This window comes from Bos taurus, chromosome 13 (genome assembly GCF_002263795.3).
Source record: "Bos taurus isolate L1 Dominette 01449 registration number 42190680 breed Hereford chromosome 13, ARS-UCD2.0, whole genome shotgun sequence".
NCBI classification, from domain to species: domain Eukaryota; kingdom Metazoa; phylum Chordata; class Mammalia; order Artiodactyla; family Bovidae; genus Bos; species Bos taurus.
The window spans coordinates 29,551,886-29,663,983 of NC_037340.1; the positions used below are offsets into that span (position 1 = coordinate 29,551,886).

At 41.7% G+C, this 112,098-nt stretch overlaps 4 protein-coding genes across 9 annotated transcripts; 2 read left to right on the top strand and 2 right to left on the bottom strand.

Moving 5' to 3' along the window:
• Positions 1 to 590: 590 nt before the first annotated feature.
• DCLRE1C (DNA cross-link repair 1C) lies at positions 591 to 36,423 on the bottom strand. 2 transcript variants are annotated; one of them, NM_001100377.1, is made up of 14 exons: positions 36,279 to 36,423; positions 27,121 to 27,172; positions 24,496 to 24,580; positions 21,731 to 21,790; positions 20,008 to 20,063; positions 18,705 to 18,806; positions 18,232 to 18,304; positions 17,946 to 18,086; positions 13,886 to 13,987; positions 10,810 to 10,946; positions 9,772 to 9,826; positions 6,358 to 6,446; positions 5,775 to 5,869; positions 2,415 to 3,461 (listed from the first exon to the last, which is right to left on the bottom strand). In NM_001100377.1, exons 1-14 carry the CDS (start codon positions 36,385 to 36,387, stop codon positions 2,485 to 2,487), a joined length of 2,133 nt encoding a protein of 710 aa, NP_001093847.1. In that variant the 5' UTR covers positions 36,388 to 36,423; the 3' UTR covers positions 2,415 to 2,484. The 2 variants fall into 2 exon arrangements, with proteins under 2 accessions (XP_059748583.1, NP_001093847.1); XM_059892600.1 differs by lacking the exon at positions 27,121 to 27,172 and having other exon boundaries at positions 591 to 3,461; positions 36,279 to 36,355.
• A 7,575-nt stretch (positions 36,424 to 43,998) lies between these two features.
• MEIG1 (meiosis/spermiogenesis associated 1) lies at positions 43,999 to 60,681 on the top strand. 5 transcript variants are annotated; one of them, XM_059892765.1, is made up of 4 exons: positions 44,050 to 44,219; positions 51,353 to 51,474; positions 56,033 to 56,199; positions 60,363 to 60,681. In XM_059892765.1, the coding sequence occupies exons 3-4, from the start codon at positions 56,062 to 56,064 to the stop codon at positions 60,489 to 60,491; spliced, it is 267 nt and encodes an 88-aa protein (XP_059748748.1). In that variant the 5' UTR covers positions 44,050 to 44,219; positions 51,353 to 51,474; positions 56,033 to 56,061; the 3' UTR covers positions 60,492 to 60,681. The 5 variants fall into 5 exon arrangements, with proteins under 5 accessions (XP_024856591.1, NP_001107996.2, XP_059748748.1 ...); XM_025000823.2 differs by lacking the exons at positions 44,050 to 44,219; positions 51,353 to 51,474 and adding an exon at positions 43,999 to 44,043; NM_001114524.2 differs by lacking the exon at positions 51,353 to 51,474 and having other exon boundaries at positions 44,032 to 44,219.
• Positions 60,682 to 72,453: 11,772 nt separating this feature from the next.
• Positions 72,454 to 101,293, top strand: OLAH (oleoyl-ACP hydrolase). Its single transcript, XM_025001367.2, has 7 exons — positions 72,454 to 72,484; positions 78,464 to 78,649; positions 90,829 to 90,967; positions 93,189 to 93,339; positions 94,182 to 94,354; positions 99,515 to 99,597; positions 100,177 to 101,293. The coding sequence occupies exons 1-7, from the start codon at positions 72,454 to 72,456 to the stop codon at positions 100,314 to 100,316; spliced, it is 903 nt and encodes a 300-aa protein (XP_024857135.1). The 3' UTR covers positions 100,317 to 101,293.
• Positions 101,294 to 102,122: 829 nt separating this feature from the next.
• Positions 102,123 to 108,580, bottom strand: ACBD7 (acyl-CoA binding domain containing 7). The gene is made up of 4 exons (NM_001113297.3): positions 108,496 to 108,580; positions 103,800 to 103,917; positions 103,635 to 103,697; positions 102,123 to 103,550 (listed from the first exon to the last, which is right to left on the bottom strand). The coding sequence occupies exons 1-4, from the start codon at positions 108,505 to 108,507 to the stop codon at positions 103,477 to 103,479; spliced, it is 267 nt and encodes an 88-aa protein (NP_001106768.1). The 5' UTR covers positions 108,508 to 108,580; the 3' UTR covers positions 102,123 to 103,476.
• Between the last annotated feature and the right edge of the window lie 3,518 nt (positions 108,581 to 112,098).

Consider the following 112,098-nt stretch of genomic DNA (forward strand, 5'->3'; position numbering starts at 1 on the left):
GTGGTTAACATTAACATCCCCCAATCAGAAACTACACTTGACTGCTTTTAATGTATTTGACCAGCTTCAGGCAGACTTTTTTTTTTTTTTAATCAGTTTCTACTGTTAGTTTAAACAAACTGCAAAGTCCTGGATTCCTAAAGAAATGTGGCTAGCCATGGGTTTCTTTTGTGATAATATAGCTTGGCATTTTTGAAACTTTTTTCACTTATACATCACAGTTCTTGAAGTAAAACTCAAACAGCCAGTGTAATTAATCTTACCCACTTTTATGCTTTTTTTGAGAGGCTTTAGTGCACAGTGGTTAAGAGCATGGCCTGGGGTGCCTGAGTGTCTTGTTTGAGTTCTGGCTTCACATCTTACTAATGAACTAACCCCTCTGCCTTAGCCTTCTCCTTTGTGAATGCAGATGGTAAGTGTGCCTACCTCATAGGGTGGTTGTGAGGAGTAAAAAGTATGTGAAAGAATTAAGCCTTGTTACAAAGGAAGTACCATATATCAGTATTAGCTGTAATTCTGTACTGTAAAATATTTGGTGATCACTGCAGGGTTTTTGATCAAAGTCTGTTGTAGTACTCTTAGCCATTAAATACATTCAGCCAGCATTTATTATGCTAGAATCACATATAAAACAATAAATATATGGCCATATGGAATATTAAATTGATGGTGATTATAAAATACTACAAATATATTCAGAAGAATGTTTACAGGCATGTTTTGAACATCCACCTTGGATCATAAGCTGTTAAGATGAAGTCTTAATGGTCAGTATGTACAAATGTATACAGTAGTTACATTTGATTATGTGACTTATGATAATGAAGTATAATTAATTTTTAGAGCTAAAAATTAAAAATGAAGTCTCTGGGTTCCTGTAATAGGCCAGTTGAGAGTTAAACATTTTATAGTTGCCACTGGTAGTCTCTAGTGACTTTATATTCACGTTGAATTTAGGTAATGGTACTCACAGGGGAGCTGTGCAAAATAGAATAATATATAATTCTTCCCCAGTCACACTGAGTCTGTAGAGTGTATTTCATAAAAAACTCAGGGTAGCATCTGAGCTAGAAAAAAGGTTCCGTGTCCCCTTAAAACTCTGCATTCTTCAGCTCCTTCGCCAGCAGCTATATTATGATGCTCAGCCCAGTTTCTGTTGGTGTACGTATTAATAAACTAATTGTTGAGTAATTTAGGACAGAGACACTTGCTGTAAATTATGATTCAACATATTCCTCAAAGAACAGAAAGGAGTAGCACCAGGCCCCCAACCCTCGGCCCTGAGCCTTATCATGTTGGGTTACCCCTCTCTGGTGCCAGTTTCTTAGTTGAAACTTAAAAGTCACTGTCCAGTTTTCCTCCCGTGTAAATGGACACGGGCTAATTTATCCTTCTCCCAACACTTGGGAATGGAAAATTCCCTTCTGGACAAGTGAGAGGGCTGGCTTCCCAGGTCCACTTGGTATTGGCTCCTCTGAACACCCAGTTTATTCTCCTCTCCCACTGATTCTGTCCTATAACCTTAATGAGTCTTGTGGATTCAGTACTTATTTTTGGTTTATCTACAATGCAGCATGGTGATAATGCATTTCAGTTTCATTGATCTGCAAATTGATTTTTAAAGACTCCACTTAAGTCAAAGCTCTGCTTTTGCTTTCTTAATATGAAGTATCAGCAAACCAAAGTGTTTATGAATATCTGTGAATGAGTATATTAAATGCACATACATAACCTACTGGTGGATTTTAAAGAGGTTGAATGCCTTTTAAGTATTTTCTTTAGGTTTTAATTTTACCACTGTCTTTCCCCCAATATTCTTAAAGATGATGGAACACCTGAGGTAGGTAAAGGGCTGACTTTCTTCTGTAGCCATCAGTTTATAGTAATAGATTCAAGCTTATTTAAGTTTGAAGTGTGTTTATGACCTAGGATATGATCCATCAGTGAACATCGTCCTGTGTGAACTTGAAAAGCTTGTATTCTGCTGTGAAGTGTACTTTTATCAGTTAAATCCAGTTGGTTGAGGGTGCCATTCTGTTCTTCCATATCCTTATTTTTCTAAACTTAATCTGTTATAGTTGTAATCGTGCGTTAGTTTGTCTTCTTTCAGTTGTTTTCGCTTTGTGTATTTAAATGTTGTTAGGTACTTACTCATTTAGGATTCGATTCTGTCTCAGTGAACTGGACCTTTTAACATGAGAATATAGACACTGCGTCTTTATGTAATGTTTACAGGGTAAAGTTTCCCATTCTTTCACTGGTACACCTACCCAAGTCTTTTGAAGTCAGTTTCCTATAGGTAGCATATAGTTGGTTTACTTTTCCCCCTATTCCCATGTAATTATTGACATGTTCTGGACATTAGTTTGAGCAAACTCTGGGAGGTAGTGAAAGACGGAAGCATGGGGTGCTGCTTTTTCGGTCATCCATTTCCTCTTTACTGCCACCTTTTAGGTAATAGGATCATTTCTAAGTATTCTACTTTTATCTATTATGATTTTGACTGGTATCTGATAGTATAGACTTTTTAGTGGTTGCTTTAGAATGAAGTAAGCCTTTTCTTTTTTCAACTACTATACTCTCCCCTGTTGCCAACTTCTCATATAAATACTGTAAATGTTCTTGTTTAGGAAGCTCAGCTTCTGGAGTGCAGGGAATTTCAAAATCAGAGGAGCTTTGTGAATCCGCACTGCTGCTAAGAGTCAATGGCCTTTTCTCCTGAAGCATCTGTTTCCCACTGCTTAGAGTGGTGGTTTCTCCAGCACTAGGAAGTATGTTTACATCTTGATCTCTGCTTTTGAAATCCGAGCAAGTGTCCTTTAGGCAGAGTACATTTTGTTCTGGCTGAGGGGCAGGAATATTCTCTTTGATTCCTGGCCTATAGACCCCTTTGTTCAAGGAGGTAACATCCCCACTGTTTCTGTCCTGGGAAGATAACAAAACAGTGTCCGATTGGCTGTCCCAGCCTTGACTTCCTTGTTCTGATATGTGTGTTGACTGAGAGGAGGCCTGGGAAGAAATGTGCGTTGATTCCCCATCAGAATCGCTGAAAAGCTTTGGGGACTGGGAGCCCCCCACCTCTGTGGAAGACGGGAGGTTTTCCAAACAGTCGTCTGTGCCTTCGGCATCTCTTTTAAAGAACACTTCCCACTGCGGTACTTCCCCATCAGCCCTCTGCTGGGGCTGGAAGACAGGACCCGTGTCTCCTTGAGCTGATCCTAGAATTTCTGATTCTTCACTTTCACTGTTGGATTCCTCACAATCTATAAAGTTTGCCCAAAGGAACGTTGGCATACTCTCTGCTTTGAAGCACCCTGTGCTTTCTCTCCGTTTCTCAGGCTGGTTTTGTGATATAGCAGGCGTGGGAAACACCTCAGGGTGAAGAGTCAGCTGGTTTGGAACCTTGTGCCTTAAAGGTGCCGGCAGAAGATCATCAAAGAGACCGTCGTCGTCTTCCTCCTCTGTGAGACAAACAGAACAGGTGTGTAGGTGACAGAATGCAGAAGGAACCGATTCATGCTTTTAATTAAAAATCCAATTTGCAGCACTTAGCTGCATTTTTAAATTCATAGAATTGCAAATAATGGGAATTCACTCTTCTTCCAGGAGAAGTTAAAAGGCCGCTTATTATTCTGAACAGTCTGACCTGACTACCAGCCTTTAGTTTGTCATAAAGCCAGGCAGGGAGTTGAGACTAGAGATCTGCACTCCCCACATAAGACCACAGAGTCTTAATCAGTGGTTCTTACCTGGAAAGCTTTTTAAATAAAATAGCTTTCTATGTTTCATTTCAGACCTACTCAGTCCCTGAAAGTAGGGCCGAATAATTTATTTTTTAAGTTCTACAGCTGATTCTTTACATCAGTTCGGCTTTGAAACCATCTACACTAGGAGAGACATTTGCAAACTCTTTGTGCTCTGCAGCCAGTAGATGTTCAATGCATTGGCTGATTTAATAAAACAATTTTTTTCTAAAGTTTTCCTTCTATGAACATTTTTTGATATCTGTTAATTCATGCATGTTACAGGCTAAATGTCTGTGGTCCTTTCAAAATTCTTAATTTCTAACTCCACAATGGTATTTGGAGGTGGGACCTTTAGAAGCTAATTAGCTCATGGTGAGGGAGGTGGGGGACACATATGATGGGATTGGTGTCTTTGTGAGGAGAGGAAGCAGATTTCTCACTTTCTCTAGGCCCATGCACAAAGCAAAGGCCATATGTGTGCACAGTGAGAAGGTGGTACAAGCCAGGAAGTGGGCCCCCACCAAGACCCAGACCTGCCAGCACCTTGATCCTGCCATCCCAGCGGCCCCCAGGACCGTGAGTAGCACCCAGTGTCTGCTCATTGCCATGTAGCCTGTGCCAAGTGCACAAGGCCACGAGACACATGAGGGGGCGGGAGGAACAGGAGACTTTAACCAAAATGCCGAATAAGCCACGTCTGGTGTCACGTTACTGTCTCAAGCATGCTGCACTTGCCTGAAGTGAGCCCTGTCCACTTACATCCTGAAAATGAGGAAATCTTACATACAGAATGTATTTTACATAAGTGAAAATGACAAGGCAGGGAATTAGGGAAGGGGGAACAAATGTTTCCCTGCCCTCTAATGGTACCTAAGCTTGAAGAATGAAACGGAATGCTCATGAGACTGCTTACTGGATAGGGTAACTTACTATTCTAGTGCTGAAGCTGGTGTTAAGACACAGGTAATTATAAATTAACTATTTTCCCAGTGACAAAGGGTATAGCTTAAAACTACATTTTTTAAAGCTGCTTTAACGGGGTAGGGGGGCAGGTATAGGATCCATCATCGAGCTTCCCATCTTAACAATGAGGAGACAGGCCTGGAGGTGTGTGACAACGCGAAGGTCAAGAAACCAGACAGGCAGATTGAGGGACGAAACCCAGCTCTTAAAGTCCAGGGTTCTGTTAGAACTTATAATTGTTCAAACAAGCAACTGTTTATATCTTCTCATCTTCTAAAGGACTCACGGTGACGTAAGATGTCTAGCTGCTGTATCTGTAGTCATCCTAATGTCCAAGTTATGGCTTTATTTTAAGCCAGGGATTAATACATTTGTTACAGCTCCTTCACAATGTGCCAAAGTTACCTTTCTGTGGAATGTGTTTGTATCACCTCTAAAGCTGGACAGCTCATGTTCTGAATCAGTGACTATAACAGTATCGTGGTATGTTTCAACTCTACTCTGTCAGAACATTTTCACATTAACTCACCTGTATGTGTCTGAAAAAAAGTAAAATTTCTATGCTATTAGAAGTTTATTTTGATATTATTCTATGCCTTGACAATATAAATACTGTAATTTCTACAATTCAGTTTAACCCAATAATAATGAGAGCTGTGAAACAGACTTAACATATAATGTTCATCACAATATTTATACAACTGAAAAGTTCAAAATAAATGTACAATGACAAACATCAGATATACCATTATGTAGTTATGGCATCCAATAGGTGTGTAGAAAGGTGAGAAAATAAAACCTATAGTAAGGAAAAGTCAAAATTGACCCAGAAATGATAAAATATGATAGTAAATCCTCATGATCTTAGATTAAGCAATAGTTTTGCTTAGATATGACACCAAAAGCAAAAGCTATAAAAGGAATTAGATAAATTGGACTTCATCAACAGTTAAATTTTTACACTTAAGAAGACACCACAAAGACAGCTTTCCCCAGACCAGAACACCCTGAAAAGCAGCCTTGCAGGGAAACCCGTATCCATGACACCAGGGTCATTCTTCCTACCTGAGTCTAGGTGCATTGTTCTAGCTCTCTTCAGTTTTCCAAGTGGTTTGTACTTGGGCTCAGTACTTTGGGAAGATCGGCATAAAGGCTTTAAGCTGAAATAATATAAACATTTTATTTTTCCTGTTGGGAAAGCTGCTGGAATGTAAGTGTTATAGAGGTTATGAAAACCTGACTATGGGGGGTGGGAGCCACTACTATTAAAAGCAGAAAAGCAATGTTTAATAATCAAAAATACTTTCCTATAACAAAATGGTAAATACGAGCATTTAAACAACCTCGTAGACCTCCATCTCTAATTGTAGGACTGGGGAGAGCAAAACTTTTCTCTTTGTTCTTGCACTGCAGAAAAGCGGGTCTTTATAGAGGAACACCTTCTGGCATTCAGGGAATTTCAGTATTGCAACAGCTTCCTTCTGCAGATTCCCAGAAGCCTTGAGGATTATGTAGAACACACTTGCTTGAAGAAAGCCGATGTGCCCCTAACTAGCCTGTTCCACATCCTTGCTCCCACTTTCAGCCCAAAACTATTCTCTAGGTCCATCCCATTCAACAACATAAATGCCACAGGTAGTCCACTCACATTTCTTTAACTTTATCCATAGTTGTGCCCAACGGGATGACATTTGGATAGACATTCACAGGACAGATGTAGCTCAAGAAATCTTTAATCTGGAAGAAGGAAAACAAAATGCATCAGTTATCTCTCCCATGAAAACCCTGGATGTTAAAGAAGAGCGAAGCGAGGAGAAGCTGAAGTCTCTCAAGACTGTGGCTCCCAATGTCAGCTGCACCCGGGGAGTGTCTGGGCCCTTTCAAGAAGAGATGCACAAAGTGCAGGCCCTATCCCCAAAGATCCCCTAACACCGAGCTGCATGGGGCCTGGGAAGCAGTGATTCTGGCTGCCAGTAAGGTGTGAGACACTCTGATGACTGGATTCAGAGATTCTGTCCTTCACACGACATTAGTTCCCTTACCCATAGTGACCCATTAGGTCACTCACCCACAGTAAATACCTCTCCTTCCAGGAAGTTGGAATTTAGCTGAGTATTTAATATGTACAAGGAAACAAGGTCTTCAAACTCCATTCCTTTCCTCTGACATGGAATTGTTAGCAATACACCAAGAGGAACTACACCTTTGAGATTGCCTAATTTGTTCTCAGGATTTATTCTAAACAAGGACAATGACATGCAAACATGTCATGTCATGAATGCCCTCTGCAAAGCTCGGAATGCTAAACAAGAACCTCCTCAAAACATCTCTTAACAACCCAGACGGGCTTCTGCTTTGTCACTTACTAGATCTTGGTGAGCTTGTGATTGATCTCAGTCAAGTTACCTCATGTCTCTTCGATTCTTCATCTAAGCGTATAAATGACATAACACATGTGACGTGCTTAGCCTGGTACCTAGCACATGGTTAAATATTCAATAAAACTATTAGGAGTTGGTCATCATGGCAACACAAAGATTTTTCTTTCTTTCTGCACATGGGGAGACTGAGGCACAAAGTAAGCATTAGCACTCAACTTTTTCAAGTAAAGCACCACAAGAGGTAGGGAACTCAGCAATTATTAATAACTGGATTAAAATGGGAACCTTAATTAAGCCTGGGGGAAAGACAAAGATCCATTCTTTGGTTACTTTTCATAAACAATTTCATTTGCACTTTCAGAGCAGGCATGCAATGAAAAACCATTGTTACCTGCCCACAACCTATATGATTTGTACAATCAGTCCAAAGTTGAGGCTGGTAGAAATCTGAGGCTTTTGAAGGGAATAAGAATGAGGAAAGGAAGGTCAAACCTACACACCAGAAACAGTTCAGGGAGACAGACACCCAGTACACTCTCCTGCTTGTCCATAGAGTCACTGCAAACGGTGGACTGCTGTTCCTGGTGGACTAACTACAGGGTTCTTGTGAGCCTCTACTCACAGCACTTTGTCAACCAATCAAATACACAATCTTGCTTTATGTGAGTTTCTCTTTAAAGATATCTTACATAATATATACTGTTGGTCCATGGACACTGAACTCATGGCCAGTGGCTCTGTAACTCACAACTGAGCAAAAATCAAACAGGTAACTCCTCCATAAGGCACACTGCAGCCTCCTTGCGCTTAGGAACACTTGCCAGCACTTCAGCATTACACCTGGGGGCTCTTTCAAACAACAAAATCACCCCAAAAGCACAAAAATGTGGAAAATGCAGCAGTAAATAGTTTAAAGGTCTCTTGTTTACAGTCTACAAGCTGAAACATGAAGGCAGGAGACCACCATGTGCGACCTGAGTCGGGAATGTGTGTGTCAGGCGAGTCCAATCCTTTGCTTCCCGGGTGTACATGTGTGCAAAGGACCACAGAGCACCATGCACACTGATGTTAAGGGTTCATACAAGTGTCAGTAAACAGGCGGGTTTGTAATAAGGAATCCACGAATAATGAGAATCAATAATACTTGGGGGCGGGGGAGGGAGAAAGGATATAGAAAACAAACCTATGGTTACCAAAGGGGAAAGGGGGCGGCAGAGGTATAAATTATGAATTTGGGATTAACAGATACACAGTATTATGTATAAAATAGATAAACAAGGACTTGCTGTAGCACAGGGAACTATATCCAGTATTTTGTAATAACCTATAAGGGAGAACAATCTGAAAAAGAATGTATGTGTGTTAAATAACTGACTCACTAAACAGTGAATTTGCTATACATTAGGAACTAACACAACATTGTAAACTAACCATACTTCAATAAATTTTTTTTTTTTTTAAAGAATGTCATTGCCTGGAGCTGTTCAAATCACTACCATGCCCACAGCTCACTGCTGCAGAGCTGTATCTGTGTAGCTCCAATACAAAAAATAACCATTATCAGGGAAATGCATTAAGGGCAGCAGTGGCAAAACTACAATCATATATGACAAAGCATCATAAAAAGCCAGCTTTGATCTCGCTTTTTCTCCAATATATGAAATTACTGAACCCCTGCACTTGTAAGATGCTAGCATTTACTTTGGAAATGCTTGAGAATTTTGCAAATAAATTACGTATGTCAGGCTTCCATCCTAGTGGGTCAATATCCTATATAAAAAGTATCCTCACATAACCATATTAAGTCCTCTTCAACTGAGTAATTCTGCTATACTGATCCTTACTCAGGACAGAGTGTATACCCCAATCAGCTTTGTTCTTCCACACTTCTGAATATTGAGGACTATTTTGTAAATGGCTTTTCAGTACCATCAAAATCCGGAAGGGGCCAAGAATCTGGCCAGTACCAGGCAGCTTATCATGAGGTTTTATCTGCAGTGCTCCTTCAAGTAAGATTTAAGATATTTTTTCCGTCTTTCTTCTTATTGAAGTACTCCTTCAAAAAAGATTTAAGATTTTTTTTCAATTTTTTTTATTGAAGTATAGTTTATGTACAGTATTATATGTCATAGGTATACAATGTAGTGATTCATAATTTTAACAGGTTATACTCCACTTATACAGTACTGACTATATTCCTTGTGTTGTATAATGGAGTATTTTACCTTAACTATGACTTCATTAGGGACACTTTTTTTTGTCTGTTAGCCTTTAAATTTTATTTATTAAACTATAGCTGATTTACAGTATTGTGTTCACTTCAGGTGTACAGCTTCAGATTCTGTTCCATTATAGGTCATCACAAGTCAGTGAATATAGTCCCATGTGCTGTGTAAGATTTACGATGCTTTTATGACAAACAGAACTGAAGTGGAGTATTTCAAATAAATTTAGAAAGCAAGGCAGAGAGAACACCTTAATCGTATGTTTTCTTTAATGTTTAGGTTGAAAATGGTGATGATTAGCAATTTCCTTTAGACTTAATGACATACCTCATCCACTGAGATGTCTTCCCTGCATTTCTTTAGGAAAAGCCACAGCCCACCTTGAGCAGTAGAAAAAGAGATGCCCCCAGAAGCCATGAAGGCTGCCGAGGTTCTGAGCCTATGGGATCCTCTTACCTCACTGTAGGAGGAATGAAAAGAAAAGCAGGCTCTGTAGGAACTCTCTCCAGTCCTGGTGGGAGATGCAAACACAAAATTAAAGGTCACTTGATCAAAACTAAGTTCTAAACTTCAAGTCTTTTCATGTAGGCTACTGCAGTGTGAAATCATCCTATCATCAGTAATTTCTTCCTGGCACAGGGGAGAATCCTTTCTAGAAATACAAATTTTTGTAGACATTCTGAGTAGCGAACATTAAGGAAATTTGCTAAAACACAGTGATCAGTGTGGGGCTCCTCTACTCCACCAAGGGCTCTACTTCCTACAACATCCATTCATGACTCCCCGCCAAGCAAGACACCTCAACTCTAACCCTCTTGTCTGTCTAATGCAGGTAGACCCTGGGAGATACTGGCCAATAGATAGGTTTGGAAGCAGCATTTCTTTAGTTCAAACAGAGTTTAAATTTCAGAGGTTATTTTCCACAATTGTAATGTATTCTCTTCTTGGGCTTAGGCTGCTGCTGCTGCTGCTAAGTTGCTTCAGTCATGTCCGACTCTGTGCGACCCCATAGATGGCAGCCCACTAGGCTCCTCTGTCCCTGGGATTCTCCAGGCAAGAATACTGGAGTGGGTTTAGGCTAGACTGCATTTAAACCATTGATTTAATTGATGCCTTCAAATTGTGGTGCTGGAGAAGACTCGAGAGTCACTTGGACTGCAAGGAGTTCAAACCAGTCAATCCTGACTGAATATTCATTGGAAGGACTCATGCTGAAGGTGAAGCTCCAATCCTTTGGCCACCTGATATGAAGAGTCAACTCACTGGAAGAGACATTGAGGCTAGGAAAGATTGAAGGCAAGAGGAGAAGGGAGCAACAGAGGATGAAATGGTTGGATTGCATCATCAACTCAATGGACATGAGTTTGAGCAAGCTCTGGGAGATGATGAAGGACAGGGAAGTCTGGTGTTCTGCAGTCCATGGCATCACAAAGAGTCAGAAATAACTTAGCGACTGAACAACAAGGTTTCTCTCCAAAGACACTGCTTGCTTACCTCATAATGATGTTGGTTTTTCTGGTTCTTTCTCCAAACCACATGGTAGATGGCTTAATGCTGATTGTGTGGAGTGGAATTCTATTTTTGGAAGTAATGCCACATGGTAACTTACTCCACTGAAAATATTCCTCTGCCTAAAAACATTTTAAAAATACAGAAAATCAGTTTTAACATTTTCAACAAATCTGTTTGTAGGCAGGGTCTCAAAAACAAACATAGATGGATTTTCAGACATAGATAATAGACAGACAGACATGAGGAAACAGGTAAGTCCAAAGTGAGGGACATTCTATAAGATAACTGGCCTGGGCTCTTCAAAAATGTCGCTGTAATGAAAGAAAAGCAAAAGACTGGAGACTTACTTGATCTACATCAAAAGAAACTAAGGAGATCTGAGTGAATGCAACACATGATTCTAAATAATATCCTGGGGACTTCTCTGGTGGTGTAGTGGCCAATACTCTACACTCCCAATGCAGGGGGCCCAGGTTCCATACCTGGTCAGGAAACTGGCTCCTACATGCCGTAACTGAGAGGTCATATGCCATGCTAAGATCCGGTGCATCCAAATATATAAATATATATTTCTTTAAATCCTGGACAGCCTTGCTCCTCCCTCCACAAGCCATAAAGGACACGATTAGCACAACTGGATATTTGAATATGGACGACATCACATCCAACAGTGTTGTATCGATGCTGAATTTCCTGAGTGTGAGAATTGTACTGTGGTCATATAGGAGAATGTCTTTGTTTATGGTGAAGTGTCATGACTCAGATGGGTTGGTGGGGAGTCGGAGGGAGTGGCGTGCTGGTTACACACACACAGGAGAGAGAGATGAGGCTGCCAGGAAGAAGGCATGGTGGTGTTAACACACAGTGAAATCCGGATGAAGAGGACGAGGTGCTCATATGACCCAGTGATTCCACTCCAGGGTATACATCCGGAAAAAAAAAAAAACCAAGAACACTAATTTGAAAAGATATATGCACCCCAATGATCACAGCAGCATTACTTATAATTGCCAACATGTGGAAGCAACAAGATGTGGTACGTATATACACCATGAGCTATGAGAGGGAAGTTTGGGGGAGGATGGATACATATATATGTATGGCTGAGTCCCTTCACAGTTCACCTGAAACTATCACAACGCTGTTAAGTGGTTATACCCCAATACAAAATAGAAAGTTAGAAAAAAAAATAATACAAAACAAGAGCATTATCACCTCAACTAATGTGGATAATGTGCCGTAAGAAAAGAACGAAATTTTGCCATTTGCAACAATGTGCATGGACTTGTAGGGTATTATGTTAAGTGAAATAAGTCAGACAGAAAGACAAATACTATATGATATCACTTATTTGTAGAATCTAAAAAATACAACAAACTAATGAACACAACAAAAAACAAGCAGACTCACAGACACAGAGAACAAACTAGTGTTAACAGTGGGGAGAGGAGGGGGAGGGGCAGATAGGAGTAGAGGATTAAGACGTATAAACTATTAGGTATAAAATGAGCCACAAGGACATACTGTACAGCATGGGGAAACAGAGCCAATATTTTATAGTAACTATAAATGGAGTACAACCTCTAAAAACTGTGAATCAGTATACTGTACACCTGCAACATGTAATACTGTACATCAACTATACAAAGTGTAGCACTCAGTTGCTCAGTCACATCTGACTCTTTACAGCCCCATGGTCTGTAGCTCACCAGGCTCCTCCAACCATGAAGTTGTCCAGACAAGAATACTGGAGTGGGTTGCCATTTTCTATACCAAGCAAAAGGAAATCTGCCAATTAAGACATTTATGGGGTGTTGTTGGGGAAAAGACTACAAGTCCCACAGAAAAAGGACAAAACAGTTTCTACTTTGTATCAACATTATTTTTATCCATCCATTAAATAACTGCATGGTGTGTGTCTGTGTTTGTGTGTATATATACATAAACAAAATGATGAAGTAAATTCATGACGTAAATTATAATGTGAAGCTGAACAATCATCAAAAGAATTTCTTAGCTTGTATCTCTCCTGTGGTGGTTTGAAATAGAATACTCCATGGTAAGAATAACAATCTTTTTTTTAAATTTTGCTTTACTTTAGGACAAAGAAACTTTAGGATTTTGGCTGATGGAGTTACATAGTATTACTACTACAGTGATTATCCAAATGTATAAATGTGCTATTTACTAAAATAAAAATTACTCAGCATTTGAATGCCAAGATTAAAAATTTAGAGAAAAATTATGATCACACAAACCCTCTGCATTTGACGGTCACTAATTAGTAGTTGAGTTACACTGAATGACTATATAAATTAAAATGGAACTGTTAAAGCCAAATTCAAAATTGAATCCCTGGCAGTTAATAAGAGAAGGAAGTTCTATGATGGCATCAGAAAGTCAATTACCAGTGAGTTTCAAAGACACTAAAAATATTCATTTGAAACTGGATCACCAATACACGTAACTACTTCCAAATTTAAGGGACTTCCCTGATGCTCCAGTGATTAAGACACCACACTTGCAATCCAGGGGGTTGGGTTTGATCCCAGGTTGGGGAACTAATATCCTGAATACCGTGTGGTGTGGCCAAAAAATTTTTAAAAAAATCAAAGCAAAGTTATATTTAGATATTTACCTCCAATGAGAAAAAAAATAAAGTTTATAAATATGCATGTGTCATGAGTTTCAAAAGTAAACCACAATGGATGGTGATTACCTTTTGTTAAATTTTCAATTATAAGCTCTAATGTTACTACTTTCCTTACAAATAAATTGTTCGTTACATAATTCATTACAAATAAACATATATCAATTGTATAAATATATTTCATTAGAAATTACAAGTATCTGTGTCTGTTTACTAGTTAGGTTTATGATAACGGAATATAGTGATGTAACGCTGCATGACCCTGATCTAATGCCGGGATCTCAGCCTCACTTTTCACATTTGGAAATTGAAGAGCCTACAAAATGGGATTTCTGAGGTTCCTTCTGAATCTAAAATTTTGGTTTCTGTGAATCATACAAACAGTAAGAAAAAGAGTTCACCATGTACCTTTGGATGTCGACACGCATGGATCTGAGTGTCACGGTCTGTTGTCAGATGATGGAGAATGTCAGGCATGTTTCGAAACATGTCTAGTTTATCCACATGAACCTGAGGAAAACAACACAAATAAGCACATTATTGGAATTGTATTTCCTGTAAATAAAGTATTCAAGGGTAAATCGGGCAGGGGTAAATCATCCAGTTAGAAAATAACTTTCTTCTTCCTCAAAGCCTAGTTTTCAACTCTTTCAATGCCTTTTAGTATCTGCCAGGACATCAAGATCCCATGCCCTGCAATCAGCGTTACTGCCCACTGTGGGTGGCAGTGAAAAGTGTGGTGACTTGGCTGGTGGATTTCATTGGATCCGTGCATCAAGTCATTCAATTCATATTTCTTGTACACCTGTTCTACATCATGCTTTATTCTAAGTATTGGGTTTATTGCAGTGTACATAGCAGACGAAAACAATCAAGACGAAAACTTCCCTAGTGGTACAGTAGGTAAAAATCTGTCTTCCAATGCAGGGGAAAGGGGTTTGAGCCCTGATCCAGGAAGATCTCACATCCAGCGGAACCAGCTAAGTCTGTGTGCCACAACACCTGAGCCCGAGGGCTTCAACTACTGAAGCCTGCCTAAAGCCTGTGCTCTGTAACAAGAGAGGCACCACAATAAGAAGCCTGCACACTGCAATGACGGGTAACCCTACTGCTGCTGCTGCTAAGTCGCTTCAGTCGTGTCCGACTCTGTGCGACCCCATAGACGGCAGCCCATCAGGCTCCCCCGTCCCTGGGATTCTCCAGGCAAGAACACTGGAGTGGGTTGCCATTTCCTTCTCCAATGCATGAAAGTGAAAAGTGAAAGTGAAGTCGCTCAGTTGTGTCCGACTCCTAGCGACCCCATGGACTGCAGCCCACCAGGCCCCTCCGTCCATGGGATTTTCCAGGCAAGAGTACTGGAGTGGGGTGCCGTTGCCTTCTCCAAGGGTAACCCTACTTACTGCAAAAGAGAAATCCTGAGAGCAGCAATGAAGAACCAGTTAAACCAAAAATTAAATAAATAATATAATAATAATTTTTAAAAAAGAGTCACTTGCTCATGGAATTCCTTAGCAGGTTTAGTCCGTAGGACTTGGTGCTTTCACTGCCAGGGCCCAGGTTCGATTCCTGATCAGGGAATTAAGAGTCTGCAAGCAGTGAGGCATGACCAATGAATAAATAAATAAATAAAATGTTTAGAAAAGGACTCACTTGCTCACGAAAACACACACAACATGCTGTATACCGGCAGCTGGCAGGAGGGGAGGCCAGCAGGAAGAGGAAGCAGAGACCCAGATCCTCCCTTTCCACACTCTTCTTTATTGGGTGAAAGGAGGACTCTGGCAGATGCAACAAAGCAAAACAGAACAAAGCTCAGCCACCTTCAGAATTTTAAAGCTAATACATTTTAAATGGTTAAAACCAACATGTCAGTTTTACTTAAATCTTCTGGGTATTTTAGAGTAAACAACAAGTACCTAAACTGATACAAGGATAATGAAATGGCACCCTCCCCAAAGCATTCTAATTTTGAAGTCTGAATAACAAAACAGATTAGACTAATGTTAAATCAGTGTGGAAATTAAATACCCAGACAGGTGTAGAAAGAATCCAAGCCTGACTGTGACTTAGCCTTATTCCTCTCGCTGCCTGTTTTCCTAATGACTAACAAGAAGAAACAACAAATGGATTTTTCTGGCCTAAGGAGATAAAAAGAGGTAAATTCTGAGATGTACAGAGAGAGACAGGGAAATTTTCATCCGCACGAAAATGAAGGTGCTTGAAAAGGTTGCTATAAATCAACCCTCAGATCTCATCTCTCAGATCCCTCTGTCAAAAAACCTCACTCTTCTCCCCTTTTCTGTGTGCTCTTTTCCCACCAGGCATGTAGGATCTTAGTTCCTCAACCAGGGATCGAACCTGTGCTCCCTGCACCAGGAGTGCAGAGTCTTAACCACTGGACTGCCAGGGAAGTCCCTATACTCCCTTGTCTCTAAAGTTGTTTCTGTTCCCTACAGAGGGATTAAGAGACTGGCAAGAGGGCTCACTCCAGGGTCACTTTCCTAGGACCTGCCTCCTCTCCACCATCCCTGGGCACCTCCTAGGCCCAGGGTTTCTCCCTGCCAGGCCTCAGAGCTGGAGCTTCCAGTCTTGTAGATTTCACACACCACTGAAATTCACAAAATAAATTCAGGATTGACAGGTGGTGGCTAGCTTTATATTTTGCCAGGAAAGGACATGAGGGGGAAAAAAAGCAGACTGTAAAATATGCAAGTTTGCGCACACACACAACATATAATTACTGTGATTTTTATTTAAAAGGCCATTTTAACACCAAAAACACATAGGAACCACAATCTCAGAATGAAAGCAAATCTGTCCCAAAATGGAGAATTGGGAGCTTTATGCCAAAAATATTGGACAGGAAAACTTAAGGAAGGAAGAAATTAAGGAAAGAAGGACTTAGGAAGTAAGGCTTATGGAGAGCTGCAGAAATTGTTTAAATTTCAAATGTAAAAGCACTAAACCTTTTTAGTTTTACTAAATTGTGTTGTATATAAGTTAAGTTCACGGCAGAAGTCTGTTAACCAGAGGATCAATAAAAGATGCCAAATGAAGCAGAATTTAAACGTCCAACTCGTTCCAGCATTTGTTTTGTTCAGAGCTACCAGCAAAAATCCATCTTCTCTCAGGGGCCGTGGGCACTGCCAGAAGCACTCTGCTCACCTTGTTGCCGGGGTTCCCAAAAGCCCAGCACTCAGCTCCCATGGAAGGGACAGGTGAATACTGACTCCCAGCCTGACCTGACGTGTTTCCCTCAAGGGGAAGGGGCTTAGTGCCCCAGGACAGTATTCTCCATACACTTTTGACCATGATCTCCAGTAAGAAATACTTTTTGAACTGTGATCTTTTCCCAAGCTGGCGATTTGTGGCACACTCCTTTCTCAGGATACTGGGCAGAGGCAGAGCCGCAGCCCCTGGTCAGGCACGCAATCGTGAGGGTGAACAGCTCACACACTTATGGTATGCTGTAAGTGAAAACCAGAATGGTTGTATGTCCAGAACACACAACCATTCTGGTTTTCACTTACAGCATACAATAAGTTACACGAGACTCCCAACACTTCATTTAAAATAGGCTTTGTGTTAGACAGTTTTGTCCAACTGTAGGCTAATCTGTGTTCGGAGCACATTTCAGGTAGATGAGGCTAAGCTATGATGTTCAGTGGGTCTTGGCTATTAAAGGAATTTTTGACTTAATGGTAAGCAATGGACTTAGCAGGACAAAGCCCTGTGGTTAACTCGAGGAAGGTCTAGATAGGCATGTGTCTGATTCCTGACGTAAATTTTCACAAGACAGTGATTACTCTTAACTGTAAGCAACTCCCTCAGATATTTCCTAGTTCAAATGTATTCTCATTGCTGGTCACAAACACTAAATTTCATGACCCGCGATTTTGAAAAAAATACGTCCTTTAGGGGACTTCTCACCAAAGGGCTGTTCCCACTGTCAACTCTCCCAAGAGGAAGCAAATAAAGATGACAAAGGCTGTGTTCAGGGCTTCCCTGCTGGCTCAGTGGTGAAAAATCCACCTGCCAGTGCAGGAGACACATGTTTGATCCCTGATCCAAGAAGATTCCACATGCCACGGAGCAATTAAGCCCATTCGCCACAACTATTGGGCCTGTGCAGCACAACTACTGAGCCCAGGTGCCACAACTACTGAAGGCTGCATGCCCTGGAGCCTGCGCGCCACAACAAGAGAAACCCACAACAAGAGGAACCTCTGCAAGGAGAGGCCCATGCACCGCAGTGAAGAGTAGCCCCAGCCTGCCACAACTAGAGAGAACCCCACACAGCAACCAAGACCCAGCACAACCAAAAATAAATTAAGTCATTAAAGACTGCATTCATCTTTTATGGTTTTCAGTCTAGGGGATGCTGGGAGCGGGCATGAGAAAGGGGAGGAGAGGAGGAGATGGGAGGATGGAAGCTCAGAGCAACAGAAAAGAAAGAGTCGTCAGGTACCTGGAGTCCAAACTCCTCGCTGAGGTTGGTGAAGAGATACTCGTAACCATAGGCAGCCTTGCAGTTCAGCCACACCACGTGGTAGGGGCTCCGTGAGATCCAGCTTCGGACCAGCTCCATGATTCCACGCAGGCACTCCTCCTGGGCAGGAAGGTTCAAAGGCAGTTAATACTGCTCCACGCCCAGGCTTCCCAGATACCCACGGCAACAGGAACAATTAACATCTCATCTGTTACTCCCCAAACCACCCTCTTAAGAAATACAGCTGTGCTCCAAGGAGACATACCCGACTAGGAATTTGATAGTATTTTGGGTTGCAGAAAGTTGTGTCTAAGTACACACTCTGGATGTCTTTCACTCTGAAAACAAAATTCAAACAAGGGGGTGTGATTCATTTCACGGGAAATAAAATACGAAGCCTACACTGTCAGTTATTTTACAGTTTGTTTTGTCATTTGGATTTTTTTCTTATATCAACTTTGTTGGGAAATGATTTCCATATGATGAAATAATACAGCTCTTGCATATATAGTTCAGTGAATTTAGACCAATTCATGTAATTACCACCTTGATCAACACATGGAATGTTACCATCCCCTCATTTCAAGAGGAAAAAGGTGCCTTTCTATTACAAATATTATTATAATCCAATTAGATTTCTAAGAGAAACAAAGCCTGGTATTTAGTGGGGAGAAATGAACAATAAAACCTTTAAAACAATGCAGTCATTAGGTTCCAGAACTCCACAAAGCCCAGTACCTGCCCCCAGAGTGCAGAAGCTCCATTCTGGCAGCTTCTCCTTTAGCCAATCTGAAGTCTCCTGTGTATAAGACAGTTCCATTGTTGCCCTGAAATAAAAACCTGGAAAGAAAATAGATCTCAGTGGCTTCTAAGTCTCATACAAAATTCTAGTAAATTTATTCTAAATCCATATACTAAATATATGTGCTGTGCTTAGTCACTCAGTCATCTCCGACTCTTTGCGACCCCATAGACTATAGCTCTCCAGGCTCCTCGTCCATGGGTATTCTCCAGGCAAGAATACTAGAGTGGGTTACCATGCCCTCCTCCAGGGGATCTTCCCAACCCAGGGACTGAACCCAGGTCTCTCACATCACAGGCAGATTCTTTACCATCTGAGCCACCAGGGAAGCCCAAGTATACTGGAATGGATAGCCTATCCCTTATCCAGGGGATCTTCCCGACCCAGGAATCAAACCAGGGTCTCCTGCATTATAGATGAATTCTTTTTTTTTTCTTTTATAATTTTTTTATTTATTTGTTTTTGTCTGTGCTGGATCTTCCTTGCTGCATGGGCTTTCTCTAGTTTCAGTTCGCAGGCTTCTCATTGAGGTGACTTCTCTTGTTGCAGAGCACAGGCTCAGTAGTCGTGGCTCATGGGCTTAGTTGTCCGGCAGCATGTGGGATCTTCCCAGACCGGGGATTGAACCTGTGTCCCCTGCATTGGCAGGCAGATTCTTTACCACTGAGCCACCAGGGAAGCCCTGCAGGTGAATTCTTTACCAGTTAAGCTACCAGGGAAGCCCACTAAATATATACTAAATACAAATATATACTAAATCCATAGCCCATGTTGCCTGCCAAACACAGCTGCTGTGATACGGTGCTGATGTAATTCCCAAAGTGTTAAACCACACTGAACCCTCAGCTGCCACGTCTTCCCAAAGAGGGAAAACATAACATGGTGGAGATATCGCTGAGTTTGCAAGAGATGTCCCCTAAAATGCATCAGCACCTTTGACTGTATACAGGAGAAATCTTTTTCTCCTGCTCATGGAGAAAAAGATCCATATGATGAGAAAATGCAAAGCCCGTGGAAAGATTGCTACTGAAGTCTTCCATTGTAAGAAAGCCACATTTTGAACATAACCTGTGCCCCGGTCCCCCCTAGTTTAACCCTGGAAATAAAGGTTAAAAGAATTGCCATCACAAGAAGCAAATCTCCTGGTACACGTTATTTTCTAGACCCTACAAGTTTATTTCTACAAATGTAATACATATCAACACAAAATAAATGGGCAAAACAGATGAACCCCCTTACATAACTGATCCTGGGCAATGACCAGCAGGTAAAAGAGTCACAACAATCTCTTCCTTCTAAAAAGAAAGAAAAAAAAATAATAATAGAAGTTATCATTAGGACCCAGCTAAACAAAGCCCTCCTGAGTAGAACGTACACAAGTACTTCTCAAGAACTTGCTATATCTTGCTCCTTTCCCCACTCTCCAAATCCTGGAAACAAGTGGAATCCTTATTCACAAAACAAATGGTTAAAAGTAGAGTTCCAATGCAACACAGCATTTCCACTCTTGGGAAGAAAGAAATGAAGTGACGGGCCTAGAGACTGTCATACTGAGTGAGGGAAGTCAGGCGGAGAAGAAATATCACATCCCTTACATGCAGGATCTAAAAAGAAATGATAAAAATGAACCTATTTACAAAACAGAAGCAGACTCAGAGACTTAAAGAATGAACTTATGGTTACCAGTGGGGAAGAATGGGGGGAAGGGAAGGGATAGTTAGGAAGTTTGGATGGACAACAACACTATGCTGTATTTAAAATGGATAACCAACAAGGTCCTGCTGTATAGCACAGGGAACTCTGCTCAATGTTATGTGGCAGCCTGGATGGGAGGGGAGTCTGGGGGAGAATGGATACATGTGTATGTATGGCTGAGTCCCTTCGCTGTTCACCTAAAACCATCACAACATTGTTAATCAGCTATGCTCCATCATGGCAACTCCTCCAGTTATGTTTGTTCCCCAGGCCCCTTTAAAACAGGCTCTCCCACTGGTTGGAGCTGGAGACAAACACACAAGCCTCAGTGTGTGAGAAGAAACAGAAAGGACCAGAGTCAGGCGGCAGGACTCTGACCACTGGGGGCCACCTGCTGCCTGCTGCCCAATTCTGAGAAGGCCACTCACTAACACAGGCCGCCAGGGACTGAGAGCATCTCCCCAAAGTGCCAGCTAATGGAGCTCAGGATGGCATTCAGGAAAGTTCTAGGCCATCCCTTCCCTCTCCCTCGGAACAGTTACTGTAAAAGTACTTCAATGTCTGATCTCCTCCAGGGAGGACATGTGAAAAGTCCGTCCCTGTCCCATGACAGCCACACCACCAAGGACACTCTTCAGATTTCAACGTGTCAACAAAGCAGGTTCTAATTGGGCTAAATGCTAACTGGATTTGCTGTAAGACAGGAAAATACCTCCCTGCCCGATGTATAATTTGAGATAAAAATAAATACATACATAAATGGTGGGTCTTCAATCCTAGTTACTATTAAAAAAAAATTGAATGCACAACACGAAAGTACCTGCGTTTGAATTTAAGGACAAAAAAATAAACTAGATCCACTTGAACAATGTCTTTTTCTTGAATAAGAAAATGATTCAGAAAAAAAATCACAATATACATAAATTTGCTGCAAAAACATTAAACACTGTTTTATATACCTAGCATTAGAATAAACAATACACGTGGCAGTCATACTACATAGTAATCATACCATTACTATGGCACTCCTATAACTAGCATGTGACGCTAATAGAAGCAGTTCTGTCCTTAGAATTGGATAGAAGCAATGTTCAGTCCCTTAGACGTAGAAAATAAATACATCACAAACTTTTTTTTTTCCTTACAAACTTATTCATTTACTATAAGTTTTATTTCTGGCTAAATGAGCATTCAAAATCAAGGAGAAAGATAATCATTTAATGCTAAATAACAATTTTTAGAAATACAATATTTAATATTTAGTTACCTCGCCTGATGCTTCATCGACTAAAGATATCTGGGTAGGAGTTTCAATTTCAATTGATACCTATTAAAATAAGACATCAGGTATATATCATATTGTACACAGTCTTTCATAACTTTATATGCCTTTGCCATCTAAACACAGAAAGGGAACTAAGAGATATTACAGACTCTCAGTGGAACAATTTCTGATTTCACTATAAAAACAGTTTTACAGCTTGAAAACATGATAAAGTTAAAATTACACCTTTCTTGAGGTTGATATGGCAATATGCATATATTGGATGCCTTACAAACCTGTACATCCTCTGACACAGCATTTCTACTATGAATTCAATTTCCCCCCTTTACCTCCCCAACCCTCCCATTCCCATTGAACTTGAGTCTTTGTACAACATGTAGTCACATGTTCTTTGTATTTAGATTTTCTGCTGCAGAACACAGTCTGCCATCAGTCTGTGATGTGTTGGCCTAATTCACAGATTCAAGAAGCTATCCGCACATTTCATAGAATGGCAACCAGCACAGAGAGGCATTCAGTAAGTCGTTGATGAATGAAGATAATTTCTCATCTTTTTAGTCCACTGATATCATAATACCTTCAGTGAGGTTCAGGTGTGAAAATAACTTTCACTTTTGGATTAAACACACAGTATTCATGATGTACTATTTTTTTAATACTGTTAGATTCAGTAATTAGGATGTTCAAATGTGCTCATATAGAAATGGCCTTTTTTCCCCATGTATTATCATTATCCATTTGACAGTGAGGTTGAGCAGTTTATCTTTTTATTCTCTCCTACAGTAGGGATTATTTGTTCTTTGAATATTTGGCAAAAGGCAAGATAAAACCATCTGGGCCTGAGGCTTTTTTTGAAGAAGAGATCTTTGAAAACTGCTTTAATGTCTTTGATGGCTACTTCTTTATCTTTTCCTGCCTCAATTTGGGATTTTCCTACTTTTCCAGGTATTTATCCACTCTAGCTAAATTATCAAATATACTGTATTAATTTTCAAAACAAGGCACTGCTGTTTATTAAGTTATTTTCCTTTATATCATGTTATTTTTATATGCATCTTTGTTTTTTCAGTCTTGGCAGAAGTTTATTTCTCTACAGACCAGCTTTTACTTTTATTCATCTTCCTTTTTATTTTCTGTGGTAGTTTATTTTCTATGGTAGGTAGGGTAGAACCCAGGCAGGGACAAAGTGGCTTGTGTGGCCTGAGAAAATGGGAGTGAGTGGTCCTGATTTTTACTGTGGTTACAGGGTGGGCCTGGGATTGCATCTTAGAATGCCATTTAGGTGCCAAGGAAGGTGTAGACTTTTTTAAAAACCAGTTTGCCCACAGGTAGGGCAGAAGGGAAAGGTGGACATGGGAACTGAAAGTTGCCAGCAGTCAGACATCAAACAGACTCCTGTTCAGAACTCTCTGCTGCTGCTGCTAAGTCGCTTCAGTCGTGTCCGACTCTGTGCGACCCCATAGACGGCAGCCCACCAGGCTCCCCCGTCCCTGAGATTCTCCAGGCAAGAACACTGGAGTGGGTTGCCATTTCCTTCTCCAATGCATGAAAGTGATAAGTGAAAGTCAAGTCGCTCAGTCGTGTCTGACTCTTCACAACCCCATGGACTGCAGCCTACCAGGCTCCTCCGTCCATGGGGTTTTCCAGGCAAGTGTACTGGAGTGGGGTGCCATTGCCTTCTCCGGAACTCTCTGCTAGCTCCCCCAAGTATTGATGGTTTAATCCATATAACAACCCCTAATTCTATCTACTCATTGCGGTTGTTTCTCCAATCAATCACTGAGTGATCAGGGACTACTATATCTGGTCTGATGCTATTTTGTTAGTTGCATATATGTTGATATCTTTTCTCTTTTTTTTGGCTGCACTTTGCAGCTTGCAGGATCTTAGTTCCCCAACCACCAAGTGGCATCTTCTTGATACTTTTAAGAGGTTGTCCCTTTGAATAGTAAAAACACAGTCTTTGAAATTAATGATATTTTTTGCCTTCAACTCTCTGCGTGATGTAATAGTTGCTACTCTGGCATTTTTAGTTTCTAATTTTCAGTATATCTTTTCCCTTTTTTTTTTTTCTCCCACTTCAACCTGAACTTTTCCTTTAGTGTTATCTATGTGTCTTGTAGATCAAAACTTGGGGATCTATTTTTTTTAACCTAAATCAAGAATTTGTCTTCTGATCAAAAGTTGAAATAAATCCATTTATATTTAGAGCAATTACTGTTATGACATAACCTTGCCTGCCATCTTCACATTTTCATACCATGCTTTGTTTTTCTCACCTTTACTATAACTTTCTATTGGAGATATCCATTTTATATGGCCAGATTCAAAATTATCCATTCTACTTTTATTTTGGTTCTTTTTTATAAATAATGTTATGTTTATTTTTCTTATTTTTCCTAATCTATTCCATGATCTAAATAAAAGGTTTATTAGTTCTGTCAATAAACAGTTTACACTTTAAAGCATTAAAATGCAACTCAGAAAGACACCTTGTGAGATTAGACAAAACTAAGCATCTAGGTCATCATGTTGGGGGACAAGAAAGAAAAATCAACAACAATAAAATGTCAACTTCTTCTAAACTAATGAATTGCAAAGGCTGAATATTGACATGGTGGTTACTGTAGATAAATACATTGCGAGGAAGTGGGCTTTGAATAACGACAATATTTTGTTCAATACACCTCAAAAAATATTTTCCACTTGAAAAAAAGAATTAGTATCATTCAAAAAATAAAACTTACAATTCGTTTCTCCCAAAACCTGTACTTCGGGCTTGTTAACAACAACTCTTTAGTAACAGGTGAACAGTATAAGCAAACCTTCAAGCTGGGGAAAAAGACAAAAGAAAAAAGTCATTTGAGCGCAATTCAAAATGAGCCGCCGTCTGGGTGACTAGGAAATATGTTTCAATGTGTGTCAGTTGTCTCGAATAAATCAGAAACTGCGCTGACACAAACATATTAGAATAGCTCCCAGCAGGCCAACAGTCCAATGACCACTTCAGTCGCATGATGGTGTAAAGGGACAGACAAGAAGCAGAAGACAGATCGGACGGGGCCCTCTGACCTCCTCAAAGGCTGGTCCTCACCATTCTCATCTTAAATAAATGAATTTTACAGGATTAGCTGTGTCTGGAGAGATACGTGAGTAAACTACCTCTGCAGAAGGGGCAAGGGGACAGAAGACATCTGCCTTGTACTTCATATAAATCTATTCCATTTATGTTTTTAGTTGGTAGAAATCAATTTCATGACAAACTGTAAAACTTCAACACTCCAATTTCAGTTCAGTTCAGTTGCTCAGTTGTGTCCGACTCTTTGCGACCCCATGGACTGCAGTACGCCAGGCTTCCCTGTCCATCACCAACTCCTGGAATTTACTCAAACTCATGTCCATTGAGTCAGTGATGCCATCCAACCATCTCATTCTCTGTCGTCTCCTTCTCCTCCTGCCTTCATTCTTTCCCAGCATCAGGGTCTTTCTTCGCATCAGGTGGCCAAAGTATTGGAGTTTCAGCTTCAATATCACCCCTTCCAATGAATATTCAGGACTGATTTCCCCTAGGATGGACTGGTTGGATCACCTTGCAGTCCAAAGGACTCTCAAGAGTCTTCTCCAACACCACAGTTCAAAAGCATCAATTCTTCGGCACTCAGCTTTCTTTATGGTCCAACTCTCACATCCATACATGACTACTGGAAAAACCATAGCTTTGACTAGACGGACCTTTGTTGGCAAAGTACTATCTCTGCTTTTTAATATGCTGAGGTTTAATATGCTAGGTTGGTCATAACTTCTCTTCCAAGGAGCAAGTGTCTTTTAATTTCATGGCTGCAGTCACTATCTGCAGTGATTTTGGAGTCCAAAAAAATAAAGTCTGTCACTGTTTCCATTGTTTCCCCATCTATTTGCCATGAAGTGATGGGACCAGATGCCATGATCTTAGTTTTCTGAACGTTGAGTTGTAAGCCAACTTTTTTACTCTCTTCTTGCACTTTCATAAAGAGGCTCTTTAGTTCTTCTTCACTTTCTGCCATAAGGAATCAGCCTTCAATGCAGGAGACCCTGGTTCAATTCCTGGGTTGGGAAGATCTGCTGGAGAAGGGAAAGGCTACCCTCTCCAGTATTCTGGCTCTGGAGAATTCCATGGACTGTATTAGTCCATGGGGTCGCAGAGAGTCGGGACACTCCAATTTAGAGGTTAGGAATGCAGTCTATGGTAGATCATACTTTCCAAAGATGGCCATGTTAACCATATATCCCCCCAACCACACACAGCCTTCTTAACAAAATGGTCATGGAACTTCCACTGACAGGAGGGATCTGTGTTGACCTCCCCTTGAATCTGAACCAACAGAATGTAATGGAAGTAATACTGTAGGGCTTCCGAGTCTAGATCTCTGGACGATATGGCTGCTGCTAGCTCTCTTTTATAGGTCTCTGGTGGCCAGATGGTCAAGAATTCGCCTGCAATGCAGGAGACCTAGGTTCAATCCCTGGGTGGATTGATACCTTGGAGAAGGAATTGGCAACCCACTGAAGTATTCTTGACTGGAGAATCCCAAGGACAGAGGAATGTGGTAGGCTATGTCCACGGGGTCGCAAAATTGAGTCCGACACAATTGAGCAACTAACACAGCTCTCATTTGGGATGTACACTTTTTTTTTCCTTTAAAAACTCCAGCTATCCTGAAACCACTATGCTGAAGAGATATTTTTAGAGGTGGAGATACCCAAAGGGCCCCAACTGTTTGAGTCTGCCTAACTCAGGTGTCAGACATTGAATGAATAAGCCTCCAGACGTAACACCAGCCCCATATAATACCCAGTCAGGCAGAAACCAGCCATCCCCACTATGCCCTGTCAGAGCTCCTGACCCTCAGAAACAGAATAGAGACAGAATACATGATTAGGGTTACTTTAAGCCACTGAGCTTGTGGGTAGTTTGCTACGCAGCAATAGATGACTAATATACCGGCTCTAAAATCCAACAGACCTGGCGGGAGTCCTGGTCCCCCACATTACTAGCTGTGTGACCTTGGGCAACTCATCTAACCCCTCTGGTTCCTCAGTTTCCTCATCCATAAGATAGAATTGATTTTACAACCAAAAGCTAAACCATGATGGCAGAAGTCAGAAGACAGGTTATCTGTGAGTGGGAAAGACTGAGTTGGGGAGGGACAGAGTTCTGTACCAGGTGAGTGCTGTTGTTTCTCAGGCTGGGCAGAAGCTGCACATGTGTATACTTGTGAAAGTCCATCAGACTGTTTCCTTATGATGTAAGTACTTTCCTACGTAGAGGTTACAGCTCAATTAAAAGTTTTACTTAAAAAAGCCCACACAAATAAACAGCAAGAAAAAATTACCTGCATTCCAACCTTCTTTTCAAGCTAGGGGCTCTTAATCCTTTCATATGATCTGAAAACATAAAAGAATCAGATATCATAAATACATTATTTTTTCAGAGGATTCCTTGACCCAGGGAAACTGAGTTGTCTGTTGTTTATAGATTTCCTTTTAAGAGAAAATAAATGAGAGTTTCACTTTTATAGGAGCATAGATTTGTATGAGCTCTTGCTTCTGCAAGTGAAGAATCCACCGAAAACAGGACAAGAACCACCAAAGTTGACCATCTCTGAGCCAACAGAAGCCATTTAAAAGGAGAATGAGCCTCTGTATCTTAGGGCAGAGTCTAAATCACTTGGAGTAGCCACAGAAGAATGCATGACCAGAGTCTCATTTGGAACTGCTTCCATCATTTTCCTCTACTCTCTTTTATTTCAATCCAACCATCTTCGGACCATGCTCTCTCTAACCCCTTCAATTCCAGTCACTAAGTTAGTCCATCTGGAAATTCAAGTTTGCTTCCATGGAATCCTTGAGGAAACCATACAGGCTTAGGCCAGAATAAGAAGAGTTTCATTAACTTCTCAGCCAACTGTGACTGCTGGGTTGAAAATCATTTAAGAGACACTGGACTTAAACAAACATTAGAGTAGATGAACTTCACAGATATATACAGAACGTTCCATGCAAAAGCAATAGAACACACATTCTTCTCAAATGCATAGGGAACACTGTCCAAGACATGCACATATTAGGCCACAAAATGAGTCTCAATATATTTAAGAAGATTGAAATCATATCAAGCATCTTTTCCAACTACAATGGTATAAAACTAGAAAGAAAATTAATTATAAGAAACCTGGAAAATTCACAAATATATGGAGATTAAACAACACACTACTGAACAACCAATGGGCCAAAGAAGAAATCAAAAGAGAAATTCCAAAATACCTTGAAACAAATGAAAATGGAAATAAAACATACCAAAATATGTGGGATGCACAAAAACAGTTCTAAGGGGGAAGTGCAAATGATAAATCTCCACCTCAAAAAATAAGAAAAATCAACCTAATTTTACACTTTAATGAACTAGAAAAATAACAAAGCCCAAAACTATTAGAAGGAAGGAAATAACAAAAATTAGAACAAAAACAAAGAAATAGAGACTAAAAAGGCAACAGAGAAAAATCAGTAACAGCTGGTTCTTTAAAAAGATAAACATAACTGGCGAGTCTTTGCTAGACTCACCAACAAAAAAGAGAGAGACACATAGGGCTCAAATGAATAAAATCAGAAATAAAAGAAGAGTTATTACAACTGTTGCCACAGAAAAGAAAGAGTAAGAGACTACTATGAACAATTATACACCAACATAGCGGACGGCCTAGAAGAAATTGATAAAGTCTTAGAAACATACGACCTAGAAGGACTCAATCATGATGAAACAGAAAGTCTGAGCAGACTGATTACTAGTAAGGATATCAAATATCCTTTCTAATATCAGTAATTTTAAAAAATCCAACAAACAAAAGTCCCAGACCTGATGACTTTGCTGCTGAATTCTACAAACATTCAAAGAACTCATTTTATGAAGCTAGTACTACCCTGATACCAAAACCAGACAAGGACATCACACACAAAAAAAGAAAATACAGCCCAATATCCCTGATGTACATAGACTAAAAAATCCTCAACAAAATATTAGCAAACAGAATTCAACAATATATTAAAAGGATCATACACCATGGTTAAGTGGGATTTATTCCAAGGATGCAAACTTGGTTCAACATCCACAAATCAATCAATGTGATAATCTCATTAACAAAATGAAGGATAAAAATCATATAATCATCTCAACAGATGCACAAAAGCACTGGACAAAACTCAATATACATTTATGACAAAAAATCTCAATAAACCAGGTACAGATGGAACATACCTTAATATAATAAAGCCATTGTAACAATCTCTCAGCAAACATTCAAAACTACATCAAAAAGAATAAAATGCCTAAGAATAAACTTAACCAAGGAAATGAAGGTTTGTATATTTAAAACTATAAAACATTAATAAAATAAATTGAAGATGACACAAATAGAAAGCTATTTCGTGTTCATAGACTGAAAGAATCAATATTGTTAAATGTCCATACCACACAAAGCAATCAACAGGCTCAATGTAACCAATATCAAAATTCCATTGACATTATCCATAGAAAAAGTTCAAATACTCATAAAATTTGTACAGAACCACAAAAGACTCCAAATAGCCAAAGTAGTCTTGAAAAAGAACAAAACTGGAGATACGTTTTCTGATTACAAAATGTATTTCAAAGCTATAGTAATTAAAACAGTATGGTACTGGCATAAAAACACATAGATAGATCAACAAAACAGAATAATAAGCCCAGAAATAAACCTACATATATTGTGTCAATTTATGATAAAAAGTGAAAATGTTAGGCACTCAGTTGTGTCCGACTCTCTGTGACCCCATGGACTGTGGCCTGTCCCTGTCCATGGAATTCTCCAGGCAAGGATACTGGAGTGGGTTACCATGCCCGCCTCAAAATTTAAGACTAATTACTCCCAAATCCATAGTTGTTTATATATATATATATATATATATATATATATATATATAATCTTTACTTTTTTATTTTTGGCTGTGCTGGGTCTTTGTTGCTATGCTCAGAATGAAACCTAACCACTATCTTATACTATACATAAGAATTAACTCAAAACAGATTAAAGACTTGAATGTAAGATCTGAAACCATAAAATTTCTAGATGAAAACACAGGCAGTAAGCTACTTGATATGGGTCTTGATGATGATTTTTTTAAATCTGACACCAAAAGCAAAAATAAACAAATGATCAATACAAAGTGATTTTTTTTAATGGGCAGATCTAAATATACATTTTCCCCAAGACATACAGATGGCCAACAGGCACATCAAAAGATGTTCCACATCACTAATCACCTGCTGCTGCTGCTAAGTCGCTTTAGTTGTGTCCGACTCTGTGCGACCCCATAGACGGCAGCCCACCAGGCTCCCCCATCCCTGGGATTCTCCAGGCAAGAACACTGGAGTGCGTTGCCATTTCCTTCTCCAATGCATGAAAGTGAAAAGTGAAAGTGAAGTTGCTTAGTCGTGTCCAACCCTCAGTGACCCCATGGACTGCAGCCCACCAGGCTCCTCCGTCCGTGGGATTTTCCAGGCAAGAGTACTGGAGTGGGGTGCCATTGCCTTCTCCGCACTAATCACCAGTGAAATGTAAATCAAACCCAGTATAAGATATTACCTCATACCCATTAGAATGGTTATTATCAAAAAGAAAAATAACAAATGTTGAAAAGGATGTAGAGAAATGGGAGCCCTTGTGCACTGTTGGTGGGAACGTAAATTAGTGCAGCCCATTTTATAGAAAACAATATGGAATTTCCTCAAAAAATTAAAATATAGGACTATCATATGATCTGGCAATTCCAAATCTGTGTATTTATCTGAAGAAAGGTATCTGCACCTCAGGTTCACTGCACTGTTATTTACAACAGCCAAGACTGGAAACAACCTAAGTGTCCATCAGTGGATGAATGGATAAAGAAAACTGTGGTTTACATGCACGAAGGATATTATTCAGCCATAAAATTGCTGTCTAACCACAAATTAACAACCTTCATTATAAGTATTCTAAAAGCTGATAATAAGTTTAGTAAGTTTAAAGCTAATTAAAACAAAAGTATTCTCTCTATATAACTTTTTTTCAGCTCTTTTAAGGTTAATACATAAATGCTGCTGGAAATTAATTTTACTTAAAACTATAACTAAGTTGGTTATTTTGAAAGTCATCCCTCCTCAAATCATTTACCAAAACTGACTTTCATTTGCGTTTATGTAAACACTGCCCATTACCACCCCTGATGAAAGCAAAGACAGTCAAGCTTGGCTGTTGGGGAGACAATGTTAAATAGCGTGGCAATAACCCACAAGAAAAATATCTAATTACCCTATTCACTACCAACACTGGAAAAGGTCAGTTTTCATCCCAATTCCAAAGAAAGACAATGCAAAAGGATGTTCAAACTACCCCACAATTGCACTCATCTCACACGCTAGCAAAGTATTGCTCAAACTTCTCCAAGCCAGGCTTCAACAGTACATGAACTGTAAACTTCCAGATGTTCAAGCTGGTTTTAGAAAAGGCAGAGGAACCAGAGATCAAATTGCCAACATCCACTGGATCATCAAAAAAGCAAGAGAGTTCCAGAAAAACATCTACTTCTGCTTTATTGACTATGTCAAAGCCTTTGTTGTGTGGATCACAACAAACTGGAAAATTCTTGAAGAGATGGGAATATGAGACCATCTTACCTGCTTCCTGAGAAATCTGTACGCAGGTCAAGAAGCAACAGTTAGAACTGGACATGGAACAACAGACTGGTTCCAAATTGGGAAAGGAGTACATCAATGCTGTATATTGTCACCCTGCTTATTTAACTTATATGCAGAGTACATCATGCAAAATGCCAGGCTGGATGAAGCACAAGCTGGAATCAAGATTGCTGGGAGAAATATCAATAACCTCAGATATGCAGATGATACCATCCTTATGGCAGAAAGCAAAGAACTAAAGAGTCTCTTGATGAAAGTGAAAGAAGAGAGTGAAAAAGTTGGCTTAAAACTCAACATTCAAAAAACTAAGATCATGGCACCCAGTCCCATCATTTCATGGCAAATAGATGCGAAAACTGGAAACCATGACAGACTTTATTTTCCTGGGCTCCAAAATCACTACAGATGGTGACTGCAGCCATGAAATTAAAAGACACTTGCTCCTTGGAAGAAAGTATGACCAACCTAGACAGCATATTAAAAAGCAGAGACATTACTTTGCCAACAAAGGTCCGTCTAGTCAAGGCAATGGCACCCCACTCCGTTACTCTTGCCTGGAAAATCCCATGGATGGAGGAGCCTGGTAGGCTGCAGTCCATGGGGTCACTAAGAGTCGGACACGACTGAGCAACTTCACTTTCACTTTTTCACTTTCACGCATTGGAGAAGGAAATGGCAACCCACTCCAGTGTTCTTGCCTGGAGAATCCCAGGGACAGGGGAGCCTGGTGAGCTGACGTCTATGGGGTCACACAGAGTTGGACACGACTGAAGTGACTTAGCAGCAGCAGCAGTCAAGGCTATGGTTTTTCCTGTGGTCATGTATGGATGTGAGAGTTGGACTGTGAAGAAGGCTGAGCGCCAGAGAATTGATGCTTTTGAACTGTGGTGTTGGAGAAGACTCTTGAGAGTCCCTTGGACTGCAAGGAGATCCAACCAGTCCATTCTGAAGGAGATCAGCCCTGGGATTTCTTTGAAAGGAATGATGCTAAAGCTGAAACTCCAGTACTTTGGCCACCTCATGCGAAGAGCTGACTCATTGGAAAAGACTCTGATGCTGGGAGGGATTGGGGGCAGGAGGAGAAGCGGACGACAGAGGATGAGATGGTTGAATGGCATCAGTGACTCGATGGACATGAGTTTGAGCAAGCTCTGGGAGTTGGTGATGGACAGGGAAGCCTGGCATAATGCAGTCCATGGGGTCTCAAGGAGTCAGACACAACACAGCAACTGAACTACCAACACACACACCCTCAAATTTGTATGTAATGATCCTTAACTAATGAAAATAAGGCCATCACCACACCTCACGTGGCCAACACTGACCAAACACATGCCTCTACAGGACAGTCCACCTGCCGCCTCAGAGGGTGCATCTCCTCACGTCACTGCTGGTCCAGGCTTTTCAGGACAATGAGCACTTCCCAGAGCAGGACTCTCTGTTAGAAGGCTGACTCAGGACTCTGCTCCATGTTCCCAAACCAATTCAGTGGGCAGCACCCTGTTCCATCAAGACAGTCCAGCCCACCACCCCAGGCTCCTTCCTCATGGGCAGTCAAGGGAACCTGAATGCGTTTACTTTGTGATGCTAGTGGCTCAGTGGTAAAAAATCTGCATGCAGTGCAGGAGACCCAGGTTTGACCCCTGAGTCAGGAAGATTCCCTGGAGGAGGAAATGGAAACCCACTCCAGTGTTCTTGCCTGGGAAATCCTATGGACAGAGGAGCCGGGTGGGACTCTGACCCTGGAGTCCATGGGGTCACAACAGTTGGACATGACTGAGCGACTCAACAACAACAAGGACTGCACGCAGAGTCTCTCTTCCAGGGCCTTTTTTGTTTTCCTTGACCAGAATAAATCATCTTAAGTTGTCTCCAGAAGGGGTCCTCCCCCGCTCTGGGCCACTGTCTTAAGGCTATGGGTCCCCTCTTGTCCTCCAGGCCTCACTGGTGCTTAGTCAAGTCTGCCCTGAGCATAGCACTGGATTCCAGATGGGCCATAAGCAAGCGTCAAGCAGGTCCATGGCCCACCTTAACTTTCATCAAGATGTGATGCTAACAGTGTACATGCAGGTGTTAACAAGAGGCCATAGATCTTGTCAGACATCCTGTGTCACTCAGTTTAGGCTGCAATAACAAAATATCAGAGTCTGTGTGGCTTAAACAGAAATGCATTTCTAACACTTCTGGCAGCTAAAGTTCAAGATTAAGGTGATGAGACTGATTTCTGGGGATGCCTCTCCTCCTGCCTTACAAACAGCCATGTTCTTGCTATGTGCTCACACCTTTCCTCACTGTGCATATGGAGGGAGTGAGCTCTCCTCCTTTTCTTCTAAGGCCACCAATCCTATCAAATTAGAACCTCACCCTTACAATCTCATTTAACCTTCAGGTGTTATTTACTCATTTGTGTCCGACTCTTTGCGACCCCATTCAGTGTAGCCCACCAGGCTCCTCTGTCCATGGAATTTTCCAGAACATTGGAGTTAACCTTAATCACCTCCTAAAAGTCCCTTCTCCAAATGCAGTCACACTGGGAGTTAGGGACTCAGTATCTGAATTTGGGTTTGGGGGCGTGCAGTGTACAAGTCACTCCATAACACATCCAAAGAAATGTTTCCCAAAATGGTTATAAACCACCAGTGGGCAATGTGGCAAACCTCAGAAAGCAGAAGGAGAGTTCTTGCCCTTGATGAGTCTACATCCTTATTGGGAAAACAGACCCACGTGGGATCAGAGAATAGGAAAAGTTATTATAAAGTGCTGGACAGGAGAGTCTTCGTTAATGTACAAACTAATGATGATGATTTCACAACTATTCCTCAATTTTAAAAAATAAGTAAAAATATAAATACACATATAAATACAAAAACAAGCAGACAGACAAATTCCGTTAGATGAATATGAACTCTTTCTCCAAACTCACTACTGCAAAATACGAAAGCCAAGCCCTGAATCCATTGTTTCATTGTGGCCACCACATGCGAGTTCAGACACCTCCTGTGGAGACTCAACAGAAAAGGTGAAAATATTCTCACCCAGCAGTGAATTCCCAATGAAAAACAAGGCAAAAACAGAAATGTTATCAAGTCACAGAAAGACTGTATAGAGGCTCCTATGCTCTTCAGTGAATCAGGAAAGGAGGTCCAGATTTTTCTCATTAAAGAGAGAGAGAAAAAAAAAAGGAGCTGAGAGCTGGAAAGCAGAGGCATTTCCCCAAAGCAGAAATTTCATCAATTTACACTACCTTAAAGTGACTGACTCCACACACAAGACAACGGCTGGTCTGCACACCAACCGCACGACGAGGGCCAAGTTTTGGTATTTGCAGTTTACTTAAATATCACACGGTGTGGTTTGTACATAAATAAGTATCTGAGTCACTCCTCAAAATAGGGGTTGGGGATCCTACTTAAGCTACTCTGGAAGTCCACACTCAAGAGGCAGCTTCCAGATTGCTCCAGTTAAGCTTCATCTCTGGTCAATGCCCAAGGCTGTGCTAATTAGCACAATGAATATGGAGCCTGTTTTCATAGGTAAAGTTAGTGACCTATCAGTCAGTATGTCAGATGGTTGTGAAATCAGCAGGTACCTCAGCCCTGGAGACTGGCTAAAACGCTTTAGAGATGCTCCAGCCTTGCCTGGAGCAGTTAGCCTTGGGACCCTATGGTTAGAGGGTGATGCCAGGCTTAATTCCTAACAGCTTCCAGCTGTGAAACATTCGTATTCTAGTTGCCTGACCTGGCCCTCTAGAAAAGAAACCTGCATCCCACCTCTAGACAGAACATCTATAAGGGAGGGGAGCTTGCACTTCGTCGAGCTTACAGACAGGACTTTTCAGTGCCTGCATGCTTGCTTATCTGTGTGTAGGAGTATGGCACAAGACGCTTCTCCTCGGAAGAAAAGCTATGACAAACCTAGACAGCATGTTAAAAGGCAGAGACATTACTTTGCCGAGAAAGGTCTGTCCAGTCAAAGCTATGGTTTTTCCAGTAGTCATGTATGGATGTGAGAGTTGGACTATAAAGAAAGCTGAGCACCGAAAAATCGATGCTTCTGAACTGTGGTGCTGGAGAAGACTCTTGAGAGTCCCTTGGACTGCAAGGAGATCCAATCAGTCCATTCTAAAGGAAATCAGTCCTGAATATTCATTGGAAGGACTGTTGCTGAAGTTGAAGCACCAATACTTTGGCCACCTGATGCTTAGAACTGACTCATTGGAAAAGACCCTGATGATGGGAAAGACTGAAGGCAAGAGAAGAGGACGACAGCGGATGAGATGGTTGGATGGCATCACCGACTCGATGGACATGAGTTTGAACAAGCTCCAGGAGTTGGTGATGGACAGGGAAGCTTGGCGTGCTGCAGTCCATGGGATCGCAAAGAGTCGGTCACGACTGAGCGACTAAACTGAACTGTATGGCATAATCCCGAGAATGTGGGGGAAGAACTAAGTAATACCCGTCAACCTCTGATTACTGGGCACTGGGAGAGCTTTCAAAAGAACAGAACAGTTGTGGCAGATCAAAGTGGCGTGGGTCAGTGGCAACTGGTAGTTGCTGTTCTATCCCGCAGTATGAGGGATGAGAAGATAAAGCCTCGGATAGACTGAAGAGCTCGGCTGGGCAAGGTCCAAGCTAGTTTCTCGCATAGCCTCCCAAAGCCTGCACTTCCTCCTGCAAGACCCTCGCCTTCCTTCTCTCCAGACATGGGTGACCTCTTCGAGGGGCCCGATCCCGCGCAGCCCGGGTCCCCGGGAGGAGGCGACGCGCTGCGCTCACTCACCTTTGTGGCAGTGGGACAGGAAGTAGGCACGGGCCCTCAGGTTCTCCCTGTCGAAGCGGTCTATGGAGATGGTTGGATACTCTGCCATCTGACCCTCGAAGCAGCTCATAGCGTCGGTCAACCTTGGCGGACTAACCGCCTCGCGAGTGAGCCGCTTAAGCCCCAGCCTCCGCCGGCGCCGCTACTTCCGGGAACTTGCCACCGCCTCACCACTGGCCGGCCGGACCCAGCAAAGTCCAATCAGAGCAGCTCTGCTTCCGGGGTGGGCGGTGCCAACGAGCTTTCTGTCATTTCCGGCCTCCCGTCACCTGTGGGTTAAAACCAACCACCTGGGCTGCTCTGCGTTCACAGCTGAGAGGCTGGGTGGAATCTAGGCTGTAACGCGAGCAGTGGGCCTCCTCCTGGATACCTCGGCACAACACATCGTCGCTTTGCCTGGGTCTGTGCAGGAACAAGAATGCGAAGGGAGACAACGTCCAGAGCAGGCGACTACATCCAAGGATGCGAAGCGGGATGCGGAGCTTGGCTTTGAAATCAGACTGCATTCTGCTTCCTTCTTGTCCACTGTGTTCCTGAAAGCTTGCTTTGGCTTCTCTTCTTTCTGTCCCTTCCCACTGTCTTCTTTATGGGATAATCGTGAAGACTGTGTGAGAAAATTGTATCAGTCTTGTGGTATATTCGAAAACTATTAGTCCCCGTTTCCATTTATAATCTACAAACTGAGTAAAATACACAATCTCTGACAATCAAGCTCAGATGCATGATCTTAGGGTAGATAAGTAAAGATCTCAGGGAGAGTTTAGCTGCTAGCCTCCCCAACCTCCAACTCTTCTGAGATGTTTTGTTGTTGTTATTGTTTTCTGGAAGTTAGAAAGATGTATAAAAGTAAAACAATGGTAGGGTGATAGATGAAAGGTATGGAGTTTTTAAACATCAAAACAACTTTATGAAAAGGTTTGCTAAAGTATTGTGTGGGCCTACATGCTCAGTCATGTCCGACTCTTTGTAACTCTATGGACTGTAGCCCACCAGGCTCCTCTGTCCATAGGATTTTCCAGGCAAGAATACTGGAGTGGGTTGCTATTTCCTCCTCCAGGGGATCTTCCCGAACCAGGGATGGAACCCATGACTCTTTCGTCTCCTGCACTGCAGGTGGATTCTTTATCGCTGAGCCATTGGAGAAGTCTTGTGAAAATATTAACATTCACCAAATAGTCGCAATAGCATTACCTGCACCCCCTTTGTAGCAAGTCTCCTTAGACACCACAGTATTATTTTAATCACAACTCCAACACCTGTGAGTTGTGCTTAGTGTTGTGCAAGCTACTACTTTGTGCTAGCACTGTACAAGCCCTGCCATGATGACAGAGATGACTAAGATGTGCCTACAAGTCATTTTCAATCAATTTGGAGATAGACCTTTGTAGAACATGGTAAATAAATGCTTCCACAGAGACACAAGGTAACGTAGGAATAATTCCAGTAACAATTTGTTCTAACCAGGGAAATCAAGAATCAGAATGTCACCCTCAGGGAATATTAGCATATTCTGAAGCCCTGGCAGTCAGTTCTATTCAAATACAGATTCTGATGAACTGCTGAGGAGGAGGAGGAGGAGGAGGAAAGGAAGAGTAAGAAGAGAAAGGGGAGAGGAGGGGGGAGGAGTACACACCATTGTCACTACTCTGAGTAAAATACTCTGCTAGTATATATTGCCAACACATTTGATTTGGTATGAGATGGCTTGTCATAGGACAAAAGAGGGTGTCACTGTGGCTAGGCTGTCTGTACCTAAAACAAGATCTTGCACTGAGCCTGATATCTGCAGAATCCAGTGTGTTTACTTCTGAGAATGAAGCTCCTGGCCACAGGTCTTGATATGGCTCATATTCTTATTTTTTTATTTGTCCCTTTGTTTATCCTATTCTCTTTCAACAATGGATACAGTACAAGAGAATAAAGACAAATAGAGAGTTAGAATAAAAAGAGGATAGGATAAGCATAGCCCAGAGGCATGTAATGTGTACCCTTAAGATGAGTGAGCCATATATTTATGTTGTGCTTTTTTTTCAGCTGACAATATAAATAACTTGCATTATACACATACTATGTTCTATGCTATTCTTAGAAAAGAAAATACAGGCCCTGATTAGCCACTTTCATCTGAGCCACTACTATTTATGTAATCCTGGTTAAGGTAACGTCTCCGAAACTCAGTTTTATCATCTTAAAATGGAGATAACAATAAAGCCCACACAAGGCCCTGGAAAATGCTAAGAGCTCAATAAATATTAGACACTCAGTCGTATCCAACTCTGTGCGACCCCATGGACTGTAGCCCACCAAGCTCTTCTGTCCATGGGATTCTCCAGGCAAGAATACTGGAGTGGACTGACATTCCATCTTCTCCAGAGGATCTTCCCGACTCAGAGATCCAACCTGGGTCTCCATTGCAGGCAGATTCTTTACCATCTGAGCCACCAGGGAAGCTTCCAATAAATATTAGCCATTATTATTTAGTGGGCACCTACTACTATATGATCTCACTGATATGTCGAATCTAAAGAAATCCAACTCTTGGAAACAAAGAACAGATTGGTGGTTGCCAGAGAAGAGTGAGGGGTGTGGGAGAGATGAGTAAAAGTGATCAAAAGGTACAAACTTCCAGTTATAAGATGAAAAAGTCATGGAATGGAATGTACAGCATAGCAACTACAATTGACAATACTGTAGTGTATACTTGTGCTTAGTTGCTCAGTCATGTCCAACTCTTTGCGACCCCATGGACTGTAGCCTGCCCACCAGGCTCCTCTGTCCATGGGGATTCTTCAGGCAAGAATACTGGAGTGGGTTGCCTTGCCCACTTCCAGGGGATATTCACAACCCAGGGATAAAACCCATGTCTACTGCATTTCAAGCAGATTCTTTAGCATCTGAGGCACCAGGGAAGCCCAGTGTATACTTGAGAGCTACTGAAGAAGTGGATATTAAAAGTTTTCATCACAAGAAAAAAAACTAACTATATGAGGTGATGGATGGTTAGCTAGATTTATTGTACTGATCATGCTGGTACAGCATATACATGTTTCAAGACATTATGTTGTTCACCTTAAACTTATGCAATGTTATATATAAATTATATCACAATACAATTGGGAGAGAAAAGGAATGAGCTATTAATACAACAAAACAAAAGGGACGAGTCTCAAAATAATTTTGCTGAGCAAAAGAAGCCAGACAAAAGAAGAGTACATACTACATTATGCCATTTATATAAAATTATAGAAAAATGTAAATTGATCTAAAGTGACAGAAAGCAATCAACAGTCAACTTTGTACACAAGGAAACAAGTTCATTAACTTGATGTGGTCATGATTTCAAGGGTATATACATATGCCAAAACCTATTGAATTACATGCTGCTAATATGTGCTATTTATTGCATTTCAATTATAGCTCAATAGATTTGAAAAAAAAAATTAGAGAGTATATAGGGCTTCCCTGATGGCTCAGCTGGTAAAGAATCCACCCGCAATGTGGGAGACCTGGGTTTGATCCCTGTGTTGGGAAGATCCCCTGGAGAAGGGAACAGCTAGCTACTCACTCCAGAATCCTGGCCTGGAGAATTCCATGGACTGTATAGTCTACGGGGTAGCAAAGAGTCGGACACAACTGAGTGACTTTCACTCACTCACATAGGAGGATGTAAACAAAGTAAACAAGATTGGTAGGGATATTCCTTCTCTATAGGAGCCGACTGATTAAGAAGACACTACCTAGCTATGAGGTTTCCCTGGTGGTCCAGTGGTTAAGATTCCACATTTCCAATGTAAGATTCAACACAATCCTATCAAAATACCAAGAGCATTTTTCACAGAACTATAACAAATAATTTTAAAATGTATATGGAAACACAAAAGACTCTGATAGCCAACAATATTGAGAAAAAAAGAACAGAGTTGGAGGAATAACACTTCCTGACTTCAGACTGGACTACAAAGCTACAATCATCAAAACAATATGACACTGGCACAAGAACAGACTCATAGATCAGTGCAACAGGATAGAAATCCCAGAAATAAACCCATGCACTTATGGTCAATTAATCTACAACAAGGGAATCAAGTATATCTAATGGAGAAAAGACAGTCTCTTCAACAGTGGTGTAGGAAAACCAGACAGCTACATAGAAAAGGTTCTAATTTCATTCTTTTACAATTTCATATGCAAAGATAACTCAATATGGATTAAGGACCTAAATGTAAGAACAGAAACCATAAAACTCTTAGAAGAAAACACAGGTGTAATACTCTGACATAAATTATAGCAATATTTTTTTGGAGGTCTGCTCCTAAAGCAAAGGAAATAAAAGCAAAATAAACATATGGCACCTAATTAAACTTAAAAACCATTGCACAGCAAAGATAGCCAGTGACAAGACCAAAAGATAACCTACTAAATGGGAGAAAATATTTGCAAGTAATATGACTTATACAGCCCATGGTATCTCAAAAGAGTCAAACATGACTTAGAGACTAAACAACAACATAAGGGGTTAGTATCCAAAATACATAAACAGCTCATACAATTAACAGCAACCTCCCCCAAACAACCCAATTTAAAAATGGGTAGAAGACCTGAATAGACATTCTTCCAGAGAAGACATACAGATGACCAACAGGGACTTGAAAAGATACTCAGCATCACTAATCAACAGGGAAATGCAAATTAATACTACAATGAGATAGCACCTTACACCTGTCAGGATGACTATCATCAAAAAGAACACAAATAACAAATACTGGTGAAGATGTAGAGAAAAGAGACCCCTTGTACACTATTGATGGAAATACAAGTTGGTGCAGCCACTGTGGAAAACAGTACGGAAGTTTCTCAATATTCAAAATACCATATGACCCATCAGTTCCACTCGTGGGTATATATCAAAAAAGAAACCCATTAATTCAAAAAGAATTAACCAATGTTCATTGTTGTTGTTCAGCCGCTCAGTTGTGTCCAACTCTCTGTGACCCCATGGACTGCAGCATACTGTCCTTCATCATCTCCCAGACCTTACTCAAACTCATGTCCATCGAGTTGGTGATTCATCCAACCATCTCATCCTCTGTTGTCCCCTTCTCCTGCCTTCCATATTTCCCAGTATCAGGGTCTTTTCCAATGAGTCAGCTCTTCAAATCCGCCAAAGTATTGGAGCTTCAGCATCAGTCCTTTCAATGAATATTCAGGATTGATTTTCTTTAGGATTGACTGGTTTTATCTCCTTGCAGTCCAAGGGACTCTCAAGAGTCTTCTCCAACACCACAGTTCAAAAGCATCAGTTCTTCAGTGCTCAGTCTTCTTTATGGCCCAACTCTCACATCCATACGTGACTACTGGAAAAACCATAGCTTTGACTAGATGGACCTTTGTTGGCAAAGTAATGTCTCTCCTTTTTAACATGCTGTCTAGGTTGGTCATAGCTTTTCTTCAAAGGAATAAGCATCCAGCAGCATTATTTACAATTGCCAAGACATGGAATCAACAGATGAATGTATCTCCTAGCCACCATGCTATACTGCTTCCACACAGTAGCAGTGATGGTGAAATATATTTATTCCGAATATGCTGTTTTAGTACCTACTTAGTGCTAGGCACTGTTTTTGGAATTTAGTTAACAATATCTCTCTCGATGGAAACTACATTCGAGTGAAAGATAAATACTAAAATATAAACAGGCAATGGGGGTGGAATGAATTGGGAGATTGGGATTGACATATATACACTACTGATACAACGTGAAAAATAGATGACTAACAAGAACCTACTGTATAGCACAGGGAATTCTGCTCAGTGCTCCATGGTGACCTAAATGGGAAGGAAATCCAAAAATGAGGGGATATATGTATATGTTCTCTGGTGGATCAGACGGTCAAGAATTTGCCTGCAAGGCAGGAGACCTGGATTCAACTCTGGGTTGGGAAGACCCCCTGGAGAAGGGAATGTCAACCCATTTCAGTAGTCTTGCCTGGAGAATTCCACGGACAGAGGAGCCTGGTGGATTACATTCCATGCGGTTACAAAGGGTCAGACATGACTGAGAGATTAACACTTTCACTTTCATAGCTGGTTCACTTTGCTGTACAGTAAAAACTAACACAATATTGTAAAGCAACTATACTTCAATAATTTTTTTAAAGAAACTACCAATATAAAAAACATTAAGCTAAGAAAAGGAAAAAAGAAGCAATATAAAAATAGTATATTAGGAGGTGATCAGACTTGCGGAAAAAAGAAACACTAGAACATAGTAAGAGGACTAGAGAATACGATGGGAAGAGCGAGCTAGCTGGATGAAAATGGGTGAATTGAGATATTAACAATTGAAAACAAGGAAGTGAGCCAAGGGGATAAATGGAAGGAGGCAGCTACGACTAAATCCTTACTGTGGGAGCTAGGAGATGAACAGCCAGGTCACTGGTGCTGAGCAGTGTGATCCAGAGCTACAGAACAAGGGAGGAGTGATTGAGAGCAAATCTTGTTGGGCTTTGGTGGTTTTTACTCTGTAAAATGGGAAACCATTGCAGGATTAGGAGAAGAGAAATAACATAATTTTATAAGATCAAGTCTATTGTTTTGCTGTGAATAGACTGCAGGGGACAAGAGAAGCCTGTTGGAAACTACTGCAATACCAGAAGGGGAAAAGTGATGGTGGCTTGGGCTGGATGGAAGCAGTAAAGCCAACAGATTTTGCAGATGGATGGATATGTTGCTGACAAATAGCAAGAGAAAATGGACTCTAGTGACCACTTACTGAAAGTGGGAGACCATGGAAGGGGAAGAATTAAGCATGAGTGTTTGGAGGGTAGTTGTTTTGGACAACCATATGGATGTTGAGTAGTGCTTTTCTTGTGGCTCAGCTGGTAAAGAATCCGCCTGCCATGTGGGAGACCTGGGTTTGATCCCTGGGTTGGGAAGATCCCCTGGAGAATAGAAAGGCTACCCACTCCAGTATTCTAGCCTAGAGAATTCCATGAACTGTATAGGCCATGGGGTAGCAAAGGGTCAGACACAACTGAGCGACTTTCCCACACATGGATGCTGTATACACCTTGGAGTTTAGAGATCTGGATTAAGGAAATAAATTTGAGAGTTGTAAGTAAAGAGGCAGTATTTTAAATACAATAATGAAGGTAATGTTGGAAAAAATAATTAAAGCTATAGATGTCATTTATCATAGGTTTACTGGTGGCTCAGACGGTAAAGTGTCTGCCTGCAATGTGGGAGACCTGGATTCGATTCCTGGGTTGGGAAGATCCCCTGGAGAAGGAAATGGCAATCCTCTCCAGCACTCTTGCCTGGAAAATCCCATGAACGGAAGAGCCTGATAGGCTACAGTCCATGGGGTCACAAAGAGTCAGACACGACTGAGCCACTTCACTTCTTCTATGCTCAGCTCTATGGATTGGTTAAAGAGGTGGGACAGATAGGAGATATTTAGTATCAGGGACCTGAAGCCCAGTGGTCTCTATTCCTTGATCGGCTTTTTTAGGGAATGCTGTCTGTGACTGATGCAGTGGCAAGTGACACAGTCCTCTCTCCACCTCTAAGGGGGGTTGAGACAATTGCAAGGCTCCATCCAGAGACCCGCTTTCAAGCTCCAAACTGGGCCCCGCCCCCACGCACTTGCGCACAAAGGCCCGTTCACAGTGGGTGGGGCCTGAGTGAGTTCAAAGGGGCCTAAGTAAGCTGCGAAAGGCGTTGCCAGGTAAAGGAAGCGTTGCCAAGGCCGTGACAGTTGGCCTCTGGGTGGCCCAGCCCAGGCCACGGATCCCGAGTGGAGAGCACGAGCACCGCTGGGCTCGCTTGCAAGCTCCTGGGCGGGGCGCCCCGGCCTCTCAAGGATGGCTGAGCGAGGGTTACCCCTGCGAGCAGGACCCAAGGGTGAGAGGCCCCATTGCGGAGGGATGGGTGCGCCCTCTCCGAAGCCATCCAGGGTCCACCCCTTCTTCTTCAGGGTACCTGAGATTTGTCCGCCTCCCTCCTCTATTTTCTCGTTTCCTCTTTTTATGGAAGGGTCTTTAATTTCAACTCCTCGTGGTTTCCAGGCGGCCCTGTGCCCCCTTTGTCTTTAGGGGTCGCGATTCTGGGGCTCCTGTTTGAGTTCCTCCTGCAGGGCGACCATTTGATCCCCAGTGTTGAGGACACTTTCTCCATCCCAGCCTTCTCTAGGCAGATTTTGCCTTACAGACGTGATTGCTGATTTCTGGCAGGGAAAAAAAAAAAAAAAGTTTGAGGGACCAGAGAAGTCACATTAGTCACCTTGCAGGGTCCCTGAGAAGAGGGGCTTTATGCTGCAGAGGTACACAGCACACCTGGACGGTGGAGGCTTGGACTCTGGGAGCCAGTTTTGTTGTTCAACTGAACACCAACAACTTTGGGAACTGTGAGAAATTTAGAGGTTATCAAGTGACTTACTAGTTAAAGGGCCCTTCTGCCGTATCCTGCCTTGTCTAGGAACAGAAAAAAATAAAATGGGCAAAAAAATGGGAGATTAGCCTTACTGATGACTCTTGGAGTTTGAAAAGTAAAAGCACTTTTAAAAGCGAGAAGAAGGTGACAGATGTTTGCACAGAAAGGAGTTTGACAGTACATCAAATGCTTCTTCTGTTAGATCTGAGTCTCAGATTGTCAGGGAATTAATATCAGTTGGATTTTTCAATACCCATGTAAATCCTAATACTGTTTAATAAAATCTGATCTTTGCATAGTAGGGAGGCATTGCCATTTCCTGTGTCTCCAGATACAACTTAGTATTACAGAGGTAAAAAGTATTTCATATCAGTTATATTTTTTGCTACAGCTATCATTAAAACTTACAAAGTGCTAAAGTTACCAGCAGAATTAGTGCAGTCACTGAATTTCTGAGAATCACTCAAATCTTTAAGGAATTTTAAGTTGATTTTTTCCTATTTTTAGTTTCATTCTGTTTTTAGTAAATAGAAAGCTGTAAGAAGGTTTCGCAGGTGGCACAGTGTAAAGACTCCACTTGGCTTTAACATCATAAGCATTCATTGTTATAACTGAAATACAAATTCACTTACAGGATCTACTTTATTAGGTCTGATTTTAATGTATTTCAGCTAATAGAACCATACTGAAATAGAAAAATGAATTCAAGGAATCATGGTGAGAATTCTGGGCACTATTTTCATAAATGACTATAATATATACTGATACATAATAATTATAATATTAAAATGTAATATACATATATAATATGTACTATAAAATATTATTGTTCACTGTTCAGTCACTAAGTCATGTCTGACTCTTTACGCCCTGTGGTTTGCCGCACACCAGGCTTCTCTGTCCTTCTCTATCTCCCGGAGTTTGCTCAAACTCATGTCCATTGAATCGGTGATGACATCCAACCATTTCATCCTTTGTTGCCCCCTTCTCCACCTGCCCTCAATCTTTCCCAGCATCAGGGTCTTTTCCAATGAGTCAGCTCTTCACATCAGGCAGCCAAAGTATTGGAGCTTCAGCTTCAGTCCTTCCAATGAGTATTTAGGGTTGATTTCCTTTAGGATTGATTGACTGGTTTGATCTCCTTGCTGTCCAAGGGGCTCTCAAGAGTCTTCTCCAGCACCACAGTTCGAAAGCATTAATTCTTGGGCATTCAACTTTCTTTATGGTCCAACTCTCACATGCGCACATGACTACTGGAAGAACCATACATAACTTTGACTATATGGACCTTTGTGATGCCTCTGCTTTTTAATACGCTGTCTAGGTTGGTCATAGCTTTTCTTCCAAGAAGCAAGCAATTTTAACTTCAGGCTGCAGTAATTTTGGAGCCCACTAAAATAAAATCTGCCACTGTTTCCATTTTTCACTATCTATTTGCCATGAAGTGATGGGACTGGATGCCATGATCTTGGTTTTTTGAATGTTGAATTTTAACCCAGCTTTTTCACTCTCATCTTATATATAATAAATACTAAATGAATGATATTTTTGGGTAATAAGAAGTAGCTGAGAAAACAAGTGCAAGATTATGTCTTTGAAAAATTGGCTATACAAGTTTGATGACTATACAGTTACTTAAATGAGTTGAAAATTTATTTTCAGAAACTTTTTTTATTTAAAATTTTTTTAATATAAATTTATTTATTTTAATTGGAGGCTAATTACTTTACAATATTGTATTGGTTTTGCCATACACTGACATGAATCCACCACGGGTGTACATGTGTTCCCCATCCTGAACCCCCCTCTCACCTCCCTCCCCATCCCATCCCTCTGGGTCATCCCAATGCACTAGCCCCGAGTACCCTGTATCATGCTTCGAACCTGGACTGGCGATTCGTTTCACATATGATATTATACATGTTTCAATGCCATTCTCCCAAACCATCCCACCCTTGTCCTCCCCCCCCAGAGTCCAAAAGACTGTTCTATACATCTGTGTCTCTTTTGCTGTCTCACATACAGGGTTATCATTACCATCTTTATAAATTCCATATATATGCGTTAGTATACTGTATTGGTGTTTTTCTTTCTGGCTTACTTCACTCTGTATAATAGGCTCCAGTTTCATCCACCTCATTAGAACTGATTCAAATGTATTCTTTTTAATGGCTAAATAATACTCCATTGTGTATATGTACCACAGCTTTCTTATCCATTCATCTGCTGATGGACATCTAGGTTGCTTCCATGTCCTGGCTATTATAAACAGTGCTGCGATGAACATTGGGGTGCATGTGTCTCTTTCAATTCTGGTTTCCTCGGTGTGTATGGCCAGCAGTGGGATTGCTGTGTCATATGGCAGTTCTATTTCCAGTTTTTTAAGGAATCTCCATACTGTTCTCCATAGTGGCTGTACGAGTTTTCATTCCCACCAACAGCGTAAGAGGGTTCCCTTTTCTGCACATCTTCTCCAGCATTTATTGCTTGTAGACTTTTGGATAGCAGCCATTCTGACTGGCGTGAAATGGTACCTCATTGTGGTTTTGATTTGCATTTCTCTGATAATGAGCGATGCTGAGCATCTTTTCATGTGTTTGTTAGCCCTCTGTATGTCTTCTTTGGAGAAATGTCTGTTTAGTTCTTTGGCCCATTTTTTGATTAGGTCTTTTATTTTTCTGGAATTGAGCTGCAGGAGTTGCTTGTATATTTTTGAGATTAATTCTTTGTCAGTTACTTCGTTTGCTATTATTTTCTCCCATTCTGAAGGCTGTCTTTTCACTGTGCTTATAGTTTCCTTTGTTGTGCAGAAGCTTTTAAGTTTAATTAGGTCCCATTTGTTTATTGTTGCTTTTATTTCCAATATTCTGGGAGGTGGGTCATAGGGGATCCTGCTGTGATTTATGTGGGAGAGTGTTTTGCCTACGTTTTCCTCTAGGAGTTTTATAGTTTCTGGTCTTACGTTTAGATCTTTAATCCATTTTGAATTTATTTTTGAGTATGGTGTTAGAAAGTGTTCTAGTTTCATTCTTTTACAAGTGGTTGACCAGTTTTCCCAGCACCACTTGTTAAAGAGATTGTCTTTTCTCCATTGTATATTCTTGCCTCCTTTGTCAAAGATAAGGTGCACATAGGTGTGTGGATTTATCTCTGGGCTTTCTATTTTGTTCCATTGATCGATATTTCTGTCTTTGTGCCAGTACCATACTGTCTTGATGACTATGGCTTTGTAGTAGAGCCTGAGGTCAGCTATTTTGATTGCTCCAGTTCCATTCTTTTTTCTCAAGATTGCTTTGGCTATTCAAGGTTTTTTGTATTTCCATACAAATTGTGAAATTATTTGTTCTAGCTCTGTGAAAAATACTGTTTGTAGCTTGATAGGGATTGCATTGAATCTATAGATTGCCTTGGATAGTGTACTCATTTTCACTATATCGATTCTTCCAATCCATGAACGTGGTATATTTCTCCATCTATTTGTGTCCTCTTTGATTTATTTCACCAGTGTTTTATAGTTTTCTATATATAGGTCTTTTGTTTCTTTAGGTAGATTTATTCCTAAGTATTTTATTCTTTTTGTTGCAATGGTGAATGGAATTATTTCCTTAATTTCTCTTTGTTGTCTCATTGTTAGTGTATAGGAATGCAAGGGATTTCTGTGTGTTGATTTTATACCCTGCAAATCTACTATATTTATTGATTAGCTCTAGTAATTTTCTGGTGGAGTCTTTAGGGTTTTCTATGTAGAGGACCATGTCATCTGCAAACAGTGAGAGTTTTACTTCTTCTTTTCCAATCTGGATTCCTTTTATTTCTTTTTCTTCTCTGATGGCTGTGGCCAAAACTTCCAAAACTATGTTGAATAGTAGTGGTGAGAGTGGGCACCCTTGTCTTGTTCCTGACTTTAGGGGAAATGCTTTCAATTTTTCACCACAGAGGATAATGTTTGCTGAGAGATTGTCATATATAGCTTTTATTATGTTGAGGTATGTTCCTTCTATTCCTGCTTTCTGGAGAGTTTTTATCATAAATGGATGTTGAATTTTGTCCAAGGCTTTCTCTGTATCTATTGAGATAATCATATGGTTTTTGTTTTTCAATTTGTTAATATGGTGTGTTACATTGATTGATTTGTAGATATTGAAGAATCCTTGCATCCCTGGGATAAAGCCCACTTGGTCATGATGAATGATCTTTTTAATATATTGTTGGATTCTGTTTGCTAGAATTTTGTTAAGGATTTTTGCATCTATGTTCATCAGTGATATTGGCCTGTAGTTTTCTTTTTTTGTGGCATCTTTGTCAAGTTTTGGTATTAGGGTGATGGTGGCCTCACAGAATGAGTTTGGAAGTTTACCTTCCTCTGCAGTTTTCTGGAAGAGTTTGAGTAGGATAGGTGTTAGCTCTTCTCTAAATTTTTGGTAGAATTCATATGTGAAGCCGTCTGGTCCTGGACTTTTGTTTGCTGGAAGATTTCTGATTACAGTTTCAATTTCCATGCTTGTGATGGGTCTGTTAAGATTTTCTATTTCTTCCTGGTTCAGTTTTGAAAAGTTGTACTTTTCTAATAATTTGTCCATTTCTTCCAAGTTGTCTATTTTATTGGCATATAGTTGCTGATAGTAGTCTCTTATGATCCTTTGTATTTCTATGTTGTCTGTTGTGATCTCCCCATTTCACTTCTAATTTTGTTGATTTGATTTTTCTCCCTTTGTTTCTTGATGAGTCTGGCTAATGGTTTGTCAATTTTATTTATCTTCTCAAAGAACCAGCTTTGTTGATTTTTGCTATGGTCTCTTTTGTTTCTTTTGCATTTATTTCTGCCCTAATTTTTAAGATTTCTTTCCTTCTACTAACCCTGGGGTTCTTCATTTCTTTCTTTTCTAGTTGCTTTAGGTGTAGAGTTAGGTTATTTATTTGACTTTTTTCTTGTTTTTTTGAGGTAAGCCTGTACTGCTATGAAACTTCCCCTTAGCACTGCTTTTGCAGTGTCCCATAGATTTTGGGTTGTTGTGTTTTCATTTTCATTCATTTCTATGCATATTTTGATTTCTTTATCTCTTCTATGATTTGTTGGTTATTCAGCAGCATGTTTTCAGCCTCCATATGTTGGCATTTTTAATACTTTTTCTCCTGTAATTGACATCTAATCTTACTGCATTGTGGTCAGAAAAGATGCTTGGAATGATTTCAGTTTTTTTGAATCTACCAAGGCTAGATTTATGGCCCAGGATGTGATCTATCCTGGAGAAGGTTCCGTGTGCACTTGAGAAAAAGGTGAAATTCATTGTTTGGGGGTGAGATGTCCTATAGGTATCAATTAGGTCTAACTGGTCTATTGTATCATTTAAAGTCTGTGTTTCCTTGTTAATTTTCTGTTTAGTTGATCTATCCATAGGTGTGAGTGGAATATTAAAGTCTCCCATTATTATTGTGTTATTGTTAATTTCCCCTTTCATACTTGTTAGCATTTGTCTTACATATTGCGGTGCTCCTATGTTGGGTGCATATATATTTATAATTGTTATATATTCTTCTTGGACTGATCGATCCTTTGATCATTAGGTAGTGGCCTTCTTTGTCTCTTTTCACAGCCTTTGTTTTAAAGTCTATTTTATCGGATATGAGTATTGCTACTCCTGCTTTCTTTTGGTCTCTATTTGTGTGAAATATCTTTTTCCAGCCCACTTTCAGTCTGTATGTGTCCCTTGTTTCGAGGTGGATCTCTTGTAGACAACATATATTGGGGTCTTGTTTTGTATCCATTCAGCCAGTCTTGTCTTTTGGTTGGGGCATTCAACCCATTTACATTTAAGGTAATTATTGATAAGTATGATCCCGTTGCCACTTACTTTATTGTTTGGGGTTTGAGTTTATACACCCTTTCTGTGTTTCCTGTCTAGAGAAGATCCTTTAGCATTTGCTGGATAGCTGGTTTGGTGGTGTTGAATTCTCTCAGCTTTTGCTTGTCTGTAAAGCTTTTGATTTCTCCTTCATATTTCTATGAGATCTTTGCTGGGTACAGTAATCTGGGCTGTAGGTTATTTTCTTTCATCACTTTAAGTATGTCCAGCCATTCCCTTCTGGCCTGAAGAGTTTCTATTGAAAGATCAGCTGTTATCCTTATGTGAATCCCCTTGTGTGTTATTTTTTGTTTTTCCCTTGCTGCTTTTAATATTTGTTCTTTGTGTTTGATCTTTGTTAATTTGATTAATGTATGTCTTGAGGTGTTTCACCTTGAGTTTATCCTGTTTGTGACTCTCTGGGTTTCTTGGACTTGGGTGATTATTTCCTTCCCCATTTTAGGGAAGTTTTCAACTATTATCTCCTCAAGTATTTTCTCATGGTCTTTCTTTTTGTCTTCTGGGACTCCTATGACTTGAATGTTGGAGCATTTAACATTGTCCCAGAGGTCTCTGATGTTGTCCTCATTTCTTTTAATTCTTTTTTTTCCTCTCTGTTTCCTTTATTTCTACCATTCTATCTTCTACCTCACTTATCCTATCTTATGCCTCCATTATTCTACTGTTGGTTCACTCCAGAGTGTTTTTGATCTCATTTATTGCATTATTCACTATATATTGACTCTTTTTTATTTCTTCTAGGTCCCTGTTAAACCTTTCTTGCATCTTCTGGATCCTTGTCTCCAGGCTGTTTATCTGTAACTCCATTTTGTTTTCAAGACTTTGGATCATTTTCACTATCATTATTTGGAATTCTTTATCAGGTAGATAAAGACCAATCTTTTGTTTGGTTTGGTGGGCATTTATCCTGTTCCTTTACCTGCTGGATATTTCTCTGCCTTTTCATCTTGTTTATATTGCTGTGTTTGGGGTGACCTTTCTGTATCCTGGCAGTTTGTGGTTCCTCTTTTTTTTGGAGATTCCTCACTGTGGGTGGAGTTGGACAGGTAGCTTGTCAAGGTTTCCTGGTTAGGGAAGCTTGTGACAGTGTTCTGGTGGGTGGAGCTGGATTTCTTCTCTCTGGAGTGCAATGAAGTGTCTAGTAATGAGTTATGAGATGTCAATGGGTTTGGTGTGCCTTTGGGAAGCCTGTATATTGAAGCTCAGGGCTATGTTCCTGTGTTGCAGGAGAATTTGTGTGGTATGTCTTTCTCTGGAACTTGTTGGCCCTTGGGGTGGTGCTTGGTTTCAGTGTAGGTATGGAGGTGTTTGATGAGCTCCTATTGATTAATGTTCCCTGGAGTCAGGAATTCTCTGGTGTTCTCAGAATTTGGACTTAAGCCTCCTGCCTCTGGTTTTCAGTCTTATTCTTACAGTAGCCTCAAGACTTCTCCATCTATACAGCACCGATGGTAAAACATCTGGGTTAATGATAAGAAGTTTCTCCACAGTGAGGGACACCCGGAGAGGTACACGGAGTTACATAGGGAAGAGAGGAGGGAGGAGGGAGATAGAGGTGGCCAGGAGGAAAAGAGAGGGAATCGAAAGGGGCAAGAGCAAGCTAGCCAGTAATCACTTCCCTATGTGCTCTCCACAATCTGGACCCCCTCAGAGATGTTCACAGAGTTATACAAAGAGAAGAGAAGAGAGAGGAAGGAGACAGAGGTGGCCAGGAGGATAAAAGGGGGAATCAAAAGGAGAGAGATCTAGGCAGTAATCAGTTCCCTAAGTGTTCTCCACAGCCCAAAACACACGAGATTCACAGAGTTGAGTACAGAAGAGAAGGGGAAGGGAGGAGATAGAGGCAACCTGGTGGAGAAAAAGAAGAGTCCAAAGGGGGAGAGAGCAATCCAGCCAGTAATCTTGCTCCCAAGTAAAAATGGGTACTGAAGATTGGGTTCTTAAAGGTACAAAATTGATAACAAATACCAAAAGCAAAGATTAAAAATCTAGAGTAGAAGTTAGATTCTCAAAAATACAATATTAAAGAAAAAAAACAAAGTCACAGAAATTATAAAACAAAACTATATATATATATATATATATATGAAGTTTGCTTTAAAAATAGGGTCTTTTTTTTGCAAAGTAATAGTAGGTTATAAAAATGAAAATTAAAGGAGTAATAGAGGACTTAAAAAGTAAAAAAAAAAGTTTTAATTAAAAAATGATAGTAGTAAAAATATGTCCAGAACTTTCTCTGGTGGTGTTGTGGACACTGTGGGGTCAGTTCATTTTCAGATAGTTCCTTCAGTTCAGTTCAGTTTAGTTCAGTCGTTCAGTCGTGTCCGACTCTTTGAGACCCCATGAATCGCAGCACGCCAGGCCTCCCTGTCCATCACCAACTCCCGCAGTTCACTCAGACTCACGTCCATCAAGTCAGATGCCATCCAGCCATCTCATCCTCTGTCATCCCCTTCTCCTCCTGCCCAGCTCCCAGCATCAGAGTCTTTTCCAATGAGTCAACTCTTCGCATGAGGTGGCCAAAGTACTGGAGTTTCAGCTTTAGCATCATTCCTTCCAAAGAGATCCCAGGGCTGATCTCCTTCAGAATGGACTGGTTGGATTTCCTTGCAGTCCAAGGGACTATCAAGTGTCTTCTCCAACACCACAGTTCAAAAGCATCAATTCTTCGGTGCTCAGCCTTCTTCACAGTCCAACTCTCACATCCATACATGACCACAGGAAAAACCATAGCCTTGACTAGATGGACCTTTGTTGGCAAAGTAATGTCTCTGCTTTTGAATATGCTCTCTAGGTTGGTCATAACTTTCCTTCCAAGGAGTAAGCGTCTTTTAATTTCATGGCTGCAGTCACCATCTGCACTGATTTTGGAGCCCCAAAAAATAGAGTCTGACACTGTTTCCCCATCTATTTCCCATGAAGTGATGGGACCGGATGCCATGATCTTCGTTTTCTGAATGTTGAGCTTTAAGCCAACTTTTTCACTCTCCACTTTCACTTTCATCAAGAGGCTTTTGAGTTCCTCTTCACTTTCTGCCATAAGGGTGGTGTCATCTGCATATCTGAGGTTATTGATAGTTCCTTGACCCAGCTTATACTTTCAAGATCTATAGGCCCTTTCCTACGTAGTCATTGCTAACTGCAGGGTTTTAATCTATTGCACCTGTCACTTCCAAAGCGATTCCCTCTGTTCATTTTAGCTTCTTCTGTTTGCTGGCCTCTTCAGTGTCTAATTTCTTCCCTGACACAAGGGGGTGGTGGTGGTCACTTATTTAGGCTCACTTGTTCAGTCGTGCTGCAGGGAGAGAGGAACACTGCAAACAAATACCACTGGCATGTGTGGGGAGTGCTCACAATGTCTCGGCCACACTGGGTTTGCCCCCGCTCATAGCATGTGTGCTTTCCCAGTCTATACTGTTCAGGCTCTAGGTTGCTCTGCTGGGAACTGTCTGAGGCAGGCCCTGGGTTGCATGCACTTTCCAGGTCTAAGCTGCTCAGAAATAGGTTCTTGGGTACTCCACAAAGGCGCAGACTTGGTTGGGCCTTCATTTTGTGTCCTTCCCAGGTCCGAGCAGCTCAGGTAACCAGGTGCTTGGTGAGCGCAGTTGCCCCAATTGGGGGCTTTGACTTATTGCCTCCCCCATCCCTGCTGCTCAGTTTTCTGGGTGTACAACTGGCGCGCCTTCTCAGGTGTGCCATGTGTCTCTTCTGGGGAGCTGATCTCTGGCTGTGACCCTCCCAGTGGATGTTGACTATCCAGAATCCCAAGAAGTCTTGGTTAGCAACGAAGCCTGCTTGTAGGTTGGTAGATGATGCCTCTCTGGGGCCACGATTGCCCTCTTCCGGCTCTGGCTGCCCTCGCCTGCTTGTCTCCGGTGGGGGATGGGCTGGTCCACAGTGGGCTAGCTCTGCTCAGTCCTTTGTTCTGTGAGCAGGCCTGGCGGTGTCTTAGGTTAGGGCTTTTCAAGGGATAGCTATCCCACAGTTTGGGTTGCTATTTCTAGTTAGTTCTCTCAGATTGCCCTTGGGGCACTCAGGCCCGGTCCTTACCCTAAGCAATGCAGCCCCCGCCTCCCTGTCCAGTCCACACTTGCTAGTGGCAGATGCGGGTGTCTGCGCTGCTTCTCTGCTGGTAGTTGCTGTTAGGCACGTAATCTGTGGGTTTTAATTATTTATTTATTTTTCCTTCCGGTTATGTTGCCCTCTGAGGTTCCAAGGCTCGCCACAGACTCCCCGGTGAGAATGTTTACTGGTGTTTGGAAACTTCTCTCTTTTTTAAGACTCCCTTCCTGGACGGATCTCCGTTCCTACCTCTTTTGTCTCTCTTTTTATCTTTTATATTTTTTCCTACCTCCTTTTGAAGACAATGGACTGCCTTTCTGGGTGCCTAATGTCCTCTGCCAGCATTCAGAAGTTGTTTTGTGGAAATTGCTCAGCGTTCAAATGTTCTTTCGATGAATTTGTGGGGGAGAAAGTGGTCTCCCCCTTCCTATTCCTCCGCCATCTTAGCTGTCTTGCTCCTAAGTTGTTTTAAAATCAGTGATCTCAGTACCAGGACAGAGAGATAGCTTTTACCAACTGCACAGATAGTCCATCTTCTCACACCAGAGCACAGTGACCTGAGTTACTGGCCTGCAGTGAGTGGCATGTTTCTGAACAGTTAAGAAAAGAAAAAGGAGGAAACCATTGCTTCCCCATAAGAAGAAAAGGAAGACTGATCTTACATTCCCTTTTTAGGGAAAAAGAGGGAGGTAAAATTTTGAATATGATTAAATGAAATGATGGGAGGATACTTTGGCAATCTCCTGAGCAGTTAAAAATAAGAGAGTGAGGGGTGGCTTCCCTGGTGGCTCAGTGGTAAGAATCCACTTGTCAGTACAGGAGACACAGGTTCAATCCCTAATCTGGGAAGATTCCATGTGCCTCGGACCAGCTAAGCTGGTGCACCACAGCTATTGAGTCACCTGGGAGCCACAATTACTAAACCTATGTGCTGCAGCTACTGAAGCCTGTACACCCTAGAGACCATGCTCTACAATAAAAGATGCCACAGCAATGAGAAGCCTGCACTGCAACGAGAGAAGAGCCTGCTCAGCAAAGAAGACCTAGCACAGCCAAAAACATAAATAAATAAAATTAAAAACAAAAGTAAGAAAAGGATTTCAGAAATGTGTAAACTATTACTTGAAATGCCAGAATCAGTCTGCACCATTTAAGACATCACTCCAGGATTGACTTTATTTCCAAAATAGAAGATGAATCCTTCTTACTTTTTGAATTGAATGTTTAAAAAGCTAACATATTTAATGGGATTCTTAACTCTAATTTTTTAAAAATCTAGTTTTGTTCATTCTTAAAGGGGTTTCCCAAACTGTCACTACTGTGTTATGTAATAAACTTTTTTTTTTTAACATCCTTCAGAAATACTTAGTAAGAAGACCTGTGTAGCCATGGCTAATTCTGACGTGAAACCAAAATCAATAAGTCGTGCCAAAAAATGGTCAGAAGAGATAGAAAATCTGTACAGATTTCAACAAGCAGGATATCGAGATGAAATTGAATATAAACAAGTGAAGCAAGTTTCTATGGTAAGATTTATGCCTCTACAAATCTGAACTCCAAATGAATTTGTTAGAGGGTGAAAAGCACTAAAAAATAAAAACAAACAGAAAACCCACCACCAATAAAGCACTAGAGAATACTGAAAGGGAATTCTACCCCAACCCCCTGATTTTATTGATAAAGAGACTAAGGTTCAGAAGAATGATTTTCAGGTAGACTGCAGCAAGAGGTCTCAGCACAGAAACATTAAGAATTTTCTAGCTTTTACTGAGCAACTGTGCTGTGCCAGACAAATCCTTTATGGTAGGCCATAAAAGCCTGAGTCTCTTTCTCTCACTATGGTGAGGGTTCTGATAAGATAAATTCTCTTATCAGATATTCAGTTTTTTTCCTTTCTGTATTTTTTTATTTCAACTGCAAATTATATGCTTAGTCACTCAGTCATATCTGACTCTTTGCAACCCCATGGACTGTAGCCTGCTGGCCTTTCTGTCCATGGTGATTCTCTAGGCAAGAATACTGGAGTAGGTTGCCATGCTCCCCTCCAGGGGATCTTCCCAATCCAGGGATCAAACTGGTTCTCTTGCATTGCAGGTGGACTCTTTATCAGTTGACCTACCAAATTCTGTCTTAAGCAACAAAATCTCCTGACTTTGGCTGTATACTCCAGGCTTTCTTGAGAGAGTGGAGACACGGTTTTGCTTTTCAAAGACTAGACAAAACCTAGATATGGCCCTAATTTATTATGTGTTTTTAAAAATTCATTTATTCTACTGAATATGGGGAGACTGAGTTTTGAGGAATATTATAGAATATGATATAGTATTCATAAATGTATATTAGGTTTTAGAGTTGATATTACCACAAAGTGTTTATTATTGTTTATTTTCAAATTGTTTTATTATTATTAACTATTTTTCGAGACTCATTCATGGGCAGGTTTTTCAGATCCCCTTATTCTTTTTCTTTCTTCATTCTACTTGTTGATCTCCACTCCACATTTCCTAAAAAACTAGACAGAAAAAAATGATGAAGGCAACACAGATCTAAAGTGTAATAGACTCTTTTGTTTAATGGATATTAACTTAATAGAGAGTATTAGCAGTGGTGAGGTATAAAATTTAAAATACTGATCAAATGAGGATTTGACTGATGACTGTGACCTTCCCATATCCATTTTTTTTCAATTCTAGTAGCATTTTACACTTTGGTCCACATTACCAAAAGGGAGTTTTCATTACTTTATTATCTGTGGCTTTTAAATAGGCAAAACACAAGCATTAACATTTTACTGCAGGTCAGAAATAAGCTCCATATACCTTGCCTTCACACTGGGATGCCTGCCCCTGAAAGGTAAATAAGACCCAGGGACCTACAGGCACTCCGGCACCTACACCACCATTCCAGAAACTGTTGGGACTGAGCTCAGAGATATCAGATTTAAGGGAACACGAAGAACACCTTTAAAGAGGAAGTCCCCGAAAAGCACCTGAGGGATTTGTGTGTGTATGTGTGTATAATGAAGGGAAGAACACCTTTATCCATTGAATGACTTGACAATTACAGAGACGTTTTGTATTTCACTTCCGTGTATATTTTTTGGGTACCTGCCTTGTACCAGTTTCTGTGCCAGAAGCTTTAAAAAGATAAATATAAAATCAAGTGCCTGACCTCAGGAAATTTAGTGGGTAAGTGGAAAGAGTACAGACTGTGAAATCAGTCTGCCCAGGCTTTACATCCTGGCTCTCCTCCTTGGCTGTGTAACCCTGAACAAGGTTAATGCTTACCTTGCCAAGCTCAAGTGTAAAAGGGCCTGCTTTGGAAAAATGTCTCAGAAATTAAATGAAATCAAGCATTGGAAATACCTGATTTTGTGGTGCTCATTCATTCATTGAGTGAATGGTGTTTGGTGAATGATAGCTCTTATTATTCTTGTATCTTGGAGTGGAAGGTTAAGAGTGACAAATAGTGAAAACCTACGTGAGTGAAAATATACGCCTCCCCCCAAAAAAATTAGAGGAAGATAAAAATTTCTTCCTTTAGAGACAATCTTCCAAAGGGCTTTGTTCCTCAAGAGTCACTTGCAGTGGGCTGTAGAGAATGGACAGGATGATACCCAAAGGCTTCCTTTGATTGGCAGTGGTCTGAAGGGCTTGGGTGATGGTCTTTGTTCTTATCTGAAGTACATGTCCTTATAGACACTATCAGTACGGACTGATTTCCTGCCCAAGGAGAGCTGACTTGAAGACTATATTAACCCCCCAACCCCATCCCCACCACCACTCTCTAAGGAATGAAGTTTTCCTAGGTTGAATGGGAGTGATGGGTAGAAAACCAAGAAGGAAAAATTATGAAACAGCAAAGGGTTATAGAAGGGGAAAAAAGCCTAGAGGTTGATGAGACAAAACCAATATAGCTACTTGGAGGCCCCTCCTGATTTCCAGGGACAAGGTAGCTGGAAGCAGGACCTTGGTCCTTGTCTTCCTTGAAGAAAAATTCAGCAGAGAGACTGTGAAGCACATAAAGTGTTTATTGGAAGCAAAGAACCTGTAGAGGAACACCCAGGTGGGCTCAGAGTGAGCTGTACCCAATAGGGGTGGCTTAGATCGCTGATATGGGGGGCACTCGCCTGGGTTATCTCTGACTAGCCACCTTGTTTGTGCCCACATTTGGTCTGACTCAAGGTCCTTCGTGGTAGATGTGTGTGCATCTCTCACCCAAGATGGATTCCAGCGCAAAGATGTCTGGGAGGTTGGCAGGACATACTGTGAGCTGGTGGCTCCTCCCTCTTTTGTCTCCTTCTGAGACTGATGACCTCCTCTGTACATGTGTCCAGCTGGGAAATCCCCTTGACCACAAGACTGAGAAAAATGGCGTCGCTTTGTCTTCTGCCCCAGTCAGGGCTCTCGTCCTGCTCGTCTTACCTCAAAGTGTCAGCGGGAGAAGTGGCCACAGCTGCTCAGCCTGGGCCCATCTGTCTCCTTCCTCACTCCACATGAAGTGCAGTGGGTAATTCTAAAGCAGTGGCAGTCTACCGCTTCACTGAATGAGGTGGTTGGGGGACCCTAGTAAATGAGAGAACCTGCTGTTGGCCTCAAGAGAAAGAGAGCGGCAATGATGTCTTGAGAACTTCTTTCTTTCTCCACTGAGGGTAATGTAAACCACGAAGTCAAGCAGGCTTGACCTAAGTGATGGAAAACATTGCTTTTCTCTGTGATGTACCTGTCAGAGAGCCTGCCAGGGTTCATCGGATAGGCTGCTACCCATTCTTGCTAACTCCTAAATAAATGAGATGACAGGAGAAAGCAAAAATACATTGTTAGAAAATAAAAGATGTATATTTATTTATATTCATGGAGCTTTTGTACTCCAGTTTGGAAGTTGTGATTTATAAGTCTGGAGAATGAGTGGCTGCCAGTAGAGATGATGTTGAAGAACAAGACTTGGTTTTGAATGCCATGAACACAAAATCCAAATAATTGGGTTTTGACAGTGATGGAGTAGACATCACACCATCCAGAAGCAACATATCTAATCAGAGCAGAAATGCACTGGCCTGAGCAAGAAGGTATAATGTGAATTCACAGAGGAAGGGGAAAAAAAAGGTCCAAACTGAATCAAGCCAAACAATCAAGTAAGCAAACCAATATGGCAAATGAGAAAGACTAAAGTGGAGAAGCTAAGAAGAGGTTGCTGAAGACTCTGTTCATGACCTCAGATTTCTATGAAAATGAGCTTCAAGGTGTGCACGTGAAATATGGACGTGAAATACACATTCACCTTTAGAGACATTCAGTCTAGCTTCTTCCTGTTGCCTGGGCCTAGCCCTAATTCCCTCCTTAGGTATTATTTTCAGAAGTTAGTAAGTAATAATGCCTAAAATCATTTGTATATATAAGAATAAAGTTTAGATTATTCTGAATGTTTTATCTTGGCTGCAGAGTAGAAACTTAAATCTAGAAATTGGGATTTAGGGAGAAGCTTTGAACTAGTCGTCCTTCAGTATAAGGTTACAATGTACGACAAGTGTGTTGTATGTGTGTTTTTTATGTGTGTGTGTCTATGTGTCTACAAGTATAAGACATCACTAAGAGCTCTGTTTGGTGTGACTTACACTTTTAAATGTTTGATAGTGAACAATTATATGGAAGGACCATTACAATATTTGTGTTTTGGTTTGGATGTACAGGTAGATCGTTGGCCAGAGACAGGATATGTGAAGAAGCTTCAGAGAAGGGACAATACTTTCTATTACTACAACAAACAGAGGGAGTGCGATGACAAGGAAGTCCACAAAGTGAAAATTTATGCTTACTAGCCTTTCTTCTCAGTATTACTTGTCGTGATCTTTTTAAAAAATCCGTTGTTTCATTTGACATCATGTAAGTGTCACTTTACAAAATACCCCCAAGTGCAGACTCCAATGGAATGTTTTGAGACACCAAAAGTTGGTCTCTGGTAATCATCTCCTTTTGTTCTAAAATATAACTGCAGTAGCATGCCACTGATGCCCGCCTCAGTCTGGTTCTTCCTGTTTTAACTGTGGTAATGTTAACAGCTGTGCAGGGGAAGAGAAAGCCGCCCCCCAGGAAACCACTCAAGTGGTTGTGTAGAGGTTAGGCCCACCCCCAGCCCCCCAGCCTTTACCACTTCACTAGACCATCACTTTGAACTGCCAGATCTGCATTTTGTGGCCTGGGAGCTTTCTCTTGCCTCTAGATTCCTTTGCTTTTCACTGAATTGCCAAGAAATGATGGTCCCTGAGGCAGACAGGTGCCAGCCACCTGCTTCCTCTAGAGGAACGTTAATCTCCTGAGGTTAATCTCCAGTCACATGCCACAGTATCTCACTGGATGACATAGGCAATTGGTTATCTCCCTTCCTCACCCCTTCTCCCACTGCCCTGCTGGTCCTCTTTGAGTCACTTCCTTGGACTTGAAACCTTGTCCTGGGTCAGCTTCTGGGTCACCCTTGAATCACCACCACAGAAAATATGTTCCAGTGCTTCCTTTAATCACTGCAGAAATAGCCCAAGTACAAGGAAGGCTATTATCCTGGGAGACTTAAGAAGTGCCCCCAGATCAGTGAGTCCTGAGGACTTTGAATTTAAATAGATGAAAGATAGCCTTTTATTGTAAAGTTTTGTCACTGGGCTTCCCTAGTGGCTCATATGGTAAAGAATCCACCTGAAATGCAGGACACCTGTGTTCAATTCTGGGGTTGGGAAGATACCCTGAAGTGGGGCATGGCAACCCACTCCAGTATTCTTGCCTGGGATCCCCTGGACAGAGGAGCCTGGTGGGCTACAGTCCATGGGGTTGGGAAGGAGTCAGACACAAATAAAGCAACAGCATGCATGCATGCACAAGACTTTTTATTTGTCCCCATTGATAAGTTCTGACCATTAAATAGATTTCACGTCATGAGCTTGATAGCTTATGGGTGAACGATGTTGGATACGTTGGATCTCTGAAGAATAAGATTTAGCTTGGGACCAGGGACCAGGCTTGATCACTCAAGAGCTTATATGTAGCAGTTTTCTTAAAGTATAAAAAGGGACAGAGAAAGCTTCTGATGTAGACATCAGAAGAGGGGCGGAGAGTGGCCCCCTTGCTAGTCTTAGCAAGGGAGCTATATACTTTTTCAGTTGGTTATTACAGTAATGAAAAGAATGTCTCAAGGTTTAAAGGTCTTATCAGACCCACTCCCATAATATACATTTTACGATGACAGAATTAGTCAGAAGGTTCTCAAGAAGGAGAAACATGTCCTCAAGCAGGATACAATGTTATATTAACTATGACAAAGCAATGTAGAAAAAAAATGTGTCCTTATCTCCTCCTTGGGGACCCCAGACTTCTTATCAACCAACCCAGGAACTGACTCTCTCTCAAGCTCATATTTATCAATTCATTCAACTCCAGGTCCCCTTTCGCAGAACTATGTTTCCTCATGAAGCTCCATTAGTTTTCCTCAAAGTTGTGCCTTTTCAGAACAGATACATGATGGAAAGGATAAACAGACTAGCAAGCCTCTTGTATGCCTCTCACATGCTGCCTGGTGTCATCTTATTTACCACTTGTGTCAAGTCATGTTTCTGTACCTCTCTGGTCAGGATCACAGTCTATCATTTTCCAGATTTGACAGACCACTAGGTGCTGAGCATAGGAGGTCTTCTGAACCTGATAATGCTTTTTAAAAAATTTACCATGGTAGAATAATTGACCCCAAAGACAGCCACATCCTTAACCCTGGAACCTGTGGGTATGGCACCTTACCTGGCTAAAGAAACCCTGCAGATGTGATTAAAAAGAGAACTTGATATAGGGACATTAACCTGGAAAACCTCAGCAGACCCCATGAAATCACCCAGGTCCTTAAAGAGGGCAGCAGGCAAGTCAGAGTCAGAGGAGATGCGATGAAAGAAGCAGAGGTCTGAGAGAGGTAAGGCAGAAGCCAAAAGCCCCCCAAAACCACATAAAGCCCCTAGAAGCTAGAAAAGGCCAAAAATTGATTCTCTCCTCCTAGAGTCTCCAAAAGAAACACAGCTCTGCAAACCACTTGGTTTTGCCAAATAAGACCCCTTTTAGACTTCTGGTTTCTAGTCCTGTAAGAGAATAAACTCATGTTGTTCTACACACCAGTTTATGGTGATTTATTACAGCAGCATCAGGAAACAGACATTGACACAGTATAGATAAAGCCAGTAACATCCATAGTCTTGAACCACCCATGGCCTGCCATTTCTGATATTTTGTTTCAGGTTAAGGTTCAATCCAAGGGGGACTTCCCTGGTGGTCCAGGTGTTAAGGCTCTACCTTGCAATGTAGGGGTCGTGGGTTCAATCCCTGGTTGGAGAACTAAGATCCCACATGACTTCAAAAAGTTTGGAGTGAGGCCAGACTTTTAAAAAAAATTCAATCCAAAGAAGTTGCTCAGGCAGTTTTTGTCTGGAATCCTCTTAGTAATTAGCTTGAAGGTTCTAACTGCTACAGGACCTCTGCAGCAAGACTCACTTCACAAACATGGCCCTAGGGACTATGACATGCAGTTTTGGTTCAGAGTCCACATGACTGGCACTTTGTGCATATGCCTTATGGTAAGCTCAAGATGGTGCCAATCTTCCTTTCCTAACAAATGCAAAAGCCACTTTCTCCTTGGCCGCTCTTCATAAGTGCTGGTGCCAGCTTACCATCACGGTGCTAGAGAGCCGCGTTCACAATTACTCGTAGTAGGGTACCTGTTCTGTAGTGGGACTCGGCCCACACGCCTTGGTCCGTGGTGGAAACTGCCTCCCTGGCAAGACAAGCCCAGTCCTGTTCCATGATGGACAGTGGGGAATAGCTGTTCTAACACACAATTGCCAGTTTCAGCCTGAAGCTGCAAGAGGGCCAGACGGTGCGGCTGTGGTCCAGCATCTCCGGTAGGAATGAGCACTGTCAGGGGATCTTTCTCTCTTGGGAACCACAGAACTGTTTGGTTTCTGCCATTAAATTGTACTTGGTGATGCCTGTCAAGAAGCTGCTGATTGGAATATTACTCAGCCATAAAAGGGAACAAACTTGGGTCATTTAAAATACTTAGTAACCCTGTGTACGAGACAGCAAAAGAGACACTGATGTATAGATCAGTCTTGTGGACTCTGGGAGAGGGAGAGGGTGGGGAAATTTGGGAGAATGGCATTGAAACATGTGTAATATCATGTATGAGACGAGTCGCCAGTCCAGGTTCAATGCACGATGCTGGATGCTTGGGGCTGGTGCACTGGGATGGCCCAGAGGGAGGGTATGGGGAGGGAGGAGGGAGGAGGGTTCAGGATGGGGAGCACGGGTATACCTGTGACGGATTCATTTCGATGTTGGGCAAAACTAATACAATTTTGTAAAGTTTAAAAATAAAATAAAATTTAAAAAAATGTGACTGAGGTGGGGAATAAAAAGTTCAAAAGCTTAAAATAAAATAAAATAAAATACTTAGTAGTAGAGTATGAATTTAAGGTTTTCAGGCTTTTTTGTGGCATTATGTTGGTTGAACACTAGGCCAACTGACTTGTTTCTCAGGACCAATATCGCATGTGGCTCAGTGGTAAAGAATCCACCTGCAATGCAGATGATGCAAGGAGACTTGGCTTTGGTCCCTGGGTCAGGAAGATCCTCTGGAGAAGAAAATGGCAACCCACTTCAATATACTTGCCTGGAAAATCCATGGACAGAGGAGTCTGGTGGGCTACAGTCCTAGGGTGGCAAAGAGTCAGACACAACTTAATGGCTAAACAACAGCAGTGGGAATCTGCTATATAAAACAGGGAGCCCAGCCTGGTGTCTTGTGATGAGCTGGAGGGGTGGTACTGGGGAGGGGAAGGAGGCTCAAAAGGGAGGGGTTGTATATATATATATATATAATTATGACTCATTTGCATTGTTGTTTGGCAGAAACCAGCATACTGTAAATCAACTATCCTCCAATCAAAAAATAAAGAGAAAAACAAATACCATATATTAATATTAACACGTAAAGGTGGAATCTAGAAAAATGGTACAGATGAACCTATTTCCAGGGCAGGAACAGAGACACAGACATAGAGAATGGACACGTGGCCATGGTGGGGGAAGGGGAGGGTGGGATGAATTGATAGACTGGGATTGACATATGGACACTGCCATGCATAAATAGATAGCTAGTAAGCTGATGACAGCACAGGGAGCTCAGCCCAGTGTTGTGTGGCAACCTAGAGGGATTGGGATGGGGGGATGGTGAGAGGGAGGGTGAAAGAGGGAGGGAATATATGTATACATATAGCTGATTCACTTTGTTGTACAGCAGAAACCAACACAACATTGTAAAGCAACTATCCTCCAATAAAAATAAAGTTTTAAAAATGAAAGAGCACACATGGATGAGTTACAGTATGAAATGTACTTCTTCCTGACCTGTGTCAAGTCAAAAATGCTGAAAACCACTGCTTGGGCCCAGTCAGCCACACTCCAATTTTAATCAGGGTCCTCCAGAGAGATCACCATCTGGGGCCCAGATTCCCAGACATGCCCCCATCAGGCCAATTAGAGCAGATGCTTGGAACTCTTAACTGCGACCTCCATGCCCTACTCTTATAGAATGGGATAGAATAGAATAGAACCAAAAGGCTGACTCTCCCTGGCATGACAGGGAAACTCCTCTGCCTAACCACGTGAGTCAGGACAATGGTCTTTTTCTGTCCTGACTTGAAGTGAAATTTCAGCTCTTCTTAGACCCTGAACCTGCTGGTTTTCAGACTGAAAGTTATACCATTCACTTTCCTGGGTTTCCAGCTTGTGGACTGTAGAGCTTGGGACTTGTCAGGGTCCATAGACACCTGAGTCAACCCCGCATAGGATATTCTTTATATTTCCTGTTGGTCCTATTTCTTCGAAGAACCCTGACTAATACAACCTTCCCACCAGGGACCCACCATCCAGTCAAGGAGATAAACTCATGATGAACCGAGTAACAGGGCCCAGCAGCACATCATTTGATGCCAAAGCATGGGTAGGAAAAAAAAAAAAAAAAAGAATCCTGTGGGCTGCAGAAATTAGGAGAAGCTTTTTTAGAGAGTTTGGGACATGAGCTGAATCTTGAAGGACTAAAATCTGATCAGAATAGATCTAGTCATAGGTACAGAATGCCCAAACCTGTAATAGGTACTCCCTGTACCTGCACATGTCTTGCCAAATAAACTTCAAATTGGGTTAGGTGGCTCCTTGGGGAGCAACAATAACAGCTTGTGTTTGTACCCAAAGCACTGATATGTGATAAGTACTCAGTTAATATTTGTTAAATGAATAAAGAAAGGATGGTGCCAACAGAACTACCATACTGAGAAATGCCGCTGATAAGAGATTTAGGTGGACAAAGATGATGTAAGTAAATCCAACAGGGTTCATTTCTCTACAGGAGGACATGCAATCAGGTTGTACAGCAGCGATGGGTCTACAGCTGGCAGACAACTTTCTGGGCTAAACGTGACTCCAGCAAGCACTCAGCTACGGATGATAATACTTGCGTAGCTGAGGACCACCATGAGTATGGAGGAGGGTCATTCTCTTTCTGTCTCCAGCCTCATCTTCCTAGAGCACTTGTAAACGTGCCTTTTAGGCTATGTTGGCAACCCTGCCACCTGGACCAAGTGCCCTTCTTCCATCCCAGGGTCTGTGCACACCCTCACAACCTCAGCCCTGCCCGCAGGCTTTGCTGAACCCAGTGTTGAGGCATGGTTCCTTCCTTCTTTGTAGCTCTAGGAGTTGGGCTCACAAGCTCTCAGAGGAGCTCTGAGACTCATCAGAGGCGTGGATCACCCCGCAGTTTTATCGGGGGCACAAGAAAAATCCTAAAGACAGACAGGAAGGATCATTGAGTGACCCAAAGAGTCTTCCTATGGTTTATTTACGGACTTGTTTCCTTGTGATTATCTTAATTGAAAGGGAATCAAAAACAAGCCCGCCTTCTTTTGCTTTGGTATGAGTGGCTCTTCAGGGACTTATTAATACATCATTTGAATGTTACCTCAAAAATGTGTTCCTGCTTTCCTCTCAGAAACATTCATTTGTCCAGGTCCCACAGTTGAGGATCAGTTTATTTTAATTTATATTTTAAGCTCAAAAATGTATTTTTTAAATTGGAATATAATTGATTTACAATAATATGTCAATCTTCAATGTACAGCAAAGTGACTCAGTTATACACATACATACATTTAAAAAATTCTTTCCCACTATGGTTTACCCCAGGAAACTAGATATAGTTCCCTGTTCTATACAATAGGATCTTGTCATTTATCTAAATGTAATAGTTTGCATCTACCAGCCTCAAACTTGCACTCCATCCCTGTCCCTTTTCCTCCCCGCCTTGGCAGCCACACATCTGTTCTCTATGTCTGTAAGTCTATTTCTGTTTTATAGACAGGTTCATTTGCACCATATTTTAGGTTGCATATGTAAGTGACATCACACGATATTTGTCTTTTTCTTTCTGATTACCTCACTTAGCATGGGAATCTCTAGTTGTATCCGTGTTGCTGCAAATGGCCTTATCTCATTCTTTTAATGACTGAGTAGTATTCCACTGCATATATGGACCACATATTTATCCCTTCATCTGTCAATGGATGTATAGATTGTTTCCATGTCTTGGGTATTGGGGTGCATGTATCTTTTTGAATTACAGTTTTGTCCAGATATATGCCTAGGAGTGGGGTTGCTGGATCATATGGTAGCTCGATTTTTAGTGTTTTAGTGTTTTGAGGAGCCTCCATTCTGTTCTCCATTGTGGCTGCACCAACAATGTAGGAGAGTTCTGAAAGTCAATTTAGATTCTATGATCTTCCTTGGCCCCCAGGTCCTATGGATTCCTCCCAAACAAGACATTTCTCTGAGCTCCCTAGAAGTTCTGTGTCCATGTTGCCACCCTAGGCACCTACTCTTTCTGCCTCATCACAACAACTTCCATACTGATTTCCCAGCCTCCACTCTTGCCCCTTCCAGCCCATCATCCTTACCATAGCCAGAGTGAACTTTCTAAACCACAAACACTCGGAAATTCCCTATCATTCTTAAGATGAAGTATAAATGCTACTCAGAGTTCTCCGTGGACCTTCATAACCTTGTTACTGCTTATTCCCTGGGCATCTTCTCTGAAAGCTTCCAATTTCCACACCTAATTGACCTTTTTTTCAGACTGTTAAGGCATCTCATTGGCTGCCTGCTGCTCTCCCCACAAGCTAGACTGATGCTTTTTTCCTAGCTGGCTTCCACTCTTCTCTCTTTGCTCAACTGGGTCACATTTCAGAGGAAGCCTCTTCTCATAGTTCCCACTCCCCTCAGTCTGGGGTAGGTGTTCTTTCCCTGACACCTAAGTAACAGACGTCTTTTATTTCAGCACTTGTCACACACTGTTGCAAAAGGTCTGCTTTTTCACTCCTCTTGCTGCTCTACAAGACATGAGCTCAAGGAGGCAGAACTGCCAGTGTTCATCCATCTTTGTGTGTCTTCGCATTGAAGTTCTAGTAAGGATGGGTAAAAGTGAAAGTTAATTGCATACTCATGTCCAACTTTTTGCAATCCCATGGGCTGTAGCCCACCAGGCACCTCTGTCCATAGAATTCTCCACGCAAGAGTACTGGAGTGGGTTGCCATTTCCTTCTCCAGGGGACCTTCTGACTCAGGGATCAAGCCCAGGTCACCCGTACTTCAGGCAGATTCTTTACCAACTAAGCCACTAGTGGACAAATGAATGAATAATATAAATACTAAACAAACTACTAAGACTACTACTAATGACTAATAACTAACAAAAGTTGTTACAACTTAAATAGAGCCCTATGATACAAAGGTAGGAATAATTTATTACCAGAATAAACTGGATCCATTGGAAAATGGAATGCGAGTGGAATCTAAAATGGAAACTTGCAATAAATTTATTTTTCTTTTTTTCATTTGAAACTGATTCATGTTTATTAAACAATATTTAGGGACTTCCCCGATGGTCCACTGGTTAAGAATCCATCTGCCAATGTAGAGGACATGGGTTCAATCCCTGGTCTGGGAAGATCTCACATGCTGTGGGACAACTAAGGCTGTGTGCCACAACTATTGACCTCATGCGTTCTAAAGCCTGTGAGCTGCAACACGAGAAGGTAACCACAGTGAGAAGCCATGCACCACAATAAGATAGTCATCCCTGCTCTCTGCAACTAGAGAACACCCGCACGCGGCAACAAAGCCCAGCACAGCCACAAGTAAAGAAATAATATAAAAAATAAACAACATTTAGGAAATTATTTTGAGTAGGAAAAGTTAAGTCACCTATGTTTTTGAGCTCAAATACAAGATATGTTACAAGGTTCATAATATATGGTATTTCTTTCTAATCAAAAGGACAACAGATAAAATTTGAGACTCACAAATTCTCATCATAACCCTGTATGGCACAGAGAGATGCAGTAACTGGCTCCATGTCACAGAGCTGGTTAAAGGGTAGAGTAAGAACATGAACCAGGAACCTTGGCTTCAAAGCCCTCACCATACCTTTCTATTCATTCTAAACAATAGCTACCTAGACCTTTATAATTGAAGAAAAGGTATTTTAAGTGTGGTTACCTCGTTATATCTTTCACAGGATGATTTTTAGTGGTTTACAAAGTTCCTTTTGTTATTGCACATAATCTATAAAACAAGGATGAAAACAGTTGAATGAAAACTGCCGTGAGGGCCATATAGATACTGCTCAGCATCTTTCAGAGAAGGCAATGGCATCCCACTCCGATACTCTTGCCTGGAAAATCCTATGGACGGAGAAGCCTGGTAGGCTGCAGTCCATGGGGTCGCGAAGAATCGGACACGACTGAAGCAACTTAGCAGCAGCAGCAGCAGCAGCGTCTTTCCTGTGTTGCCTTATTGCCCAGACATTAACAGGTAGTTTGCGGAAATCTTAGCATGATGTGCTACAAGAACACAAATATACTCTGCAAGTGAAACAATTCTAACAGAGAAATTTATGACTTGCTGTTCAAAATGCCAGATGCATTAGGCTTCTCACTATTGACATTTCTGGCAGAAGAAGGGATTTTTGAAGTAGTTCTCAGAAGGTATATAGGTCAGTATATTCTTAAATTCAGAGAAGCAGAAACTAAATCCCGCTCTGCCTCTCTATCTTGTGTGAAAAACAGATTTCTTCATTCTGATCTATCAAGGAAGGAACGTACTGATTCATTGAGCAATTTTCATGACTTTGGATTTTGGATTTAGCAAGAATAACTGCTAGAACTCGGTGGTTCCTTAATTTTTAAGGTCCATAAATTCAGATTTCTAGACATGCTTAATCAAGATAATGGGTGATGGAAAAGGCCAAATCCTTTCATGAGTAAAAATCTAGGTATATAGAGGCATGACAGTCTCCTTTCTTTATCAATACATATGCATAGAAAGAAAGACGTAGAGAATGAGGAAGAAAAGAAGAGAAGGTGGGGGGAAGGGAGAGGTGTGGAGATAGTTAAGGAGAAAGAGACAGACAGGGACTGGTAAGGTGGATGCTTGAAGAAAGCTACTGGAGGTGGGAGCCTGCTGGCTCTTTAACAAAGCCCATGAACAGCCCTCCTTGTTAAACGTTTTCTAACTCAAAGAAGGTTGTCTCTCCCACTAATCCTTATGTGGAACTGCTAGTGGAGGAAGAGGTGAAGACATTTTTACAGGAGCCAAAGAAGCATTTAGGAAGAGAGGGAAGTTCAGTTCAGTTCAGTCGCTCAGTCGTGTCCGACTCTTTGCGACCCCATGAATCACAGCACGCCAGGCCTCCCTGACCATCACCAACTCCCAGAGTTCACTCAGACTCATGTCCATAGAGTCAGTGATGCCATCCAGCCATCTTATCCTCTGTCGTCCCCTTCTCCTCCTGCCCCCAATCCCTCCCAGCATCAGAGTCTTTTCCGATGAGTCAACTCATCTGAAGGCTGATCTCCTTCAGAATGGACTGGTTGGATCTCCTTGCACTCCAAGGGACTCTCAAGAGTCTTCTCCAACACCACAGTTCAAAAGCAGCAATTCTTCTGTGCTCAGCTTTCTTTATAGTCCAACTCCCACATCCATACATGACTACTGGAAAAACCAAAGCCTTGACTAGACGGACCTTTGTTTGCAAAGTAATGTCTCTGCTTTTGAATATGCTGTCTAAGTTGGTCATAACTTTCCTTCCAAGGAGTAAGCGTCTTTTAATTTCATGGCTGCAGTCACCATCTGCGGTGATTTTGGAGCCCAGAAAAATAAAGTCAACCACTGTTTCCACTGTTTCCCCATCTATTTACCATGACGTGATGGGACCGGATACCATGATCTTCGTTTTCTGAATGTTGAGCTTTAAGCCAACTTTTTCACTCTCCTCTTCACCTCCATCAAGAGGCTCTTTGGTTCTTTTTCACTTTCTGCCATAAGGGTGTTGTCATCTGCATAGCTGAGGTTATTGATATTTCCCCCGGCAATCCGATTCCAGCTTGTGCTTCCTCCAGCCCAGTGTTTCTCATGATGTACTCTGCATATAAGTTAAATAAGCAGGGTGGCAATATACAGCCTTGATGTACTCCTTTTCCTATTTGGAACCAGTCTGTTGTTCCATGTCCAGTTCTAACTGTTGCTTTCTCAAGAGGCAGGTCAGGTGGTCTGGTATGCCCATCTCTTTCAGAATTTTCCACAGTTTATTGTGATCCACACAGTCAAAGGCTTTGGCATAGTCAATAAAGCAGAAATTAATCTTTTTCTGGAACTCTCTTGCTTTTTCGATAATCTAATGGATGTTGGCAATTTGATCTCTGGTTCCTCTGCCTTTTCTAAAACCAGCTTGAAAATCTGGAAGTTCACAGTTCACATATTGCTGAAGCCTGGCTTGGAGCTGTTGGCAGATTTTGGAGACTAATCCCTTACTGGTTGCATCATTTTCAAATACTTTCTTCCAATCTGTGGGTTGTTTTTCTATTCTATTAATTGTTTGAGTTGCTGTGCAAAAGGTTTTAAGTAGATCCTCTTTGTTTATTTTTGCTTTTATTTCCATTATTCTGGAAGACAGGTCAAAAAAGATGTTGCTATGCTTTATGTCAGAGTGTTTTGCCTATGTTTTCCTCCAGGATTTTTATAGTGTTCAGTCTCACATTTAGGCCTTGAATCCATTTTGAGCATATTTTTGTGTATGGAGTTAAAGAATGATCTAGTTTCATTTCTTTACATGTAGTTGTTCAGTTTTCCCATTGCAGAGACCGTCTTTCCAACATTGTGTAGACTTGGGGGGAGGTGAGTTTTACATCCTTCTGCTCCACATTTTGATCTCTCTCAAGCCTGATTCTTTTGATTTCCCCTGCTTGAGAGTTGTTCTGAAAATCCCAATTGAGCAATTTTTCTTTTAACACTTGAGATTAGGCTCTCTTCTAGCTTTCCACTCTGCTGTTCCTTCCAGATTATAGTCCATCCCCTCATCCTCTGGGATTTTAATATTTGCCCTTTGTCTTTGTTTTCCAGTTTCATCATTACATACATTTCTTTCTTTATAGTCTATTCTGCCCAGAATGTGCTGGGCATCTTTACTTTTTGGATTGGTATTATGTATCAGTTCTGGGAAAATCTAAGCCACTGTCTCTTGAATATTGTCTCTACCTCATCCCTCTCTTCTCTCCTCCAGGATTTCAATCAAATAGATGCTTCTATTGTTTTTATCTTGAGGACAGAGCCACTATTACTTTTGTCTGAGGTAACTCCAAATGTTGAGAAATGACCCAGGACGTCAGTGATATCTATCGAAGTAAGACGTCAACCGAGTAAATTGACATTTACTCAATCGACATGTCAAAAAAATGTCTATTAAGTTTTTAATTTTTATTTATTTTTGATTACAGTGGGTCTTTGTTGCTGTGCGTGGGCTACTCTCTAGTTGCGGTGGTTTCTCTTGTTGTGGAGCACAGACTCTAGCGTGTGCAGGCTTCAGCACTTGGGGCATACAGGTTTAGCTGCTCTGTGGCATGTGGGATCTTCCAGGACCAGAGACTGAACCCATGTGCCCTGTATTGGTAGGCAGAGTCTCAACCACTGGACCACCAGAGAAAACCTATTAAGTAAAAGTAAACACTCCTCCTGCCTATAACTGATCACAAGATGTGCCAAGTCAAAAATAAGATGATATCAGAAAGAAGAATAGGTTTTATTTATTTCTATTAGAAACAGCTGATGGAATTTAGCCTCATTTTACTGAAGGTCTATAGCCCTCAGTAAGAGCCTTCAATCATAAAAACTAAAAATATGCATCCAACCTCTGATTGCCAATTTTTCTTGGTAGGCAAAGCTGTCTCTTCTGGCATTTTATGTCTTTTCTTGAGGAGTCAGTGAAATCCTAATGAATCAAGCAGGTGGTGTTTTTGAGAATTTGTGATTTCTCCAGGCCATTCTTACTAAGAAAACAGCCTGAGTTACTAAGTGATTCCCTGCCTCTGGGAACTTTCTTTCTCTAAACAGGTTTTTCAGTTCCACCAGCTTCCGTGCACTGCACTATAAGAAGTCAGCACACTGAGAGATCAGCCTGGTCTCTGGGGAACACTCCTGAGGCTCACAGCTGAGTGATCCAGGGCCTTGACATGATTCAAGGAGCTTCTAGGAAGTAAAAGGATAAAGTCCACTTGGGGAGCGGTAATTATTCTCCCTTTCTTTTCTGAATATTTGCAGCTTGCAGAGTTGGAAGTTTGGTGTTTTATTTTTTATTTATTTGCTTATCTTTGGTTGTGCTGGTCTTCACTGCTGTGTGTGTGATTTTTTTAGTTGCAGCGAATGGGGGCTACTCTTTATTGCCGTGCATGGGCTTCTTGCTGCAGTGGCTTCTCTTGTTGGAGAGCACAGGATTTAGGCACACAGGCTCAGTAGTTGTGGGGCATGGGCTTAGATGCTCCATGGCAGATAGAATCTTCCCAGACCAGGGGTTGAACCCATGTCCCCCACATTGGCAATGGTTTCTTATCCACTGAGCCAGCAGGGAAGTCCCAGAAGTTTGGTATTAGCAGTAAAGTTTTTCTAAGACTTCCTAATTCTTTGTTAAGTTTTAAAACTTTATAAATATCTAGAAAACGAAGACACCAATATTTTAAAAGCAAACCTCCCCTCAGACTCCAATTTTCTACTAAGTATTGAGTGTTCTTGGCTTGATTTGGCTGCAGGGTGCTTACTAGCTAGAGTTTTAGAAATGTTGCATCTTTGTCTTTCTCTATATTAGCCGGGGGTTCAGCTAATGGAAGCACTTACTGATGATTGAATGTGAGCTGAGGCAGGTGACTCCAACATAACATCTGTCATGTTGCTTCTAACCCATTTCTTCTCTTTTTTAAAATAGGGCTTGGAATAATCAATACAATCAACAGATTTTAAAGTGTACTCAAGGCCGGTCAGAGGTTTTATATCCAAAGAGGTATTGAATTTGGCACTGGCCAGAAAGTTCCCGAGAGCAGCAGTTTTGCACCATTTCCTCAAAAAATGGAGAGGAGAAACAAAGCTGAGACCATCAGGTATGTCACTGTATGCAGTCTGGGTCTTTCCAACCCCAGCTGCTCTAATACTCTGCTTCTGGAAGTTGCCCTTTTACATGGAAAGGGGCTTCTCAGAGAAACCTCATTTGATGGCCACTGTCCCTGCTGCTGCTAAGTCACTTCAGTCGTATCCGACTCTGTGTGACCCCATAGACAGCAGCCCACCAGCCTCCCCTGTCCCTGGGATTCTCCAGGCAAGAACACTGGAGTGGGTTGCCATTTCCTTCTCCAATGCATCAAAGTGAAAAGTGAAAGTGAAGTCATTCAGTCGTGTCCGACCCTCAGCGACCCCATGGACTGCAACCTTCCAGGCTCCTCCATCCATGGGATTTTCCTAGCAGGAGTACTGGAGTGGGGTGCCATTGATTTTCCCTAGTGCAAGGCATTTGTGTTTTTGCCACACCATGTGGCATGTGGGATTCTAGTTTCCCTACTAGGGACCGAACCCATGTACCCTGCGTTGGAAGTGCAGAGTCTTAACCACTAGACCGCTAGGGAAGTCCTGTAAGGTATTGTAAATGGCACCAACTACTCTCTACGTAAAATGGTACTGACTTGGTGGTGAGCTTAATGTGAAATTGTAAATCCATGACTTGGCCAAAAATGTGAAAGCAGGATTCCATTTACACCCAAAAGTAGAGTAGAGGTCTGTGTCCCTGGCTCTCTCATCTGAAGCCTCCCAGGTATGCTATCCACTCCCTGCCACTTATGGGTCTACCTGTTTGTTGATGCTGAGAAAACAAGAAAAGGGATAAAGTGGGGAAGTAGCTCTTAGGATGAACAGGACTTGTGTTCTAATTCCTGACTTGTCACTGGCCAGGTGACCCTGGGCAAGTAACCTAATGTCTCTTGGCCTCAGTTTCTCCAACTGTCAAACCAGAATTAATAGAAAACATTCATTTTTGTTTTGTGGGTTCCTAAAACCATGCTAAGTATTTTTGAGACATTTAATCAAAATGTAAGGAAGATGCTATGATTGTCCTTATTTTACAGATGAGGACATTGAGACTTTCAGTCACTCAGGTCATTTTCCTAATGTCATATCAATGGATTTGAATTCAGATCTCTTTGTTTCCACAGGCTCTTGAAAGTTAAAGTCACTCAGTCATGTCTGACTCTTTGTGACCCCATGGACTATACAGTCCATGGAATTCTCTAGGCCAGAATACTGGAATGGATAGCCTTTCCCGTCTCTAAGGGATCTTCCCAACCCAGAGATCGAACCCAGGTCTCTCACATTGTGGGAGGATTCTTTACCAGCTGAGCCACAAGGCAAGCCCAAGAATATTGGAGTGAGTAGCCTATCCCTTCTCCAGTAGATCTTCCCCACCCAGGAATCAAACCTGGGTCTCCTGCATTACATGCAGATTCTTCACCAGCTGAGCTATCAGGCTGCTGATAGTGGGTTAAATGATCACTCTAATGCCTCTCAACTCTAAAGTCTTAGAATTTTATGATTTAACCAAAACCAAAAATGAAGAAGGGGAAGATAAAGAGAAGGCAAGTGCAGGTAGAAGGCTTCCACCCAGAGGACTGGCTCAGGAAGGTCAGCTTTTCTTGGTCTTCGTGTGTTTTTCTCAGGAGACACAGGAGATTGGATGGATGCAGAGGACAGGCAAGAGCCCAAGCATGAGAACGTTCTGCTAACTGCCCAGGCTTCACAGCAATGAGCACTACCCTCTCAGGCTCTACCTTCTTGTGAGATCCTGGCCGTGGGTTTGCTGTGGAGGACAGGCACCCCATCAATGTGGGTTCTGAGGACCCACTGTGACACTGGCCTGGCTCTAAATAAGTGAAGGGCAGCTCCTACCCCCACTCCCAAGGCAAAGAAAGGTGGTTTTATCTTGAAACGAATAATCAAACAGTTTCACTGGTGGTTCAGTGGTAAAGAATCTGACTGCTAACACAGGAGACACAGGTTTGATCCCTGGGTGGGGAAGATCTCCAGGAGAAGGAAATGGTAACCCAGTATTGTTGCCTGAGAAATCCCATGGACAGAGGAGCCTGGAGGGCTATAGTCCATGGGGTTCCAAAGAGTTGGAAATGACTTAGCAACTAAAAAAAACAGCAATGATCAAGGTGTCTACACCTAATTTTGTGTTTATGGCTTTGTATCATTTTTCTTATAGAACTCCCCTACTTCTGCTGATTACATAGTCTTCAGGTATGGCAAGGCTAGTCTTATTCTGACATTTTTGTTCATGAGAATGCAAGTCATTGAAATAGACTGAAGTAGGGCTCCTTGGCTTTAAAAAATATGGACCTGTTCTAAAGTAATGTTGAATATAAGCCATTTTTCTAGACTCTTCAATAGCTTCCAGAAATAAGGTTCAGAAAACTCACCCATTAGCTATGTAGCTTTTACCAAACTGTGGAAGGCACTATGGAAGGCTTTTGTATTCCTTTAAAAAATGACTCTAGCGTTTTTCCAGTAAATGGTTGATACCTATGAAGCTCTTATTTAGGGCTGATCCATGGTCAGTGAGTTTGTTGGTAATAGGTTTAGTTAGAAGGAATGTAGCCTCAAGTACATAATGTTCCTCTTCAAAAGAAAACATTAAAATTACCCCTTTGGGGGGACTTCCCTGACCATCCAGTAGTTAAGACTTTGCCTTCCAATGCAGAGGGTGTGGGCCTGATCCCTGGTCGGGGAGCTAAGACCCCACATGCCCCATGGCCGCCAAAAAACCAAAACATAAAAAACATACTGTAACAAGTTCAATCAAGACTTTAAAAATGGCTCACATTAAAAAATCTTTTTTAAAAAATTGCCCTTTTGTTTTTTCTCTTTAAATTAGCAATTATTACATAAATGCTCTGATACAAGCCAAGGAGTTTTTCTCCAAAAGTTATTCTTTCCCCCAAGAAAGGTTTTAACTTATGCTTAAGTTTGTGTAAAGTTTCTCATAATTAGTAGTGTTCTATTATTTTATCATGAAAACCAAAATCCTCTTTAAAGAACACATGTAAACCAGACAAAATCTCAATCAGTTAGTTTTGGATGCTTGTAGAGATCAACTGGGGGTGTGTCCCTGGTAGTTCAGCTGGTAAAGAATCCGCCAGCAATGCAGGAGACCTGGGTTCAATCCCTGGGTTGGGAAGATCCCCTGGAGGAGGGCATGGTAACCCACTCCAGTATTCTTGCCTGGAAAATCCCCACGGACAGAGGAGCTTGGAGGGTTACAGTCCATGTGGTCACAAAGAGTTGGACACGACTGAGTGACTAAGCACAGCACAGCACAGAGATCAACTGACTAAATGGGAACCTAAAAAAGAGAGAGGCAAGACAGATTTAATCACGATAGTAGGGTTGATTTGGAGAAGGCAATGGCACCCCACTCCAGTACTCTTGCCTGGAAAATCCCATGGACGGAGGAGCCTGGTAGGCTGCAGTCCATGGGGTCACTAAGAGTCGGACGCAACTGAGCGACTTGACTTTCACTTTTCTCTTTTCATGCACTGAAGAAGGAAATGGCAACCCACTCCAGTATTCTTGCCTGGAGAATCCCAGAGACGACGGAGCCTGGTGGGCTGCCGTCTATGGGGTCACACAGAGTCAGACATGACTGAAGCGACTTAGCATAGCATAGCATAGCATAGGGTTGATTATCTCACATTTGGCAAGACTATATAACTTTTTAAATAATTTAATGATCAATTTGAAAACTTTACAGGAAGTGTTTAAATTATGGATGATGCAAATGTATATATATTGCATGTTTATGTTGAATATATATATATTGAATTTTTAAAAAAACAATTATCTGGAATACTAGGTGAAAGGATGCTTGGACATTGCGGTAAAATTTCCAACGATTATATGCAGATGCAAAAAGGTGTCTTTAATTAACACTCAGAAGGGAGTGAAAATTATGTGCTCTAGAAAACTTACAGATGACCTGAAATCATGAAGACATTGAGATAAAACTGTGTAGATACAACTATTCCCTGAATTGGGAAAAAGGTGATTTCTAAATTAGCATGTCTATCCCTTTTAAATGTGCATATAAAATGTATTTCTGAAATATTACATATAGATACTTGACTATTTCACTTACATCTATCAAAGTTTATATACACTAACTGTTAAAAATGAATCCACGAAAATTTTTTTTGGTCATTCTTGTTGGAAAAAAAAAAAGGCAATCCCTTTACATATGAATACAGTCTCCTTATAATGAATAAAAATTTCTGTTAAAACACACCTAATTCAGTTAGGACAGGTGAACTGACTTTACATCATGTTAAATATTTGAATTTTTTCCCTAGGAATGAAAAAGTTGTGAACTGCTTATACCAGAATCGTAATGCACTTTTTAGGCTGGTTTGCTTTCCTTGGGGAGGAGGTGACTCCACTTATTTTGCCAAATGGGGCCAAGATATTCCTAATTCCGTGGAAGGTATGTAAACTTTTATCAGTAAGTAATTTGCAAGGTCAGATAACATGCACATACAAACGATACAGATTTCCTTACTGGGGGATAGTTAATATTAATCGACACTCAAGATTGTTGTTCAATAATGTGATTTTTCTATTTCCAGAGCAAGAAATTCTGTTATCTTCTGTTACCAAATTAAACATGTTATACCGTTTGTTAAGGCCAATAGGTCACTGAGATTCTGTTCAGACTCTGTTCAACTTTTTTATGCCCCTTGTCTGTCTATTACCCTGTCTGTCTTAGGAATTTTCTTTCTTTCTTTTTTTATTGTTGTTGTTGTTTAGTCTCTAAGTCATGTCTGACTCTTTTGTGATTCCATGGACTGCAGCCCATCAGCCTCTGTCCATGGGATTTCCCAGGCAAGAACACTGGAGTAGATTGCTATTTCCTTCTCCAAAAGATCTTCCTGACCCAGAGATCAAACCCGCGTCTCATGCACTGGCAAGTGGATTCTTTACCTGGAATCCCCTGTCCTAGGCACTTTCTTATTGGTGGACTGTGAGCTTGAATTTTTTTCTCACAGCAGCATGAAAGTGAATTAAACACCACTCTTAAGTCATTTTCTGATTATATTTTCTTATTCCCTGACATGGGTGACTTAAGATAAGTCAAAAGCCTTGAGGGACAAAACACTGTACCTCTTATCTCTCTGAAACTGTAAGTCGCTCAGATGTGTCCAACTCTTTGGGACCCCCATGGACTGTATAGTCTGCCAGGCTCCTCTGTTTATGGGATTCTTTAGGCAAGAATACTGGAGTGGGTTGCCATTTCCTTCTCCAGGGGATCTTTCCCATCCAGGGATCGGACCCAGATCTCCTACCTTGCAGGTAGATTGTTTATAGTCTGACCCACCACAGAAGTCCTTTATATCTGAGGTCATGGCATCTAATTCTTGGCTGACATTGCAGCACTGTTTTCTAACTTTTGGCTCAGCTGGTAAAGAATCCACTTGCAATGCAGGAGACCTGGGTTCAACCCCTGTGTTGGGAAGATCCCCCAAAGAAGGGAAAGGCTACCCACTCCAGTATTCTGGCCTGGAGAATTCCATGGATCGTATAGTCCATGGGACTGCAAAGAGTCAGACACGACTGAGCGACTTGCACTTTTCCAACTTTCCCTCTCTAGCCCTGTGGGAATACATACAGTGCTGCTGACTTCTTGGCCTCTTAAAAGTAAAGCAACTATATTCCAACAGAAATTTAAAAAGAAAAAGTAGGCCTCCACCTGCAGTCTAGAACTTGCAACCTGTACCAGGTAATTGACACATCTCTACAACAGGAAAAAGGCTGGAGAAATCGCACTTCACTTCTCCAGAGTTTTCCTCCCTTCAGGGAGGTCCAGGTTGCCCCAGCAGTTCAATGATGCCTTCAGACAGGTACTGTGTGTGTGTGTTATTCAGCTTCCCTACCTGTTCAATGAGAGGATTTTTCTGCTGTAAGGCATTAAAAATTTTTTTATTGGATTATAGTTGATTTACAATGCTGTGTTAGTTTCAGATGTGCAGCAAAGGGACTCAGTTATACCTATATTCACTCTTTTCTTTTTTTTCTTTTTTTATAGACTCTTTTCCCATTTGGCTATTACAGAGTATTGAGTAGAGGTCCCTGTGCTATATCAGATCAGATCAGTCGCTCAGTTGTGTCCAACTCTTTGCGACCCCATGAATCACAGCACGCCAGGCCTCCCTGTCCATCACCAACTCCGGGAGTTCACTCAGATTCACGTCCATCGAGTCAGTGATGCCATCCAGCCATCTCATCCTCTGTCGTCCCCTTCTCCTCTTGCCCCAAGTTCCTCCCAGCATCAGAGTCTTTTCCAATGAGTCAACTCTTCACATGAGGTGGCCAAAGTACTGGAGTTTCAGCTTTAGCATCATTCCTTCCAAAGAACACCCAGGGCTGATCCCCTTCAGAATGGACTGGTTGGATCTCCTTGCAGTCCAAGGGGCTCTCAAGAGTCTTCTCCAACACCACAGTTCAAAAGCATCAATTTTTCGGTGCTCAGCCTTCTTCACAGTCCAACTCTCACATCCATACATGACCACAGGAAAAACCATAGCCTTGACTAGACGGACCTTTGTTGGCAAAGTAATGTCTCTGCTTTTCAATATGCTATTTAGGTTTGTCATAATTTTCCTTCCAAGGACTAAGCGTCTTTTAATTTCATGGCTGCAGTCATCATCTGCAGTGATTTTGGAGCCCAAAAAAATAAAGTCTGACACTGTTCCCACTGTTTCCCCATCTATTTCCCATGAAGTGATGGGATTGGATGCCATGATCTTCGTTTTCTGAATGTTGAGCTTTAAGCCAACTTTTTCACTCTCCACTTTCACTTTTATCAAGAGGCTTTTGAGTTCCTCTTCGCTTTCTGCCATAAGGGTGGTGTCATCTGCATATCTGAGGTTATTGAGATTTCTCCCGGCAATCTTAATTCCAGCTTGTGTTTCTTCCAGTCCAGCGTTTCTCATGATGTACTCTGCATATAAGTTAAATAAACAGGGTGACAATATACAGCCTTGACGAACTCCTTTTCCTATTTAGAACCAGTCTGTTGTTCCATGTCCAGTGCTAACTGTTGCTTCCTGACCCGCATACAAATTTCTCAAGAGGCAGATCAGGTGGTCTGGTATTCCCATCTCTTGAAGAATTTTCCACAGTTTATTGTGATCCACACAGTCAAAGGCTTTGGCATAGTCAATAAAGCAGAAATATATGTTTTTCTGGAACTCTTGCTTTTTCCATGATCCAGCAGATGTTGGCAATTTGATCTCTGGTTCCTCTGCCTTTTCTAAAACCAGCTTGAACATCAGGAAGTTCACGGTTCACGTATTGCTGAAGCCTGGCTTGGAGAATTTTGAGCATTACTTTACTAGTGTGTGAGATGAGTGCAATTGTGCGGTAGTTTGAGCACTCTTTGGCATTGCCTTTCTTTGGGATTGGAATGAAAACTGACCTTTTCCAGTCCTGTGGCCACTGCTGAGTTTTCCAAATTTGCTGGCATATTGAGTGCAGCACTTTCACAGCATCATCTTTCAGGATTTGGAATAGCTCAACTGGAATTCCATCACCTCCACTAGCTTTGTTTGTAGTGATGCTTAAAAGGCCCACTTGACTTCACATTCCAGGATGTCTGGCTCTAGGTGAGTGATCACACCATCGTGATTATCTGGGTCATGAAGATCTTTTTTGTACAGTTCTTCTGTGTATTCTTGCCACCTCTTCTTAATATCTTCTGCTTCTGTTAGGTGCATACCATTTCTGTCCTTTATCGAGCCCATCTTTGCATGAAATGTTCCCTTGGTATCTCTAATTTTCTTGAAGAGATCTCTAGTCTTTCCCATTCTGTTGTTTTCCTCTATTTCTTTGCATTGATCACTGAAGAAGGCTTTCTTATCTCTTCTTGCTATTCTTTGGAACTCTGCATTCAGATGTTTATATCTTTCCTTTTCTCCTTTGCTTTTCACTTCTCTTCTTTTCACAGCTATTTGTAAGGCCTCCCCAGGCAGCCATTTTGCTTTTTTGCATTTCTTTTCCATGGGGATGGTCTTGATCCCTGTCTCCTGTACAATGTCACGAACCTCATTCCATAGTTCATCAGGCACTCTATCTATCAGATCTAGGCCCTTAAATCTATTTCTCACTTCCACTGTATAATCATAAGGGATTTGATTTAGGTCATACCTGAATGGTCTAGTGGTTTTCCCTACTTTCTTCAATTTAAGTCTGAATTTGGCAATAAGGAGTTCATGGTCTGAGCCACAGTCAGCTCCTGGTCTTGTTTTTGCTGACTGTATAGAGCTTCTTCATCTTTGGCTGCAAAGAATATAATCAATCTGATTTTGGTGTTGACCATCTGGTGATGTCCATGTGTAGAGTCTTCTCTTGTGTTGTTGGAAGAGGGTGTTTGTTATAACCAGTGCATTTTCTTGGCAAAACTCTATCAGTCTTTGCCCTGCTTCATTCCGTATTCCAAAGCCAAATTTGCCTGTTACTCCAGGTGTTTCTTGACTTCCTACTTTTGCATTCCAGTCCCCTATAATGAAAAGGACATCTTTTGGGGGTGTTAGTTCTAAAAGGTTTTGTAGGTCTTCATAGAACCGTTCAACTTCAGCTTCTTCAGCATTACTGGTTGGGGCATAGACTTGGATTACTGTGATATTGAATGGTTTGCCTTGGAAACGAACACAGATCATTCTGTCGTTTTTGAGATGGCATCCAAGCACTGCATTTCGGACTCTTTTGTTGACCATGATGGCCACTCCATTTCTTCTGAGGGATTCCTGCCCACAGTAGTAGATATAATGGTCATCTGAGTTAAATTCACCCATTCCAGTCCATTTCAGTTAGCTGATTCCTAGAATGTCGACATTCACTCTTTCTATCTCTTGTTTGACCACTTCCAATTTGCCTTGATTCATGGACCTGACATTCCAGGTTCCTATGCCATATTGCTCTTTACAGCATCAGACCTTGCTTCTATCACCAGTCACATCCACAGCCGGGTATTGTTTTTATTTGGCTCCATCCCTTCATTCTTTCTGGAGTTATTTCTCCAGTGATCTCCAGTAGCATATTGGGCACCTACTGACCTGGGGAGTTCCTCTTTCAGTATCCTATCATTTTGCCTTTTCATACTGTTCATGGGGTTCTCAAGGCAAGAATACTGAAGTGGTTTGCCATTCCCTTCTCCAGTGGACCACATTCTGTCAACAGCGTAATCTAACAAACCATCAGGCATCAATTACTACTGCCTTTTCAATACTACTATTTTGAAATATTTGCTTCACATTTTATTTTTACTTTTGATTAAGATCTCTATTAATCTTCTTAAAATACAACTATTTTTAAAAATGGCTTTAGATTTATGGAAAGATTGCAAAGTTGTTCTCAACTATCCTTCATCCAGTTTCCTCAATTATCTTCGACACACAGTTTCATGTCATTATATTTCAGGGACATTTACATGGATTATAATTTCAAATATTAGTTCTTTACCAGTCTTTTAGTTTGTTTACCTTTCTTGAGAGTTGCCATTTATTCCTGTGTTGGAACACTCTCTGCCTTTTATGAGTATCACCTTCTTTGGGGATCTTTTCCTTCTTTCTTTGTTTTCTTATTCCCAGCTCTTTTATTCCTGTCCTCCATATCCATTTAAATACACTGCATCTGTTACCTCGCAGACAACATTCAGTCATTTTAAAAATAGTTTTTGTCCCTTTAATCAATTTCTTTCCAGTATTCTGTCAGCCCTTTGCGTAACTGTTTGACTATTTCTGTTCAGGATTTTCAATTTCTGAGTTAGAGTGTTTTTTCATATCTGCAATTTCTCATTTGAATTTATATTAGAGTTTTGTATGGTTTGCTTTGCTTTGTGAGCTTTTTAAAAAGCATGTTCAATCATTAGCTGAAAAAGTTTGACTCTTACTTTCTTTGTTTTGTGTGTTACGCTTACTTCTACTCATGATGAAGTGTGTTGCATTTTCCTGACCCACAAAAACGGGTCATTCTGGAACTTTGAGATGTTTTGAGGAATAAACTCAAATTCTAAAACAGTGGGACTCATATGCTACATTTTTGCAAGGAAGGAAATGAACTTACATTTACATATGCATAAAATACCTTTCAAGGCTTATGTTAATAATTGATACATTTGATTGCCCCTAGCTGGTTAACTAGGTGGCTAAGGAAGGAATGATGCTAAAGCTGAAACTCCAGTACTTTGGCCACCTCATGCAAAGAGTTGACACATGGAAAAGACTCTGATGCTGGGAGGGATTGGGGGCAGGAGGAGAAGGGGACGACAGAGGATGAGATGGCTGGATGGCATCACTGACTCGATGGACATGAGTCTGAGTGAACTCTGGGAGTTGGTGATGGACAGGGAGGCCTGGCGTACTGCGATTCATGGGGTCGCAAAGAGTCGGACACGACTGAGTGACTGATCTAATCTGATCTGAAGAGTAAGATTTGGAGAGATTCTTGCACTGCAAGCCTTTTTGTACTTCTTGAACCATGTATGAATTTAAACTGCCCTGGAAATTAAAAAAAAAAATCCTGTATGAAAAAACAAACAACCACCCAGGTCATTCAGCAGCAAGTAGCCCAAGGCAATTAGTTGGTTACTCTGTTTATTAGATCAAGGGTGGCCTCTTCTGTCACTATAAGTGAAGTGCAGTTTATAAATAAATGACACTGTAGAGTTGGGGGTTCATTCTTCTGATTCTCTGATGCTACCTGGCATCTGTAGGGCTCTTATCTTCAGCCACTTCCTTCTTTATTTTTGCCATCAGGCCTCCAAGGGATGTCCCTCCCTTTCCAATGTGCTTTTCTCAGCCACTACAACTCTGCTCCCTCATGCTTTCCAAGCCCCTTTCTCTCCATTTCCAGGTACCAACGCTCTGCCATGGGAGTCTCCCCAAAACCCATGCACTGGAAGAAGAGAGCCCTGTTACTAATATATAAAGATATTTTACAAATTATTGAAGGTCATTTCATATGAGGTTTTCAATCAACAGTTGACAGTTTAAGATAGATATTTCACATATTTTTCTGACTTTATAGAAATGTAACATACTGTAATATTCCTCTGAAGCTTGCTTTTTTCTCCTCTGTTTTTTTTTGAGATTCATCCCTTGGATATGTGACTCTCTACTTCACTGACTTTTAACTAGTATATATTATTCCACTGTGTGACTATATGTGTCTAGTCTTCTCTTTATAGGTATTAAGGTCTTTTTCTGCTATGTATAATAACTTCTGTGAGCAGTCTCATATACAGTTGACCTTTAAAAAATGCAGGAGTTAGGGATGCTGAACCTCTGCACAGTTGAAAATCCATGTATAACAAATAGTTGGCCCTCTGTTTTCAGGGTTCAGCATCTGTGGAATCAACCAGCTGCATTTCTTGTGGTACTGTAGTACTTACTATTGAAAAAAGTCTGCATATAAATGGACTCTACCGGTTCAAACTCTTGTAGTTCAAGGGGCAACTGTATGTGTTCATGCATGCATGGATAAAAGTCTATACTTAAAGGTAGAATTTCTGGGTATTGAAATAGGAATGTCTCTACTTCAAACCGTCCTCCAAAAGAACTGCAAAGATTTATACTGCCAAAGCAGCACATGAAAATTCGTATCCCTTTATATCCTTGACAACACTGTTATTGCCAAGGCTTTTAATTTTTTTGCCAATCTGTTCATGAAATTATTCTGACTTTGTTCTAGTATTTCCAGTGTTATTGAGATGTAAATGACTGGATAAGCTTGGGGCTTCCTAGGTGGTGCAGTGGTAAAGAATCCATCTGCTAAGGCAGGAAACGCAAGAGACAGAGGTTCAATCCCTGGATCGGGAAGATCCCTTCGAGGAGGAAATGGCAACTCACTCCAATACTCTTGCCTAAAAAATTCCATGGACAGTGGAGCCTGGCGGAATACAGTCCATGCGGTTGCAAAGAGTCATACATGACTGAGTGAGTGCACACACACACACACATGCATGCACATGGTGAATAAATTTAAGCTGAACCACATAACTTGACATGTATATATTGTGAAATGATCAACATGTAAGTTTAGTTAACATCTATCCTCTCAAATAGTTTCAGCTATCTTTCCTGTGATAATTTTTTTGATCTATTCTCTTAGCAATTTTCAAATATGCAATATAATATTGTTAACTATAGTCACCATGTTATTTTACATTATGTCCCTAGAATGTATTCATAGTAATCAAAATAGTATCCTATTGGCATAAAAACAGACACACGGGCAAATGCAATAGAATCGAAAGTTCCGAGATAACCTCCCAAATACACAGTCAACAAACATTTGACGAGAGCGATATGAAAGTTGCTCAGTTTTGTTAGATGCTTTGCAACCCCATGGACTATACAGTCCATGGAATTCTCCTGGCCAGAATACTGGAGTGGGCTGCCATGCCCTCCTCCAGGGGATCTTCTCAATGCAGGGATCGAACCCAGGTCTCCTGCATTGCAGGTGGATTCTTTACCAGCTGAGCCACCAGGGAAGCCCACAGAAAAGACAGTCTCTTCAATAAATGGTGCAGGGAAAGCTGGATATTCACAGAAGAATGAAACTAGACCACTCTCACCACTCACTCAAAAAATTAACTCCAGAAGAATTAAAGACTCAAACATAAAACCTGAAATCATAAAACTCCTAGAAGGAAACAAAGAAAAAGCTCCTTGACATTAATCTTGGTTACAATTTTTCAGAGATGACACCTACAGCCCAAACACAAAAGTAAGATAAATTAATAAGATAACTCCAAACTAAAAAGCTTCTGTACCATAAAAGAATCAGCAAAATGAAAAAGCAACCTACCAAATGGGAGAAAATATTTGCAAATAAAACCTCTAAGAAGGAGTTAATAGCTAAAACATATAAGGAACTCATACAACTCAATACCAATAAACAATGATTTTAAAACTGAATAAACAGAGGAACTGAATAGATATTTTCTGAAAGACAACTTACAGATGGCCAACAGGTGCACGAAAAGATGCTCAACATCACTCATCATCAGGGAAACGCAAGTCAAAACCACAAGGTATCACCTCACACCTGTTAAAATGACGGTTCCCAAAATGACAAAAGACAACAAGTGTTGATGAGGACGTGGGGAAAAGGGAACCCTTGTGCACTGTTGGTAGGAATATGAATTAGTGAAGTTACTCTGGCAAACAATATGGAAGTGCCTCAAAAAATTAAAAATAGAACTACCACTGCTGCTGCTAAGTCGCTTCAGTCGTGTCCGACTCTGTGTGACCCCATAGACGGCAGCCCACCAGGCTCCCCCATCTCTGGGATTCTCCAGGCAAGAACACTGGAGTGGGTTGCCATTTCCTTCTCCAATGCATGAAAGTGAAAAGTGAAAGTGAAGTCGCTCAGTTGTGTCCGACTCTTAGCGACCCCATGGGCTGCAGCCCACCAGGCTCCTCCGTCCATGGGATTTTCCAGGCAAGAGTACTGGAGTGGGGTGCCATTGCCTTCTCCGAGAACTACCACATGATCCAGCAATTCCACTTCTGGGTATATATCTAAAGAAACAAAACTGGTTATCTCAAAGAGATAGCTACCCGTCCCATGTTCATTAGAGCATTACTTACAATAGCCAAGACATGGAAGCAACCTAAGTGTCCATTGATGGATAAATGATATAGAAAATGTGATATCTAGATAGACAGATAATGGAATAATAGTTAATACTGAGCCGGAAAAAAGGAAATCCTGCCATTTGCAACATCATGGATGGATCTTAAGGGCATTAGACTAAGTGAAATAAGTCAGACAGAGAAAGACAAATACTATATGGTATCACTCATATGTGGAATCTAAAAGAACAAATTCAGAGAACAGAAGTAATTGGAGGAAATGGGTGAAGGTGGTCAAAAGGTACAAGTTCCAATTGCAAGATAAATTACTCTGATTTTAAACGGAGCAATCCTTGTTATAGGTGAGACTGGGTGTTTTTCACATATACATATATTGTTGTTGTTCAGTCACTCAGTTGCGTCTGACTCCTTGCGACCCCATGGACTGCTGCAGCAATGCCACACTTCCCTGTCCTTCCCAATCTCCTGGAGTTTGCTCAAATTCATATTTCTATTTATGTTTCCTTTCCTGTGAGTTTCTCATCAGATTCTTATGCTTACTTTTCCATTTGATTCTCTTCTTTTTATTGATGTATAGAAATTCTTTACATATTTATGACCCTAATTTTTTAGGTATTGCTGGTTAAAATGTCTTTCCCAGTCAATGCCACCTCTTTCTTTACATGTCTTTTGATTTGTGGAAGTCTTAAATTTTAATATAGTCAAGTTTATCTCCCTTAAAGTTTGCACTTCTTACAGCTTACTTTAAAAAGTATACCCTGTCAGTCACAAAGTTATTTGCCAATATTTTCTTTTATCAATTTTAAAGTATTTTGTCATATTCAGGCTAGAATTGACTTTTCTATATCGTGTAAGAGCTAGGTATTTATTGATTTCACATGAATAATCAGCTGACTTGGTTATTCAGAGACCTACACTTTCCTTCCCACTGATTTTAAATGGCAACACAGTTATAAAGTGAGTTCCCACATGTATGTCATCTATCTCTAAGCTCTCTATTCTGTGCCATTGGTCTATTTGCCTTTCTCTTAAATTTAAGGCACTTCAATGCCTTGTCCTTCTCAGTCACCCTTGAAACTTGGTGTCTTATATTCCTGATACAAGCCACGATGGTGTGGTCACTCACCTAGAGTCCTGCACATCCTAGAGTCCAAGGTCAAGTGGGCCTTAGGAAGCATCACTACGAACAAAGCTAGTGTAGGTGCTGGAATTCCTACTGAGCTGTTTCAAATCCTAAAAGATGATGATGTTAAAGTGCTGCACTCAGTATGCCAGCAAATTTGGAAAACTCAGTAGTGGACTGGAAAAGATCAGTTTTCATTCCAATCCCAAAGAAAGGGAATGCCAAAGAATGTTCAAACTATGCACGATTGCACTCATTTCACACGCTAGCAAAGTAGTGGTCGAAATTCTCCAAACTAGGCTTCAACAGCACATGAACCGAGTACTTGCAGATGTTCCAGCTGGATTTAGAAAAGGCAGAGACCAAATTACCAACATCCGTTGGATCAAAGAAAAAGCAAGAGAATTCCAGAAAAACATCTACTTCTGTTTCGTTGACTACACTAAAGCCTTTGACTATGTGGATCACAACAAACTGTGGAAAACTCTTAAAGACATGGGAATACCAGACCACCTTACCTGCCTCCTGAGAAACCTGTATGCAGGTCAAGACGCAACAGTTAGAACCAGACATGGAAAAATGGACTGGTTCCAAATTGGGAAAGGAGTACATCAAGGCTGTATATTGGCACCCTGCTTATTTAACTTATATGCGGAGCACATCATGTGAAATGCTGGGATTGACGAAGCACAATCTGAAACCAAGATTGCTGGGAGAAATATCAGTAACCTCAGATATACAGATGACACCACGGTTATGGCAGAAAGTGAAGAGGAACCTCATGAAGAAGCTCTTGATGGAAGTGGAAGAGGAGAGTGAAAGAGCTGGCTTAAAACTCAACATTCAAAAAACAAAGATCATAGCATCCAGTCCCATCACTTCATGGCAAATAGATGGGAAAACAATGGAAACAGTGACAGACTGTATTTTCCTGGGCTCCAAAATCACTGCAGATGGTGACTGCAGCCATGAAATTAAAAGATGCTTGCTTCTTGGAAGAAAAACTATGACCAACCTAGACAGCATGTTAAAAAGCAGAGACATTACTTTGCTGACAAAGGTCAGTCTCTTCAAAACTATGGTTTTTCCAGTAGTCATGTATGGATGTGAGAGTTGGACCATAAAGAAAGCTGAGCGCTGAAGAATTGATGCTTTTGAACTGTGGTGTTGGAGAAGACTCTTGAGAGTCCCTTGTTCTGCAAGGAGATCTAACCAGTCAATCCTAAAGGAAATCAGTCCTGAATATTCATTGGAAGGACTGATGCTGAAGTTGAATCTCCAATACTTCGGCCACCTGATGCAAAGAACTGATTCATTGGAAAAGACCCTGATGCTGGGAAAGAGTGAAGGCAGGAGGAGAAGGGGATGAAGAGGATGAGATGGTTGGATGACATCACTGACTCGATGGACATGAGTTTGAGCAACCTCCAGGAGATGGTGAAGGACAGGACGGCCTGGTGTGTAGCAGTCCATAGGGTTGCAAAGAGTCAGGCACAACTAAGCGACTGAAAACAAGAAGCCATAGACAGTCATTCTGTTAGCATAGGCTCATGACTGGAATTTTTAATTCCCTTTTATTTTTTTTTCTCTTCTAGTTATACCATTTACCTTATTGTGAGCCAAACTCTGCACACATGTGATTCATCCAGTGTTTCTAAATGTTTTTTAAAAATTCTCAATGTTGGAGAGTATTTTTCAGATATGTAGTCTGCTGTAGCTTGTGTTCATTTAATCAGCAAATTCTAAAATTTTTCTCTCCTTACATTTGACTACTATTATTCACATCTTTGAAACTCTTCCCATCATATTAACATAAGCCCTTTCACAGTATCACAGCAACCCTCCCACCATCTGCACACATTAACCATCTTCCTTTACTTCCAGTGCATGCCATACGGCTTGCTGGGAGAGAAAGTCGGCTTGAAGAACCTTTTGCAAGTGACATGAATCAGATAGTTGATGAAATTGCCTGTGCCCTGCTGCCGATCATCCAGGGTGAATATTTTGCATTTTTTGGCCACAGGTATTTAACCTCTGTTTTTAATTTTTTTAATTTTGTTGTTTTTAAACCTCTGTTTTGAAAAACATTTGGGGGACTTTTTTCCACCACAGATCCATGGTTAAGGTTGTCCTCTGTGTCTTATGGGATGTGTGCCTTTGTTTTAGTTTGGTTTTGATATTTCATCACTGCTTGAAAGAATGATTCAGTATGGTTAGAGCTCTTCTCAAATGAGACAGTCAGATTGAAAGAAGTCCTAGCAGGGACCGAAAAGATGGAAAGCCCTAGTGCTGAAGTGAACGAAACCTCTCCTTCAGGAGTGTGTAAATCCTAGGCTTCTCTCGGTATCTTCTTTTGAAAATAGCCCCAGTATTGGGTAACTCTGACCAGCCAAGGCTCTTACAATTGGCCAGTTTGTACAATCATCCTACTTTTTTTCCCTTTTAGGCAGAAAGCATTAAGACTTGTAAAATAAAGACTCTAGCAGCAATGTATATCCCATTTATTTTTTAAATTAAAAAGGATAGAAATAGTATGTATTTCTTAAGCTAAACTGTAGAATTTTAAGGTTAAGTCATAAATATCAGAGTTCTGTCTGCCTCTTACTCAGTTCGACCTTCGGCAACTTCCTTGGGTTTCTGAATTAAGTTTCTTCCTCTGTGAAGCTGGAATGATAATGGCTCCATTTCTGAGGATTAAATGAATAATAACCATAAATTACTTGGTATTATGGTAAGGACTCAGTACATTTTGGCTCCTGTATTACATATATTTACAGATATGATTGAGCAAAAAAAAAAAATGAAAAATTGAAGTATCCATTATCCTAGATAATCCTTCAGAATTTTGATGTGACTCCATAGTATTTTTGATGTTGGGATCCTATTTTATATTTCTTCCTAATTTCCCCCCTGGCCCCACTTAAGCTATTGCTATGGAGATCTGTAATCACTGCAAGATGACTTTGTCAATTCCTTTTAAGAGAATACTTATTTCTATCTTTTTTTCTGTTATAAAAGCACTTTGGTGACATTTTGGTAGAAAATTTAGTATACATTTCTTATAAATTTCTTAAGGACCACATGTCCAGAATTGAGTTAATGATATACACATTGATAGAGCACTTGATAGAAATTTCCAAATCACCTTCAGTTTACACTCCAGCAGCAATGACCATGGAACTGAGTTTCCTTTGTTCATTGCCTGAAGATATTTGCAAAAAATGCTCTTGATCAATACTGTCTACAAAATGTAACTACGTAATGTCTACAGCAGTTCACAAACTTTTCATTCCTGGCACTGCTTTAATACTGGGTTGACCAAAAGGTTTGTTCGGGTGTTTCTGTAACATGGTATGGAAAAACCCGAACAAATCTTTTGGCCAACCCAATACTTCTAGAAGCATTGGGGGGATCAAAGAGATTTTATGTGTGGTTTATCTATCAATATTTACCATATTAGAAAATAAAACTATGAAACTTTCCAGATACTTAACGTTAATAATCCCCTTATATGCTGATATAAAGAATACATATTTTATGCAAGACTATATTCTCCCAGAAAATCACTGTGGGAAGAGTGGCACTATTGTACACTTTGGCACACATTTAATGTCTGGCTTATTAGAAGGCAGCTAAGATTCTCTCTTTTGCATTCCAACTATGCTGATAACCCGTGACACAAGTGGTGTATGGAAAACTCAACTATACTCTCATAAAAAAAAAAAAAACCACCAGAGTTTAAAAGGGAAACATTTTAGCAATATTCTAAAAAAGGCTTTAACCTCACAGACTACCTAAAAAGGTGACAGGGACTCCTGGAAGTGCCCAGACTATACCTTGAAAACTGCTGATAAATATTCAATACATAATGACATCTATCTTTCAGGGAGGAAAGGAAATTTAAACTAATTTCAAGACATGGTGGAAATCAGTACTCAGTTTGAATTATCTAGGATGTCTTGAAACACTGCGGATGTGGCTGCAAATCATTGAAAACCTGCTGCTGCTGCTGCTGCTAAGTCACTTCAGTTGTGTCCGACTCTGTGAGACCCCATAGACGGCAGCCCATCAGGCTCCCCCTACCATTTACAAATAAGTTAGCTATTATTCAACTAATATAAGCTCTCCTTTGGTCTGTTTCTTGATCATTGCTATGTTTATGATGCTTGTTCTTGTGGATTTCTGATGTATTACCATGAGTTTTGTTGAATAGTTATTATCATGTTTTTCTTCCCCAAATGTAGTATGGGATCTTTTACTGCTTTTTTTACCGCACTACATCTCAAAGAAAAATATAATCTAGAACCGGTACATTTATTTGTGTCAAGTTTAAGCCCTCCTCATGTAAGTAATTTCATTTTCCTTAGGGAGGGTGGTGGAAAGGAGGGAAGTGCGGTGGGGAAATCAAGTCATTGTTTTCCGTTCTGATGAGTTTTGATCCAGTAGACATGGTGATGAATAAAAGATACTATTGGTTAATGAAACACTCACAAATCTCTTTTACTGTCCTCTTCTCATCTTTGCTCTGAAATGCACTTTAACTGTTTCCTGGTCAGTGCCTGCACTGGCCCAGGCATCTCTGATCAAAACTATTGATTCTAAGTGTATTTTCCTCCATTCTGAGTCAGCAGAGGATTTAACTTTCAGCAAACTAACTGGATCATTCTTTTTTTTTTTTCAATAAAAAATGTTTATTTATTTTTGGCTGGGCTGGGTCCTCGTTGCTGTGTACATCTTCCTCTAAGTTGCAGAGAGCCAGGGCTCTTCTCTAGGTGTGGTGCAGGCTTCTCATTGCAGTGGCTTCTTTTGTTGTGGAAAGAGGCTCCAGCGCACACAGGCTTCAGTAGCTGCTGCACATGGGCTGAGCAGTTGTGTCAGGCAGGCTTAGTTGCTCCGCGGCATGTGGGATCTTCCTGGACCAGGGATTGAGCCAGTGTGCCCTGCACTACCAAGGCAGATTCTTTTCCGGTGGTCAGGTACTCCTGTCTGCCATCAGGTGATGGTCTGTAAGCACTTCTGTGTCTGAAGGTGTATTCCTGACGTATCCGTGGAGAGACATGTACTCCACGTCCACCTACGTCTCTGCCACCTTGTTCTTCCCACAAGGCAGATTCTTAACCCCTGGACCACCAGGAAAGCCCTGATCAGAGAATTCTCAAAATCACCAAAAGGGAGCGTAGAGAGCGTTCAGCGTCTGAGCAGGTGCTTTAAATGAAATGTCAGACTAATGTTTTTACTGTTTCAAGTCAAAGGCCCGCATTCATCTCCACAAAGATGATTTGTGTAAAGAAGAAATTTTCTATGTAATGAAGAAAGTGGGAGGCATTCCTGACAAATTTTTTGATAAGAAAATGAGTCCAGAATTTGTTACCAGATTGTTAGCAGATCTTCATATTTTGAATGATGTCACGTAAGTCATTAAGGCACGTTTTTTTTCTCTCTCTCTCTCTTTTTAAAATAATTATCTATGGAAGATGCAGGTTGGCTGTTCTCTGAGGATCCTTATCCAGGAAGGCAGAGTTTGACTTGCTTTCTTTTGAGGCCCACCTGTGATATTTTTGCCGCCTTAAAATGGAGCCTGGGCATGGAAATTACATCAATCAATGATGCACAGGGCATCTTTATCTTTTTTTAAAAAATGTGGTTCAATGTGTGTTGGGTTGGCCAAAAGTTTGTTCGAGTTTTTCCATAAGATCTTACAAAATCCCCAAATGAACTTTTTGGCCAATCCAGTATGCTTTATCACATAAAAAACATTTGTTGAATAAATTACTAATGTCAAAGGATGCTCATCTTCTTAGGGGAACAGCAGAAGGGGATCCCTACTTATTAAATATGTGGAGGTGATCCAGGACAAGGGAGTGGTTTGCTTCTTGGGGGAATTTTGTTCCAGAACCCATTTGGCTCCATGACACCTGACTATTCCTGTCTCCTGAGAGGTCTCACTGACATTTGATTCTTCTAATAGGACTGAAGTCCTAATGTTCCAGATACTGGCCCTAATAAACTGAAACCACAAGGTTCTCCTTTTCCTAATCTCCCCACAGCAGGTCCTGTGGGGCCAGCATTTGGGCCTCAGTCACTATTATATACCATCATGCATTTCTTCAATTTTGTCTGGTTCTTGTCTCCTTTGGGGAGGAGCCGGACAGACGGGTCTGTGTTCCTTTTCTTTCTGCCACTGTGCCTGGAGCTGAACCTAGGGCCTCCACAGGCAGTGCCTGTGAGTAGAAGTTTATACAAATAGCTTTAAAAAAGGAAAAAAGTGGAGCAGACTTGAAGCACCTTGAGAACAGAGACAATCCTGTTCACTTCTATCACATCTCTGCGTTCACACCAATGCTCACCTCTGCTCCACCACTACGGGCACTAGCTGCCCTGGTCTGTCATCTCTTTCCATTTCTACCCCAACCGTCTGAGCAAACGTGATCCCCATAGGGCTGTGCTGTCTGTGTTCCTGGCTTAGCGTAGAGTCAGAATCCAAGAAACACCAGTCCAAGTCTGACATCCCGTACCCCTACTAAAGGAAACGTAATCCAAAGCACTGTGGACATTAGTGAAATAGCGTAGGCAAAGCTGCTTTTTAATTAAGCCTCGTACAAACATGCCTTCTGTAGAGGCTGTTCACCAGGATCCAGACCCCTGGCCTAGTGGCTGTGAGATTTGGACTCAGGGTCCCTTCTCTCAGAGGAAGGGATGCTGAGAGTAAACCCCTCAAGGTGTGGTGGGTGAGGATGCAAGGAGGTCGTGTTTGGGAGACGCCGTGGATATGGCACACAACAAACCACCCTCAATTTTTAAAAATCCAACCCAACAATTCACTACCAGAGGTTCTGATGACTTTGGGGAATTAACATTTGTTAAGAAGAACCCTGAGTGCTGGAAAGGGAGCCAAGGTTCAACAACAGACCCTGAGAGAAATTGAAATAGAGAAGTTCATGACTCACGGGTGGTGGAGGAGGTCCATGGTGCACCTAGTGGGGCCACACGGGGAGGTCAAGGCCAACTGCAGGCAGAGAGGTGGCTGGACCTGATGGACACGCCCTTAGGCCTGGGTGGAGGGCTTTGGGGTTCCTGGGCTAAGTCCGGATTGCTATTGACCAAAGAGCGAACCCCAAAGAGCGGGTTTTGGTAAACTTCATGGGAGGTTTATCTAAAAGGTACACAAGGGAAGGCTCCAGGGGGCCCAGAGCAGCTGTCACCTAGGCCACTGGGGGAGGGTCACAACAGGAACTCACCCGTTTGTGACTCTGCTCCAGGAGGGCCAAGTGTCAGGTCCAGGCTCTCACAAGCTGCCTGGCCACACAGCATGGCTGCTGAGGCACCAACATTATAAAGCAGTTTAGCTAAACTCTCAAGAGGTCTCAAAAGAAACCTCCCCCAGACTGAAAATAAAAGTCATCCACAAGGATATTCTACTCGCAGAATACCAAAAGAAAAAAAAAAATTTTTAACAGTCTCACCCTCTCCTCAGAGAATCAAATCTCAGGAGCTACTTAGAAGGATTCACTTCCTCTCTCCAAATCTCAAATGTCCTAAGCTTGTTCTGGATTCTCCTCTTGCTGCTTCAGCTCCTTCCCCTTCCTTGGTCTGCTTTCCTCTCTCCACCTCTCTGCAGCACTCAGCTTTTCCCAATATACAGGAAATCAGGCCTGGAATGTCTCTCCACCCTCTCCTTGCCCATCACCCACCCCCAAGGCTCAAAGCCCGGAGGTCAAAAGGAAAATCTGAGGCAGGAGGGAAGGCTTTGCAGCTCCACTTCACTGAAGCTGTCCTCCTGTCCTACTCGGACGAACACACAGTCCTCTTCTCTCTCTGGGACCCTGATGACACACATGTCAGGCTGTCTGTCATCATCCCAGGGCTCTCAGATGTTCTCCTTTAAAAAAAATTTTTTTTCTTTTCGTTTCAGTTTGGATAATTTCTATTAACCATCTTCACGTTGACTTTGCTCAGCTGTATCAGATCTACTGATGAGCTTGTCAAAGGAATGTCCTATTGCTGCTGCTGCTTATTTCTAGGATTTCTCTTGGACTTTTTCTTGCAGTCTTCACCTCTCTAATGAACTTCCCTATTTGTTCACATATGTCCATCTTTCCTATGAAACCCTTTGGCATCTCCATCATAGCGACTGTCAAGCCCTTGTCTGACAGTTCCAACATCTGGGTCTTATTTGAGTCTTGTGCGTATGTGCTAAGTCACGTCAGTCGTGTCCGACTCTTTGCAATCCTATGGACTCTAGTCTGCCAGGCTCCTCTGTCCATGGGGTTCTCCAGGCAAGAATACTGGAGTGGGTTGCCATGCCCTCCTTCAGGGGATCTTTGCCACCCAGGGATTGAACCGGAGTCTTTTGTGTCTCCTGCTTTGGCAGGTGGGTAAGTTACCACTGGGCCACCTGGGAAGCCCATTTAAATCTTATTCTTTTAATTACTTTGCCTCTTGACAATGGAGTTATTTCTTGCTTTTTGTGTCTGATAATTTTTTTTTAATTTAAAGCTAGGTATCATGCATAAAACAGATATTCTATTGAAAGATATCATGCATGAAACTGACATAAATATATTTTATGATTTGAGCACATCTCCTCTGGCAGGCCATGAATGTGGGGAGTTGGGTCAATCCAGACTGGAGATGAGCTGAGTTTCAGTTTTGTTGCTACTATGGTTACACTTCAGGGCAATGGTTCTCCCAAGTTACTGCGTGCTTACTGTGGAGACTGGACTGGAGAATTTTTCTCAATTTTTCTGTCTCTCTCCAGGCTCTCCCCACTGACAGCTGTTGTTTGGTCCCCTATGTGTGATGCTAGCCTCTGGGGTAACAAGGGGAGCTGTTGGACATCTGAGCCAATCTTCAGCTTCAGTCTTAGTCAGGTCCTCTGTGTCTAGGCCTTGTGGGTGGGTCTGGTGGGTATTGGGTGGAAGTTTCCAGTCCCGCCCCAGTAGTAGAAGACTTTGCCTTGGCTTTTGTATAGAATTGGGGGCCTGGTAGCTCAGCTGGTAAAGGATCCACCTGCAATGCAGGAGACCCTGGTTTGATTCTTGGGTCACGAAGATCCCTTGGAGAAGGGATAGGCTACCCACTCCAGTATTCTTGAGCTTCCCTGGTGGCTCAGATGGTAAAGAATCTGCCTGCCGGTGGGAGAACTGGGTTTGATCCCTGGGTTGGGAAGATCCTCTGGAGGAGGGCAAGACAACACACTCCAGTATTCTTACTTGGAAAATCCCAATGGACAGAGGAGCCTGGCAGGCTACAGTCCATGGCGTTGCAACGATTCAGACACAACTGAGTGACTAAGCACAGCACAGGGGGACCAAGACCCTTCCCATTCCTTCCCCCAGGGTAGAGGCTTAATGCTTCCATCCCCTACATCCATGGGTCTTCCCATGTGCCCTGGGTGGGGGGCGTGGAGGGGAAGTGTTTGATGCCCCTCCTCTAGCAACTGAGATTTCTGCTTGGTAGGAGGGGAGGACTTGACTGGGGGCAGGGTCAGTGTCCATCTGATGGTCACATCCAATTTCCTGCTGCCCACCTGCCCTGCAGAGAGGGCTATTTCTGACCTCCTGCCTTGTTCCTAGTCTTTCTCATGAACCCCTAGTGGGGGCCATGGACAGAAGCCTGTGAGTCAGTGTGAACTGCATCTGACACATCACCCCATGCTTGGTCCCCAGCACTTGAGCATTTGTAGCCGGTTCCTTCTCGCCCACATGGACAGCAGACACCCTTCATCCTGTGCTCTGCCCACATGATGAGCCAGTCCCTGTGACCCATCTCTCCTTAGAGGGGCCCAGTCTTCCTTGGAGTTCGGTTTCTGGTTTGCCTTGCAAACTCAGCTTCCTGAAGAGTTCAAGAATTTATGGTTTTGCAGTTTGTCGGGCTTTTTTCCTTGTTAGGCCACAAGTGGTGCTCCTGGTTTTCTACATTCCAGGCAGAAGTGGGACTTCTTGCCCGGACTATTGAAATAGACAATTCTTTGTCCCCTTCAGTCTGCTCGACACATTGTACCAGAAGGGATGACTGTCAAGTCTGGTCACGATGTGCCTTGCGCTAAATCCTCCTGGTGGCTTCCTGACTCTCTTAGGATGACCACATTCCTTCAGGAGACCTACACGTGGCCCTTTCTTGCTTAGTATTATTTCTTTTGGGGCACACCACATTGGATGTGGGATCCTGGTTTCCTGACCCAGGATTGAACCTGCACACAGCAACCCTCTCCCAAACAAGGGAGGGCTGGAGGATAGAGAGGTGGCTATTTCAGGGGAATGACAGTTAAAGATACTACATAGCCAGCCCCATTTTGTGTTGGACCGGGTGCCCAGGTGCTACCTGTCTGCACCTGACTGTTCTAGAAGCCAGAAGATCTTGGAAAATAACCTGGACCACACTGACTCTCAGACAGGTGCTGACATGTAAACGTGCCACGGATTAAAAAAAATAAAATGTTTGTTTTGCTGTAAACAGTAAAAGGGAAGGAAGTGAGGACTTGTTTGATTTAAATGAGGTTATTAATAGGAAAAGATTCTAGGGGGTGTCTATTATGAAACGTTACTAACCGGCTCCTTTATATTTGCAGCTCTGACATACCCTCTAAGACTCGTCTTTCTTGTGACATAACATGCTTTTCTGGATCTGAAGATATACCACTGGATATGGAAGGTGAAGTGATCTTGATGGTTTGAGGTGTTTTATTGAGATATCTGATGATTTCCATGCCAGAGGTGCTGGCATGCCTTACAGCACAGATCTGATTTTTTTAAATGTCCTGTACTAGTACATAAATCCAGTCACACGTTTTTTTCATACACTACAAGGGGATATGTAATACCCATGCTTCTTTTTATATCCTTAAACTATTGCTATACTTCAAGTAAGTGTCTTTTTTAAACGATTCATTTGTGTAAAAATGGTCTGGTCAGTATAGGGCACAAAGGCAAATAAAAGTATTAGTGTTAACAACAACAACAAAACTCTCAACTGGCAGTTACATGGAGTAGAAAACTGGTCCCGGTTTTATCTAGTGTAAACGGAGAGATGTCAGTTGTGTGTAAAATGGGAGAAGGTGGGTGATACCACTGTATACTGCTAGGTCTCTGAGAAATTAAAAATTCAGGGTGTATAGAACATGAGACCATGGAAGTAACCCTACGACTAGTGTGCTCTTAGAAAAGTAACACCTGGGAGTAACTCTGTGGGTGGTGGCGTCATCTGTTATTAAATACAATTCTGTTTTTTCAGCCTGGAAAGACGTAACCAGTGGAAGTTTCGACAGTTTTGTGCTTCCAGGAAACCACTTCTATCTTATGGAACCTTCCAACACAAGCTTCATCAAGAAGTACATAACCAAGACTCTAGAAATATCAGCGTTCACCTCTTGACAGATATCTCCCCTTCTTGGTCTTAAAACAGTCCAGTTGATTATCTGATACTCTTCTTCAGTTTTTTAGAGTAGCTTAGGACTTTGTTTCAGAGATTGGAAAATGATACATTTGCTGCTGTCAGGGTGATGGTTATCTACAAATGTATTTCCCCAGAGCATTTACGTATCTAGGGGATGAAAGATGAATGGGTCAAGAATACTTCCGGGAGGGTCTTTCTTCTTTGTATTAGAATCTCATTTGAGTCTCATCTGTGGAAGGTTTGTCAATGAAATTCCTGCTTGGTCGATGATTTATTTCTTCCTTTCGGTTATTCTGACAGTGAAAATCACAGACAGGGGAAGTGCTTGAAATGAAATGACTGTTTCATTAACACACTGTGGCCCAAAGCCTGATCTCACCTTTTGAAATATAGGGTTGCCCCATTCAATGAGGAAATGTAGCCTACTGTTAAAAGAAGACAGCCCTGAATAATCATTGCTGCCTGTCCTGGCAAGTCCCCGGAATGCCTGTAGCCTTCTTAGGTTCTCTTCTAAGGGGTTCCTCCAACCTGGATTGCCTGTTGTCTCTGTGTGTCCCTGCTACTCTTTATGCAATGACCAACTGGGACTCAGGGCAACTGTTTGGGGTCTAGTCCTTGGCATACAGAGGGTCAAGCACAAATGCCAGACCCAACAGGCTGCCTCAGCTTTGTGTGTGATCATTTGAACCAGACATAGAGAGAAAGCACACCAGTTGGAAACAGACAGAAAAAAAAAGGGGAAAAATTAAATAGGAGAATGACTTGAGTCCGAGCAACGGCAGAACACCACTGGTAGGATTCATACATACCTACTGCCTGGATGGAGAGGCACCATATCCCCAGGGCTACATGGGTCCTGCCATCTCTGCCAAGTCCCAAACTGTGTGTGTCTCTTGGAATCCTAGCTGTTCAATTGGCACCTTGATTTGTTATCTCCCTCGGTTCTTCACAATAAAGCCCCTACTTCATGCAACCAGTGTCTCTTCCTTATGGCTTCAAATGCTTGACACAGCTTGACACACTAAAATGTCGCTTCTAAAGCATGGATGTGTTTGGGATCACATAATAGGGGGTTGTGTTTTTGTTGGTTTAAAAATAGTATATAGAGAATCTTAGTAAGTTTAAGGGAAATGCACACAAGAGGGATTTTTTAGAATGTATCATTCTTTTTAATATTTATTTATTTACTTGGCTGCAGTGGGTCTTAGTCGCAGCATGTGAACTCTAAGCTGCAGCATGTGGGATCTAGTTCCCTGGCCAGGGATCAAACCCGGGCCCCTGCATTGGGACCTCTGAGTCTTAGCTACTGGACCACCAGGGAAGTCCCCATTGTTTCTTTTTAACAAAGTGAAAATAATACAAAATTCACCATGGTGGGGAGAAGGGTTTTGAGTTAGAATTCATGTAATACATTTGAGCTAAAGGTAACCTCAAGAAACTATGTTCCCTGTTTAGTACGCACTGAACTGTGCTTTACTCTTTGGTGTAGGATACAGGGCTCCATTCTGGAAGGATTGGTGCTAAAGGAATCTAGATTTGTGACTATTCATTCGAACAACCTGTAGTTACTACAGTCCACAAATAGGAATCTCATGATGCAGCCGATGCCAGGCTTTTGGGGTGGATGTGAGGTCCACACAGGAACAGCTCGAAGAGTTTCTGAGCCCTCCGCTGGAAGAGGGTGTTGACTTCTTCGTGGAAGGCTTCTGTCTTTAGGCAACACTTAGTACAGAGGAGAATCACCTTTACTTTCCAAAGTTTTCCAGATTAGAAATCAAGCTAGATTTGTTTTTCATTAAACTTTTTATTTTGAGGGAACTGTAGATTCACATGGGGTTCTAAGAAACAACACAGAGCTCCCCAGTTTCCCCAGATGGCAACATCGTGAGAAATTCTAGGGTCACCGGCCAATCAGGGGATGACATTGATACAGAACATCCCATCACCGCTGGATCCCTCCTGCTGGCCTTTTAACATCCTCCCCCATTCCCCTCCTCCTTGGCAATCACTGTTCAGTCCTCAAGGTTTGTAATTTTGCCAATTCAAGAATGTTACATAAACAGGATCATACAATATACAACCTTTTGGGACTGGCTTTTATTTCACCCAAAATAATTCCCTGAAAATTCATCTAGTTGATCCAAAATTTTTTTTCTTAAGTCACATGAAATCAATCTCTCACACAACACCAAACCTACACCCTTCAGCAGGGGACAGGCACCCAGTCTGGAAAGATTTCTAGCCTGTGGAATCTCAAGCAGATGTTAGGACTCTGAAAATGAGACCACCTTCTTTCAGAGAGCCTGTGGACAGCCAAGTGAGACTGCAAAGTGGTCCAACAGACACTCCAGATTCTGCATTTTCACTCTGATAAAACTGGACTTCAGAGGCATACTGCACAGTCTGTCATCACCAGCTACTACCTTTCAGCCTGACGTTTTTGTCTTAAGCATAGAAACTTGAATAGTTGATAGCCCATGACAGCTTTTATTCTTTCTTTGAAGAGTTTGAGATAGACTCATAAGTTTATTTTTTAAAGTTTTGTTGCTTGCTATCAGGTTTTATATAGTATACACTTTTAAATTAAGGTAGGATAATTACAGGTACCTCATTCAATTCTTACCCTCTGAGATCAACATTTTCCCCTTACCCTACAGATGAGCTTTAGCAAAGCTTCAGTAACTTGCCTTGGGTTACCTATAAATCAGTCACTGAAGGGAGCCTGGAGCCGGGTGTGTCTGTATTGCTGAGGCTCCGTGTTGGTGTGAACCCCAAAGCTACACAGTGAAACAAAGACCCTTGTGATTAGTTCTTAATAATCTGTGCTGATTATACCAGTAAGACCACTTCACTGCAGAAAAAACAGAGGAGTCAAAAGAACAAGCAATGATTAATGTTTTTGTGTACACACTACCAGAGCAACACTTTAAAAAGAACTCTTAAAAATTGCCTGGTTTTAGCAAGTAAAGTTTCGTTAAACACGTAGTTTCAGCATACCTCTAATTCAGAATGACAAGTCATGTTGCCAGCAAAAATATTGATGACCCATCAAGAGTCACAGTGCATTTCTCCCCTAAGTATTAGGTCACGATACCATTATGAAGGCTTCAAAAGAAAAATTCTCTCACGGGCTGGATTCTAGATTCCATATTTTTCTATTAGCTCTTTTGCTTTAGAAATATAGGCATTCATGGCATCTTCCTTTGATAATCCTAGAAAGATACAAACAGGTTGACTCACCGACCGATGTATGTGGAAATTAAGAAGGTTCGTGTAACATTTAAAAAACTAACTACCTTTTTGAAGGTTCCAGGCTTCCCACTTAGCCTTTCCTTTTAGATCTAACAGTGCTGGACACTCTGCCAAAAGAAGGACAGATATTCACAGGATTACTTGTTATTTTATGCTTCTACACTGTTCAATAAAGTGTACTGTTATTTTTAAATATGACAGCACAATACCAATATCTATGTCTCCAATTACAGACTGTTTGTAGAGTCCATAGAGCTCTTTTAATTCCTCATCATCTGGCCTGGTTTTCAGCTTCCTCACGTCTTTGGCCGCCTTGTCAAAATCAGCCTAAAACAAAAAGACACAGTGCATTTGCTAACTTTTGGCAGGTTTATTTGCTTCAGGGGAACTTAAAGAGGACAGGAAGCTTTCAATCAGAAATGAACTATTACTGCTCTGGTTCCACCAGAATTATTCTTATTTTAACTTGTGGATACTTCCTCTGGTCCTTACCTGTTACATGGACAATGCACCTATGTATTTGATACAGAGGACAAAATAAAATTCTTAATATTTAAAATGTTTATCTAAATGTTTAAAAACTGAAGAATACATAAATAAATGGAAAGATATTCCCTGTTCATGGATAGAAAAAGTTAACAGTTAGTAAAATGTTCATCTTACCCAAAGTCATCAACAAACTCAATGCAATTCACTATCAAAATTCCCATGGTATTTTTCATAGAAAGAGAAAAAGCAATCCTAAAATGTGTATGGCAGAGAAGGCAATGGCACCCCACTCCAGTACTCTTGCCTGGAAAATCCCATGGATGGAGGAGCCTGGAAGGCTGCATGCAGTCCATGGGGTCACTGAGGGTAGGACACAACTGAGCGACTTCCCTTTCACTTTTCACTTTCACGCATTGGAGAAGGAAATGGCAACCCACTCCAGTGTTCTTGCCTGGAGAATCCCAGGGACAGGGGAGCCTGGTGGGCTGCCATCTATGGGGTCACACAGAGTCGGACACGACTGAAGTGACTTAGCAGCAAAATGTGTATGGAACTATAAAAGCTAAAGCAATCTTGAGAAAGAAGAACAAAGCTGGAGGCATCACAATTCCTGATTTAAAATAATATTACAAGCTATATAGTAAGCAAAATATATGGTATGGTACTATATGGTACTGACATAAACAGACACAAAGATCCATGGAACGGAGTCAAGACCCCAGAAATAAACCCATGCATATATGGTCTATTCGTTTATGACAAAGGACCCAAGAATATACAGTACAGAAAGGACAGTGTCTTCAGTCAACAATTCTGGGAAAACTGAATACACATGCAAAAAAATGAGACTGGACTCCATCTTACACCACATACAAAAATCAACTCAAAATGAATTATAGACTTGAACATGAGATTTAAACTGTAAACAACTAGAAAAATACATAGAATGTTCCTTGACATCATTCTTAGCAATGATTTTTGGATGTGACACTGAAAGCAAAACTAGTTAAAATGAAAATAAACACAAGAGACTACAGCAAACAAATAAGCTCCTGCACAACAAAGGAAACCATCAACAAAATGAAAAGGCAGCCCACTGAACGGGACAAAATATTTGCAAACTGTATATCTGATAAGGGGCTAATTTCCAAAATACATACAGAACTCATATGACTGAACATCAAAAAAAAAAAAGCAAAACAATCTGATTTTAAAAGAGTCGGGAGATTTTTCCACAGAAGATATATAGGGACCTGAAATGATGCTCCACATCATTAAGCATCAGGAAAATGAAATCAAAACAACAATGACATATCGCCCCATATCTGTAAGAACGGCTATGATCAAAAAGGCAAGAAATAGCCAGTGCTGATGAGGATGTGGCGAAAAGGGCACCCTATACACCTTGGTGGGAATGCAAATTGGTGCAGCCACTGTGGAAAACAGTGTGAAGCTTCCTCAAAAAAATTTAAAAAAGAACTACTATATGATCTCACAACCCACTTTGGAGTATTTATCCAAAGGAAATGAAATCAGTTTCTTGAAGAGACATCTAAATATACTAAAATGTGTCAATACTAATGGCCTCTATTGGTAAGTTTCCTGTTCTTTAAAAAAAACCATCAATACTCTCCAAATTTCCCATAATGTGTACATATTGTATCTATAATAAGGACAAAGTTAAAATGCTACATCACTGCCCTCAGCTTCCTAAGGGCAGGACAGGGAGACACTGTCCAGGAGGTATAAGGATCCTTCCCTTCAGGGTTGGCAGGCATCTCGGGTGTTCTATCTGCTGTGAAGTCCCGTGCCATCTTCCAATGACAGCAACTCAAGTCCTTTTGGCAAGCTAAGCCTTGATACGAATTCTAAGGCTTTTCAGAAACCATGCTAAGTCCCTGCCTTCCAGGAAGGAGTTTTTGGAAGACTGTGCTTCATGTTTTGAGGGGTATGGAACCATCTGACAAGCTCATGAAAGTCTTGGACCCTCTCCAAAGTGGAGCCCTTGACCATTTCCCAGGCAATTTCAGGGGTCCCCTCTATAATCTCTCACCAGGCAGAGAAGAAAAACCCATTCCAGAGCAGGGCCCAGGGCCAGTCCGTCTCTCCAGCATGCCCTTCCCTGGCCCCCAACGTGGTACACTTGTGTTCTACATGGCAGTTTTGATGTGCCTTCTCCCAGCCCAACCACGATGAGCCGTGGAAGGAAAAACATCGGGCTCGCATCAGGATCCTGGATTTTAATTCTAGCTTGGAGACACACTGCCCTGGGACTCTGTGTAAGCAATGGAGAGATTTGGCTTCAGCTCAAAAAAAAGGCATCAGCCTCAGCTGGGAAGCACGAGGATGAAACAAGAATAAGACCGTAAATATTCTTGACTTCATTCTGCTGACTCTGCCGGCCCAGAGCTCACCACTTGTATCACACTATTGATTCAATATGTATTGAACACTTCTGAGGGGCCAGGCCTTGGGAGAGCAGACTGGGATGAACAGGGCAGCCAGCTTTCACAAAGCTCAGCGTCCTGTAGGAGATGAGTGGGTCACAGTGATCATGTGATACTTGCTCAAGCAGAGGAGCAGTGGGTGCCCTGGGACCACAGAGAAGGGAGTAGTCACGAGGGTGGAAGGCACATTCTTAGAGGAGATGATGTTTAGCTGAGCCTGGGGAGGAGTCAGTGCCTAGGGGATGGACAGAGATAGGGAAGGGGGTTCCAGGCAGCCCCAACAGTATTTATTAGGGCTCAGCACAAAGGCTGGTGGGAATGTATTTGTTCCCCCCAAGTATTCAGAACAGAGGATAGGCACAAATGTTCATCTCAGTAGCAAGAGCCTTGCCTTAACAGAGTGCTGGCAGGTGGTAGGAGCCCATCTGAGCCCTGTACCTCCTTGTTGAATACATGAATGAAAAGTGAGTAGATATTAGGAGAGTCTGAAATCATCATAGGTGAGAAACAGATTTTTTTTTTCTTTTAATCTTTGGCCACACCTCACCACATGCAGGTTCTTAGTTCCCTGACCAAGGATGGAACCTACACCCACTGCGGTGAAGCACAGAGTCTTAACTACTGGACCACCAGGGAAATCCCAGAAACAGGGATTTAAAGGTACAGTCATTTACACTTAATTCCAAGAACTCTGAGCCAAAGGGAAAGTTGGATGATGTTCCCGTGCTGCTGCAGAGCTGGGCTCGCAGCTTTGGGTGAGGAATTTAAACCTCCGCTAAGCTCACTCTGCTGGAGTCGGGTCCTCAGCACCCTGGCTGAAAGCTGACCCACTGGATTTCCCCTGCACCTGTGCCTGAAGGGTCTTCAGAACAACTCCCTTAAAACCTCTCCTCACACCCTCTCCCGTTCATGTTTTCACAAGGCCTCCGACCCCACCCTTGGTGTAGCAGTGACCCTGGTGTCACCACTGTCCCATGGGGTACACCCTGCCATGTACCCAGTGCAGACAATTTAAAAATTTTAAAGAATATTTAGTAGTGACAAAAAGCTCATAGTACAAAAAGAGAGAGGGAGCAAGCAAAATTATATAAAAAGCAAAGTGTGTGTATAAACATTCACATATCACAGCGATGTTTCTCGAACACTTGAGAAAGTAACTTAGTGCTACTGTGATTATCACTTGGGTGAAGGAATGCCTGATGTTTTACTTTATATTATGGGCTTCCCTGGTGAAGAATCCGCCTGGTTTCATATCTGGGTTGGGAAGATCCCCTTGAGAAAATAGCTGCCCACTCCAGTATTCTTGCCTGGAGAATTCCATGGACAGAAGAGCCTGGCGGGTCCATGGGGTCACAAAGAGTCGGACAGGCCTGAGAGACTAACACTTTCCCTTTTTTCCTTCATATTTGTTCTCTTTCTCTCAAATTTCCACCCTGAACGTATATATTTTTTTCCCTCCAAAGATCATAAGAACAGTATTTTAAGATCGTGGTTTTCCAGATCTCTGCACTTGCCTGGGAGAACCCCTAGACGTGCCAAGGAGCAAGGGGAGGCCGCAGCCGCCCACACCTCCCTCTCCACGATAGCAAGAGAGCGCTGGGCAGGACCACCGGGTCCGCCGGGAGCAACGCCGCGCCCGCCCTCCCCCCGCCCGTGCCGGGTTTGCGTCTAACCAGTCCCCGGGGTTCACAAGAGTTGCTATAGGGAGCCCGGCACGCCGTCAACTGAGTGCACCGGTGCGGACTACGCGCAGTAAGGGGGCGCTGAGGATGGGGTGGGCGTGTCTCGGGGGTCCCCTCGGACTGCCACCGGGGACAAAGGCGACTGGCAGCAGCAGCCCGAAGCGGCGGGTCAGAGATGCGCCGCGCCCCCGGCGGGCCGTCACGCCGGCCCCACGCCCCACTCGAGCGCTTTTCTCCGGGACGGACGCTCCTCCCCGCCCCCAGCAGTTTTAGCACACCCAGCTCACCTGCAGGGACATGGCGGCTAAACCTGGACGATGCCTGTCTCCAAGCGCCGGGTTCCCGGGACCCCGCGCCCAGAGGCTCCTTAAAGGGCAGAGAGCCTCCGCCCGCCGGCTCCTGTTGGTCGCGCTGCCGGGCCCGGCCTATGCCCATTGGTCGCTGGCCCGCGAGGGCAAGGCTGGGCGGTGAGTGACACCCTCCGGGCCGGCTGGGCCGCGCTCTTCTCCCAGCCCAAGCCCTACAGAGAGTTGTACGCTGCCAGAGGCTGCAACTGGCAAGGCGCAGGGAAGAGAATATAAATGAGCTCCTCTCTGCCCCTGACTCGCTGTATTCATTCTCTAGAAGTTGTTTGCAGGAAATCCTGAGAGGTCTCTCTAGGGCACTGACCTCACTTGGGATTCCTTTTGATATATACCTCTGTCCTCTGCATGATTCTTAGAACTTAGATGGCAGACAGCCTTTATCTGATGTCTCTGTCTCCCGACCCGTCTTTAGGCACAGCCCATCAGGAATGAAGAGGTAGTTTGCCTCTTTTCTTCTCGTTATAAAAGGAGAGCCACTTACATTCTGAACACGCTCTGCAACCATCCCAGCTGGATTTCAATTAGGGTAAAAAAAAAGCACAGGACTCTTCAACATGACCCCGTTCTCAAAGGGCACAAACCCAGTGTCACTCCAAGTCTGCAGACACAGAACGGGGTTGTAATTCACATCTGATTAAATTTTCATAGAACTGGAACTGCATTTTCTGGTCATCTGAGGAGTTCATTACATAGAAGTCTTCCTGGAGCAAAGTGATTGGAAGAAAGGGCAAACTCAGTTTTAAGAAAGCTATTGATTTGAAATGTCTAACAATGTAAACAAGATACAGGAGTTCAAGGCCCTAAAACGGTTTGCCTTGTTTTCGCATAAGAAACATTTTACCTTGTTTTTGCATAAGATTACACTTAAAAATTATTTGCTACATCTTCACATAAATCCCTTGGTTTTTTATTTTCTCCTCAAAACTATTTTCATGGTGAAATCAATGAGTTTCCAAATAAAGGACAAAAAGCAAATTTTAGAACAATATACTGAAAGGAGAATTCCCTGTCCGGTAGTTAGGGCTCTGCGCTTTCACTGCTGAGGGCCAGATTGGATCCCTGGTGGGGGAACTAAGATTCCACAAGCCATGTGATGTGGCCCCAAAAAAAGAAAAAGAAATTCCTTTTTCTGTCCTTGGCAGAACTTTTTTCAAAATTTCCCAACGATGAGAAGCACACTAAAAGGCACAATGAAAATAGCAGCTGAAGAAGAGCAAGTGCTCTGTCTGCTAGGGAAAGCCCTCTTTATCAGTGTGTGTCAGCCGGGAAATACTGCAGTGAGCTCCGGTATCGGTGTGTATCTGCAGCTGAGACATTTTGATATTATAGTCATTATAAAAAATCAGGAGGAAAAGAGAGGGAAGATTCACTGTGCTCCATTTTATTCTCTAAGTCTAGAATGTTATTTCAAGCACTCTTTTCAAAACATGTTCTTCTCTTGAGTTGCCATCCTCCTACTGGTTGCCAGGGCCATGACTGGCCTGTCTCAAGGAGCAAAAAGAAACAACAGAAACATCAATGTCCTCTGTTCAGTGATCATAATATACTGCTGCTGCTAAGTTGCTTCAGTCGTGTCTGACTCTGTGCGACCCCATAGACGGCAGCCCAACAGGCTCCCCCGTCCCTGGGATTCTCCATGCAAGAACATTGGAGTGGGTTGCCATTTCCTTCTCCAATGCATGAAAGTGAAAAGTGAAAGGGAAGTCACTCAGTCGTGTCCGACTCTGTGTGACCCCATGGACTGCAGCCTACCAGGCTCCTCCGCCCATGGGATTTTCCAGGCAAGAATACTGGAGTGGGGTGCCATTGCCTTCTCTGCATAATATGCTAGGTACAATGAAAACTCAGTTTTGTGGAACCCTTAGGGAGTCAGTAAAGCTGGACAATAAAGATTTTTATTTTTATTATTATTAAATATTCATTATAAACCAGTATGCATATACATATGTTTTTTTTTTAAATAAAGGGTGCATTTATGAACATACCACCAATTTAAGAAATAGAACACTCCCCTTTACCTCTGTGACTCTCCTGGTTCCATCCCACCCTATCCTCCTTATTCTCTCACACTTTCATTCATCTAATCAAACAGTTATTGAGTGCCAACATGACCCAGGCACCCTTCTAGGTTTTTGAGAAACAACAGTCAGCAAAACAAACAAGAATCCCTATCCTTAAAAAAAAAAAAAAAAAGAATCCCTATCTTTGTCTTACATTTTGGTAGGGGATGACAGATAATAAACATATAAAAAAAGCAAATTATACAATCTATTGAAAGATGTTAGGTGATAGGTGCTATTTTCTTTTGCAAAGATTTTTTTGACTTGGACCATTTTTAAAGTCTTTATTGGGCTTCCTTAGTGGTCCAGTGGTTAAGAATCTGCCTGCCAATGCAGGGGACACAGGTATGCCCTAGTCCAGGAACTAGATCCCACGTGCTGCAGAGAAATTAAGCCCATGCACCACCACTACTGAGCCTGCACTTTAGAACCCGTGAGTTGCAACTACTGAAACCCAAGTGCCTTGGTCCGGTGCACTGACACAAGAGAAGTCGCTGCAATGAAAGCCTGTGCACTGCAACCAAGAGCAGCCCCTGCTCACCACAACTAAAGCTCTCATCCAGCAGTGAAGACCCAGCACAGCCAAAAAAAAAAAAAAATATATATATATATTAAAAAATAAAATCTTTAGGAATTTGTTACAATATTGCTTCCGTCTTATGTTTTTCTGGGTTTTTGGCCATGAGGCATGTAGAATCTTAGCTCCCTGACCAAGCATCGAAACTGCGCCGCCTGCATTGGGATGTGAAGTCCCAACCACTGGACCGCCAGGGCAGCCCCTGATAGGTGCAGTTTTCAAAAAGAGCAGAGCAAAGAGATGGAGAATCTTGTGCATGTGGAGTGAGGAGGTGACTTGCCATTATAAACATGGTCATCAGGATGGGTCTCTTGGGAAGATGACATTTGAGTAAAAGTTGAAGGAGGTGAGGGAGCTGGCCTGGAAGATCCCTGGGGAAGAGGTTCCCTTACAAAAACAGCATCCAGTACAAAGGCACTCAGAAATGAGCTTCCTGGCAGGTGTGATATGCCAATGGGGCTGGAGCAGAGTAGCAAGAGCAGAGGTCTAATGGAGACCTAATCATACAACACCTTGTCTGAAGGCGTTTGGCTTCAAGGGGGGGAGTCAAACAGAACCACTGAAGGGTTCTGAGTGAGGACTGACATGATCTGACTTTATCCTTTTTTTTTGTTTTGTTTTTAAGAATCTCTTCTGTTACTATGACTACAAAAAACAACATTGGAAGCAAGAGTCTTACTATAATAATCCAGGGGAGAACTTATGGGTGTCTCCAACTCAGGTGGCAGCAGTGGAGGCAGTGAGATGTTCAGATTCTGCATTTATTTTGAAGGTAAAGTCAACAGGAGTCCCTGATAGATTCTATATTGGTATGAAAGAAAGAGAGGAATCAGGACAGCTCTGAGATGTTTGCCTTGAGTAACTGGAAGGACTATAGGTGGAGTTGGC

What these genes read in the sequence shown, in the direction of transcription:
- OLAH (XM_025001367.2), top strand. Translation starts at nt 72,454, where the DNA reads ATGACCCAGGACGTCAGTGATATCTATCGAA. An exon ending in TATTCCTAATTCCGTGGAAG is followed by an intron (nt 78,650 to 90,828) that starts GTATGTAAACTT and finishes CTTTACTTCCAG; the next exon opens with TGCATGCCATACGGCTTGCT. An exon ending in TATACCACTGGATATGGAAG is followed by an intron (nt 99,598 to 100,176) that starts GTGAAGTGATCT and finishes CTGTTTTTTCAG; the next exon opens with CCTGGAAAGACGTAACCAGT.
- ACBD7 (NM_001113297.3), bottom strand. An exon ending in AATTGGAGACATAGATATTG is followed by an intron (nt 103,698 to 103,799) that starts GTATTGTGCTGT and finishes TTCTTTTGGCAG; the next exon opens with AGTGTCCAGCACTGTTAGAT. An exon ending in AGCCTGGAACCTTCAAAAAG is followed by an intron (nt 103,551 to 103,634) that starts GTAGTTAGTTTT and finishes GTATCTTTCTAG; the next exon opens with GATTATCAAAGGAAGATGCC.
- MEIG1 (NM_001114524.2), top strand. Translation starts at nt 44,180, where the DNA reads ATGGCTGAGCGAGGGTTACCCCTGCGAGCAGGACCCAAGG. An exon ending in CCTGCGAGCAGGACCCAAGG is followed by an intron (nt 44,220 to 56,032) that starts GTGAGAGGCCCC and finishes AACATCCTTCAG; the next exon opens with AAATACTTAGTAAGAAGACC. An exon ending in AAGTGAAGCAAGTTTCTATG is followed by an intron (nt 56,200 to 60,362) that starts GTAAGATTTATG and finishes TTGGATGTACAG; the next exon opens with GTAGATCGTTGGCCAGAGAC.
- DCLRE1C (NM_001100377.1), bottom strand. Translation starts at nt 36,387, where the DNA reads ATGAGCTGCTTCGAGGGTCAGATGGCAGAGTATCCAACCATCTCCATA. An exon ending in CTTCTGCACTCTGGGGGCAG is followed by an intron (nt 18,305 to 18,704) that starts GTACTGGGCTTT and finishes TTTTGTTTTCAG; the next exon opens with AGTGAAAGACATCCAGAGTG. An exon ending in ATGGATAAAGTTAAAGAAAT is followed by an intron (nt 5,870 to 6,357) that starts GTGAGTGGACTA and finishes ATATTATTTCAG; the next exon opens with CTTAAAGCCTTTATGCCGAT.